This window comes from Myotis daubentonii, chromosome X (genome assembly GCF_963259705.1).
Source record: "Myotis daubentonii chromosome X, mMyoDau2.1, whole genome shotgun sequence".
Classification (NCBI taxonomy): Eukaryota; Metazoa; Chordata; class Mammalia; order Chiroptera; family Vespertilionidae; genus Myotis; species Myotis daubentonii.
Genome location: NC_081861.1, coordinates 94,608,486 through 94,752,664, shown reverse-complemented (window position 1 = coordinate 94,752,664; position 144,179 = coordinate 94,608,486). Strand labels below are relative to the sequence as shown.

Below are 144,179 nucleotides of genomic sequence, written 5' to 3'. Positions count from 1 at the left end.
TTTCTGTATTGTTTTTTTGGTCTCTATGTGATTTATTTCTGCTCTAATCTTTATTATCTCCTTCCTTCTGCTCACTCTGGGGTTTTCTTGTTGCCCTCTTTCTAATTCTTTGAGTTGTAGAGTTAGATGATTTACTACCATTTTTTCTTGTTTTTTGAGATAGGCCTGTAGAGCTATAAACTTCCCTCTCAGGACTGCTTTCATTGTGTCCCATAGGTTTTGGATTGTTGTGCTTTCATTGTCATTACTTTCCAGGATGTTTTTAATTTCTTCTTTGATCTCATTGGTAACCCAATGTTTAATAGCATGCTATTCAGCTTCCAGGTGTTTGAGTATTTTGGGTTGTTTTTATTGTAGTTTATTTCTAATATTATGCCACCGTGGTCTGAGAGGATCCTTTTTATGATTTCAATCTTCTTGAATTTGGGGATACTTTGCTTGTGACCCAATATATGGTCTATTTTTGAATATGTCTTAGGAGCATTTGAGTAGAATGTATATTCCCTGGCTTTGGGGTGAAGTGTTCTGCAGATGTCTATTAAGTCCATTTGATCTAGTGAGTCATTTAGGATTGCTGTATCTTTGCTGATTGTTTGTTTAGAGGGCTTATCCAGTGCTGTCAGTGGTGTATTAAAGTCTCCTACTATGATTGTATTGTTGTCGATCTCTCCTTTGGTATCTTCCAGGAGTTTTTTTATGAATTTGGGTGCTCCTGCATTGGGTGCGTATATGTTTATCAGGGTTATATCTTCTTGTTGTATTGATCCCTTTAGTATTATGAAGTGGCCTTCCTTATCTCTTGTTATGACCTTCACTTTGAGGTCTATTTTGTCTGATATAAGTATTGCTACCCCAGCTTTCTTTTCCTTTCCATTTGCCTGAAAGATATTTTTCCATCCTTTCACTTTCAGTCCGTGTGAGTCCCTTCTAATGAGGTAGGTTTCTTGTAGACAGCAGATGTATGGGTCATGTTTTTTTATCCATTCAGCCACTCGATGTCTATTTTTTGGAGCATTTAGTCCGTTTACGTTTAAAGTTATTATTGAAAGGTACTTGTTTGTAGCCATTTCTTTTTTCTGTGTGGCTGTTTTCTTTCTGAGCTTTTTATTTCTTATTTTTATACCAGTCCCTTTAGCATTCCTTGTATTGCTGGCTTGGTGGTGACAAACTCCCTTAGCCTTTTTTTGTCTGTGAAGCTTCTTATTTCCCCTTCAATTTTGAATGATAGCCTTGCTGCATAGAGTATTCTTGGATTCAGTCCTTTGCTTTGCATCACTTTGTAAATTTCAGTCCATTCTTTTCTGGCCTGATGTGTTTCTGTTGAGAAATCATTTGACAATCTAATGGGAGATCCCTTGTATGTAACTTTCCGTCTCTCTCTTGCAGCCTGTAAGATTCTCTCTTTTTCCTGAGCATTTGTTGTGGTAATTATGATGTGTCTTGGTGTGGGTCTTTTCGGGTTCACCTTGTTTGGGACTCTCTGGGCTTGTGTGACTATTTTCTTCCCCACCTCAGGAAAGTTTTCTGATATTATTTCTTCGAGTAGGTTTTCTAATCCTTGTTCATCCTTCTGTTGTTCTGGTACTCCTATTATTCGTATGTTGTTTCGTTTCATGTTTTCCCAAAGCTCCCTTAGGCTCTCCTCCTGTCTTTTAATTTTTTTCTCCAATTGCAGTACATTTTGGGTGTGTTTTGCTTCCTTGTCTTCTAATTCACTAATTCGGTCTTCCGCTTCTCCTAGTCTACTGTTGATACTTTCAATGGAGTTTTTCATTGTAGCTATATCACTCTTCATTTCTTCTTGGGTGTTACTTAAGTTGTTGATTTTTTCATCTGTTTCTTCTAGCTTCTTCCATATGTTATCGATTTTTTCATCTGTTTCCTCTAGCTTCTTCCATATGTTATCGATTTTTTCATCTGTTTCTTCTTGCTTCTTGCAGAGGTTGTCGATTTTTTCCTCCATCCGGTGTATGCACTCTAGGACCCTTATTCTGAATTCTTTTTCTGTCATGTTGCATGCCTCTGTATTACTTAGCTGCTTTTCTGGAGAGTCCTCCTTCTCTTTCCTTTGGGGGTTTCTTTGTCTACCCATGTTTGATCTCAATGACATATCTAGACGTTGAGTCATTCAGTGGTTGCTCCCTTGGTGGCAGTGACTCCTTGGTCTGTGGTTGCTCTTCGGGCAGTTGCGGTAGCAGCTGCTCTTCAGTTGGCAGCAGCTCCTCTGGTGGGTGCTGTTCACAGCTGTGGTGGCTCTTCTGGCTGGTGGGCCGAGGTTTCACGTACAGCTGCTGTTCCTCAGCAGAGGATGTGGTACTCAGGAGGTTGCTGTTGCTTGGATTTGCTGCGTTGATTTAAAGGCACAAAATACAACACAACGAGGCACCACATACCAGGCACTATACACAAATATATTCACGATATTAATAACCCCAAATAAAGGTCACCACCTGAATTAAGAGAATTAGGGGATAAGGAAGAAGGAAGAGAAAAAGATTAAAGAGAAAAAAGAAAAGAAAAGTAGGGACCTAAAAACGGAGTGCAAAAATGAAATTGGGAAAAAGGAGGGGGGAAAATAAAAGCGAGAAAAGAAAAAAAAAAAAAGCGAAAAGAGAGAATGAAGTGGAAGAGGGGAAGAGGCTTTTTATATGAGGAGAATACTCCTATAGAACAGCCATTAATCCCAACAAATTCCAGCAACAGCTCCCTGGATATGAATGCAAACTAGAAACAACCAATAATATAACGATGAAAATAGAATGGAGAACACTAATCCCAAAATAAAATAAAGAGAAAATAAAATGGCACTTTAAAAAATGGTAAAATGGTAGCAGTAATAATACTGGTTAAAAATAAGAAGGTATTAATTAAAAGGGTAAAATCACGTGATGGAAAAAGAAGAAAAGAAAAGAAAAAAAAAGAATAGGAATAAAAAGAGAAAAAATTGGTTTCTTAGTGAAAAAGTGAAAAAAGAAAAAAAAAATTGCAGTAGTGAAGGTCCTTCGTTTCTTCTATTCTTCAGTGTGGTTCGCCTTAGACCTTCCAGGTATTCAGGAGAGTGTTGAGTTTCCCTGCGATATACTGTTCCTCTGTGTTGTAAACCACAGTCCTTATTTTAAAGCATGCCACATTTATTTCCCAGACTGCCTTATTTTGTGTTTAGCAAAGAGTCAGTTTGTGGGTCAGCCTCTGGGTGGCAGTGTTCTGGGGTTGGTCTCTGAGGCTATAGGGCCTCTCTGTCCAGTGGAAGTTCACTGCCCAGAGCTGACTGCGTAATAGTTAGTTACCGGCGCTATGTTGTTGCTGGGATTGAAAATCCCTCTATAGGCCAGACCCTGTTAACTCCCAGGGACTTGTCATGTTATCTTAATCCTTGATCTCGTATAGGGTGGAATCTGGGTGTGGCTGTGCTCCTTGTCTGGGGGCTGGGGGGAGGAGTCTCACTCTCGGGAGAGGATGGCTGCCCCAGTCCTGGGCTCAGGGGTGTCTTGGCACTCAATTCACTGCCACCTCTCCGGGCTCCCCCTCTCTCCCCAGTCTCTCCCCAGGTTCCACTCCTCCGCACACTCTCCCTCTCTTCAGCACAGGTGAGTGTCTGTATCCGAAATGTCCCATGAACAGGATTCAGTGAAAACAAACAAACAATCGCCGGCCGCGGAAACGGGGAAGGCTTGGTTTCTATAAGCTTCTTCTCTTACCGGGACTGCATGGTCAGGTCAGCTCTTTAGGCTGCCCCCTTTAGGCTCAGTCCTCCGTGATCACAGAACCCAGCTCTCAATTTCCCTGGCGGCGCCAGGAATCCCGCGGTTCTCCTTTCCCCCGTCAGGGGCTGTGCCTGTCCCTTGGGACGAGGCTGTCTGCCAGGCGGTCTCCCTCCGACTCTCTGGGCTCAGAGGTCTGGCAAACTTTCCTGCCCAAATCCCTGTTTTTTTTTACCTTTCCAGGGGAGTTCTGCTCTTCCCGGCTGCAAACCCTCTCACCAGCTGAGCAATTTCGCCAATTCGGTGTGGGTGTTACTAGTTTCAGCTGCTCATTCCATTTGCTCCCCGACACGACCTGGGACTCGTCTGCCTATATCGCCGCCATCTTCCGTCCGCTCTCGGTAGAGCTAAGATTTAAAATCAACAATACCTAGTTTTTAAAGGTCTGAGCTGCCTTAGCTGGTTTGGCTCAGTGGATAGAGCATTGGCCTATGGACCAAAGAGTCCTGGGTTTGATTCTGGTCAAGGGTACATACCTTGGTTGTAGGATCCTCCCCAGTCTGGGCCCTGGTCAGGGCTTGTGCAGGAGACAACCAATCCATGTGTTTCTATCACATTTATGTTTCCCTCTGTCTTTCCCTCTCTCTTCTATTCTCCCTGAAAACTCAATGGAAAAATATCCTCAGATGAAGATTAGTCAAAAATAAATAATGTCATGAGCAATACCAGACCCAGATAAAGTGGGAAATAAGTCAAGGATTTACCCATATTATATCTGAGCAAATATAAGATTTTGATTAGACCACCCACTTTGAATATGTGAATAATTCAAAGAAATACTTTGGCAGATGTATAAAAAAAATACTCCAGACTTACAAGGAAAGAAAAGAAAGAGGAAAGAAAAAATTCTACAAAGAGATATGAAAAATCCATTTTTGGTGAAAACATTGTGCAAAAACTGGAAAAAAAATTCTCAGTGTTTCAAACTCTAGAGGTAATTACATCAATGTCATTTCATTGAAACAAGACAACAGATTAGGTGATAGAAAACTGAATGAAATGAAAATGGAGATTGCAGAACTAGTTAAGCAAACGAAGGACCAAAGCAAAAACATACAGAAAAGGAAAAAGAAGACACACTCAATAACAAAATCAGAGAAAGTTAGTAATATAAGAGAAACAATGATGAGCCACCATAAAGAAAACTGTTGTCCTGAGATATATTGCCAAGCAAAAAGCATACTATATTTCATGGGGAAAAGACATAGACACCAATTCACATTCTGATAAAATTATAGAATTTTGGAATATTCTTCAGACCTTTATATAGTAAAAACAAGTCACAAAGTTCACACAATTAAATCTGTAAACTCTTCTTAAAGGTAATCATCACAATAAATAAGAAAAAATAAAATACTCTCATTTGCAACAACATGGATAGATCTTGAGAATAACATGCTAAGTGAAATAAGTCAGTTGGAAAAAGTAAAAAAAAAAATATTATTTTATTCATATGTGGGATGTAAAAGTGAAAGCAACAAGTGGTAAAACAAATGAAAGGTCCTGGGTACAGATAAATGCATGCTGGTTACCAGAGGGAAATAGGAATGGGGAAGGTAATAAAGGCTAAAGGGAATCAATTACATGGTGATGGAAGGAGATTTGACTTTGGGAAGGCAACACACAATGCAATATACAGATGATGTATTATATAATTATACACTTGAAATCTATATAATTTTATTAACCAATCTATCATGCCATTTGGGCTCATTTCCTTTTTTAAACACCAATAATGAACTATCAGCAAGGGAAACTATTAAAAGACTCTCATTTACAATTGCATGGAAAAATACGGAGGAATAAATTTAACCAAGGATTTAAAAGATATGTACTAACAAAATTACAAGATACTGAAGAAATAAATTGAAGCATATACAAATAAATGGAAGCATATACTGTGCTCATGGATAGGAAGTATTACATTTATTAACATGCCCATGCTATCCAAAGCAATTTGTATATTCAATGCAATTACTATCAAGACACCAAAAGCATATTTCATAGAACTAAAACAAATAATCCAGAAATTTATATGGAACTGCAAAAGACCCTGAATAGCCAGAGTAATCTTGAGAAAGAAAAACAGCCTGGCCAATGTGGCTCAGTAGTTGAGTGTCAACCTATGAACCAGGAGGTCAGGGCACATGTCTAGGTTATGGGCTTGAACTCCAGTGGGGGGCATGCAGGAGGCATCCAATCAAAGATTTGCTTCCATCATAGATGTTTCTTTCTTTTTAATTGTATTTTATTTATCCTTCATTCTCTCTCTCTCCCTCTCCTTTCCTCTCTGAAATAAATTATATATAGAGAGAAAACTGGATGAATTACTGAGAAAACTGGGTGAATACATGCCAAAAAATTGAAACTAGACCACCTTCTTACACTATATACAAGAATATACCTAAAATGGAGTAAGGACTTCAATTCAACATAAAAGAAAATATAGGCAGTAAAATTTAGACATTTCTCAAAGTAATATATTTCCTGATATATCTCCACAGGCAGGGAAAACAAAGGAAAAAATTAAACAAATTGGACTAAATCAAACAAAATTTTTTGCCCATCAAATGAAACCATTAACAAAATGAAAAAAAAAGCCTACTGAATGGAAGAACACATTTGCCAATGATATATCTGATAAAAGGTTAATGTCTGAAATATATAAAAAACGTATACAACTCGACACACACAAAAAATACCCAAGCAATTTAACTAAGAAATGGACTAAAGAACCTGAATAAACAGTTTTCCAAAGAAGACATAAGGATGGCCAATAAACATATGAAAAGTTTTTTGACATTACTAATCACCAGAGAAATACAAATCATAATCACAATGAGATACCACCTCATACCTGTCACAATGGCAATCATCAAAAAATCAACAAACAAGTCTTGGTGAAGATGTGAAGAAAAGGGAACACTCATGCACTGTTGGTGGGAATACACATTGTTTCAGCCACTATAGAAAACATGAAGTTTTCTGAAAAAATTAAATATGAACGACCTTATGGCCCAATATTTCAATTTTGGGGTATATATAAGAAGAAACCCAAAACGCTAATTTGAAAGAATATATGCACAACTATGTTCATTGCAGCATTATTTATAATAGCCAATATTTGGAAGCAGCCCAAATGCCGATCAGTAGATGAGTGGATAAAAATGCTGTGGTACTACAGAGTAAGGATAATCAAAACAGCATGGTATGGGCAGAAAAACAGACATACAGACCAATGGGATAGAATTAAGGACCCAGAAATAAAACCCCACATATATGAGTAAATAATTTTTGACAAAGTAGCCAAAAACGAGCAATAGAAAAAGCCTCTTCTATAAATGGTGCTGGGAAAGTTAGAAAGCCATATGAAAAAGAATAAAACTGGATTACAGTTTGTCTGCATTTACAAAAATTAATTCAAAATGGATCAATGACCTAAATATAATATCTGAAACAATAAATTACATAGAAGAAAACATAGGTACTAAAATAATGGATCTAGACCTTAGAAAAGATTTTATACATTTGATTCCAAAAGTAAAGGCAAAAGTAAATGACTGACACTATGTAAAACTAAAAAGCTTCTGCACAGCAGAAGAAACTGCCAAGAAAACAAAAAGGCAACCACCAAAATGACAGGTGATATTTGTAAACAACAGCTTCAACGAAGGGTTAATATTCAAAATATATAAAGAACTCATACAATTCAACAACAAACAATCAATCCAATTAAAAAATGGGCTAAGATCGGGAAATAGCCCATGTGCTCATTAAATCAAAACCACAATGAGATACCACCTCTGTAGGTAAAAATGTTATGGTACATTGACACAATGGAATACTATGCAGCTGTAAAAAAAGAAGGATCTCTTATCCTTTGTGATAGTGTGGATGATGTGGAGATTATTATGCTAAGTGAAATAAGCCAGTCAGAAAAAGATAATTATCATATGATCTCACTTATATGTGGAATCTAAGGAACAAAATAAGCTGATGAACAGAATAGGACCAGAAGCATGGATGCATGGAACAGACGGACAGATCTCAGATGGAGAGGGATGGAGGGATGGGAAAAGATTATCCAAAGAACTTATATACACATATGCATAGCCCATGGACACAGACAATATTGTGGTGAAGGCCTGGGGTGTGGCAGTGGCTGGGTGGAGAGGGTCCAAGGGAGATGGGGGACACCTGTAATACTGCCAACAATAAAAAATAAATTATAAAAGAAAGAAAAAATGGGCAGAAGACCTGAACAGACACTTTCCCAAAAAGACATACAAATGACCAACAGGTATTTGGAAGGAGATTTGACTTTGGGTGGTGGGCACACAATGCAATATACAGATTATATATCACAGAAGTCTACACTTGAAACCTATGTAATTTTATTAACCAATATCACACCAACAAATTTAATATAAAAATAAAGGAGGCGACCTAAAACAAATATTGAATTTTAATGATATGCAAACTAAAGTCTTTAGGTGTGAGGTGGAGCAATGTCTGCAACTGACTCTGAAATGCATGAAAAAAATCAGATGAATTGGTGGATAGATAAAAGAATACAGTAAAGTAATAAAGTGATAAAGTAAATGTAGCACAATGTGAACTCTTGCAGAACCTATACAATGGGTTTATGGGCATTCACTGTGCAATTATTTAAACTTTTCTGTATTTTGGAAAATTTTTATATTAGAATACAGAAAGAAATAAGCTATGGTATACATAATGGAATGCTACCCTGCCATAACAAAGAAGAGACTCTCACGAAAAACATAAACCGATGAACAAAAATAGATCCAGAGACATAGAAGCATTGATCAGACTGTTGAATCTCAGAGGGAAGACAGGAGAGGGTGGGGGTTGGGTAAGAGAGCAACCAAATGACTTCTATGCATGCATATAAGCATAACCCATGGATACAGACAGTAGGGGGTGAGGGCATGTACTGGGGGGTGGGAACAGCTGGGAAGAGGTCAATGGGGGTAAAAGGAGACATATTTAATACTTTAAACAATAAATAATTTTTAAAAAAGAAAAGAGTGTTGTGTTGGATTGTGTGGCAATGGTGGGGGGAAGGTAAGCCAAGGAGGGGGCACAGATGGGGACTTCTATAATAGTGTAAGCAATATAAACAAAGTAAAAAAAATTAAACATAGACACTGTAGTTGCACTGCTCCAGCATGCAGGTCCCTTGAGCCCACTGCCCCAGCAGATGGTTCCTGGGCCCCTCTGTGAGCCACCCCAGGGCAAGCTCCTCTCTAACCAAAAGCCCATGACTCACTCAGCAGAAACTGAGACTTTTCCCTCCTGGGCTGCCTGCTTCTGGACACCTCAGTGAGCTACTGAGGGGTCACCTCCCTGGACAAGGTCGTGCTGTTTCAGCCACAGATTCCAAGATTCCTGCATCCCCAGCCACTGGCTCCAGTACCCCCTTGTGATTTGCAGAGTGAAATCACCCTGGCAAGAGTCCCAGTGCCTCATCCGCAGACTATGGGACAGTTGCTTCTCACCATCATGGGCTCCGGGAACCTCGCAGTGATTTGCAGAGTGATGCTACCCCAACAAGAGTCACACAACACTGGCCAGAGTCACATGACCTGAGCCTAAAGGCCTGCAACCCCTTTCTCACAGGCCATGGATTCCAGGATCCCACAGTGAGCATATGCCAGTGAGACTTCAGGCAACTCTTTTCACAAGAGCTGTGAGCCCCCACTGAGTGCAACCTTGAACAAACAAGGATGCACTCCCCCAGCAGTAAAAAATCTGAATTCACTCATCCTGCATACCTGCCCTTAGACACCTGCGCACAGACACCTCTATTGTGCAGCTTCAGGGCTTCAAGGCTTCAGTGCCAGGGCCCTTCGGAGTGCTTCAGTGTGCCTTGCTGGCAAACATACAGCAGGTGCCCCTGTGAGCCACCACCACAGGTGCAGCAGCAAAACCTGAGTCTTCCCACCCCACAGCTGCAGAACTCTGGACACTAAAGTTGCATGCTTTTCCAGAGTACAGGCCTGCCAAACCCTCAGCTCCACAGGCAGCCCTTGGGCGCCACTATGAGCCCTCGCTGGGCGTGCACTTATACAAATGGGGAAACACTGCTGGGGTCTAGGAACTCTGAATCGCCTCTTCTAGGATACCTGCCCACAGACACCATAATCACATGGCTTCAGCGCCAAGGCCCTTCAGAATGTGTCAGTACACCCTGCTAGCAAACACATCATGGAGGCCCCTGTAAGCCACCACTGGGGGTGCATGTATATATCCATGGAGCAGCAGCAAAAGCTGAGTCTGTCCACCCCATAACTACAGAACTCTGGACACCACAGTCACGCCTTTCCAGAGCGCAGGCTTCCTGAGCACAACCACTCCAACAGATGGCTCCTGGGTGCCACGGTGAGTCCCCAATGGACACGCAAAATTTCAACCAAGGGCGCAAGACAGCAAAAATTGGGACACCCCCTTCCACAGCTGTAGACTTCTAGACACCGCAGTTGTACCTTTCCAGCTCGCAGGCCTACATCAGGAGAAGCCAAATAGCTTACATAGGGAGATACACTAGATTACAAAGCCCAGGAGACCTGAGAGATCACACCAGTAGCATCACCCCCAAAAGAACCTGGGTAGTAAAGCAATCAGATCTACAATTAAAATGTTACAGCAAAACATGGGAAGAGAAAAAAGCAATCCTAAAAGGAAAGAAAAAGAGAAATCACCAGAAAGGGACTTATATCAAATTGAGGCTAGTAACATTTCAAAGAAAGAATTCAGAGTAATGGTTATAAGGATGCCTAAATGGCTGGACAACAAATACACACAATTCAATGACAAATACACACAACTCAACAAGAATTATAAGGAGCTGAATAAGAATGTCACCAACATGAAAAGGAACCAAGAGGAAATGAAGAACGACATAGTTGCAATAAAGAACACAATGGAAGGCTTAAACAGTAGACTAGAAGAGGCTGAGGACCGCATCAGTGAATTAGAAGACAAGGTAGGAAAAAACACAAAAACACAGCAGCAACAGGAAAGAAGATTTAAAAAGCAATAGGAGAGCATATGGGAGTTTTGGCACAACACAAACTGAAACAACATTTGCATAATAGGTGTATTTAGAAGGAGAGGAAGAGAACCAAGGTATAGAAAACCCATTTGAAGAAATAACGACAGCAAACTTCCCTGATATTAGGAAGAAAAAAACTATGTAAGTCCAAGAAGCACATAGAGTTCCAAACAAGATGAACCCAAAAAGACCTACACCAAGACACATCATAATTAAATTGGCAAACACCAATGAAAAAGTAAGAATCTTAAAGGCTGCCAGAGAGAGACAGAAAGTTACTTACAAGGGATCTCTTATTAGACTATCAACTGATTTCTCAACACATGAGGCCAGAATGGAATGGAATGAAATATATAAAGTTGCTGGGGTCCAACCCCAGCGGGTCCAGGGGTCCCCAAAGGTGTGGACGGATTCGGCAAAGAAGGAATGACACGGAGACAGTGTTCAGTTGATCAGCAGCCTATCCAGGATCTCTAGCCAGGATCTCCAGCCAAGTTCTGGTCTGGATCTCCAGTCAGGTTCTGTGTCCATGTTCTCTTGCTAGGTTCTCCAGGTTCTCCAGCCAGGTTCTGTAGCCATGTTCCCTCGCTAGGTTCTCCAGTCAGGTTCTGTCCAGGTTCCCCAGCCAGGTTCAGTCACCAGGTTCTAGTCAGGTTCTCTTGCCTATTTCTGTAGTCAGGTTTAGTCCAGGATCTTTTGCCATGTTCTCTCCAGCAAAGTTCTTCTGTCTTCTAAGTTCTGTGTAGGTTCTGTCTTCTGAATTCTGTCTGTTGTTGTCTTGTTGCATCTGTATTTAAACCAGTTGATTCCAATCCTATCAATCTCAATTACAAAGGTTAGGGCGTTTCTTATCTCCATTCCAGGGAGTAAAGATTATGTAGCTTAAGCATGATTGTTCATAGTTAAAGTGATTAATTAACCGCCTGGCATTTAGTTGAAGAGTTTTATTCCCTCCCTAACTTCAGGGGAAAATCCCTACCTGGGGATTCAACCTTTCTTGGAGAGGTGACCTTGGTTAAAACACAGCACCAAGAAGGTGAGCAAACATATTAAGAACCGTATGCCATATATGCCAGGTCCCTTGAAACAGGAAGAATGGACCGGCTCCCGGCATAAAGTGATGCAAAACAAGGGACTGAACCCAAGAATACTATACCTAGCAAGGCTATCATTCAAAATTGAAGGTGGAATCAGGAGCTTCACAGACAAAAAAGGGCTAAGAGAGTTTATTACCACCAAGCCAGCAATGCAAGAAATGCTAAAGGGGCTGCTGTAAAAAAAAAAAAAAAAAAAGAAGAAGAAGAAACAGAAAGGCAAGAAGAAATACAAACATTAAGAATAAAAATGGCAAGAAACAAGTACTTATCGATAACGAAATTAAACATAACTGAATTAGGTGCCTTGTTGTGTTGTATTATGTGCCCTTAAATCAACAAAGCAGATCCAAGCAACAGCAGCCTCCTGATCACCACACCCGCTGAGGAACAGCAGCTGTACGTGAAGCCTCACCCCACCAGCCAGAAGAGCCACCAAAGCTGTGAACAGTACCCACCAGAGAAGCTGCTGCCAACTGAGGAGCAGCTGCTACTGCAACCGCCCGAGGAGCAACCACAGCCCAAGGAGCCACTGCCACCGAGGGAGCAGCCACTGAACGACTCAACATCTAGATATGTCAGTGAACTCAAACGTGGGTAGACAAAGAAACCCCCAAAAGAAAGAAAAGGAGGACTCTCCAGAAAAGCAGCTAAGTGATACAGAGGCATGCAACATGACAGAAAAAGAAATCAGAATAAGTTCCTTGAGTGCATAAACCGGATGGAGGAAAAAATCAACAACATATACAAGAAGCAAGAAGAAACAGATGAAAATATCAACTACTTATGCAAGAAGCAAGAAGAAACAGATGAAAAAATCAACAACTTAAGTAAGACCCAAGAAGAAATGAAGAGCAATATAGCTGCAATAAAAACCATCATTGAAAGTATCAACAGTAGACTAGGAGAAGTGTAGGACCGAATTAGCGAATTAGAAGACAAGGAAGCAAAACACACCCAAACTTTACTGCAATAGGAAAAAAAATTAAAAGACAGGAGGAGAGCCTAAGGGAGCTTTGGGACAACATGAAATGAAACAAGATAGGAATAATAGGGGTGCCAGAACAACAGAAAGAGGAACAAGGGTTAGAAAATCTATTCCAAGAAATAATATCAGAAAACTTCCCTGAAGTGGGGAAGAAAAAAGTCACACAAGCACAGAGAGTTCCAAGCAAGGTGATCCCGAAAAGACCCACACCACGACACATCATAATTACCATGGCAAATGTTCAGGACAAAGAGAGAATCTTAAAGGCTGCAAGAAAGAAATGGAAAGTTACATACAAGGGATCTCCCATTAGATTATCAAATGATTTCTCACCAGAAACACATCAGGCCAGAAAAGAATGGACTGAAATTTACAAAGTGATGCAAAGCAAAGGACTGAATCCAAGAATACTCTATCCAGCAAGGTTATCATTCAAAATTTAAGGGGAAATAAGAAGCTTCACAGACAAAAAAAAGGCTAAGGGACTTTATCACCACAAAGCCAGCAATGCAAGAAATGCTAAAGGGACTGGTGTAAAAAGAAGAAATAAAAAGCTCAGAAAGAAAACAGCCACACACAAACACAAAAGAAATGGCTGCAAACAAGCACCTTGCAATAATAACTTTAAATGTAAATACACTAAATGCTCCAACCAAAAGACACTGAGTGGCTGAAAGGAAAAAAACATGACCCATGCATTTGCTGTCTACAAGAGACCCACCTCAGAAGAAGGGACTCACACAGACTGAAAGTGAAGGGATAGAAAAATATCTTTCAGGCAAATGGAAATGAAAAAAGAGCTGGGGTAGCAATACTTATATCTGACAAAATAGACATCAAAGTGAAGGCCATAACAAGAGATAAGGAAGGCCACTTCATAATACTAAAGGGATTAATACAACAAGAAGATATAACCCTTGTAAACATATATGCACCAATGCAGGAGCACCCAAATACATAAAAAAAACTCCTGGAAGATATCAAAGAAGAGATCGACAGCAATACAATCATAGTAGGGGACTGTAATACACCACGAACATCACTGGATAAATCCTCTAAACAAACACTCAGCAAAGAAACAGCAACTCTAAATGACTCACTAGACAGATGGACTTACTTGACATCTTCAGAATGCTTCACCGCAAAGCCACGGAATATACATTCTACTCAAGTGCTCATAAGACAAATTCAAAAATAGACCACATATTGGGTCACAAACAAAGTCTCCCCAAATTCAAGAATATTGAAATCATACCAAGCATCATCTCAGACCACTATGGCATAATATTAGATATAAACTACAATAAAAACAACCCAAAATACTCAAACACTTAGAAGCTGAATAGCATGTTATTAAATACTAGGGGCCCGGTGCACGAAATTCGTGAACTGTGTGTGTGTGTGGGGGGGGGGAGTGTTCCTCAGCCCAGCCTGCCCCCTCTCACATACTGGGAGCCCTCAGGCGTTGACCCCCATCACCCTCCAATTGCAGGATCGGCCCCTTGCCCAGGCCTGACGCCTTTGACAGAGGTGTCAGGCTTGTACAGGGGACCCCCATCTCCCCCTGATCACTGGCTCTGGCCCCCTCCAAGGCCAGAGGCCTCTGGCCCAGGAATCATGCCTGGGCAGGGGACCCACATCTCCACTGATCGCTTGCTCCACCCCCCGCCCAAGCCTGACGCCTCTGACCCAGGCTTCAGGCCTGGGCAAGGGGACCATCATATCCCTCCAATCCCCGGCTCCGCCTCCCACCCAGGTCTGATGCCTCCGCCAGAGGAGTTGACCCTCATCACCCTCCGATCACCAATCACCGGATCGGCCCCTTGACCAGGCCTGAGGCCTCGGCCACAGGAGTTGACCCTCATCACCCTCCGATCACCAATCACCGGATCGGCCCCTTGACCAGGCCTGAGGCCTCTGGCAGAGGTGTCAGGCCTGGGCAGGGGACCCCCAGCTCCCCGTGGTTGCAGGCTCCGCCCCTGCCCAGGCCTAATGCCTCTGGCTGAGGCGTCCGGCCCGGGCAGCGGGGACCCGCAGCTGCAGTGGCCCCGCGATCGTGGGCTCCTCTTTAGGCCCAGGCAAGGGAACCCTAGCTCCCGGGACTGCCAGCTTTGACCGTGTCCAGCTCCCATCGCTGGCTCCACCCCTACTTCCTACTATCACTGGCCAGGGTGGAAAAGGCACCTGATTCTCCGATCATGGCTGAGGGGTAGGGCAAAGGCGGCCCCAGGGCCGCCTTTGCCCTGGCCCCCAGCTCTTAGCTCCCTCCTGGGTTTCCGATCATTGTCAGTGGCAGGGGGCTTCTTCCTGCTTTCCCTTTCGCCTCCCTGCATTGTGCTTACATATGCAAATTAACCGCCATCTTGTTGGCAGTTAACTGCCAATCTTAGTTGGCAGTTAATTTGCATATAGCCCTGATTAGCCAAGGAAAAGTGTATCATCGTACGCCAATTACCATTTTTCTCTTTTATTAGATAGGATGGATTGGGTTACCAATGAGATCAAAGAAGATATTAAAAACATCCTGGAAACTAATGACAATGAAAACACAACAATCCAAAACCTATGGGACACAATGAAAGCAGTCCTGAGAGGGAAGTTTATAGCTCTACAGGCCTATCTCAAAAAAACAAGAAAAAATGGCAGTAAATCATCTAACTCTACAACTCAAAGAATTAGAAAGAGAGCAACAAGAAAACCCCAGAGTGAGCAGAAGGAAGGAGATAATAAAGATTAGAGCAGAAATAAATGACATAGAGACCAAAAAGCAATACAGAAAATCAATGAAACCAAGAGCTGGTTCTTTGAAAGGATAAACAAGATTGACAAACCTCTGGCCAGGCTCACCAAGAAACAAAGAGAAAGGACCCAAATAAACAAAATCAGAAATGATAGAGGTGAAATAACAACAGACCACACAGAAATACCAATGATTGTTAAAAAAAACTACGGACAGCTCTACTCCAACAAACTAGACAACCTGGAGGAAATGGACAGATTCCTAGAAAATTACAACATTCCAACACTCAATCAGGAAGAATCTAAAAATCTCCATAGGCCAATAACTATAGAAGAAATTGAAGCAGTCACCAAAAAGCTTCCAACAAAAAAAAGCCCAGGATCAGACAGTTTCACAGGGGAGTTTTACCAAACATTCAAGGAAGAACTAAAACCTATCCTCCTCAGACTACTACAAAAAATTTAAGAGGAAGGAACACTTCCAAGATCATTCTATGAATCCAGCATCACTGTAATACCAAAACCAGGTAAAGACAACACAATGAAATAGAATTACAGGCCAATATCCCTCATGAACATAGATGCCCGAATACTCAAAAAAATCTTAGCAAATCGGATCCAGCAGTACATCAGAAAAATCATACACCATGATCAAGTAGGATTTATCCCAGGGATGCAAGGATGGTACAATATCCGCCAATCAATAAACGTGATACCTCACATAAACAAATTGAAATAAAAAAACCACATGGTCATATCAATTTTTGCAGAAAAAGCATTTGACAAAATCCAACACTCATTTCTGATAAAAACTCTCAGCAAGGTGGGAGTAGAAGGATCATACCTCAACATAATAAAATCCATATATGAAGGGCCACAGCCAACAACATACTCAATGGACAAAAACTAACACCATTTCCCCTAAGGACAGGAAGAAGACAGGGATGCCCACTCTCACTACTCCTGTTCAACATAGTACTGGAAGTGTTAGCCATTGCAATTAGACAAGAAGAAGAAATAAAAAGCATACAAATTGGAAAAGAGGAAGTAAAACTGTCCTTATTTGCAGATCACATGATATTATACATACAAAACCCTAGAGACTCAATCAAAAAACTACTAGACTTAATACACGAATTTGGCAATGTAGCAGGATACAAAATTAACCCCAAAAATCTGAGGCATTTCTATACACCAATAGTGAACTTTCAGAAAGAGAGACTAAAAAAACAATCCCATTTACCATCGCACCAAAAAAATTAGGCTACCTAGGAATAAACTTAACTAAAGAGGTAAAAGACCTCTACTCAGAAAACTACAGGACGTTTAAAAAACATATATAGAGGAAGACATAAACAGGTGGAAGAACATACCCTGTTTATAGATTGGTAGAATCAACATCATTAAAATGTCCAAACTCCCTAAACAATCTATAAATTCAACGCACTTCCCATTAAAATACCAGTGGTATATTTCACAGATATAGAACAAACTCTCCAAAAATTCATCTAGAATAAAAAAAGACCCCGAATAGCTGTAGCAATCCTGAGAAAGAACAAAGTAGGTGGGATCTCAATACCAGATATCAAGTTGTATTACAAAGCCACTGTTCTCAAAACTGCCTGGTACTGACACAAGAACAGACGTATAGATCAATGGAATAGAATAGAGAGCCCAGGAATCGACCCGAAACAATATGCTCAATTAATATTTGACAAAGGAGGCAAGAACATACAATGGAGCCAAGATAGTATCTTCAATAAAGGGTGTTGGGAAAATTGGACAGATATATGCATGAAAGTGAAACTAGACCACCAACTTACATCATACACAAAAATAAACACAAAATGGATAAAGGACTTAAATGTACAACGGGAAACCATAAAAATTCTAGAAGAATCCAAAGGCAATAAAATCTCAGACATATCCCGAAGCAATTTCTTCACTGATACAGCTCCTAGGGCACTTGAAACTAAAGAGAAAATGAACAAATGGGACTACATCAAAATAAAAAGCTTCTGGACAACCAAAGAAACCATCAGCAAAACAATGAGAAAACCCACTGCGTGGGAAAACGTATTTGCCAATGTCATATCTGATAAGGGCCTAATCTCCAAAATTTATAGGGAACTCATACAACTTAACAAAAGGAAGATGAACAGTCCAATCAAAAAATGGGCAAAGGATCTAAATAGACACCTTTCAAAAGAGGACATTCAGAAAGCCGAGACATATGAAAACATGCTGAAAGTCACTAATCATCTATGAGATGCAAATCAAAACAACAATGAGTTACCATCTTATACCTGTCAGACTGGCTACCATCAACAAATCAACAAATGACAAGTTCTGGAGAGGATGTGGAAGAAAAGGAACACTCGTGCACTGCTGGTGGTAATGCAGACTGGTGCAGCCACTATGGAAGACAGTATGGAGTTTCCTCTAAAAACTAAAAATGAAACTTTCATTTGACCCTGTGATACCTCTTCTAGGAATATATCCCAAGAAACCAGAAGCACCAATCATAAAGGATATATGCACCCCTATGTTCATAGCAGCACAATTCACGATAGCTAAAATCTGGAAACAGCCTAAGTGCCCATCAGTAGATGAATGGATTACAAAGCCGTGATACATCTACACGATGGAATACTATGGTGCTGTAAAAACGAAGGAACTCTTACCATTTGCAAAGGCATGGATGGAACTGGAGAACATTATGCTAAGTGAAATAAGCCATTCAATGAAGGAAAAATACCACATGATCTCACTCATTCATGGAGAATAGAGACCATTATAAACTTATGAACAATAATAGATACAGAGGCAGAGCTTCCTCAAACTGGTTGTCAAACTGCAGTGGGAAGGCCGGGGAGGGTTGTGGTCAGGAGGCAAGGGGGTAAGAGATCAACCGAAGGACTTGTATGCATGCATATAAGCATAACCAATGGACATAAGACACTGTGGGTAGGGGAGGCCAGGGGATTTTCAAGGGCGGGGGAAAAAAAGGACACATATGTAATACCCTTTGGAATACTTTAAGCAATAAAAAAAAAACTTAAATGGATTAAATGCTCCAATCAGAAGACATTGGGTAGCTGAATGGATAAGAAAATATGAACCACATATTTGCTGTCTGCAGGAGACCTACCTCAGAACAAAGGATTCACACAGACTGAGAGTGAAGTGATGGGAAAAAATTTTCAGGCAAATGGAAATGAGAAAAAAGCTCGGTTTTTGATACTTATATTTGAAAAAAAATGGACCTCAAAGGCCATAACAAGAGATAAGGAAGGCCACTGCATAATACTAAAGGGAACAATTCAACAAGAAGATATAAGTGTGGTAAACAATATGCACCCCACCCAATACAGGGGCACCCAAATCATAAAAAAACTTCTTGAAGATATCAATGGTGAGATAAATAGAAATACAGTCATAGTATGGGACTTTAATACTGCACTGACACCACTGGATAAATCCTCCAAACAAAAAATCAACAAAGAAACAGCAATCTTAAATGACTCACTAGATCAGATGGACTTAAATGACATCTTCAGAATATTTCACCCCAAACCTATAGAATATAAATTCTTCTCCAGTGCATGTGGGACATTTTCAAAGATAGACTACATATTAGGACATAGGCAAAGTCTCTTCTCAAATTCAAGAGAATAGAAATCATATTAAGCATTTTCTCAGATCACAATGGCATAAAACTAGAAATCAACTACAATAAAAACAATTAAAAAAATCAAACACTTGGAGGCTAAATAGCATGCTAATAAACAATGACTGGGTTACCAAAGAGATCAAAGAAGAAATAAAAAGCATCCTGGAAAAAAATGACAATGAAAACACAACAATCCAAAATCTATAGGACACAATGAAAGCAGTCCTGTGAGGTAAGTTCATAGCTGCACAGTCCTACCTCAAAAACAAGAAAAACTGGTAATAAATTTCTAACATTGAAACTTAAAGAAGTAGAAAGAGAGAATCAAGAAAAGCCCAGAGTGAGCAGAAGAATGGAGCTAATAAAGATCAGAGCAGAATTAAATGAGATAGAGACCAAAAAAACCCCCCAAAACACAAAAAACAAAAACAACCCCAAAAAACAATACAAAAGATAAATGAAACCAAGAGCTGACTCTTTTAAAGGATAAATCATATTGATGAACCTCTAGCCAGGCTCACCAAAAAACAAAGAAAAAGGACCAAATAAACAAAATCAGAAATGAAAGAGGTGAAGTAACAATTGACCCCACTGATATGCAAATGATTGTAAACAAAATACTACAAAACACTCTACTCCAACAAACTGGAAAACCTCAATGAAATGGACACATTCCTAGAAAAAATAGAAGCTTCCAAACCTCAATCATGAAGAATCAAAAAACCTGAATAAGCCAATAACTACTGATGAAATTGAAACAGTAATCAAAAAGCTTCCAGCAAACAAAAGCCCAGGACCAGATGGCTTCACAGGGGAGTTTTACCGAACCTTCAGACAAGAACGGAAACCAATCCTGCTCAGACTATGACAAAAAAAATTCAAGAGGAAGGCACACTTTCAAGCTCTTTCAATGAAGCCAGCATTACCCTAATCCCAAAACCAGACAAAGAAACCACAAAGAAAGAGAATTACAGGCCAATATCTCTGATGAACATAGATGATAAAATCCTCAACAAAATTCTAGCAAACCGGATCCAGCACTACATTAGAAAGATCATACACCATGACCAAATGGGATTTATTCCAGGGATGCAAGGCTGGTACAATATCTGCAAATCAATAAACGTGATATATCACATAAACAAACTGAGAGACAAAAATCACAGAATCATATCAATTGATGCAGAAAAGGCATTTGACAAAGTCCAGTACCCTTTTCTAATAAAAACACTCAGCAAAGTGGGAACAGAAGGATCATTCGTTGACATAATCAAAGCCTTATATGACAAACCTACAGACAACATCATACTCAATGGGCAAAAACTAAAACCATTTGCCTGAAGAACAGGAACAAGACAGGGATGCTTGCTTTCACCTCTCCTGTTCAACATAGTACTAGAAGTGCTACCCAAAGCGATCAGACAAGGAAAAGAAATAAAAGGCATCCAAATTGAAAAAGAAGAAGAAAAATTGTCATTATTCGCAGATGACATGCTACTGTACGTAGAAAACCCTAAAGACTCCACCAAAAAATTATTAGACTTAATAAATGAATTTGGCAATGTAGTAGGATACAAAATTAATGCCAAGAAATCTATGGCATTTTTATACACCAATAGTGAACTTATAGAAAGACAGATTAAAAAAAATACCATTTACCATTGCACATACAAAAAAATTAAGATACCTAGGAATAAACTTAACTAAGGACGTAAAAGACCTAAGAAAACTTCAGGAGATTGAAAAAAGAAATAGAGGAAGACATGAACAAATGGAAGAATATACCATGTTCATGGATTGGTAGAATAAACATCATTAAAGTGCCATACCACCCAAAGGAATCTATCAATGCAACCCAATCCCCATTAAAATACCAATGGCATATTTCAAAGACCTAGAACAAACTCTCCAAAAATTCATCTGAAATATGAATGACCCCAAATAGCTGCAGCAATCTTGAGAAAGAAGAACAATGTAGGAGGGATCACAATACCAGATATCAAGCCACTGTTATCAAAACTGCCTGGTACTGACACCAGAACAGACGTATAGATCAGTGAAACAGAACAGAGAAACCAGAAATCAACACAAGCCAGTATGCTCAATTAATATTTGACAAAGGAGGCAAGCACATACAGTGGAGTCAAGACAGTCTCTTTAATAAATGGTGCTTGGAAATTTGGTCAGACACATGCAAAAAAAAAAAAATGAAATTAGACCACCAACTTACAATACACAAAAATAAACTCAGAATGGATAAAAGGGCTTAAATGTAAGATGGGAAACCATAAAAATATTAGAGGAATCCAAAGGAAGCAAAATCTCAGATATATGCCAAAGGAATTTCTTCACTGACAAAGCTCCTAAGGCATTGGAAACTAAAGGGAAAATAAACAAATGGGACTATATCAAAATAAAAAGCTTCTGCCCAGCAAAATAAACAAACAAACAAACAAAAAACAAAACAAAACAACAAGAAAACCCACTGCATGGGAAAACATATTTGCCAATGACATCTCTGATAAAGGTTTAATCTCCAACATTTACAGGGAACTCATACAACTTAACAAAAGGAAGATAAACAACCAAATCAAAAAATGGGCAACGGACCTAAATAGACACTTTTTGAAAGAGGACATACATAAGGCTGAGAGACATATGAAAACATGCTCAAACTTACTAATCATCCGAGAAATGCAAATCAAAACGACAATGAGGTACTACCTCACACCTGTCAGAATGGCTATCATCAACAAATCAACAATTGACAATGCTGGTGAGGATTCGGAGAAAAAGGAACCCTCATTCACTGCTGGTGGTAATGCAAACTGGTGTAGCCACTATGGAGAATAGTATGGAGTTTCCTCAAAAAACTAAAAATGGAATTTCCATTTGACCCAGTGATCCCACTTCTATGAATATATCCCCAGAAACCAGAAACACCAATCAGAAAGAATATATGCATCCCTATGTTCATAGCAGCACAATTTACAATAGCTAAGATTTGGAATCAGCCTAAGTGCCTATCAGAAGATGAATGGATTAAAAATCTTTGGCACATCTACACAATGGAATACTATGCTGCTGTAAAAAGGAAGGAATTCCTACCATTTGCAACAGCATGGATGGAGCTGGAGAGCATTATGCTAAGTGAAATAAGTCAGTCAGAGAAAGGTAAATATCACATGCTCTCACTCATTTGTGGATTATAATGAACAACATAAACCAATGAACAAAAACAGATGTAGAGACAGAGAAGCATTGATCAGATGCTCAAAACTCAGAGGAAAGGTAGGGGAGGGTCGGGGTGAGGGGGAGAGATCAACCAAAGGACTTGTATGCATGCATATAAGCATAAACGATGGATTTGGACAACAGGGGGTGAGGGAAGGATTGGGGGGATGAGGGGACATTGGGGGGATAAGGACACATTTTTAATATCTTAATCAATAAATGGAAAAATGGGAAAAATATAACAGCTCTTTGAATAAATATTTGTTGAATGAATAGTAAAAAATAAAATAATAAAATAATAAATGGTGTTGGGAAAACTGGAAAGATACTTGAAAAAAAGTGAAACTAGACCACCAACTTACACCATACACAAAAATAAACACAAAATGGATAAAGGACTTAAACATAAGATGGGAAATCATAAGAATTTTAAAAGAAGGCAAAGGCATCAAAATAGCAGACATTTGTCGTAGCAATATCTTTACCGATACAGCTCCTAGGGCACTTGAAACTAAAGAGAATATAAACAAATGGGACGACATAAAAATAAAAAGCTTCTGCACAGCAAAAGAAACCATCAACAAAACAACAAGAAAGCCGACTGCTTGGGAGAACATATTTGCCAATGTTATCTCCCATAAGAGTTTAATCTCCAACATCTACAGGGAACTCATACAACTTAACAAAAGGAAGCTAAACAATGCAATAAAAAAATGGGCAAAGTACATAAATAGACGCTTTTTGAAAGAGGATATTCAGAAAGCCAAGAGACATATGCAAACATGCTCAAAGTCACTAATCATCCATGAGATGCAAATCAAAACAACAATGAGGTACTATCTCACACCTGTCAGAGTGGCTATCATCAACAAAACAACAAATGACAAGTGCTGGAGAGGATGCGGAGAAAAAGGAACCCTCGTGCACTGCTGGTGAGAATGCAGACTGGTGCAGCCACTGTGGAAGACAGTATGGAGTTTCCTCAAAAAGTTAAAAATAGAACTCCCATTTGACCCAGTAATCACACTTTCAGGACTATATCCCAAGAAACCAGAAACACCACTCAAAAAGGATATATGTTCCCCTATGTTCATAGCAGCACAATTTACCAAAGCTAATAATTAGAAACAGTCTAAGTGCCCATTAGCAGATGAATGGATTAGAAAAATGAGGTACATCTACACGATGGAATACTATGCTGCTGTAAAAAAGGAACTCTTACCATTTGCAACAGCATGGATGGAACTGTAGAGCATTATGCTAAGTTAAATAAGTCAGTCAATGAAAGAAAAATACCACATGATCTCACTCATTTATGGGTAATAAAGAACATTATAAACTGATGAACAAAAAATAGATTTAGAGGCAGGGCAGTATTGAACAGACTGTCAAACTACAGCGGGAAGGCTGGGGAGGATGAGGGGGGGAGTAAGAGATCAACTGAAGGACTTGTATGCATGCATATAATCATAACCAATGGACGCAATCTACTGGGGGGTAGGGGAGGCCTGGGGAAGTTCAATGTGGAAAAAAAGGAGACATATTTTTTACTCTTTGTAATACTTTAAGCAATAAAACAGAATTTAAAAGAAGAAGCTAGTTAGGCAATATGATTTGGTGCAAACGGTAGTGGACTGCATATTTCTGAGTTGTAGACCTAAGTTTTGGCCCTTTCATTGAGCTCTCTTGGGGCTTGAGGTGCAGCATTCTCTTTTCTGCACCCCAATTTTCTATCTATCAAGTGGAGTGGTTAGACTAGAGTAGAAAGTGTTTTTTTTCCAGCACATTAGTTACAGGAAATATTCTGCTAAAGGAGCTTTCATAGCCAAATTATTTGAACTAATGTTAATTATTATAATTTCTATTAGAGGTTTATGATACATAATAGAGTATTAAGGGTCCTTGGAAAACTTAAAATATAAAACACTGTTAAACTTTGCTTTACCCAGTATTTTTCAAACTTATCTAAACATATAATTTATTTTTATTATAGTAACTATTAGCATCCTATGGGGATACTATTTCATGGAACTCCCTCTTGGAGAATTGCATTCGTCCTTTGAGCATCCTGAAGTTGGTTAATCCACGCCTGAAATGAATTCCACAGTATGGTGCTTTTTCTATTGGATGGGTAGCAAGAATATGTATTGGGGAGATTGAATGTATACTCACACAGAGAGACATATACATAGGCATACACACATTATGTGTACATGTTCATACACAGAAGGACATACATGCCAGGTATCTTCGATTTGCCCCTCAAAAATCCATTCTCAGAGATGCTGAACTGAATAAACGTCATTTCTGGGTTGTAGGGCCTTCTGCCTTTAGCCAAGAGGAGGAACCATTAAAAAAAACAAAACTAAAAAAACAGGGAGGTCAGGATTATTATTCCCTTAGTTTCCTCTCTGAGAACCTGCCTTGGGTTGCTTGAATCTCTTAACTGAAAAATACTTCTCCTTTGAAGGTGGCCAACTCTACAGAACTTTCTCTTCTAGCAGCTGCTCCCTCCCTTAGTCCTCCCCTCAGGTGATAACAACTTAAAGGCTACTTATCTTGGTTTACTGCCTTAATCTCTTATTCTCAAACATCAACCCCTTTGTAAATAGCCTCTTTGTAAAGACATCTGGTTCAAATTATCCTATATTAAGTGTGTTTTCTGCTTCTGGTTGGGACCTTAACTAATCCACTGCTTTAAAAAAATATCTTTATTGTTGAAAGTATTACAGATGTCCTCCCCTCCCATTGACCCCCCCACCCTCCCCCCTTATAACCTCCTCAGGCCTTCCCTGCATTGTTGTTTGCCCATGGGCTCTGCGTACATGCATATAAATTCATTGGTTAATTTCTTTCTGCACTCTGTTCCCTTACCTCTGAAATATGTCAGTCTGTTGCATGCTTCAACATCTTTAGATCTTTTGTGCTTATCAGTTTATTTTGTTCATTAGATTCACCATATGAGTGAGATCATGTAATACTTGTCTTTCTCTGACTAGCTTATTTTTCTTACCATAATACTCTGCAGTTCCCTCCATGATGTCTCAAAGAAGAGATCTTTTTTTTACAGCTGCATTGTGTAAAGGTACCACAGGTGTTTAATCTATTTATCCACTGATGGGCACTTGGGCAGATTCCATATCTTAGCTATTGTAAATAATGCTGCTATGAACATAGGGGTGCATATATTCTTTCTGATTGGTGTTTCAGATTTATTAGGTTATATTCCTAGCAGTGAGACCACTGGGTCAAATGGCAGTTCCATTTTTTTTTTATTTTTTTGAGGAAACTCCACACTGTGTCCACAGTGGTTGAACCAGTCTGCATTCCCACTAACAATGCTCGAAGGTTCCTTTTTCTCCACATCCTCGCCTGCACTCATTATTTGTTGGCAGCCATTCTGGCAGGTGTGAGGTGGTACCTCATTGTCCCTTTAATTTGCATCTATCTGGTGATTAGTATGCTCAATTAATTTTTGACAAAGGAGGCGAGAACATAAAATATAGTCTCTTCAATAAATGGTGTTGGGATAATTGGACAAGTACATGCAAAAAAAAAAAATGAAACTAGACCACCAGCTTACACCATACACAAAAGTAAACTCAAGCCCAGCGGGCGTGGCTCAGTGGTTGAGCATAAATCTATGAACCAGGAGGTCAAGATTTATTCCTAATTAGGGCACATACCCAGGTTGTGGCCTGGATCTCCAGTAGGGGACATGCAGAAAGCAGCCAATCATTGATTCTCTTTCATTAATGATGTTTTTATCTTTCCCTTTCCCTTTCTCTCTGAAATAATCCTATCTAATTAAAGACAAAAAGGGTAAGTAACCGTACCTCTGCTACACTTCCCATTGGCTAATCAGGGAGATATGCAAATTAACCGCCAACAAAGATGGCGGCTGGCAGCCATGCAGCTGAAGCGAACATGAGGCTTTCTTGCTCTAGTGATGGAGGAAGCCAAGGTTCCCTGCCTGCTGCAGCCAGGCTCTGAGCTCTGGAAGCAACAATATTTCAATTATAGAAGCTAAACAAACCCTAGATACCTGCTTTCAGCCGGCCGCAGCCTCAGAGCTGGGAGCGCCACTGACGGCAACAATGTTTCAATTATAGAAGGTAAATAAATCCCAAAATTAAAAAAAAAAAAGGAGAGACTGGGAGCTTCAGTTGCCCGCCTGCCTGAAAATGGCCCTCAGCCCCTCACCCAGACTGGCCAGGCACCCCAGTGGGGACCCCCACCCTGAAGGGGGTGTGGCCATCCTGAAAACAGCCATCAGCCCCTCATCCAGGCTGGCCAGGCACCCCAGCGGGACCCCCACCCTGATCTGGGACACCCTTCAGGGCAAACCAGCCGGCCCCCACCCGTGCACCAGGCCTCTATCCTATATAGTAAAAGGGTAATATGCAAACTGACCCTAACAGCAGAAAGACTGGGAATTACTGGTCACTATGACACACACTGACCACCAGGGGGCAGTCGCTCAATGCAGGAGCTGCCCTCTGGTGGTCAGGGCACTCTCACATGGGGGAGCTCTGCTCAGCCACAAGCCAGGCTGATGGCTGCCAGTACAGCAGTGGTGGTGGCAGCCTTTCCTGCCTCCTCAGCAGCACTAAGGATGTCTGACTGCAGCTTAGGTCTGCTCCCTGCTGGCAAGTGGACATCCCCTAAGGGCTGCCGGGCTGCCAGAGGGATGTCTGATTGCCATCTTAGGCCCAATCCTCCGGGAAGCAGGCCTAAGCCAGGAGGTGGTCATCCCCCGAGGGGTCCCAGACTGTGAAAGGGCACAGGTTGGGCTGAGGGCCCCCCCCACCCCGAGTGCACAAATTTTTGTTTACCGGGCCTCTAATATATATATATATATATATATATATATATATATATATATATATATATATATATATATACTCTAAATGGATAAAAGACTTAAATGTAAGTTGTAAAACCATAATTATCCTAGGACAAAATGTAGACAGCAAATATCAGACATCTCACTGAGCAGAAATTTCACTGATACATCTCCTAGTGCAAGAGAAATCAAGGAAAAGTAAACAAATGGAATTGCATCATTTTATTAAACAAAAAGCTTCTGCACAGCAAGAGAAACTAGCATCAAAATGAAAGGGGAACCTACTGTATAGGAGAATATGTTTGCTGCTAATCTACTGCTTTTGAGTTTGAGGGTCATGTGGGCCTAGAGGCATACAGTAGTAGAGAATTTGATTAATGGTTTTAAAACTCAGTAGAGGAACCTAAACTAGAGTTAGAGATTTGGGATTCATTGGTTATACCGTAGAAGGAAGTGGAAGCTGTGACAGTGGAGATAATTGCCCAGTAACAGTATAGAGTAAAAAGAGGACTTAAAAGGGCAGGAAGGAGCCTGCAAGGAAGGAACACTCTCACCTCTTAGAAATCCCAATTTTTAAGCAGATAAATACAAAAGGTTGTTTAATAAGCAAGAAGTCCTACAAAAAGGAGGTGGATAAATTTAAGGGATATTTAATCCAGACCGTCTCTACCTATTACAAACACTTTCTTAGTGATTTAATTTGGAGGTCTTTTAGGTTCTGGTGGTGCTTAGATTTTCTAAGATATATACTGCTAATTAAGAGCCTTCTCTTTTTTAAAATTAAAGTTATTGGGGTGACATTGATTAATATGATCATAGAGGTTTCAGGTGTGGGTTTCTATGTTACAAGATCTGTATATTGCACTGTGTGCCCACCACTCAGTCAAATAATCTTCGATCACTATATATTAGATTCCCTTCTCCCTCCACATCCCACCTCCTTCCCTCTGGCAACCACCACACGGCTGTTTGTGTCCAAGGGTTTCAACTTTATAGCTCACATATAAGTGAAATCACATGATTCTTAGCTTTTTATGTCTTACTTATTTCTCTTAGCATGATATTCTCAAGGTCCATCTATGTTGTCGCAAATGGCAGTATTTCATCCTTTCCTATGGCTAGGTAGTATTCCATGTGTATATGTACCACATCTTCTTTATCCAGTCCTCTATCGCAGGACACTTTGGTTGTCTCCATGTCTTGGACACCATGAGTAATGCTACAATGAACATAGGTGTGCATATATCTTTGGGAATACATGTTTTCAAGTTTCTCAGCTATATACCCAGGAGAAGGATTTCTGGGTCATATGGTAACTCTATTCTTAATTTTTTGAGGAATCACCAGACTATTTTCCATAGTGACTGTACCAGTCTAAATTCTCACCAGCAGTGAATGAGGGTTCCCTTTTCTCTGCAACCTCTCGAACACTTGATATTACTTATCTTGTTGTGGGATCCTTCTAATAAATTTTTTTTCTGTGTCCATAATCATCTATGCTTTTATTGATTCACATATTGTCCCTTTAGATATTGACATGACTGACTGAATTATAATTAAGTTATCCTTTTTGCTTCAGGCAGAGAAATATGTTTTCTTTTGACATTATGTGTTAATTTTATTGACAAACTTGAGATCTATAATTGTCTCATTAGACCACAAAAGTGTAGTTCTCCCAGCAAAAAACAATTAATAGTGAAGATTTAAGTTTTTATTCTTGCTTTTATGGGGAAAGTATTCTAGCCCACAGGAATTTAGGGATAAGTTTATAAAAAGCAGCAGCATGGAGTCATGATAGTTCCTTAGATTAGCAATCAGAAAATCTGGGTTCTAGATCTGGAAATAAAGTAAATTTCAGTGTGACTTTTTGGCCTTAGTTTTCTCACCCGTAACATGAGAGAATTAGATAAAATTAATATTTTTAGAAATGGGTTCCATTGAGCCCTGGGAAAATCCTTCAGAAGGCACCTCAGGAAGCAAAGGGAGACTGAAAAAGTGGATTATGTTCCATATCCCTGCTCTTCTAAAGAAGTTCTGCTTTTTCTTTTATAGATATTTAACTCTACGTAATATTTCATTTTAAATAAAAACTTCATTGCAAAACCAACCAAATGAGCAACACCACCATCATCACTACCACCACCAACAAACACCCAAAATGCCTAAATTATCTTTGAGGTTCTTTCCAATGCTGAAAGGCTAAAAGTCTACAGATTAGGGCATGTATAGGACTAGTCTACCTAAAGAGGACTGCTTTGAGAGATCTTTCTTCTTGCTCCAGGCATGCTCATTATGTTGGCAGAGAAAAGCTGTAGCAAACTGATCTTAGCCTCCTGGTTTTATTGCTGTCTGAGTCTGTTTTAACTCCTGATCTCTAGATTTCTGGTGGCAGAAAGAGAATGGCTATACATTATCATGATATGCTTTTGTCCACCTCCCACTGAACATTATTCAGGGCTATGTGGGAGAGAGTTACTATTTAGGTAAGATGGGCCATGGGCCAAAACTGGAAAGCAAACAAACTTGAAATGTTTCTCTCACCAAATCGTGCTCTCTAATCTCTCTCTTTCCATCTTTATTTATACTTCTGTTAATTTTGTGGTTGGAACAAGTCTAAATATAAATGAAATCTTCCCCAGATGGTCATGATCTCCAGCCAGGTCTCAAAAGAACAGGGAATTGTGTTGCTGTCACCATTTGCTTTACATCTGGAATCTCAAAAGAGGATACAACCAGGGAAAGCCTTGGCCTTTGCTTCCTAACAAGAATACTGATGTTGGGTTGTGTGGAAACTAAGCCAGAAAAGACAATGGAGAAAGAATCCTCTCTTGATTTCAGCAATGAAGGGGGTGCAGTTAACATGCACCTCCGCAGGAGGCATGAATTGGTTGGCAGGAATGCCTTTTGCAGACAGGCCAGAGAGAGAGACACTGAATGGGGCACCCTCATGAATAGATTTCAGCTGACTTCACAGGAACTTTAGAAAGACCAAAAAAATAAAAAATAAAAAAAAATTAAAAAAAAGAGCTCAAACTGCTGAGAGTTAGCTAGAAAAAGAGGCAGCAAACATGATATCAGAAGATCAAGGAGTCATTCTCTCAAGGCTGCTGCCTCTTCTCACTACTTCTCTCTGCCTCCAATTATTAATTTCCAAGGGGTTCAGGAAGAAAGGAGTAGGGCTCAAGAGTGGAATCCCATTGGCTTATATAATATTACTTTTTACATTTTTCCATAGACCAAGACTTATAAACATAATGTCATAAAAATTATATTTATTTCAATAAACATTAAATTGAGTGCCTATTAAGTACCAGACCATGTGTTAAGCCAATAAGTTCATGGTCCAATGGAAGAAAGAGTAAACACAATTTTAACACAAAACATTGACTGAAATGATAGAGGTCAGAACAGCATGTTACAGAAGCATAGAGGAGAGCCACTTGACTTAAAAGCACGTAGTTTCATAGAACATCAGAGCTGGAAAGAAACAGAGAACATACAGTCCAATCCTTCTCTGTACAGATGGAAAATGTGAGGCCTGGAATAATGAAAGGACTTGCTCAAGGACATATAGCCAGGCAATGGCAGAGCTGAAATTCTAGTTTAGAGAATCAGATTCAGTCAGCCTTCTGCCATTCTGCACAATTAATATTTGGCTTCCTTCAAGATGGGTCCTTTGGCCTATAAATTATTTCATAATGCTGGCTTGGGAAAATATCTCTGAGAAGTTAGTAATTTTTTTCTGCAGTCAGTAGATATGGCTATTTGGCCTCCTGGAAAAGCACAGTAGATCTGTCTCTGTGTGTTCTTTCTCTTCTTATGATAGCCTCTACATGAACAAGCCTCACACAAAATTCTGCCATCACCTAGCAGAGCAGCAATACTAGGGTCCCTGGGTTTATCACCTCAGAAGCAGTGAAATTCTGGGTGGGAACAGGACCACTTGGGTCCCCTCTTTCCTCCCTACTTCAAATGTAGTTTCAAATATAATCTCAGGGAAGAACAGGATAGGCAATGTTCTATAATCTAATGTAAGTTTTGGTATACCTGTCAGGTATTTTAACTCCTGCTTGTATGGCTCCAGTAACAGGGAGGCCACTCTCCTAAAAAATAGCCTGTTCCATCTCAGGGAAAATTTGTTAGAAAGCACTATCTTATGATTAATAGAAAATTTATGTTTTCTTACAGTTTCTTCCCATTGGGATATTTTTATTAGGTTGATCTCTTCTGTCTTTCACACTTTTAAAGACCACAATTATGTCACTTCAGTTTTCTCTTTCCAGATTCAATAATCCAATGTTCTTTAATTTTTTCCTCATGGGTCTTGGATTCTAACCCTCTCTCTTATTGTGATTATCTGGATCCATTCTTGCTTGGGGTTAAGAAGAGAATGGGGTGACATACTCTTTATTGTACTGCTAGTGTGAGTGTTAACTGGCAGAGATTTGAAATATTTATTTGGCAACACCTATAAATATTTAAAGTATACTTATAATAGGAAAAACATAAGTACTCATTAAAGAACATTGATTTTTAAAGTTTGATATAACCATACTATGAAATAAAATGCTAGCACTGATATGATTAAAGTAGATATATATAATAATATGCATTTTAATGAGCATGGATTACTTTTACAAATTGAAATAAATTAAGGTTATATAAAGGAAAGATGGCCGAAACCGGTTTGGCTCAGTGGATAGAGCGTCGGCCTGCGGACTGAAAGGTCCCAGGTTCGATTCCGGTCAAGGGCATGTATCTGGGTTGCGGGCACATCTCCAGTGGGGGGTGTGCAGGAGGCAGTTGATTGATGTTTCTCTCTCATCAATGTTTCTAACTCTCTATCTCTCTCCCTTTCTCTCTGTAAAAAATCAATAAAATATATTTAAAGAAAACAAAAAGGAAAGATGGATAAAGAAATGAAGTTGATCTGTCCTCTCTTCTTCCTCATTTACAATAGCCACCCCAAAGTTTTTTATATAGAGGCAGCTGTAGCACAGAGTTGACTTCAGGCCATAGGGCCAGACTGCCTAGGTTTGAATCCAACCTCTTCAACTTAGAGCATATAACCTTGGTCAAGCTAACTACTGTGTCTATACCTCTGTTTGTTTGTTTTTTTCTTTTGTGAAATGGGGATAGACATAGTACTTACTTCATGGAGTTGTTCTGAGGATTAAGTTATTTAATACATATAAAACACTTAAGCGATGATTGGCACATAACAGTTTACTAAATATAAGTAACAATTATATCCATTATTGTATTATTGTCAATTATACTCTACTAGGGGCCCGGTGCATGAAATTCGTGCACTGGGTGGGGGGGGGGAGTGTCCCTCAGCCCAGCCTGCCCCCTCTCACATACTGGGAGCCCTCAGGCGTTGACCCCCATCACCCTCCAATCGCAGGATCAGCCCCCAGCCCAGGCCTGATGCCTCTGGCCCAGGCCTGATGCCTCGGCCAGAGGAGTTGACCCTCATCACCCTCCGATCACCAATCACCGGATCGGCCCCTTGACCAGGCCTGAGGCCTCCGGCAGAGGTGTCAGGCCTGGGCAGGGGACCCCCAGCTCCCCGCGGTTGCAGGCTCCGCCCCTGCCCAGGCCTAACGCCTCTGGCCTAGGCGTCCGGCCCGGGCAGCGGGGACCCGCAGCTGCAGCGGCCCCGCGATCGTGGGCTCCGCTTTAGGCCCAGGCAAGGGACCCCTAGCTCCCGGGACTGCCAGCTTCGACCGTGCCCAGCTCCCATCGCTGGCTCCACCCCTGCTTCCTGCTATCACTGGCCAGGGCGGAAAAGGCGCCTGATTCTCCGATCATGGCTGGGGGGCAGGGCAAAGGCGGCCCCAGGGCCGCCTTTGCCCTGCCCCCCAGCTCTTAGCTCCCCCCTGGGTTTCTGATCACTGTCAGTGGCAGGGGGCTTCTTCCTGCTTTCCCTTTTGCCTCCCTGCATTGTGCCTACATATGCAAATTAACCGCCATCTTGTTGGCAGTTAACTGCCAATCTTAGTTGGCAGTTAACTGCCAATCTTAGTTGGCAGTTAATTTGCATATAGCCCTGATTAGCCAATGAAAAGGGTATCGTCGTACGCCAATTACCATTTTTCTCTTTTATTAGTGTTGATCCTCTCAATCATGAAGACTTTAAATATTCATTACCCTGACTCCTTTGTTTACTTAATCCCTCACAAAAGATAAATTACTAAGCCTTAACTTCTGTTAGGTAAAGACATACGGTATAATTCCTATTGCTATAGAACAGAAAGGTTTTGATAACAGCAATTTCATATAGTTCAACCTAATACCTCTCCAAGTTTTCACCAATCATTTCACTCATTTCCTATATTAGGCTTTTAAATTTGGACTGTTACAGCAGTTATTCTTTTAATCAGTCTATGAAACCCTTGGTTTTCTTCCTATACTAATTTGCCTTAAATATATACCCCTAGTGGTGTCTGTACCCTAAACCTACTGATCATGTTTCATCCCTGATCATAGCCTACCAATGGACTATTAATGATCAGAGCAGCAGTCCTTATCACCTCCTTTTTGTTTTAACATAAAATAATATTCACATGTATAATAACTAGTCATGAACATTCTCAGAATTTGGCAAAGCCCCAAAACAAATTCTGCAGGGTAGTGAAGGACATTCACTGCAGACTGTTTTGGTGTGTAATTCATAGAAGCATATTACAAGATTATGAGTAACAAAATCAGCCATTTAAATTAAGTTGGCTATTTTGAAGGATGTCAGAAAAATTTACCTGATAATATTTAGTGCTTTTAAATAATTTCTAGTGAATTTTTAATGATAAACAAAGTTAATAGAAGTAACCTATCAAGTTCTGGAAAACTTCCTTGGAATTTGATTTGAAATGTCACATTAACTTCCTTGAAACCACTGATCAAGTCAACCATGACTGAACACTCCCCCCAACAAAGTATTGTGGTTTGCGATTGCTTTTCTCACCATTCCAACTGAGCCTAAAATTTGTGAAATCACCTTCGTATTTATAATAATGTGTACAGCGTATATTTATTGAGCATTTATTATGTATTTTACCAGGCACTTCATCTATTGTGCTTTTATTAACAGAGGCATTCATAGTTTCATTCTCACTCATGAGCAAAGTAAATGTAGAGGTGCTACTCACCCTTTGTTTGTCTATCATTATTTTCTTCTTAATAAGGCATGTACCTGAGTATAAGATGAAATAAGACTGGGAAAAGGTCATGTGTAATTCTTAGTAAACTAGCTTATAACTCCACCCTACCTTCTCTCCTGCTCAAACAAAGTGCATAACAAAGCAAATTAGTGAATGGTCTTATTATAGGATGACCATGCGTCTACTTTATTTTTTAAATTATTTTATTTTTTCCCTTTTTAAAATTACATTTATTGGGGTAGTACTGGGCCAGAGGTGCAATAGATAACATGTCTGACTACGGATCAGAAGACCAATCTTCTTTTTAGGTAAATCATTTGCAAACTTTGATACTTTAACTCTTATAGGTAACACATTAATTTAAACACAGCAGTCGGTTGCAGCACTGGGTTTGGTCTTCCCCCCAAAAAGTTCAAGGCCTTTTGGCTGGCTTTCAAGAGTGTCTGTGCTCTGATTCTCTTTTGTGAGTACCCTTCCCATATTCTTTGCTCTAATCAAATGAAACTCCTCCCTGTTCCTTATTTACACTAACACACCGTGTTTTCTCTTCACATCAAGAACTAGTGCTGGAGGCAGAATTCAGTCTCAGGCAAGTAGTCTGGCTCCAGATTCCAGATGCTTATTCACTATGTTCTACTGCCTCTCATGCAGTTCTTGCATTATTCTCTGGGCAGGGATGTCTCCTTCCTGTGTATTTTTTGTCATCTATGAAAATTTTCATATAGTACATCCCTTCATTTAATGTATGTTGAAGTAATACCCTATCTTGCTTGTATGGTAAAATGTAAAAAGAATTAAAAAATAAATTTATCAAAGTTTAGGGAAGCTAAATTAAAAATTGTACACAGTGTATTTTTATATCAGGCCCTATCCCTGTGGCAAACCAAAAATGAAAAAAAAATACTGGAGATAAGAAAGCAAACTATGTCCTGTGATTCGCACAATCTAAGTCTCTATCAGCCGTGAGAATACAGTTCACTTTTTATTGCTTCACAAAGATTACAGATGGCTTCTAGCATAGCTACTCCTTCAGATTAAAAGTTAAAAGCTCTAAAACTACAAGGCAACTTACACAGCCACTGCATTAGAATTTTACTGCTTCATGTATAGCATGTCTCACCTCTTCTGTTTATTACTCCAGAGTAGTTATTTGACATTGAGTGAATTGAATATCTGAACTTTGCTTTCCCCATCTGTAATATGGGAATAAGTTCCCCATTAGCTGGTTATTATCATTAATGTTCATAATGTATATAATGGGGGTAATTACAGCGGTGGATCATAATACATACTGGGGTGCATAGGTTCTGACCAGTGGCTTTAAAAAGACAATATTGACACTTATAGAATATTAAGCAGCAACATTTTTTCTTTCTTGAAATCTAGAATCACCACTATTTCCTGCTACTAATTTCTCATGCTCAATTGAGCACCAAGTCTTAACTATTCTGCTTCCTAAATATCTCAAATATGTCCCCTCATTTGTAAACCTTCATTACTTCTCACCCAGATGGCTGCAACAGCCTCCAATTGGTCTTCCTTTGGTCTTGCCCCAGTTCAATCCACTTACCACACTGTTGCCAGGGTAATCTTTCTGAAGTGTAAATCTAATCATGTAATTCTTTAACTGAAAACCCTTCAATGGTTCCTTATAATTCTTGTGCCATGATAAAGAGAAAATTCCTTAATGTGCTTACTCACCAGTTATGTCTGATCTCTGCTTCCCTTTAAAGTCTTATCTTTGATAATTTCCTACACATGCACTATACTGTAAAAATGAATTCATTGGCGTTCTACTTCTCTCTCTCTCTCTCTCTCTCTCTCTTTCGTTCCAATGTTTCAAAGTCCTTATTGTGGCCTACAGGTATTATATCTTTTTGTTTCAACCACTTGCTTTCTTACTGTTTTTGAATGCACAAAGCACACTCTCACTTTAGGGTTTTATCACATATAGTTCACTCTGCCTGAACTGCTCTTTCCCCACATTTACACATAGCTCTTTTCATTTTCATTACACCTCTGGCAAAACATCACCATGATAGCACCCCACCCTATTCCTTTTTTATCTTCTTGGCTTGCTTACTTTTCATATGACTACCTGAATATATATAGAAAGTGGGGGAAATATATATATATTTGCCCTCCCAGAATATTTGCTCCATGAGAATGGAGACTTCATTTCAACTATCTTACTTCTGTAGCATTTCTAGTGCCTAACACAGTGCCTGTCATAATATAGGCACTCAATAAATATGGGTTAAATGAATGCATTAATATTCTTCCTTCTATTTCATTTTTTCTTACATTTCCCCCCTTTTCCTTGCTAATGTCTATGCCATTTTTAGATTGTACTTTATTTCCAGCAAAGAGCTGGGTTAAGTAATGTTCTTCTGGTTTTCCCCCACTTTCTATATTTTCTCTTATGCTAACACTTATCAGATTATTTCTCTGTGGAAAGGTTGAATGGACCCAGATCATGGCAGTCATAATTAAGGCTATTTAGGCTTCATCCTATTATTTATGAAGTATTTTTTAAAAGTATGCAGGGGAATATTGTGCTTTTAAATTGATATTTATTAAAATGATTCTGACTATAGTATGGAGGATATACACTGAGTGGCCAGATTATCATGACCACCTGACGTTTGTAAGCAAATTAGCCAAAGGCCTGTTCGATCACCTTTGCTGTCTGCAGTTACCAACATAAAATGTCTTCAATTCGCACAGGAACACAAGGATTGGACAGTTGAGCATTCGAAAAAAGTCATGTGATTGGATGAATTACTTTTCCAGTTGCATTATGCAGATAGCAGAGTGAGAATTTGGCGGAAACAGCATGAAAGCAGGCACCCCCACATGCATGAATACAACCTTTCAAGCTGGTGGGGGCAGTGTTATGGTTTGGGGCATGTTTTCCTGGCATGATTTGGGCCCTTTAATTCCTGTGGAACAACGTCTAAATAGCACAACATACCTAATTATCATTGCTGATCAAGTTCATCCTATGATGTTGATGGCGTATCCCAATGGAGATGGCTTCTTCCAGCAAGACAATGCACCACGCCACAGTGCTCATACTGTGCAGGAGTGGTTTCAAGAACATGAGGGAGACTTTACCTTGCTTAGGTGGCCCACACAATCATCAGATCTCAGTCCAATTGAGCATTTGTGGGATGAAGTGAAAAGAGCCATCAGGCAGCTGGTTCCACAACCATCAAATCTCACAGAACTTGACAGTGCTATTCATCAGGCATGGTGTCAAATTCCTCGCATCACCTTTCAACATTTCGTGGAGTCAATGCCAAGAAGAATCGCAGCAGTATTGAAGGCAAAAGGTGGCCCAACGAAGTACTGATGGAGTGGTCATAATAATCTGGCCACACGGTGTAATAAATCAATACAGGGAGAGCAGAGAGATATGAGAATATGAAGATAAAGACCAAGACAAGGAAAAAGACTAGATACAGCCGTGGGCAAACTACAGCCTGCAGGCTGGATACGGCCCATTTGAAATGAATAAAACTAAAAAAAAAAAAAGATCGTACCCTTTTATGTAATGATGTTTACTTTGAATTTATATTAGTTCACACAAACACTCCATCCATGCTTTTGTTCCGGCCCTCCAGTCCAGTTTAAGAACCCATTGTGGCCCTTGAGTCAAAAAGTTTGCCCACCCCTGGTAGAAGCATGCAGAATTGAGAACAGGTCTTGAGCTGTCACAAAGGAAGAATTAACAGAGTTCTGTGATAATTGTATATGATAATAGACAATGCAAACCATGTCAATTACAATGCTAAGATACTGAGCCTGGATAGATATAGAGTTGAGCCAGAGTGGTTCAACGGGAAATCTATTTGGAAATGATCAGCAAACGGTTGGAAATTTGAAGTCAGCACAAAGTTAAAGGTATCCTGATAGGTTAAGGAGTCACTGTTTTTAGAAGGATCTTGCTTCTGAGGAAGACAATGGAGAAGGAAGAGACACTCGAGTGTGGTATTAATTATATGGTGGTATCTAAGGCTCTCAGTGCATTTCTCTTTTCCAAGTTCAGAGGAAAATTTTTCTCTAAAAAGGAAATATAGCTAAAGTAGATCAAGTTCTGCCTAGTTCTTTTCTAGTTCTTGTGCTAGGCCTATAGTAGACATTTGATATTCACAACAAATCTGTGAAACAGCTTATGTTATCCCCTTTACACAGATGAAGAAATAAAAGCTCAGAAAACTTTAATGCAGCGAGCAAATGGCACAGCTGATATCACAACTAGACCTTTATGACTTCTTTCTATTGCACCAAATCTCAGTGAGCAATTTTGATCAATAGACCTTTTATAAATTTTAAGGGTTTGGGGATGACATAAGTGATGGGAAATATTTGCATGTAATGGATGTATAGAAGAAAGATGCCTCTGTGGTTAGTTCTAACATGGTTAGGTTTGACAAGATCTACTCACCTCTGTGGCAGGTTGCCCACTTCTTAAGTATATTCTGACCTTGGTCTAGAAATGAACCTAGGTTTATGGAAGACTTTCGGGAAAAATACTAACTTCAAGTCTTTTTTGATTCATTGTACTACTGGTAATTGAAGCCTAAAGTCATATCTGAGGGTATGGCCTCTGTTTTGAAAGAAAATATATTTACCAGTACATGCATTTCCAAGTTATGAGAAATTAAAACTATATTAATCTTGAATGAACAATGAAGAACTACACTTGAGTCCTTTTCCATTTGTTTGTTGGGTTTGGGGAGCTGGCTTCCTCAATCTGATTTTTAGGGGATGGATTTGATGTGCTAGGTTTGATGAAGGACTGTCAGGGTCAGAGAAAAACATCATCTGGAAGCATAAAGATGGGCTGAGGAAATGGAACATGGTAGATGGACTCTGGGAACAGTTGTCGAGTTTAGTTTAAATATTTTCTTTTCCTACATTATAATATCTTTTAAGAAAGCTTGTAAGACACCAGAGTCTGGTGTTGCCTGTGTCTTGGGGAATGAAGACAGAAACGTGCATTTTTCTAGGGCCAAGTGATTTAGGGACTATAATAGCCCCTGATAAAGCGGTGGTTAAGACATGGCTTAAGAAAAGAGGCAGAGAAGTCTGAGGTTATAGGTGACAAGAGACCAGGAGGAAAGATCTGTGGTAAATGTGCACACTTATTAGGAAGTCGAAAAAAAGAAATAAGGAGAAGATTCTGTAAACATGGGTTTTCTTTCTCTATCAACCTAAGGTCCCCTACCATTTTGGCAACCTGGGACATTTTGTGAGTTGCCACCATAGCAGTGTTTTACTATAGCCTGGAGTCTACTTACTTTTCCTGAGGCCATCTCCTCACCAGGCTTGCCAGTTTCTTTTTTTTCTGTTTCATTGAGCTTTGCTGGTGGCAGGGAGGAGGGAAGTTTCTGAAGTTATCAGCTGGCATCATCATTTCTGCCCCCCTTCACCCTCGGCAGCTGGGGCGGAGAAGGGGGAGCTGCAGGTTGGAACAACAAGCTACCTTAAGGCCATAATGAGGGACAGGAGGCCTTTGATCAGCTCCCCGTTGATGGGCTGTTTTTCCTCATATCTTTTTTTTCCTTTCTTTTAAAATGTATTTATTTATTTACCATTTGGTCTGTGGTGAGCAGACCCAGTTAGCTATCTAAAGGTCACTAGGATGGAACCATTTGACCAGAGCGCAATTTTTCACCTTGCCAAGGACACTCTGTTCTACTGTATCTCAGCACTGTCAAACATAATTCAAAACCATTTTTTTTCTTCTTCTCTTTCCTTCATTCTTTTACCCTTTCTCCTTTTATTATACCCACTTTTATTGGTTCAGGTACTCTAATTGTATCTCTTTGTCTTCTCTCTTTCCCCCCTCCCACACTTTGCAGTCTCTATGACCTTTCCCCCTTGTTTCTTTTTCCCAGGTTTGACCCCTTCTGCCTGAGTGAACTTGAAGCAACATCCCCTGGCCAGTGGAACATCTCTGGGCCTGGTGATCTGGGAAGGCAGAAGATAGGGGAGAGTAAAGAGTATGGTTTTCATCTCTAAACTGATACTAAATTTAAGCTATTGTTGAGGTAATGGTGGAATGCTAAATTGAGCCAGGCACTGGTAAGATGAGGATAAGAAGCTACATTGCAGAAGGTGTTTGATTTGGGAAAGGACTGAGGACATATGAAAACTGTAAAACAGGGAAACTAGACATTATATTTCTTGAAGGCCAATGGGATTACGATCAGAAGTCTGAGACACTTTGGCACAGCCTATTTAACATGATTTCTGGGATGACTCAATCCTCCTACATTTCATTTCTTTCCCCACTTTGGTCTGATATATCTGTAAGAGGCCTGAAAGAAGAACAATGTTTTAGACAATAGAAGAGTCAAGTAAGCCATGGGCTGGTTGGAAGTAGTGAATTGAGATTTGGTCATGGTGATCATTGAACCTGTTTTAGCTCCTCTGAGGTTACCTCTGAATCACTATTTTTTAAAAAAATTAAATCTTATCGTTCAGATTATTACAGTTGTTCCTCTTCCCCCCCCAATAGCTCCCCTCCACCCAGTTCCCATCCCAACCTCTGCCCTTACCCACCCCCCCCACTGTCCTCATCCATAGGTGTATGATTTTTGTCCAGTCTCTTCCCGCACCCACCACACCCCTTCCCCACCCCCCGAGAATAGTCAGTCCATTCCCTTTCTATGCTCCTGATTCTATAATATTCACCAGTTTATTCTGTGCATCAGATTTTTTATTCACTTGATTTTTAGATTCACTTGTTGATAGATGTGTATTTGTTGTTCATAATTTGTATCTTTACCTTTTTCTTCTTCTTCCTCTTCTTAAAGGATACCTTTCAGCATTTCATATAATGCTGGTTTGTTGGTGATGAACTCCTTTAGCTTTTTCTTATCTGTGAAGCTCTTTACCTGACCTTCAATTCTGAATGATAGCTTTGCTGGGTAAGTAATCTTGGTTGTAGGTTCTTGCCATTCATCACTTTGAATATTTCTTGCAACTTCCTTCTGGCTTGCATAGTTTCTGTTGAGAAATCAGCTGACAGTCGTATGGGTACTCCCTTATATGTAACTGACTTTTTTTCTCTTGCTGCTTTTAAGATTCTCTCTTTGTCTTTTGCTCTTGGCATTTTAATTATGATGTGTCTTGGTGTGGTCCTCTTTGGATTCCTTTTTTGGGGGGTTCTCTGCGTTTCCTGGACTTGTAAGTCTATTTCTTTCACCAGGTAGGGAAGTTTTCTGTCATTATTTCTTCAAATAGGTTTTCAATATCTTGCTCTCTCTCTTCTTCTGGCACCACCATAATTCAGATTTTGGTATGCTTGAAGTTGTCCCAGAGGCTCCTTACACTATCTTCATATTTTTGGATTCTTTTTTTTTTTCCTTATCCGGATGGGTGTTTTTTGCTTCTTCGTATTTCAAATCTTTGACTTGATTCTTGCGATCCTCTATTCTGTTGTTGGAACTCTGTATAATATTCTTTATTTCAGTCAGTGTATGCTTAATTTCTAGTTGGTCCTTTTTCATATCCTCAAGGGTCTCACTAGATTTCTTGAGTGTCTCACTAAATTTATTGGCAGTTTCTAGAAAATTCTTGAAAAACCTTATAAGTGTGATTTTGAACTCTATATCCTGTAGTTTGCTTTCCTCCATTTCTGGCATTTGTGACCTGTTTCTTTGTCTCCACATTTTTATGCTTCCCTGTGTTGATAGAGTGGCTTTCGGAGCTAGGTGTCCTATAGGGCCCAGTGGCTCAGCCTCCCCACTTACTTGAGGTGGACACTCTTGGTGCACCCCTTTGTGGGCTTTGTGCACAGTCTTATTGTAATTAAGCCTTGATGGTTGTATGTATCACTGGGAGGAATTGACCTCCAGGCCAATTGGCTGTGAGAATTAGCTGTGTCTGCAGTGGGAGAACTTCTGTGCTGGAGACACCCTTCTGGGATAAGACTTGCTTCAGTGGGGCTTTGGTGCTCACTGAGTCTGCCCACTGAGTGTGTCCCTTATGGATCTGAGGAGTTGTAATCTGGATGGTCCCACTCTGACCACTGGGTACACTGGCTCTTGGATCTCTAAGGAGGTGCTAATTTTGCCTCTGCCTGAGGCTACCCAGCAGGAGCTATGGAGGGATCTGCAGATTCCTCTTCTTTGTTTGGGATTTGGAGATGCCCAGATGAGGCCCAGCTGTGAAGCAATGCAAGCTGCTATGGGGCCATGGGCCTTCTTTTGGATGTTCTTGGTCTCTCTGACCCAGCTGCAGTTTGTTAGTTAATTTTCAGATTGCAAAGGGCCAGGCCTTTCATATGCAAAAGCCTCTGTGCACAGCTTGGGTGGGGCGGGGTCTCAGGGGATCAACAGGGTGGAGCAAGCAGCTATGGATGCTCCTCAGTCCTACCCTAGGAGACCCCGGTCTCAGTGTCCCGGTAATCGCTGCAAGCACCTCTGAGAGAAAACTGCCCTTGAGTTCTGACCGATGCCAGACAGTCCAGTTTCTCCCCATGTGAGTCTGGGCCCCCAGAGACTCACCCGGAACTGGAGTTCAGAGCACTCAGGAGCTTGAGACTCCCTTCCGATTGAAAAAGACAGCTGCCTCAGTTGCCAGCCCTTTCCACATGTACCTCTGTACCTCTGCACTTTACTTCCACACCTCCTTAGAGTCTCAGTGTGCTTTTTTCTTTCCTTCTAGTTGTAGAAATTCAACTCAGCCAGCCTTCCTGTGGTTCTGGATGATGTCTGTTTTGTCTTTTAGTTGTATTTTTGAAGTGGTTGTTTGAGGCAGCAATTTCTGGTGTTTACCTATGTCGCCATCTTGGTTTCTCCTGAATCACTCTTAGTGCCTGAGTTTATTGCCTTTCTTCTTTGGGAAATTTATGAGGTGGCAATAAAATGAAGGTAAAAAAGGCCTGAATTCACATGCATAGGCCCAATTCCCAACTCCCAGAACTAGGGAAATTTCTCCTGCCTAGCTCTTCCCATGATCATTAAAGCTCAGGCACAGGGACTTGCCTGTGTTTGTTGTTGCTGTCTATCTCCATGTAGGTGATTCTCACTATCCAGGACCAAGGCCTCAGTAGAAAAGGAGGAAGCCTAGTTTGAATGATTAAGGATTGTTATCTCCTGAACAAAACTAGACCACAGGTAAAGAAGGGAGAAGATCTCTAAAGAAAGGAGGTAAAATGTTCATATGAATCCATATGGAAATAATGAGAAGTTCAAAGGTAACATTACACAGGTAGGCCAGACAAAATAATAATAATAAATAATAATAATAATAATAATAATAATAAAACTTTTAAAAATGTAGGTTTTTAAGTATTAGCACAGGTTACTGTGAAACATTGTTGCATTTTTCTGAGGTATTAAAAAATGAGGTATAGTCTCTGCTTTGGATAAGTCAATGCTATACTCCCTAGAAGTCTTATAATTATTTTTTGGCTCTACCCTTGTAAAAGATATTGGCAAATTGGAGTTTGTCCAGAGAAAATTGAAGTACAACATAAGTTATGGCCTAGATTGAAGAGCTCAAGAAACAAAAATGACTTTGGGAAAGACAAAACCCATAGACAGTGTGATTAACATCTTCGAACACTGAAGCTTTAACGTGAAAAATGGACTAGATAGTCTTTGTGTCACCTAACTGCATAAATGGGGGAATGAGGAATACTATATGGGGTAAGAGGAGGGGATAATAAGTAAGAATTAGGTCAAGCAGAAGCCTTGAGTAACGTTTTCATGCTAAACCTTTTTGGAAGAAGGAAGATTATACTAGTATATAACAGAGTCTGAGAGCCTCTCTCTACTACTGTGTGCCCTGCAAAGGGTTTAAGGGCTACAGAAAGAACTTTCACAGTAAGTTAGAGTAGGTGTGAGAGTTAGGAGTAAATATGTCCAGCTCTTATTAGAGATATAACAACCTTTTAATGCATATCTATTATATAATACTCCCTCCAGACTGGAACTTTTAATCTACCTTGCATGCCATAACCCAGTTCCCTACTCATTTTTTTAAAAATTTCTTTATTGATTAAGGTATAACATATGTGTCCTTATCCCCCACAGCCCCCCACCACCCCCTCTGGCCCTCACCCACCTGTTGTCTGTGTCCATTGGTTAGGCTTATATGCATGCATACAAGTCCTTTGGTTGATATCTCCACCTTACCCCCATTCTCCCCTACCTTCCATCTGAGGTTTGATGGTGTGATCAATGCTTCTCTGACTCCGGATTTGTTCTTTTTCATCAGTTTATGTTGTTCATTATATTCCATAAATGAGTGAGATCACGTGGTATTTATCTTTCTCTGACTGGCTTATTTCACTTAGCATAATGCTCTCCAGTTCAATCCATGCTGTTGCAAATGGTAAGAGTTACTACTTTTTTTTTTTTTTTTTTTTTTTTTTTACCGCAGCGTAGTATTTGATTTTGTAGATGTAACTACAGTTTTTTAATCCACTCATCTGCTGATGGGCACTTAGGCTGTTTCCAAATCTTAGCTATGGTGAATTTTGCCGCTATGAACATAAGGGTGCACATATCCTTTCTGATTGGTGTTTCTGGTTTCTTGGGATATATTCCTAGAAGGGGGATCACTGGGTCAAATGAGAGTTCCATTTTTAATTTTTTAAGGAAATGCCATACCATTCTCCACAGTGGCTTCAGCAGTCTGCATTCCCACCAGCAGTGCAGAAGGGTTCCTTTTTCTCCATATCCACTCCAACACTTGTTGTTTGTTGATTTGTTGATGAGAGCCATTTTGACAGGTGTGAGATGATACCGCATTGTTGTTTTGATTTGCATCTCTTGAATAATTAGTGACTTTGAGTATGTTTTCATATCTCTCTTTGCCTTCCTTATGTCTTCTTTCAAAAAGTATCTAATTAGGTCTGTTGCCCATTTTTTGATTGGGTTGTTTATCTTCCTTTTGTTAAGTTGTATGAGTTCCCTGTAAATGTTGAAGATTAAACCCCTGTCAGTGATAACATTGGCAAATATGTTCTCCCATGCAGTGGGCTTTCTTATTTTGTTGATGGTTTCTTTTACCGTGAAAAAGGTTTTTATTTTGATGTAGTCCCATTTGTTTATTTTCTCTTTAGTTTCCATTCTTTTAGGAGCAGTATTGGTGAAGAAATTTCTTCAGGATATGTCTGAGGTTTTTCTGCCTGTGGATTCCTCTAGTATTTTTATCATTTCACATATTATTTTTAGTCCTTTATCCATTTTGAGCTTATTTTTATGTATGGTGTAAGTTGGTGGTCTAGTTTCATTGTTTTTTTGGCATTTATCTGCCCAATTTTCCCTACACTATTTACTGACGGGACTGTCTTGACTCCATTGTATGCTCATGCCTCCTTTGTCAAATATTAATTGAGCATAGTGGTTTGGGTCAATTTCTGGGTTTTGTATTCTATTCAGTTCATCTACATGTCTGATCTTGTGCAAGTACCAGGCAGTTTTGAGAATACTGGATTTGTAATACAGCTTGATATCTGGTACTGAGATCCCACCTACTTTGTTCTTCTTTCTCGAGATAGCTGCAGCTATTAGGGGTCTTTTTTATATTCCAGATGAAGTTTTGGAGAGCTCATTCTAGGTCTGTGAAATATGTTGTTGGTATTTTAATGGGGAGTGCATTGAATCTATAGATTGCATTGGGTAGTGTGGACATTTTCATGATGTTGATTCCACCAATCCGTGAACACAGTATGTTCTTCCCTCTGTTTATGTCTTACTCTATCTCCTTTTTCAGTGTCCTGTAGTTTTCTGCATATAGATCTTTTACCTCCTTAGTTAAGTTTATTCCTAGGTATCCTGGGTGCAATAGTAAATGGGATTTTCTTAGCCTTTCTTTCTGTAAGTTTACTATTGGTGTATAGAAATGCCATAGATTTCTTGGTGTTAATTTTCTATCTTGCTACATTGCCAAATTCATTTATTAAGTCTAATAATTTTTTGATGGAGTCTTTAGGGTTTTCTATGTACAGTATCATGTCATCTGCGAATAAGGACAGTTTTATTTCTTCTTTTCCAATTTGCATGCCTTTTATTTCTTCTTCTTTTCTAATTGCAATGCCTAGTACTTCCAGTACTATGTTGTACAGGAGTGGTGAGAGTGGGCATCCCTATCTTGTTCATGTACTTAGGGGATATGGTTTTAGCTTTTGCACATTGAGTATGAGGTTGGCTGTGGGTTTGTCATATATGGCTTTTGTTAGGTTGAGGTATGATTGTTCTATTCCCACCTTGCTGACAGTTTTTATCAAGAAAGGGTGCTGAATTCTCTCAAATGCTTTTTCTGCATCAATTGATATGACTATGTGGTTTTTATCTTTCAATTTTTTTATGTGATGTATCACATTTATTGATTTGCCGATATTGTACCATCCTTGCATCCCCGGGATAAATCCTACTTCATCATGGTGTATGATCTTTCTGATGTATTGCTGGATCTGATTTGCTAGGATTTTGTTGAGTATTTTGGCATCTATGTTCATGAGGGATATTGGCCTATAATTCTCTTTTATTGTGTTGTCTCTATCTGGTTTTAGTATTAGGGTGATGCTGGCTTTACAGAATGAGCTGGGAAGAGTTCCTTCCTTTTGAATTTTTTGGAATAGTCTGAGGAGGATTGGTTTTAGCTCTTCCTTGAATGTTTGGTAAAACTCCCCTGTGAAGCCATCTGGCCCCGGGCTTTTGTTTGCTGGGAGCTTTTAGATGACTGCTTCAATTTCTTCCATAGTTATTGGCCTATTGAGATTTTTAGAATCTTCTGGATTGAGTTTTGGAAGATTGTATTTTCCTAGGAATATGTCCATTTTCTCCAGGTTGTCTAGTTTGTTAGAGTTGTTCATAGTATTTTTTAACAATTCTTTGAATTTCTGTGGGGTCTCTTGTTACTTTGCCTGTTTCATTTCTAATTTTATTTATTTGAGTCCTCTCTCTTTGCTTCTTGGTGAGCCTGGCTAGAGGCTCATCAGTCTCGTTTATCCTTTCAAAGAACCAACTCTTGGTTTCATTGAACTTTTGCATTGTTTTTTTGGTCTCTAGGTCATTTATTTCTGCTCTGATCCTTATTATCTCCTTCCTTCTGCTCACTCTGGGCTTTTCTTGTTGCTCTCTTTCTAATTCTTTGAGTTTTAGAGTTAAATGATTTACTATCATTTTTTCTTGTTTTTTTTTGAGGTAGGCCTGTAATGCTATAAACTTCCCTCTCGGGACTGCTTTCATTGTGTCCCATAGATTTTGGATTGTTGTGCTTTTACTGTCATTAGTTTCCGGGGTGTTTTTAATTTCCTCTTTGATCTCATTGGTAACCCAATCATTATTTAGTAGCATGCTATTCAGCTTCCAAGTGTTTCATTTGTTTGGATTTTTTTTTTATTGTAGTTTATTTCTAACTAGAGGTCCAGTGCACAAAAATTTGTGCACTCGGTGGGGGTCCTTCATCCTTGCCTGTGCCCATTCACAGGCCGGGACCCCTTGGGGGATGTCCACCTGTCAACTTAGGCCCACTCCCCAGGGAATCAGGCTTAAGCTTGCCATCAGACATCCTTCTGGCAGCCAGGGAGCCCTCGGGGGATGTCTGACTAAAGCCTTAGGCCCCCAAGGGATCAGGTCTAAACCGTTAGTTGAACATTCTTAGTGCTGCCACGGAGGTGGGATAGGCTCCTGCCACCACCACTGCACTGGCCAGCCATGAGCCAGCTTCTGGCTGAGTGGCACTCCCCATATGGAAGTGCACAGACCCCCAGGGGGCAGCTCCTGCATTGACCATCTGCCCCCTGGTGGCCAGTGTGCCTCACAGCAACCGGTCATTCTGCTGTTCAGTCAATGTGCATATTAGCCTTTGATTATTATTATATACGATGTCTCTATTTCCTTCCTTTTGCCCCTCTACCCAGCTCTTGCTCCCCACTTCTATCTGGTCATCACCATAGTCTTGTCTGTATCCATGGATTGTGCATATATTTTCTTTGGCTAATCCCTTCTTTAAATTCACTCTTTAAAATTTTTATTTTCAGATAAGTGCTTATAACTGCACTATTATATATTTTCTATTATATTATTTAGAATTAAGATATTTATTAATTGAACCCTTGTAAATTTTAGCAAAATTTAATAAATTATGCTAGAAGCAATTAGGATATTTTTCATGTAATGCAGATACATTTCAATTAATTTTTTATTAATTTTTAATTTTTTAATATTTTAATTGAAACAATCTCATACATGTAAAAAAAGTATAAAATACTACAGCATATTATACGTACCCTTCACCCAATTTCTTAGGTGTTAATAATTTAAACATAACCATTATACAACTAACAAAATTTGGAATATATTTTTCTTATAATCTCTTTAATGTTACTTAATCCATTTACTTTGTTTTTCTTAATCTTCACCCAACGATATTTTTCCATTAAATTTTAGAGAGAGTGAAGGGAAAGGGAGAGACACATTGATTGATTACCTCATGCACATGCTTTGATAGGGACTGGGGATCAAGCCAGCAACTGAGGTACATGCCCTTGACTGGAATCGAACCTGGGACCCTTCAGTCCATGGGCTAATGCTCTATCCACTGAGCAAAACAGGCTGCAGCTTAATTCATTTACTTTTCATCTACATATGTCTTTTTATCTAAAGTAGGTTTTGTTTTTTATTCACCCTCAAAATCTGTCTTTTAATTGGTGCATTTATGCCACTGACTTTCAGAGTGCTTACTGATAGAGTTACTACCATATCAGGCGGCTTCTGGGGCTTCTGGGTCAGATTTGCCTTGCCGCGTGGTACTTGCTGATCAGGGTCCCAGGGCAGCAAGGCAGGGTTGGCTCCTGGGGCTTCTGGGGCAAGGTGGGGCAGGGCCTGCCCTGGATGGCAGCATGCTGGAGGCTCATGCTGTCCCGCCCTGCCTACAGTATGCAAATTAGCCACCATCTTTGTTGGCAGTTAATTTGCATTTCGTGCTGATTAGCCAATGGGAGGCATAGCAAAGGTTTGGTCAATTACCATGTTTGTCTATTATAGATAAGATATTATGCCATTGTGGTCTGAGAAGATGCTTGGTATGATTTCAGTCTTCTTGAATTTGGGGAGACTTTGTTTGTGACCCAGTATGTGGTCTATTTTTGAAAATGCCCCATGTGCACTTGAAAAGAACGTATATTCTGTGGCTTTGGGGTGAAGTGTTCTGAAGATGTCAATTAAGTCCATCTGATCTAGTGAGTCATTTAGGATTGCTGTTTCTTTGCTGAGTTTTTGTTTAGAGGATTTATCCAGTGATGTCAGTGGTGTGTTTAAGTCCCCTACTATGAATGTGTTGTTTTTGATCTCTCCCTTGTTATCTTCCAGGAGGTTTTTTATATATTTGGGTGCTCCTGTATTGGGTGGATATATGTTTATCAGGGTTATAGCCTCTTGTTGTATCGATCCCTTTAGTATTATGAACCTTCCTTACCTTTTGTTATGGCCTTCACTTGGAGGTCTATTTTGTCAGATATAAGTATTGCTACCTCAGCTTTATTTTCATTTCCATTTGCCTGAAAGATATTTTTCCATCCCTTCACTTTCAGTCAGTGTGAGTCCCTTGTTCTGAGGTGGGTCTCTTGTAGACAGCATATATATGGGTCATGTCTTTTTATCCATTCAGCCACTTGATGTCTTTTGATTGGAGCATTTAGTCCGTTTACATTTAAAGTTATTATTGAAAGGTACTTGCTTGTAGTGATTTCTATTTTTGTGCCTGTGTTCTTTCTTACCTTTTCGTTTCTTCTTTTTACAGCATTCCCTTTAGCATTTCTTGCATTGCTGGCTTGGTAGTGATAAACTCCCTAAGCCTTTTTTTTTGTCTGCAAAGCTCCTGATTTCCCCTTCAATTTTGATTGATAGTCTTTTTTTTTCACTTTATGTCTTCTTTTTATTATTATTTTTTTTATTGCTTAAAGTATTACAAAGGGTATTACATATGTATCGATTTTATCCCCCCGCCCTAGACAGTCCCCTAGCCTCCCATATCCCCCAGTGTCTTATGTCCATTGCTTATCCTTATATGCATGCATACAAGTCCTTTAGTTAATCTCTTAACCCCCTTCCACCTGACCCCCAACCCTCCCCGGCCTTCCCGCTGCAGTTTGACAATCTGTTTGAGGCAGCTCTGCCTCTGTATCTATTATTGTTCAAAAGTTTATAATGGTGTCTATTGTCCATGAATGAGTGAGATCATGTGGTATTTTTCCTGCATTGACTGGCTTATTTCACTTAGCATAATGCTCTCCAGTTCCATCCATGCCGTTGCAAATGGTAAGAGTTCCTTCCTTTTTAGAGCAGCATAGTATTCCATTGTGTAGATGTACCACAGTTTTCTAATCCATTCATCTACTGATGGGCACTTAGGCTGTTTCCAGATCTTAGCTATGGTGAATTGTGCTGCTATGAACATAGGGGTGCATATATCCTTTCTGATTGGTGTTTCTGGTTTCTTGGGATATATTCCTAGAAGTGGGATCACAGGGTCAAATGGGAGTTCCATTTTCAGTTTTTTAAGGAAACTCCATACTGTCTTCCATAGTGGCTGCACCAGTCTGCATTCCCACCAGCAGTGCACAAGTGTTACTTTTTCTCCACATCCTCTCCAGCACTTGTCGTTTGTTGATTTGTTGATGATAGCCAGTCTGACAGGTGTGAGATGGTACCTCATTGCTGTTTTGATTTGCATCTCTCGGATGATTAGTGACTTTGAGCATGTTTTCATATGTCTCTTGGCTTTCTGAATGTCCTCTTTTGAAAGGTGTCTATTTAGGTCCTTTGCCCATTTTTTGATTGGATTGTTTATCTTCCTTTTGTTAAGTTGTATGAGTTCCCTATAAATTTTGGAGATTAGGCCCTTATCAGATATGTCATTGGCAAATATGTTTTCCCACACAGTGGGTTTTCTCGTTGTTTTCTTGATGGTTTGTTGGCTGTGCAGAAGCTTTTTATTTTGATGTAGTCCCATTTGTTCATTTTTTCTTTAGTTTCAAGTGCCCTAGGAGCTGTATCAGTGAAGAAATTGCTTCGGCATATGTCTGAGATTTTGTTGCCTTTGGATTCTTCTAGAATTTTTATGGTTTCCTGTCGTACATTTAAGTCCTTTATCCATTTTGAGTTTATTTTTGTGTATGGTGTAAGTTGGTGGTCTAGTTTCATTTTCTTGCATATATCTGTCCAATTTTCACAACACCATTTATTGAAGAGACTATCTTGGCTCCGTTGTATGTTCTTGCCTCCTTTGTCAAATATTAATTGAGCATATTGGTTAGGGCTGATTTCTGGGCTCTCTATTGTATTCCATTGATCTATATGCCTATTCTTGTGCCAGTACCAGGCAGTTTTGAGAACAGTGGCTTTGTAATACAACTTGATATCTGGTATTGAGACCCCACCTACTTTGTTCTTTTTCAGGATTGCTGCAGCTATTCGGGGTCTTTTTTTATTCCAGATGAATTTTTGGAAAGTTCGTTCTAGATCTCTGAAGTATGCCGTTGGTATTTTAATGGGAAGTGCATTGAATTTATAGATTGCTTTGGGAAGTATGGACATTTTAATGATGTTGATTCTACCAATCCATGAACACGGTATGTTCTTCCATCTGTTTATGACTTCCTCTATGTCTTTTTTCAACGTCCTGTAGTTTTCTGAGTAGAGGTCTTTTACCTCTTTAGTTAAGTTTATTCCTAGGTAGCTTAATTTTTTTGGTGCAATGGTAAACGGGATTGTTTTTATAATCTCTCTTTCTGAAAGTTCACTATTGGTGTATAGAAATGCCTCAGATTTCTTGGGGTTAATTTTGTATCCTGCTACATTGCCAAATACATGTATTAAGTCTAGTAGCTTTTTGATGGAATCTCTAGGGTTTTGTATGTATAATATCATGTCGTCTGCAAATACGGACAGTTTTACTATCTCTTTTCCAATTTGGATTCCTTTTATTTCTTCTTCTTGCCGAATTGCAATGGCTAACACTTCCAGTACTATGTTGAACAGGAGTGGTGAGAGGGGGCATCCCTGTCTTGTTCCTGTTCTTAGGGGAAATGGTGTTAGTTTTTGTCCATTGAGTATGATGTTGGCTGTGGGCCTGTCATATATGGCTTTTATTATGTTGAGGTATGATCCTTCTACTCCCACCTTGCTGAGAATTTTTATCAAAAATGGGTGTTGAATTTTGTCAAATGCTTTTTCTGCATCAATTGATATGACCATGTGGTTTTTTTCTTTCAATTTGTTTATGTGGTGTATCACGTTTATTGATTTGCGGATATTGTACCATCCTTGCATCCCTGGGATAAATCCAACTTGGTCATGGTGTATGATCTTTCTGATGTACTGCTGGATCCGATTTGCTAAGATTTTGTTGAGGATTTTGGCATCTATGTTCATGAGGGATATTGGCCTGTAATTCTCTTTCATTGTGTTGTCTTTACCTGGTTTTGGTATTAGGGTGATGCTGGCTTCATAGAATGAGCTTGGAAGTGTTCCTTCCTCTTGAATTTTTTGTAGTAGTAGTCTGAGGAGGATAGGTTTTAGTTCTACCTTGACTGTTTGGTAAAACTCCCCTGTGAAGCCGTCTGGTCCTGGGCTTTTGTTTGACGGAAGCTTTTTGATGACTGCTTCAATTTCTTCCATAGTTATTGGCCTGTTGAGATTTTTAGATTCTTCCTGATTGAGTTTTGGAATGTTGTATTTTTCTAGGAATTTATCCATTTCCTCCAGGTTGTCTAGTTTGTTGGAGTAGAGCTGTCCATAGTATTTTTTAACAATCATTTGTATTTCTGTGGGCTCTGTTGTTATTTCGCCTCTATCGTTTCTGATTTTGTTTATTTGGGTCCTCTCTCTCTGCTTCTTGGTGAGCATGGCTAGAGGATTGTCAATCTTGTTTATCCTTTCAAAGAACCAGCTCTTGGTTTCCTTGATTTTCTGTATTGTTTTTTTTGGTCTCTATGTCATTTATTTCTGCTCTAATCTTTATTATCTCCTTCCTTCTGCTCACTCTGGGGTTTTCTTGTTGCTCTCTTTCTAATTCTTTGAGTTGTAGAGTTAGATGATTAACTACCATTTTTTCTTGTTTTTTGAGATAGGCCTGTAGAGCTATAAACTTCCCTCTCAGGACTGCTTTCATTGTGTCCCATAGGTTTTGGATTGTTGTGTTTTCATTGTCATTAGTTTCCAGGATGTTTTTAATTTCTTCTTTGATCTCATTGGTAACCCAATCAATATTTAATAGCATGCTATTCAGCTTCCAGGTGTTTGAGTATTTTGGGTTTTTTTTATTGTAGTTTTTTTCTAATATTATGCCATCGTGGTCTGCGAAGACGCTTTTTATGATTTCAATCTTCTTGAATTTGGGGATACTTTGCTTGTGACCCAATATATGGTCTATTTTTGAATATGTCTTAGGAGCATTTGAGTAGAATAAATATTCCCTGGCTTTGGGGTGAAGTGTTCTGAAGATGTCTATTAAGTCCATCTGATATAGTGAGTCATTTAGGATTGCTGTATCTTTGCTGATTGTTTGTTTAGAGGGCATATTCCAGTGCTGTCAGCGGTGTATTAAAGTCTCCTACTATGATTGTATTGTTGTCGATTTCTCCTTTGATATCTTCCAGGAGTTTTTTTTTTATGAATTTGGGTGTTCCTACATTGGGTGCATATATGTCTTTCAGGGTTATATCTTCTTGTTGTATTGATCCCTTTAGTATTATGAAGTGGCCTTCCTTATCTCTTGTTATGGCCTTCACTTTGAGGTCTATTTTGTCCGATATAAGTATTGCTACCCCAGCTTTCTTTTCCTTTCCATTTGCCTGAAAGATATTTTTCCATCCTTTCACTTTGAGTCTGTGTGAGTCCCTTCTAATGAGGTGAGTTTCTTGTAGACAGCAGATGTATGGGTCATGATTTTTTATCCATTCAGCCACTCGATGTCTTTTGTTTGGAGCATTTAGTCCGTTTACGTTTAAAGTTATTACTGAAAGGTACTTGTTTGTAGCCATTTCTTTTTGTGTGTGGCTGTTTTCTTTCTGAGCTTTTTATTTCTTATTTTTATACCAGTCCCTTTAGCATTCCTTGTATTGCTGGCTTGGTGGTGACAAACTCCCTTAGCCTTTTTTTGTCTGTGAAGCTTCTTATTTCCCCTTCAAGTTTGAATGATAGCCTTGCTGGATAGAGTATTCTTGGATTCAGTCCTTTGCTTTGTATCACTTTGTAAACTTCAGTCCATTCTTTTCTGGCCTGATGTGTTTCTGTTGAGAAATCATTTGACACTCTAATGGGAGATCCCTTGTATGTAACTTTCCATCTCTCTCTTGCAGCGTGTAAGATTTTCTCTTTGTCCTGAACATTTGCCATGGTGACTATGATGTGTCTTGGTGTGGGTCTTTTCGGGTTCACCTTGCTTGGGACTCTCTGGGCTTGTGTGACTTTTTTCTTCCCCACCTCAGGAAAGTTTTCTGATATTATTTCTTTGAGTAGGTTTTCTAATCCTTGTTCATCCTTCTGTTGTTCTGGTACTCCTATTATTCATATGTTGTTTCATTTCATGTTGTCCCAAAGCTCCCTTAGGCTCTCCTCCTGTCTTTTAATTTTTTTCTCCAATTGCAGTACATTTTGGGTGTGTTTTGCTTCCTTGTCTTCTAATTCACTAATTCGGTCCTCCGCTTCTCCTAGTCTACTGTTGATACTTTCAATGGAGTTTTTCATTGCAGCTATATCACTCTTCATTTCTTCTTGGGTGTTACATAAGTTGTTGATTTTTTCATCTGTTTCTTCTAGCTTCTTCCATATGTTATCGATTTTTTCATCTGTTTCCTCTAGCTTCTTCCATATGTTATCGATTTTTTCATCTGTTTCTTCTTGCTTCTTGCAGAGGTTGTCGATTTTTTCCTCCATCCGGTTTATGCACTCTAGGACCCTTATTCTGAATTCTTTTTCTGTCATGTTGCATGCCTCTGTATTACTTAGCTGCTTTTCTGGAGAGTCCTCCTTCTCTTTCCTTTGGGGGTTTCTTTGTCTACCCATGTTTGATCTCACTGACATATCTAGACGTTGAGTCGTTCAGTGGTTGCTCCCTTGGTGGCAGTGTCTCCTTGGTCTGTGGTTGCTCTTCGGGCGGTTGCAGTAGCAGCTGCTATTCAGTTGGCAGCAGCTCCTCTGGTGGGTGTTGTTCACAGCTGTGGTGGCTCTTCTGGCTGGTGGGGCAAGGTTTCACGTACAGCTGCTGTTCCTCAGCAGAGGGTATGGTGCTCAGGAGGATACTGTTGCTTGGATCTGCTGCGTTGATTTAAAGGCACAAAATACAACACAACAAGGCACCACGTACCAGGCACTATACACAAATATATTCACGATATTAATAACCCCAAATTAAGGTGACCACCTGAATTAAGAGAATTAGGGGTTAAGGAAGAAGGAAGAGAAAAAGATAAAAGAGAAAAAAGAAAAGAATAGTAGGGACCAAAAAAAGGAGTGCAAAAATGAAATTGGGACAAAGAAGGGGGAAAAATCAAAGCGAGGAAAGAAAAGGAAAAAAAAAAGAGCGAAAAGAGAGAATGAAGTGGAAGAGGGGAAGAGACTTTTTATATGAGGAGAATACTCCTATAGAACAGCCATTAATCCCAACAAATTCCAGCAACAGCTCCCTGTATATGAATGCAAAGTAGAAACAACCAATAATATAGCGATGAAAATAGAATGGAGAACACTAATCCCAAAATAAAATAAAGAGAAAATAAAATGGCACTTTAAAAAATGGTAAAATGGTAGCAGTAATAATACTGGTTAAAAATAAGAAGGTAGTAATTAAAAGGGTAAAATCAGGTGATGGAAAAAGAAGAAAAAAAAAAGAACAGAAAAAAAAAGAAAAAAAATTGGTTTCTTAGTTAAAAAATGAAAAAAGAAAAAAAAATTGCAGTAGTGAAGGTCCTTCGTTTCTTCTATTCTTCAGTGTGGCTCGCCTTAGACCTTCCAGGTATTCAGGAGAGTGTTGAGTTTCCCTGCGATATACTGTTCCTCTGTGTTGTAAACCACAGTCCTTATTTTAAAGCATGCCACATTTATTTCCCAGACTGCCTTATTTTGTGTTTGGCAAAGAGTCAGTTTATGGGTCAGCCTCTGGGTGGCAGTGTTCTGGGGTTGGTCTCTGAGGCTATAGGGCCTCTCTGTCCAGTGGAAGTTCACTGCCCAGAGCTGACTGCGTAATAGTTAGTTACCGGCGCTATGTTGTTGCTGGGATTGAAAATCCCTCTATAGGCCAGACCCTGTTAACTGCCAGGGACTGATCATGTTATCTTAATCCTTGATCTCGTACAGGGTGGAATTTGGGTGTGGCTGTGCTCCTTGCCTGGGGGCTGAGGGGAGGAGTCTCACTCTCCGGAGAGGATGGCTGCCCCAGTCCTGGGCTCAGGGGTGTCTCAGCACTCAATTCACTGCCACCTCTCCTGGCTTCCCCTCTTTCCCCAGTCTCTCCTCAGATTCCACTCCTCTGCACACTCTCCCTCTCTTCAGCACAGGTGAGTGTCTGTATTCGAAATGTCCCATGAACAGGATTTAGTGAAAACAAACAAACAATCGCCGGCCGCGGAAACGGGGAAGGCTTGGTTTCTGTAAGCTTCTTCTCTTACCGGTACTGCATGGTCAGGTCAGCTCTTCAGGCTGCCCCCTTTAGGCTCAGTCCTCCGTGATCACAGAACCCAGCTCTCAATTCCCCCGGCGGCGCCAGGAATCCCGCGGTTCTCCTTTCCCCTGTCAGGGGCTGTGCCTGTCCCAAGGGACTCGGCTGTCTGCTAAGCGGTCTCCCTCCGACTCTCTGGGCTCAGAGGTCTGGCAAACTTTCCTGCCCAAATCCCTGGGTTTTTTTTTACCTTTCCAGGGGAGTTCTGCTCTTCCCGGCTGCAAACCCTCTCACCAGCTGAGCAATTTCGCCAATTCGGTGTGAGTGTTACTAGTTTCAGCTGCTCACTCCATTTGTTCCGGGACATGACCTGGGACGCGTCTGCCTATATCGCCGCCATCTTCCGTCTCTGATAGTCTTAATGAATAGGGTATTCTTTGATTCAGTCCTTTGCTTTGCAACCCTTTGTATACTTCCTTCTATTCCCTGCTAGATTGATGTGTTTCTGTTGAGAAATCACTTGATAATCTGGTGGGGGATCCTTTGTAGTTAACTCCGTCTCTCTCTTGCAGACTTAAAATTTTCTCTTTGTTATGAAGATTTGCCATTTCTATTATGATGCTTCTTGGTGTGGGTCTTTTTGGGTTCATCTTGCTTAGGACTCTCTGTACTTGTGTAGCTTTTTTCTTCCCCATATCTGGAAAGTTTTCTGTCATTATTTCTTCAAATAGATTTTCTAATCCTTGCTGCTCTTCTTGTCCTTCTGGCAGCCCTATTATGCATATGTTACTTCGTTTCATGTTGTCCCAAAGCTCCCTTAGGCTCTCCTCCTGCTTTTTAATTTTTTTTTCTCCAGTTGCTGTTCAGATTCAGCTTGTTTCTCTACCTTATCTTCTAACTCATTAATTCCGTCCTCTGCTTCTTCTAGTCTACTGTTGAAACTGTCCATGGTGTTTTTGATTGTAGCTATATCACTTTTCATTTCTTCCTGATTCTTGCATAGGTTGTTGATTTTCTCATCCTTCTGGTGAATGAATTGTACAACCATTACTCTGAATTCTTTTTCTGTCATGTTGCATGTTTCAATTTCATTAATTTCCTTTCTTGGCAACTCTTCATTTTCTTTCCTCTGGGGGTTGTGTCATCTCCCCATTTGACTATCTCTAGTTGGTTCAAACGTCGAGTTGCGTGGGCCTGGGCTGTGTGCAATGGGAGTTTCACACCAGTCTAGTGTCACTGAAGATCTCTGACACTAAGATATGTGGTTGTGGTGGGTTGGTAAGAACCAGGCTCACTCAGAGTCAGTGTTACCAGTGCTCAAGGCACACTTAGAATCAGGGACCCCCTGAACCATGCTGAAACAGAGACCCCCCTGAAGTGTGTTGAAAATCAGAGCCCCCTAGCATGTGCCAGGAGTCAGAGTTCCCCAAGAATCTAGTATCAGATTCTCTGTTGCTTTGCGTGAACTCGCATTGAGAATCAGGGTCCCTGTGTGCACATGCATCAAGAATTGGAGTCACTGGCTCTTAGTGAGAATGCACAGGGAATCAGGGATCCCAGGCGTGGGTGATAAGAAATACAGTCAAGTCACTGGTGCTTGGTGCTGCTTCCTGCCCTTAGATTCAGGGTCCTGGGGCCCTTGCTGCGGGGAACAAGTTCCCAGTGTTTGCGTGTTAGCTCCCAAGCTAAGGTCCTGTAGCCCATGCTGCAGGAAACCAGTTCCCAGGGTTTGCACATTAGCTCCCAGGCTAAGGTTCCTTTAGCCCATGCTTCCCGGGACAAGTTCCCAGTGTTCGTGCGCTTCCAGGCTAAGGTTCCTGTAGCCTTGCTGTGCAGGACAAGTTCTGGTGTTCGTGCGCTTCCTGGATAAGTTTCCTGTAGCAGCACTGAGGCCCTGGCAAGGGGTGGGTCTATCAGTTACTATGGCACTGCCCAGGAGCCTGTGGGGAGGGGGATGGACTCTGTTATTCACAGAGATCTGCCACGGGGATATCTGGATTCTTGGTGTCTGTGGGTCTGTAGCTGTGGTCACAAGTCTCTGTCCCCAGTGGCTGCAGGGTCCTGGTTTGCATCTGAGACCAGACTGGGTGGTGCTGAGGCCAGGATCCTAGTCTCAAACAGCTGTTTCTGAAGATGGCATGGTCTTTGTGCCCACACTGGCCGCCCAGGAGTGTCCGCCTGGGAGCAGGGCGCCGCCATCTGAGACTGCCCAGTTTAGCAGACCCTTAGAAGACCTGCAGAATCTAACTGTCCCTAGCTCATACACACACAAACCACACACATCCACACACTCCTCTATCACTCCCTCGTGCGCTCACACTCTCTCTTTCCCTACCTTCCTGCCAGTTGCCATCTTCCTGCTGGAAGATTTTTGATGACTGTTTCTATGTCCTTCATAGTTATCGGCCTACTTTATTTTTGATTCTTCCTGATTGAGTTTTGGAAGGTTCTATTTTTCTAGGAATATGTCTATTTCCTCTACGTTGTCTAGTTTATTAAAATAGAGTTGTTCATACTATTTTTTTTTAACACTCCTTTGTATTTCTGTGGGGTCTGTTGTTATTTCATCTCTTTCATTTCTGATGTTGTTTATTAGGGACCTCTCTCTTCTTGTTGAGCCTGGCTAAGGGCTCATCAATCTTGTTTATCCTTTCAAAGAAACAGCTGGGTTTTTTATTGATCTTTTGTATTTTTTTTAATTCAATGTCATTTATTTTTGCTCTGATCTTTATTATCTCCTTCCTACTTATCAATCTGGCCTTTTCTTTTTGATCTTTTTCTAATTTTTTGAGTTGTAGTGTTAGATAATTTACTACCATTCCTCCTCCTCCTCCTCCTCCTCCTCCTCCTCCTCCTCCTCCTCCTCCTCCTCCTCCTCCTCTTCCACCTTCTTCTTCTTCTTCTTCTTCTTCTTCTTCTTCTTCTTCTTCTTCTTCTTCTTCTTCTTCTTCTTCTTCTTCTCCTTCATTTTATTTAGGTAGGCCTGTGAAGCTATAAACTTTCTTCTCAGGATTGCTTTCATTGTGTCCCATAGAATTTGGATTGTTTTGTTTTTATTGTCATTATTTTCCAGGATGTTTTATTTTTTTTATTTTTTTTATCTTTATTTCTTCATTGGTTAAGGTATTACAAATGTGTCTTCATCCCTCCATTAACCCCCAACTTCCCATCCCACTCATGCTCTGTTGTCCATGTCCATTGGTTTGGCTTATATGTATGCATACATGTCCTTTGGTTGATCTCCTCCCCTTACCCCCACCCTCCCCGACTTTCCTTCCTGGGATTGACAGTCTGATCGCTGTTTCTCTGTCTCTGGATCTGTCCCTGTTCATCAGTCTATGTTGTTCTCTATATTCCACAGATGAGTGAGATTATGTGGTATTTATCTTTCCCTGACTGGCTTATTTTGCTTAGCATAGTGCTCTCCATTTCCATCCATGCTGTTGCAAATGGCAAGAATTCCTTCGTTTTTACTGCAGTGTAGTATTCCATTGTGTAGATGAACCACAGTTTTTTGAGCCACTCATCTGCTGATGGGCACTCAGGCTGTTTCCAAATCTTAGCTATCGTGAGTTGTGGTGCTATGAACATAGGGGTGCATATATCCTTTCTGATTGGTGTTTCTGGATTCTTGGGATATATTCCTAGAAGTGGAATCACTGGGTCAAATGGGAGTTCCATTTTAAACTTTTTGAGGAAACTCCATACTGTTCTCCACAGTGGCTGCAGCAGTCTGCATTCCCACTGGCAGTGCAGAAGGGTTCCTTTTTCTCCACATCCTCGCCAACACTTGTCGTTTGTTGATTTATTGATAATAGCCATTCTGACAGGTATGAGATGGTATCGCATTGTCATTTTGATTTGAATCTCTCAGATGATTAGTGACTTTGAGCATGTTTTCATATATCTCTTGGCCTTTCTTCTGTCTTCTTTCATAAAATATCTATTTAGGTCCCTTGCCCATTTTTTGATTGGGTTGTATATCTTCCTCTTGTTAAGTTGTATGAGTTCCCTGTAAATGTTGGAAATTAAACCCTTATCGGTGATAACATTGGCAAATATGTTCTCCCATGCAGTAGGCTTTCTTGTTGTTTTGTTGATGGTTCCCTTTGCTGTGCAAAAGGTTTTTATTTTAATGTTGTCCCATTTGTTATTTTCTCTTTAGTTTCCATTCTGTTAGGAGCAGTATAGGTGGAAGAGGGGGTCCCCTGGGGGTGAGGACGACAGAGCCCAACACGCTGGGGCGTCTGCATGCACGACTCTGGAGACCAGGTTCAGAGACACAGATCTAAGTTTATTGGGGAAGTACAGCCATATATAAAGGGGTAAGCAGCCAATGCAATAGGGACACGCTTGCTATGTTATCCAATGGGCGTGAGGGTCAGGGCTAAGAGTATGTGGCTTTTGGAGATTTGTCAGGCAGGTGTTGCCACTTCCTGGTGTGTCAAGGAAGCCTGTTTGCTGGAGTGTGCTCACAGCATTGCTTTGGCCGCAGCACTGAGATAAATCTCTTGAGCTCTCCCCAATCTCCCCCTTCCCTTTTTATAAGCTCCTGCTGGTTGTGGATAATCATAGCTTGCTGTGCATCTATTCTTTGGATCATGGAGTAAAAGAAGCGAAACAAGCAGCATGCAAGGAGGCTTCCTGCTGCTAGGACGGCCCATATGAATATGTTAGCAGGATTTAACCAGGGGGTTAGACGGCTGAGGGCATCACTTAAGAAACTAAACTTAATGGGTTTTACTTGGGTATTGTTGATTCTTAGGATTTCTCGCTGGAGCTGATAGGTGCTGTTTAGCAATGCCTGGCTGAATGGACCTTTAAGGGGACTTGCTAATTTTTTGTGCTCCCAGGAGGCACTTCTCACTGGAATGGGCATTACACAGATGGCACACATTAATAGGAATAATGTTCCTGCCAAAGGATTGGCTTCTGGTGCCAGGCTTGTGGCTTGATCCTGTAGATTCTTGATGTCTTCCCAGGTAATGTTGTGGGCCCGCTGGTGTCTTGGTCATCTCTGCTGCCGGGGCTGGTTGTCCTCGATGGTCAGGTCCTCCATTTCCTCTACCCGGGGTGATGGTGATGGTGGTCTACAGCTCATCGCTGGTGGTGCAGGGTTTGATGTCACGGGCAGGAATCCACGCGGGATTTTTCTCACCTTCTGGAAAAATACAAGCAAACCCTCTCCCTTGGGTTCAGAGTGGGTCGGGTCCCTTCCAAGCCCCAGTTAGTGGACCTCTCTACCAGACCAGAGGGAGAGGTGTTGGTATGTCTCTGAGACCTCCCCAATGTTTGAAAATGGGAGGAAGACCGTCAGGGGCAAAATGAAAATAATTGAGGGTTATGAGAGCCTGTAATAGTTGCTGTTGATGCATTAATCTTTGGTCTATCTTCCCCCCCCCCCACCTTTTTTCTTTAGTAAGCTGGATTTTTAACTCTTTATTTTATCTTTCTATTATGGCTTGCTCTTGTGGGTTGTATGGTATGCCAGTAACGTGCTTGATGTTATGTTTCGTGAGGAATTGCTGAAAAGCCTCGCTAGTGTAGCAGGGGCTGTTTTCTGTTTTAATTTCCCAGGGGAAGCCTAATGTTAAAAATGCCCCCTTGAGGGTTGCTACTGCATGGCGAGTCTTTTCACCTGTGTGAGCCTGAGCATACGTGGCCCCAGAGAAAGTGTCCATGATTACATGTACATACTTGAGCCTACTGAAGCTGGGAATATGGGTCACATCTGCTTGCCATAAGGCATTGGGTTGGAGCCCCCAGGGGTTGGCCCCTTGTGGCTGGAGGGGGCCTAAAGGCAATAGGGGGCTGCAGGTTTTGCATGCCCGTATGAGATGCTTGTAGCTAGAGAGGGTTAAATGAGAAGATAGCTTGTGCAAGCTAGCTGCCTCTATCTCTGGATTGTTTTGCTCTTGTCTTCATGGCTGGGGCATTCCTGATAATTCCTCTCTGTTGCAGGAATCCACATGGTCTTGGAATTGTTTTCTGAAAATATACAAATGTATTCTCAACCAAAGGTTAATAAAGGAAACTTTATTTGGGGTTCTATTTATTTTTGCTTAAATGAATTTCCTTTGGCTTATTTTGACACCACGTATGTTTTTCATAGGTGACTTGCTGTTAGAATTACAAATGAAAAAAAATTTTTCTAGATGTAAATTAGTTACAGGATATTTTTCCTTACATGGTATTTTTCCACTTATCCCCCCTTTTTTGATTTAATTATTAGGGAGATTTTTGGAAAATTTATAATGCAGTCTAGATAACTTTAAATTTTAATTTTTTGCACAAAAATATGACTGTTTTAGGTTCATTGCATGTTAAGCAATTTTTCCATGAAATGAAAATTTTTGTTAATACTTCTTGAGCCAATTTAAATTAATCTGAAAACTTGACTACTATTTTACTGTCAAATTTAATACTCTAATAACAATCTTATTTTATACTGTAAATATTAATGGAAAGGATTATTTTGCATCCTTGAGAAGGCCCTGAGAATTCCTGGTGTTAGGCTGGATTTAGATATAGGGTAGGCGCTGTTAGCCAAGTTTCTGTTTTTTGGGTATCTATCTCGGCTGGGCCAAGTCTCATTCTGTTATCTGGGTCCCAATCTGAGGTGGGCTTGGGAAGCGGGAAGCAGCCATGGGGGCAGGAGACCTCCCTCAGAAGGGGCGAGTGTTTAAGCTCCTGTATAATTGGGGGGGGGTGAGGATCTATGCTCCACCTCTGTTGGCCCCCAAATTCTCTCCTGAGGCCCCTCTGCAACTGTGCCTGTCTTAGGTCTGGCTAACCATCCATCCTCCGGGGCCAAGCAGGGTGATGTGAGGTTTAGTTCTGTATCCTTGGTAGCCTATGTCCCTATGACCTCCACGCCTAGTAACTGTGCCTTGGCATCCCCTTGGCAAAAAGGGCAAGAGAGGTCAATATAGAATGCTTAAGTGCCTTCCCAGGGGGCCTTCCACACAGTGGAAGGGATTAAATCCTTTCATGTCCTTAAATTATATTGCTGCCAAACGTTTAAAGAATTAGTTTGTAAGCTTGTTTGGAATAAATGCTGTTGTAAAATATTAAAAATTATTAATGAGCTTTTGTTATTTTAAATTATATCTTAAAATTCTACTGCTGTATTTTAAGAAATATTAAACAAAATAACTTGTTTTGCCCTTTCTTAGAGGCAAAAACCTAAAATATATATTTATTAACTTTTATTTGATAAAGCTTTCTATGTGATTTTAAGTATATTAAATTGGCTTTATTAAAAGATTCTTTAATAAGAGAGAATAAACTTTTGAAAACATTTCAGGGCTCATGAAATGTCTCAAAGTCATTCCTTGGTTATAGTTTTGAAATCTAACTTGAAGGACCACCAAATACATATGTGTATATATGATCCAAAGACCACACACTTTCCGTAATTATTAAGGGACACTAATCAAACCAAAACTGATCCCTGTATACAAAAATTTCGGTTGTGATTATAGAATTTATTCTCTTTTCTAATAAGACCAATGAGTAATATATTTTGAATTCAGAATTTTTCAGAGAAAGCACAAGATTTTCTTAAAAATGAATTTCTATATTTTAGGCATTTAGTTACCACAATTATAATTTTTTTCCAATTTATTTATTTATTTATTTTTTTAAAATATATTTTATTGATTTTTTACAGAGAGGAAGGGAGAGAGATAGAGAGTTAGAAACATCGATGAGAGAGAAACACTGATCAGCTGCCTCCTGCACATCTCCTACTGGGGATGTGCCCGCAACCCAGGTACATGCCCTTGACCGGAATCGAACCTGGGACCTTTCAGTCCGCAAGCCGATGCTCTATCCACTGAGCCAAACCGGTTTCGGCCCAATTTAATTTAATTAGAACTTTAAACTCTTAGCTGGCAAGTTAAACATTCAGCATTTCTTTAGATTAATAAGAGCAGGTGCTTCCTTCCTTATGTAATTTTAAGTATATTGTATTAGTCTAATTTAGTATTGGAAGAGTTAAAGAGAAGAAAACTGGACAGAAAAATTGTTATGCTTACCAGTAGCTGGCATCTTTGAGTCCGGCATAGTTTAGATAAGTAAATATTAACAAAGAACTCTCTCTCCCTGCTCTCACTGCCAATGGCCTTTTTTTTTTTTTCCTGCATTAACCATTTGGATATTGGGGATATTGTTGCAGATCCGGTGGCATTTGCTGCAGCTGTGGGGTTAACATTCACAGGAAAGAGTCCAGGGGTCTCCAGCCCTAAGGACTTCTTTGCTCTATCCTTCTGGCTACACAAGAATTGATATATCCCCGTCCATGGATTATCATCTGTGTCCCCCAGAAAAGGAGTACTTGGGGGCTGCTGGGCAGTTAAACTTTTTGTTCGCTCTGCAAGGGGAGTGGGGGAGTGACTCCAACAGGAAACCTTCTGGTGAGACTCCCCTGCTTTCGCCTCCCTAGAAGTCCCTTCAGGAGGTTTTTCTGTCTCCGTTTCAGCCTTCCTTGAGCTTTGAGAAACTACTTTTGGCTTGTCGAAAACAACCCAGGGATCTGCGGGGGCAGAGGGCTCTGGAGGGGGATAGGGAGGCAGAGGGTCTTCTGTTCCCCCGCCCGCACCAACAGTGGTGGAGAGAGCCTCCGGTATGGGAAGTGCAGGCTCAGGTGGGGCCCCACTTAGGCAGGCTAAAATTGCTAAAATAGCAGGTGTGAGAGAAAGTGGAAAAGTCTTTCCCTCATGGACATCTGCTGATCTTATCCTCTGTAATGCTTTCTCCCATGTACTGGGGTCCCAAATGGGGGCTTCTATTAACCAAGGGTTAAATGCTATTAGGACATCCCAGAGCTTTTGTAGCTCCTTTTCTGTTACATTTACTCGCCTACTCTGTAACAACACATGAAGCACGCGAGCCTGATGGGCTCAGGCGGAGGGGGGAAGGTTTCCCATAGTTACAGAAGGTCACTCACCCGTCCTGGTGCATGCCATGACAGGGTCCCTGTTTGAGGCGCCAGATGGAACAGGGGGTCCCCCGGGGGTGAGGGCGATGGAGCCAAATGCGCTGGGGCGTCTGCATGCACGACTCCGGAGACCAGGTTCAGAGACACAGATCCAAGTTTATTGGGGAAGTACAGCCATATAAAAAGGGGTAAGCAGCCAATGCAATAGGGACACGCTTGCTATGTTATCCAATGGGCGTGATGGTCGGGGCTAAGAGTAGGTGGCTCTTGGAGATTTTTCAGGCAGGCGTTGCCACTTCCTGGTGTGCCAAAGAAGCCTGTTTTCTGGAGTGTGCTCACAGTGTTGCTTCGGCCACAGCACTGAGATAAATCTCTTGAGCTCTGCCCACATATAGGTGAATGTATTTCTTCAGTATATGTCTGAAATTTTGCTGCCTGTTGATTCCTCTAGTATTTTTATGGTCTCCCGTATTATGTTTAAGTCCAATATCAATTTTGAGTTTATTTTTGTGTAAGGTGTAAGTTGGTGGTCTAGTTTCATTTTTTTTTTTTGCCAGTATCTGTCCAATTTTCCCAACACCATTTATTGAAGAGGCAGTCTTGTCTCCATTGTATGTTCATGCCTCCTTTGTCAAATATTAATTTAGGATAGTGGTTTGGGTCAATTTTTGGGTTTTGTATTCTATTCAGTTGATCTACAAGTCTCTTCTTGTGCCAGTACCAAGCTGTTTTCAGAATGGTTATTTGTAATACAGACTGATATCTGGTATTGAGATCCCACCTACTTTGTTCTTTCTAAGGATTGCTACAGGTATTTGGGGTCATTTTATCCTCCAGATGATTTTTAGCGAGGTCTGTGAAATATGCCGTTGGTATTTTAATAGAGAGTGTATTGAATCTATAGATTGCTTTGGGTAGTGTGGACATTTTCATGATGTTGATCCTACCAATCCATGAACAAGGTATGTTCTTCTATCTGTTTATGTCTTCCTCTATATACTTTTTCAGTGTCTTGTAGTTTTCCACATACATATCTTTTACTTTCTTAGTCACGTTTATTCCTAGATATCTTAATTTTTCTGGTGCAATGGTAAATGGGATTGCTTTTTTAGGCTCGCTCTCTGTTAGTTCATTATTGGTGTATAAAAAAGCCATAGATTTCTAGGTGTTAATTTTGTATCCTGTTACATTGCCTAATTCATTTATTATGTCTAGTACTTTTTGATGGAGTCTTTAGGTATTCTATGTACAATATCATGTCATCTTCAAATAATGACAGTATTACTTCTTCTTTTCCAATTTGGATGCGTTTATTTCTTCTTCTTGTCTAATCATTGTGGCTAGCACCTCCAGTAATATGTTGAACAGAAGTGGTGAAAGTGGGCATCCCTGTCTTGTTCCTGTTCTTACGGGAAATGGTTTGTTTTTGCCCATTGAGTATGATGTTGGTTGCAGGTTTGTCATATAAGGCTTTTATTACGTTGAGGTATGCTCCTTCTATTCCCACCTTGGTGAGAGTTTTTATCAAGAAAGGGTGTTGGATTTTGTCAAATGCTTTTTCTGAATCAATTGATATGACTATGTGATTTTTATCTCTCAGTTTGTTTATGTGATGTATCACCTTCATTGATTTGCAGATATTGTACCATCCTTTGCATTCACAGGATAAATCCTATTTGGTCAAGGTGTATGATCTTTCTGATGTACTGCTGGATCTGATTTGCTAAGATTTTGTTGAGGATTTTGGCATCTATGAGGGATATTGGCATGTAATTCTCTTTCATTGTGTTGTCTTTACCTGGTTTTGGTACTTGGGTGATGCTGGCTTCATAGAATGTGCTTGGAAGTGTTCCTTCCTCTTTTCTTTTCTGGAATAGTCTGAGGAGGATAGGTTTTATTACTTCCTTGAATGTTTGGTAACACTCCCCTTTGAAGCCATCTGGCCCTGGGATTTTGTTTACTGTAAGCTTTTTGATGACTGCTTCAATTTCTTCCATTGTTATTGGCCTATTGAGATTTTTAGAACCTTCCTGGTTTAGTTTTGGAAGGTTTTATTTTTCTAGGAATATGTCCATTTCCTCCAGGTTGTCTAGTTTGTTAGAATAGAGTTGTCCATAGTATTTTTTAACAATCCTTTGTATTTTGGTGGGGTTTATTGTTATTTTGCCTCTTTCATTTCTGATTTTGTTTATTTGGTTCCTCTCTCTTTGCTTCTTGGTGAGCCTGGATAGAGGCTCGTCAATCTTGTTTATCCTTTCAAAGAACCAGCTCTTGGTTTCATTGATCTTCTGTATTTTTTTTTTTTTTGGTCTCTATGTCATTCATTTCTTCTCTGATCTTTATTATCTCCGTCCTTCCGCTCACTCTGGGCTTTTCTTGTTGCTCTCTTTCTAATTGTTTGAGTTGCAGAGTGGGATGATTTATTACCATTTTTTTTTTAGGTAGGCCTCTAGAGCTATAAACTTCCCTCTCAGGACTGCTTTCATTTTGTCCCATAGATTTTGGATTGTTGTGTTTTTATTGTCATTAGTTTCCAGGGTGTTTTTAATATCTTCTTTGATCTCTTTGATAACCCAACCATTGTTTAATAGCAAGCTTTTAAGCTTCCAAGTGATTGAATTTTTTGGATGGTTTTATTGTAGTTTATTTCTAATATTTTGCCATTGTGGTCTTAGAAAATGCTTAATATTTCAATCTTCTAGAATTTGGGGAGACTTTGCTTGTGACCCAATATGTGGTCTATTTTTGAAAATGTCCCATGTGCACTTCAGAAGAACCTATATTCCGTGGCTTTGGGGTGAAATATTCTGAAGATATCAATTAAGTCCATTTGATCTAGTGAGCCATTTTGGATTGCTGCTTCTTTGCTGATTTTTTGTCTATAGGATTTATCCAGTGATGTCAGTGGTGTAGTAAAGTCTCCTACTATGATTGTATTGTTGTTGATCTCTCCCTTGATTTCTTCCAGGAGATTTTTTATTTATTTATTTATATGCTCCTATGTTGGGTGCATATATGTTTATCAGGGTTATATCCTCTTGTATCAACCCCTTTAGTATTATGAAGTAGCCTCCCTTATCTTTTGTTATGGTTTTCATTTTGAGGTATATTTTGTCCAATATAAGTATTGCTACCCTAGCTTTGTTTTCATTTCCATTGGCCTTAAAGATATTTTTCCATCCCTTCAATTTCAGTCTGTGTGAGTCCCTTATTCTGAGATGGGTCTCTTGTAGACAGCATATATAGGGTCATGTTTTTTTTATCCATTCAACCACTTGATGACTTTTGATTGGAGTATTTAGTTCATTTACGTTTAAATTTATTATTGAAAGGTACTTTTTTCGTAGCCATTTCTATTTTTTTGTGCCTGTTTTCTTTCTTAATTTTTTATTTATTTAATTTTTATTTTATTTATTTTTATTTATTTATTTATTTTTTACATCAGTCCCTTTAGCATTTTTTACATTGTTAGCTTGGTGGTGATAAACTCCCTTAATCTTTTTTTGTCTGTGAAACTTCTTATTTACCCTTCAATTTTGAATGATATCCCTGCTGGATAGAGTATTCTTGAATTAAGTCCCTTGTTTTATATCACTTTGTAAATTTCCTTTCATTCTTTTCTGGCCTAATGTTTTCTGTTGAGAAATCATTTGATAATCTAATGGGAGATACCTTATATTTAACTTTCTCTCTCTTGAAGCCTTTAGGATTCTCTCTTTGTCCTGAACATTTGCCATCATAATTATGATGTGTCTCTGTGTGGGTCTTTTCTGGTTCATCTTATTTGGGACTCTCTCTGCTTGTGTGACTTTTTTCTTCCCCACCTTAGGGAAATGTTTTTTTGTTTTGTTTTGTTTTTGTTTGTTTTATATACCCAAAGGGAGATATAAGCAGACACCAAACTCTGTTCAGGCAAATTATGCTTCATATAGTCAATGCCTTCACAGCACCTCACACACTGTGGTCACTGATGAGCTTCACAGTCAACCAGCCTGAGGGTAGATCCCATGCATGAAAATGTAAAAGACAATCAAGACTCAATATAACTTTCAGAAGGGATGTTTTTGGAGCACCCAGAACTGGAGATCAAGGATACTGCACCACTGGACCACACAGGACACTTACTATATAAGTTCACCCCACAAATACTGGGAATCATAGCACGTCTATCTCTAATACATAAAGACATACAAAGATGCATCCAAAATGGAAAGACAAAGAAACAGGATCCAAATGTAAGAACTGGAAAAAACTCCAGAAAAAGACCCAAGTAAAATGGAGGCAAATGATATTTCAGATACAGATTTCAAAGTAATGATTATTAGGATGCTCAACAGTATGAAATGGGTCATATAAACCATAAACAAAAACCAGTCAGAAAGGATGAATGCACTGGAATGACTAAACATCAGGTTGTATTAAACAGAGGACTGAACCAATTATTTGGAGGACAAGTTAGAGAAAACACTCAATCAGGGCAGCATTTTTTTTTTTTAATGAGGATAGTCATCTTTGGGATAACATACAGTGTAATAACATCCACATCATAGGAGTACCAGAAGGAGAAGAGAGTGCAATGGATTGAGAATTTATTTGAAGAAATAATGACTGGAAAGAAAAGAAAAGAAAAAAAGAAAAGAAAAGGAAAGATAAAGATATATAAGTCCAATAATTGCAGAATCTCAAGACATATCACATTTGAAATGGCCAAAGTTAAAGAAGAAGAATCTTAAAAGCCACAAGAGAGAGAGATGTTAGTCATGTATATGGAAGCTTCCATGTGACTGACAGCTGATTTCTCATAAATAACCTATCAGGCCAGAGGGATTGGCATTAAATATTCAAAGTGATGAAAAGCAAGGACCTACAAACAAGATGACCTTACACAGCAGGGCTATTTTTGGAAAATGAAGCAGAAATAAAAAGTTTCCCAGACAGGCCAGTGTGGTTCAGTGGTTGAGTGTTGGCAATAAACCAGGAGATCACATTTTGATTCTTGGTCAGCGCGCATGCCCGGGTTATGGACTTAGTCCCCAGTAGGGGGCATGCAGGAAGCAGCCTATCAAGAAGTATCTCTTATCATTGATGTTTCTATCTCTTTCAGTCTCTCCCTTTCTCTCCCAGCAATCATTTTTTAAAAAATTTTAAAGAAGAAAGCAAAAACTTAAATAGAAAAGGGCTTCCCAGATGAAGAAAGAAAGAAAGAAAGAAAGAAAGAAAGAAAGAAAGAAAGAAAGGCACTTGTTTCCACCAAAGCAGTGTCACAAAATAATGTTAAAGTGAAAGAAGAAGAAGAAGAAGAAGAAGAAGAAGAAGAAGAAGAAGAAGAAGAAGAAGAAAAAGAAGAAAAGGAGAAGGAGGAGAAAAAAAAAAAAAACAGGAACAGATCCCTAACCAGTTTGGCTCAGTGGATAGAGTGTTGGCCTGTGGACTCAAGGGTCCCAGGTTCGATTCTTGTCAAGGGCATGTATCTTGGTTATGGGCATATCCCTAGTAGGGAGTGTGCAGGAGGCAGCTGATCGATGTTTCTCTCTTATCAATGTTTCTAACTCTCTATCCTTCTCCCTTCCTCTCTGTAAAAAATCAATAAAATATATTAAAAACAACAACAACAACAAAACAGGAACATAGTTAAAAGAATAAATGACTACAAGCCTATAAAAAAGAAACATCTTAAGTAAAGAGTATAATTTTACATTTAAATGAACTTTTAAAAGAACGAAAAAACAAAGCTTTAAATGAGTAGAAGTAAAGAAATAATAAAGATCAAAGCAGAAATGAACAAAATAGAGTCTAAAAATAAATACAATAGATCAATAAAACCAAGGACTGGTTCTTTATAAAGGTAAACACGATTGACAATCTATTAACTGCACTCATCAAGAAAAAAAGGAAGAGGGAATAATAAACCCAGAAATAAAAGAGAAGTGACAACTAACACCAAAGAAATATAAATTACTATAAAAATATTATGAACAATTATATGCCAACAAATAACATTCTGGAAAAAATGAATAAGTTCCTAGAAACGTACACTCTTCCCAAACTGAATTAAGAAGAATCAGAGAATCTGAGTAGATAGATTACAATTAGTGAAAAACAAGCAGTAAACAAAAACATTTCCAACAAAACAAAATACTGGATGGATTCACAGGTAAATTTTACCAAGCATTCCAAAGGTTACTAACACCTATCCTTCTCAAACTATTCCAAAAAGTTCAAGAAGAAAGACTCCCAAGCTCACTTTATGAGACTATCATTATCCTAATTCCAAAACCAGGTAAAGACAACATACAAAAAAGAAAATTATAGACCAATATCCCTTATGAACATAGATGCTAAAATCGTCAAAAAACTATTAGCAAATTTGATCCAGCAATATATTAAAAAGATCATACAGCATGTCAAGTGGAATTTATTTTGTGGATTCAATGCTGATACAATATTCACAAATCAACAACTGTGATATACAACACAAACAAAAAGATAAAAATCACACGATCATATCAATAGATGCAGAAAAAGCATTTGCCAAAATCCAGAAACCATTTTTGATAAAAATTCTCAAAAAAGTGAGAATAGCAAGACCATGCCTCAACATAATGAAGGCCATGTATGACAAACATGCAGCTGACATCATACTTAATGAGCAAAAACTAAAAACATTTCCCTTAAGAACAGGAGCAAGATAGGTACGTTCACTTTCACCAATCTTATTCAACATAATAGTGGAAGTCCTAACCACAGAAATCAGACAAGAAGAAAAATAAACACATCTTGAGCGGCTGACATCAGAAGCATATACATCCAGAAACTCTGCAACCACGACCCCCAGGGACCAGCTACGAACCTAGGAACATGGATCTCAAGCAGCGCGAATAGTTAGACTCAGACGAGCCCTGCTCCTCCTCACGGAAAGGTCAGATTTCGCATAAATAAAGAGAAAGAACTATATAACCAAACACCTGGAGAAGAGAGATCATGGGGAGACAAAGAAACAGCCCGCATATGAAAGAAAAACAGGCATCACCAGAAAAGGAAGTAAATGAAATGGAGGCAATGGAGGCAAGCAACCTGTCAGAGAAAGAAGGCAGAGAAATGGTCATAAGGTGGATGAAAAGAATGGGAGAAAAATTTAACAATATGTGTAAGAACCAAGAAGAAAAAAGAAGAACCAAGAAGAAATGAAAAATGACATCACTGCTATAAAGAACTCAATAGAAAGCAACAACAATAGACTAGAAGGAGCAGGTGACCTCATCAGTGAGCTAGAAGACAAGCTAGGAAAAAATACCCAAGCAGAGCAGCTTCTAGAAAAAAATAATTAAAAAGCAGGAGGAGAGCATAAGAGATCTTTGGGACAACACGAAACGAAACAACATCTGCATAATAGGGATGCCAGAAGGAGAGGAAACTGAGCAAAAAATAGAAAACCTGCTTGAAGAAACAATAACAGAAAAGTTCCCTGATATAGGGAAGAAAAAACTCGCACAAATCCAAGAAACTCCCAGAGTCCCAAACAAAATGAACCCCAAAAGACTGACGCCAAGGCACATTATAATTAAATTTGCAAACACCAAGGACAAAGCAAGAATCTTAAAAGCGGTCAGAGAGAGACAGAAAGTTACCTACAAAAGATCCCCCATCAGATTAGCAACTGATTTTTCAACAGAAACACATCAGGCAAGAAGGGAATGGAATGAAATATACAAAGTCCTGCAAAGGAAGGGACTGAATCCAAGAACACTGTACCCAGCAAGGCTATCAATCAAAATTGAGGGTGAAATCAGGAGCTTCACATACAAAAAAGGAGTATGGGAGTTTATTACCTCCAAACCAGCAATGCAAAAAATGCTAAAGGGTCTGCTGTAAAAAGAAAAAATAGAAAACAAAGAAGGAACACGGGGTAAAGAATAAAAATGGCGACAAACAAGTATCTATCAATAATAACTGTAAATGTAAATGGATTAAATGCCCCAATCAAAAGACATAGGGTAACTGAGTGGATAAGAAAACATGACCCATATATTGGCTGCCTACAGGAAACCCACCTCAGAATAAAAGACGCACACAGACTGATGGTGAAGGGATGGAAAAAGGTTTTTCAAGGGAATGGAAATGAAAAAAAAGCTGGGGTAGCAATACTTATATTTGACAAATTAGATCTCAAAGTGAAGGACATAAAAAGAGATAAGGAAGGCCACTTCATAATACTAAAAGGAGTAATCCAACAAGAAGAAATAACTCTGATAAACGTATACCCACCCAATATAGGAGCACCCAAATACATTAAAAAAAAAAAAACTTCTGGAGGAAATCAAGGGAGAGATTGACAGCAATACAATCATAGTAGGGGACTATAATACCCCACTATCACCATTGGACAAACCCTCTAAATGAAAAATCAGCAAAGAAACATTAATCCTAAATAACTCATTATTTCAGATGGAATTAATTGACACCTTCAGAACATTTCATACTGAAGCCACAGAATATAGATTCTTCTCAAGTGCACATGGGCCATTTTCAAAGATAGACCATATATTGGGTCACACGCAAAGTCTCTTCAAATTCAAGAAGACCGCAATCATATCAAGCATCTTCTCAGACCACAGTGGCATAAAACTGTAAATCAACTACAATAAAAACAATCCAAAGAAATCAAACACATGGACACTAAATAGCTTGCTATTAAACAATAACTGTGTCACCAGAGAGATCAAAGAGGAAATAAAAAACATCATGGCAACAAACGACAATGAGAACATGACAATCCAAAACCTATGGGACACAGCAAACGAGGTCTTGAGAGGGAAGTTCATAGCTATACAAACCTACTTCAAAAAACAAGAAACAATAATAATAAATTACATAACCCTACAAATCAAAGAATTAGAAAGAGAGCAACAAGAAAAGCCCAGTGTAAGCAGAAGGAAGGAAATAATAAAGATCAGAGCAGAGATAAACGACATAGAGACAAAAAAAAATACAAAGGATCAACAAAACCAAGAGGTGGTTCTTTGAAAGGATAAACCAAGATTGATGAGCCTCTATCCAGGCTCACCAAGAAGCAAAGAGAGAGGACTCAAATAAACAAAATCAGAAATGAAAGAAGAGAAATAACAACAGACCACACAGAAATACAAAGGATTGTTAAAAAATACTATGAACAACTCTAATCCAACAAACTAGACAACCTGGAGGAAATGGACATATTTCTAGAAAAATACAACCTTCCAAAACTCAATCAGGAAGAATCTACAAATCTCAATAGGCCAATAACAATGGAAGAAATTGAAGCAGTAATCAAAAAGCTTCCAGCAAACAAAAGCCCGGGGCCAGATGGCTTTACAGGGGAGTTTTACCAAACATTCAAGGAAGAACTACAACCTATACTCCTCAGACTATTCCAAATAATACAAGAGGAAGGAACACTTCCAAGCTCATTCTTTGAGGCCAGCATCACCCTAATACCAAAACCAGGTAAAGACAACACAATGAAAGAGAATTACAGGCCAATATCCCTCATGAACATAGGTGCCAAAATCCTCAACAAAATCTTAGCAAATCGGATCCAGCAGTACATCAGAAAGATCATACACCATGACCAAGTAGGATGTATTCTGGGGATGCAAGGATGGTACAATATCTGCAAATCAGTAAACGTAATATATCACATAAACAAATTGAGAGATAAAAACCACATAGTCATATCAATTGATTCAGAAAAAGCATTTGACAAAATCCAACACCCATTTTTGATAAGAACTCTCAGCAAGGTGGGAATAAAAGGATCATACCTCAACATAATAAAAGCCATATATGAAAAACCCACAGCCAACATCATACTCAATGGGCAAAAACTGAAACCATTTCTCATAAGAACAGGAACAAGACAGAGATGCCCACTCCCACCACTCCTGTTCCACATAGTACTGGAAGTATTAACCATTGTGATTAGACAAGAAGAAATAAAGGCATCAAAATTGGAAATGAAGAAGTTAAACTGTCCTTATTCACGGATGACATGATATTGTACATAAAAAACCCTAAAGACTCCATCAAAAAACTATTAGACTTAATAAATGAAATCAGCAATGTAGCAGGATACAAAATTAACACCAAGAAATCTATGGCATTTCTATACACCAATAATGAACTTACAGAAAGAGACTAAAAAAGTAGTCCCATTTACCATCACAACAAAAAAATTAAGATACCTAGGAATAAACTTAAAAAGGTAAAAGATCTCTACTCAGAAAACTATGAAACATTGAAAAAAAGAGATAGAGGAAGATATAAACAGATGGAAGAACATACCATTTTCAGAAAACCAAGAGACATATGAAAACATGCTCAAAGTCACTAATCATCTGAAAGATGCAAATCAAAACAACAATGAGGTATCATCTCACACCTGTCAGAATGGCTATCATCAACAAATCCACAAATGACAAGTGCTGGACAGGATGCGGAGAAAAGGGAACACTCATGCACTGCTGGTGGGAATGCAGACTGGTGCAGCCCCTATGGAAGACAGTATGGAGTTTCCTCAAAAAGTTAAAAATGGAACTTCATTTTACCCAGTGATCCCACTTCTAGGAATATAACCCAAGAAACCAGAAACACCAATCAGAAAGGATGTATGCATCCCTATGTTCATAGCAGCACAATTTACCATTGCGAAGATCTGGAAACAGCCTAAGTGCCCATCAGCAGATGAATGGATTAGAAAACTGTGGTACATCTACATAATGGAATACTATGCTGCTGTAAGAAAGAAGGAATTCTTTCCATTTGCAACAGCATGGATGGAAACTGGAGAGCATTATGCTAAGTGAAATAAGCCAGTCAATGAAAGGAAAATAACACATGACCTCACTCATTTATGGATAATAAAGACCATTATAAACTGATGAACAAAAATAGATACAGGGGCAAAGTAGCATTGAACAGACTGTCAAACTACAGTGGGAAGGCTGGGGAGGGGGAGGGGGTTGGAGGTGGGGTAAGAGATCAACCGAAGGACTTGTATACATGCATATAAGCATAACCAAAGGACAGAAGACACTGGTGGGTAGGGGAGGCTGGCGGAATGTCAAGGGGGAAAAAAGGAGACATATGTAATACTCTTTGTAATACTTTAAGCAATAAAACAAAATTAATGAAAAATAAAATAAATAAATAATGGGAAGTAAAAATGTCATTACTTGCCGTTTTCATGATGTCATACATAGAAAACCCTAAGCACACCACCAAAAAATTACTGGATTTAGTAAATGAATTCAGAAATGTAGAAAAATAAAAAAATAACACCCAGAAATTGATGGGATTTTATACACCAATAATGAATTCTCAAAAAGAGAAACTAAAGAGAATACCAATTCCACTTACCATTGCAACAAAAAAATTAAGATATTTAGGAATAAACTTAACTAATTAGGTAAAAGATTTGTAGGTACTGGGAAAACTACAGGACATTGAAAAAATAGATACAGGAAGATATAAACAAGTGGGAGAATATACCATATTCATGGATTGGTATAATTAATATCATTAAAAACCACACTACCCAAAGCAATCTATAGATTTAATGCAATCCCTATTCAAATATTCTAAGTGAAATAAGCCAGTTAGGGAAAGACAAATGTCACTTGAGCTCACTTATATGTGGAATCTGATGAACAAATAGGTCCAGAGGCATGGATACATGGAACAGACTGACAGATCTCAGATGGGAGAGGAAGTGAAGAGATTCACCAAAGAACATATATGCATATATCCATAACCCATGGTCACAGACAATAATGTGAGGAAGGCCTGTGGTGGGGCATGGACAGGGTGGAAGGGGGCTGAAAGGGGGAAATGCAGGACATTTGTAATACTGTCAACAATTAAAAAGTAAACTGTGGTACATTTACACTGCTAGGATACTGCTAGGCCATAAAAAAATGGATATCTTATCTTTTATGATAGCGTAAATGGAGATTATTATGTTAAATGAATTAAGCCAGTTATAGAAAGGCAAATAATATATTACCTCACTTGTATGTAGAACCTAATAAACAAAAAAAATTGATGCACAGATAGAAACAGAGGCATGGATACATGGAACAGACTGACAGCTGTTGGAGGGGAGGGGAGTTGGGGGACTGGATGAAATTCTTTAAGAAAAAACACGTATGTATAGGCTGTCCCAAAATATGTATACACACTGTAACAGCTGATAGCTCAATTTTGAAACTAAATGTATTTTTATAAACACTGCCTTTATAATTATTCAAAGTGTGTGTGTACAATGTTTGGGACACCCTACATATAACACATAGCCACAGACAAGCGTGTGGTGATAGCCAGAGAGATAGAAAGAGGGGGATAGGTAGATGCATGATGTAGTGTGTAGATTATGTTTTATTGTTGTTGTTTTTTAAACCAATGTCAACTCAATAAATTCAATTAAAATTAAAAAAGACACAAGCCGAAACCGGTTTGGCTTAGTGGATGGAGCGTCAGCCTGCGGACTGAAGGGTCCCAGGTTCGATTCCGGTTGGGGGCATGTACCTGGGTTGCGGGCACATTCCCAGTAGGGGGTGTGCAGGAGGCAGCTGATCGATGTTTCTCTCTCATTGATGTTTCTAACTCTCTATCTCTCTCCCTTCCTCTCTGTAAAAAATCAATAAAATATATATTTTTTAAAAAGACACAAATCAGATATCTCTTTTCCATTTAAAAGCAATGATGTCACTATACTTAAAATCTCAACTATTTACCATAGCTGGCAAGGCCCTACAACATGTGCTCAATGTTTACTCATTGTATTCTGTCTACTATGATACATTTTCTGTTTATCACATCTCAGGCCGACAGGCCTTCCTAATAATCCTGGAATCATTTCTGCTCATTTCTGTCTTAGGTCCTTAATGCTTTGTGTTCACTCTACCTGGAATACCTAACATGCTCCCCCACTTCCTTCAGGCCTTCCCCTATCATCCAATTAGAAATAACACACACTTTTTGTCACTCTTTTCCACCTTTATTATGTACAGACCCTAAACCAGCGGTTCTCAACCTGTGGGTTGCGACCCCTTGGCGGTCGAATGACCCTTTCACAGGGGTCGCCTAAGACCATCCTGCATATCAGATATTGACATTACGATTCATAACAGTAGCAACATTACAGTTATGAAGTAGCAACGAAAATAATTTTATGGTTGGGTCACATCACGAGGAACTGTATTTAAAGGGCCAGAAGGTTGAGAACACTGCCCTAAACAGTATAATAAAATTTGTATTTTGATTTATTTAAATTTTTACTGTGGCTCTATAAATAAGATATAAACTTCATAGGGGCATGATATAACAGTGGTAAGGGTGTCTATTCTGTTACTAGACATTTAAAATTTGAAACCTGACTTCATGGCTCCATTAATAAGAAAGTTACTTAGCCATTGTGTTTTGTTTTTTTTCAGATTACTCATCTGAAAAAATGGGATAAGGATGATAATTATCTTATAATGTTGTGAAAACAAAATAAATGAGATAATTCCTTGAAAAATAGCCAAAAGAGTGTCTGAAACATAGTAAGTTCTGTATAAGTGTTAGTTATTACTATTCTCTTCTCTATCTCAGCACTTGGATTATCTCTTGGAACGTAGCAGGTATTTAATAAGTATTTGTAGAATGATGATGTATCTACATTGTGTACTTGATTTTCAGAGCATCTATTAGACAGAGTTAAGCGTTTGAAGAACATAGAAAATTTTATGATACTGACTCTAATCTCCTAGAATGACAGAACAATGGGAAATTATAGAGATGATAAGGATCCACTCAGACAAGAAGAGAAACACAAATATAAATACAAAAAGAATGGGAGAGGAATAGAGAAAGAGTTTGTTAAGAAGTATTGATATACACATATAGTGGTGAAATAATTTCAGTTGAACCCACTCATCTGCTGAATATGCAACCCTGCTCCCATTATTCTCAGTAGACAGAATACCAAGGAAAATGAAGATTTGGCTAATTAGGAAACAGATTTAGAAGAGCCCTAATTCCTTTCTCCCTAAGAGTCTGAGATTCAGTGGATGCCAACCAATGAGACAGTTCGCCTAGTGAAAGTAAGTCTCTTGCCTGGATTGTGTTTATCACAATCCTATCTAATAAAGAGGGAATATGCAAATTGACTGTCACTCTGCCACAAAGATGGCAGCACCCATAGCCACAGGATGGCGGCGACCAGTCATCTCAGCCCAGCCTGAGTCCCCCAGTCCTGGAGGGGCAGCCGCTGAGAGTGGTCAGTGTAAGCGGCCTGGAGTAATGCTTGCTTTGTCACCGTAGTGAAGAGGCAAGTGTTCAGGCCCAGCCGCGGAGGGAGTTCTGGCCAAATACCAGAACATACTGGTACCGATTCAAAATGGCAACTGCTCCATTGGCCTTCACCTCAGTACTAAGTTTGGAGGACTGTCTTCTAAGTAAAGTAGATCCCCTACATGACCAATTACCACTGAAGGCTTCAGCAGACCAGAAGTCAGTGCTGGGTTGCCATGGTGACAAAGCACTGACTTGGGCCACTGCAGGCACCCTGCTCCAGCACTGACTGCCTAGGGGGCTGCGAATCAAGCCTGGAGAGAGGCTTGCAGAGAGAAAGGCAATGTCTAATCCATAGCCTCTGTGGCAGCCATTGATCAGAACTTGCCTCTCTTTCTCTCCTGGCCTGGCCAACAGCTGCCAGTTCTCCACAGGCCTCCACAGGGGCTGCTGATCAGCCCTGCCTTTCTGATCAGGCCCCATTGATAGGCCCAGAGATGCTGACTGGCATAGAAACTGACCAATAAGAACCAAATCTGGGTCAACTGTGAGGAGCCAATGGCTGCCTAGAGGTGGAGCTTTTGACACTAACTGGCATAGAAACTGACCAATCAGAACCAAATTGACTGGCAGAGGAGGGAAGTTAGGGGCAACATCAGGCCTGCAGGGAAGGGCAGTGGGAACGAGATCAGGCCAGCAGGGAAGGGCAGTTGCGGGTGAGATCAGACCAGCAGAGTAGGGCAGTTTGGGGCAATCAGGCAGGCAAAGGCAGTTAGGGGCTATCATACTGGCAGAGGAGAGCAGTTGGGGGAGAGATCATGATGGCAGGGGAAGACAGTTGGGGGCGAGATCAGGCCAGCAAGGGAGGGCAGTTAGGGGCAATCAGGCAGGCGGGCAGGTGAGTGGTTAGGAGCCAGCTGTCCAAGATGTGAGAGGGGTTCACAATTGGCGTGGGTGCAGGCTGGGCTGAGGGAACCCCCCTCTGTGCACGAATTTCTTGCACTGAGCCTCTAGTTGTATATATAAGAAATAGGTTAGATGGGATGAAGAATTTCTGAATCATGTATGAGAATATTGTATTCAGTCCTTTGGAAGCAGAGGGGTAGCTTCCATTTCCCCTCCTTCACTTTAGAATCTTAAATCAGAAGCTGGCTAGTGGCTATTACCATTTGGTAAGAAAGTAAGGAAAAATATAAGACATGTTTTAGAAAGGCCACTTTCTAGTTGAGATCTAAGAGGTATTCTTACCTGTCATCTCTGGAGCCTACTTTTTCTTCCTTCTTTTCTTGCAAGTATCTATGATGTTAGTCTTTTTCTCTGGACCTTTATTACCCCAAGACTGTTCTCAAGGCCTCACAATATTTTAATTATACATTCACAGTGCTGGCAACTTGGTAACTTTCTATAAATTAAGAATGAGCACCCCTTAAATTTAGGCCTGTCCAGGGCACATTGACTCACATCACCTTCTCAGCCAGACACCATTGTGTAGTGAACAATCTGTGCAATTGTATGAATTAGTCTGGTAGATTCAGTAATACTAATTGACATATTTGGATATGTACTTTGCTGGTGGGAACATTTGGAAGAGAACAATGTGGTTTTTCCATCTGGCAAAAGAGTTTAGGCATCCTTCCTGGAAGTCCTTGATGTTCCCTATAATCTGTATATATAAAAAGCCAGTGACCAGAACACCGTAACGACCAGAATGACCGGTCGCTATGACCCCTACTGTGGCCAGCAAACCAGCCTGATCAGGGGGTGAGTCTGGCTGGCCAAGCTCCAGTAGCTGCTCCCCCCAGCCGGCCCTGCCACCAATGGGCCCCCACCACCCAGATCGGCCTGCAGCCCCTCCCCCCAAACTGGCCCTGCTCCTGATCACCCCCCTACCCCAATAGGGGGCAAGGCTGCCAACCAAACTCTTGAAGCCCCTCCCATTCCCAGCCCCATCCCAGGTTGGCCCCCCCATCCCAATCAGGGTCAGGGACAGTGGCTCACTGCCCACAGTCCCTCCCCATGGTTGGCCCCACCCCTGATCAGCCCCCACCACCCTGAGCAGCCTGTGGCCCCTACCCTGGCCACTGACCCCCAATCAACCCCCCACCTAATTTGCCCCCTCCCATTCTATTCAGGTGTGGGACAAGCCAGCCCACAACCCACAGTCCCTCCCTATGGCCAGCCCCACCCACAATCAGTTCCCCACTCTAACTGGGGGAGGGGCCCACTGTCCAATTGCCTGTGGCCCCTCCACCCAGCTGGCTAGGCCTTAATCAGGCCCTGATTGGGTTGGGCCAGCTAGCCAACCTCCTGCTATCTCCTCCTCCCAACAGTCCTGGCCTTGATCCGCCAATTGGGGCGGGGCCAGTTGGACCCTACCCATGAATGAATTTGTGCACTGGGCCTCTAGTAACTAAATAAATGAGAGAAGTAATATAGGAAGGAGAGAAGCAAGAAAGGAGAAAGGAGTATGTTTGGAAGTGGGAGGTTTGACAGAACTTAATTCATGAACTAGAACATGTGGAGAAGATGGTGTGAGGGGAGATAGAGGAAAATATGGAAGAAACTAACAATGACTGAGTGCCTACTATGAGCCAAATATTCTGCTAGTTGTTTTACAAGTATCATATTAACAACACCTCACAGTCCTACAAGATAAGTTTTTAAACTCCCTTACATTTTTTTAATTTTTTAAATAATGATGAAATACACATAATATAAAATTGACCATTTTTCCATTTTATGGTAAAAACACAAGACATAAAATTTATCACCTTAACCCTTTTTAAATGTACACTGTAGTGAAATTAAGTATATTCATATTGCTGTACAAACATCACCACCATCTATTTCCAGAACTCTTTTCATCTTGCAAAAATGAAACTCTATACCCATTAAACAATAATTCCTCATTCCCCTCTCCATCCAGCCCCTGGCAACAACCATTTTGCTTTCTGTCTCTGTGAATTTTAATACTCTAGGTACCTCATATAAGTAAGTTAATACTGTACTTATACTTTTGTGACTAATTTAGCATAATGTCCTCAAGGTTTATTTATTTTGTAGGATATGCGAGAATTTCCTTTATTTGAAGGATAAAATATATACCGGTTTTGTTTATCCATTCATCCACAAATGGAAATTTAAGGGTCTTTTACTTTTGGATATTATGAATAATGCTGTTATAAACATGAGCATACCAATATATCTTTGAGACCCTGCTTTCAATTTTTGTTTTGTTTTACATCCATAAGTGGAATTACAAGATTTTATTGTAATACTATATTTTAATTTTTAGGGAACCATCAAAATGTTTTCCTTTACCATCTGCATTAGGATTCCAATTTCTATACAACCTCAGCAACACTTCTTATTTTATGTTTTATTTTTATTGTAGTCATCCTAATGGGTGTGAGGTGGTATCCTATATAATAAAAGAGAAACATGAAAATTAGCACCCCTCCATTATGCTCAAGCCACACCCACCAGCCAATCCAAGTGACTATGCAAGTTAACCCGACAGAGATGACAGTTAATTTGCACAGCAGGTGTCAGGTGCCCTAGGAGGTGACTGCAGCCGCAGGCTCCTGGAATTTCGCCAGCTTTGGGAGGCGAGGCCATAGCCACGCCTGTGGGCTCCCAGGACTTTAGCTGGTTGGGGAGGCATGGCCGCCTTTGCCTAGCCATGCCCGCGGACCCCTGGTACCTTGCCGGCAGAGAGCGGGAGGTTTGGAGGACTTGGCAGAACAGGAGACTGCTGGACATAGAGCAGAGCCAGAAAGAGGGCAGCTTGGAGGGCGCGGCTCCCTCTGTCACCCCAGTTTCCTCATCACAGCTATGGAAACTGACAGCAGGGAGGAGGAAGTCCCACCCCCACAGAATCAACCAGAATCAGCCATTAGTCAGACAGCTCTCAGTGGCCTGATAGCCAGGACTCTCATTCACCTGTATCTCAGACCGTGACAGTAGAAAGGTGGGACGATGTCTAAAGAAGAACTGTTGATACAATGTAGCTCAGCAGCCGAAAGATGCCCGCATTATTGACAGAAAGTGTCTGCAGAGCAGCATGTGTCTGATCTTGAAAGAAGGCGGTGCCTGCGACAGGATGTATCTGAACACCAGCTACTGGAAAAACGTCGCTCTGATGCCGAAAAACACTGGCGTTACTGACAGAAAATGTCTAAAGACCAATGTGCCTTTGAAGTTGAAAGAAGGCGGTGGTGATGACAGAATATGTCGAGAGAACAGTCATCAACAAGTACTACCAATACCAGTAGGAACTGCCTTCTCAGTGAAAATGGAGTACATGAGGATGTAATCCTCGAACATAGTTGTGGTAGAATGACAGTTTGATGTGAATTTTGCCTATCACTAAATTTCTTGGATGAAAAACCATCCGATGGGAAATTTACTTGATGTTGTAGCAAAGGGAAAGTCTGTCCAAATGATATACATTTTCCAGATTACCCAGCATATTTTAAAAGATTAATGACAAACTAAGATTCTGACAGTAAAAATTTCATGGAAAATATTCATTCCATAAATAGTTCTTTTGCTTTTCTTCCATGGGTGCAAATATTGCATCACCATCAGGATATGTGCCATACTATTTTAGAATACACGGACAAGTTTACCACCATACTGGAACTTTACATCCTTTGGATGGTGTTTCTAGGAAGTTACTCAACTCTATATTTTGGATACATCCAAAGCTACAAGTAAAAGATTAGCAATGCCAGAAAACCAGGGCTGCTCAGAAAGACTCATAATCAACATCCACAACCTCATGCATGAAATAAATGAATTAATAAAATCATAGAAGATGCTGCATGAGGTAGAAAAGGAAGCCCAATCTGAAGCAGCAGCAAAAGGTATTGCTCCCACAAAAGTAACAATGGCAATTAAATACTATTGTAACAGTGACCCAGGTAGATATAAATCTCATTGTGTAACCAAGGTTGCTGTCATATTCAGAAACGAAGATGGAGAACCTCCTTTTGAAAGGGACCTACTCATTCATTGTAAACCAGATCCCAATAATCTGAATGCCACTAAAATCAGTATCCTGTTTCCTATATTAGATGCAATGACATATCCTATTCTTTTTCTACATGGTGAAAAAGGCTGGAGAGCAGATACTGCATTAAGACTCAGAGACAACAGTGTAATCGACAATAATACTAGACAAAATGTAAGGACACGAGTCACACAAATGCAGTGGTATGGATTTTATCTCTCTGTGTGGGACACGTTCAAAACTATTTTAAATGCAGGAAAATTAACTCAACAGTTATCGTGGATTCATATTCAATAATGGAGGCCAATCGGATAAATTTCAACAAAGCAAGCCAATCTAAGTTGAGAGTTGAAAAATATAGTGGTTTGATGGATTATGTCAAATCTAGATCTGAAAAGGACAATGTGCCGATTGGTAAAATGATAATACTTCCATCATCTTCTGAGGGTAGTCCCAGAAATATGCAGCAGCGATATCAGGATGCTATGGCAATTGTAACGAGGAATGGAAAGCCTGATTTATTCATAACCATGACATGCAACCCCAAATGGGCAGATATTGCAAACAATGTACAATGCTGGCAAAAAGTTGAAAACAGATCTGACTTGGTAGCCAGAGTTTTTAATATGAAGCTGAATGCTCTTTTAAAAGATATCTATAAATTCCATTTATTTGGCTAAGTAATAGCTAAAATTCATGTCATTGAATTTCAGAAATGCACACTGCCTCACGCTCACATATTATTGATATTAGATAGTGAGTCCAAATTATATTCCTCTGATTAATTCCCTTTCAATGTGCATGAATTTTGTGCACTGGGCTACTAGTCTCATTATAATGTTCAACTATATTTCCCTAATGATTAGTTATATTGAGTGTGTTTTCATGTGATGTTTGGCCATTTGTGTATATACTTTAGAGAAATATCTATTCAAGTTTTGCTCATTTTTTAGTAAGATTGTTGTTTAATTGTTATTGAATTGTAGGAGTATTTAATATATTGTGAATATTAACTCTATATCAAATATATTATTTGCAAACATTTTCTCCTATCCCATGGGTTACCTTTTCCTTTTCTTTTTTTTTAATCCTCACCTGAGGATATTTTTTCCATTGAATTTTAGACAGAGTGGAAGTGGGGGGGAGAGACAGAGGAAGAGAAACATTGATGTGAGAAAGACACATCGATTGGTTGCCTCCCTCATGCTACCCAATTGTGGCTGGGGATCTAGCCTGCAACTGAAACACGTGCCCTTGACTGGAATTGAACCCAGGACCCTTCAGTCCATGGGCTGACAACTATCCACTGAGTCAAACTGGCTAGGACAGTGGTTGGCAAACTCATTAGTCAACAGAGCTAAATATCAACAGTACAATGATTGAAAATTCTTTTGAGAGCCAAATATTTTAAACTTAAATAATATAGGTAAGTACATTGTTATTAACTTAATTAGGGTACTCCTAAGGCTTAGGAAGAGTCACACTCAAGGGGCCAAAGAGCTACATGTGGCTAGCAAGCCGCAGTTTGCCGACCACTGGACTAGGACTTCTCTTAACTGATTGTGTAATTTGATGCCATTTATAAAACCACATCATTAAGGTATGACTGACATACAAAAAACTGTACATACTAGTATTTAATGTATACAATCTGGTGAGCATAATATGCCCTAAACATACACATCCCCTTCAAAAGTTTTCTCCTGCCATTATTATTATTAACTAGAGGCCCAGTGCACAAAAATTTGTGCACTCAGGGGTAGGGGGCCCCTCAGCCTGGCCTGTGCCCTCTCACAGTCTGGGACCCCTCAGGGGATGACCACCTCCTGGCTTAGGCCTGCTCCCTGGGGGATTGGGCCTAAGATGGCAATCAGACATCCCTCTGGCAGCCCGGCAGCCCTTGGGGGATGTCCACTTGCCAGCGGGGAGCAGGCCTAAGCTGCAGTAAGACATCCTTAGCGCTGCTGAGGAGGCAGGAGAGGCTCCCCCACCACCGCTGTACTGGCAGCCATCAGCCTGGCTTGTGGCTGAGCAGAGCTCCCCGATGTGAGAGTGCCCTGACCACCAGAGGGCAGCTCCTGCATTGAGCGACTGCCCCCTGGTGGTCAGTGTGTGTCATAGTGACCAGTCCTTCCCAGTCTTTCTGCTGTTAGGGTCAGTTTGCATATAACCCTTTTACTATATAGCATAGAGGCCTGGTGCATGGGTGGGGGCCAGCTGGTTTGCCCTGAAGGGTGTCCCGGATAAGGGTTGGGGTCCCGCTTGGGTGCCTGGCCAGCCTGGGTGAGGGACTGATGGCTGTTTTCAGGCTGGCCACACCCCCTCTATGGTGGGGGTCCCCACTGGGGTGCCCGGCCAGTCTGGGTGAGGGGCTCAGGGCTGTTTTCAGGCTGGCCAGTGACTGAAGCTCCCAGCCTCTCCTTTTTTTTCTTTTTTTTCCCCTGGGATTTATTTACCTTCTATAATTGAAACATTGTTGCTGTCATTGGCACTCCCAGCTCTGAGGCCGTGGCCAGCTGAAAGCAGGTATCTGGGTTTTTTTTTAGCTTCTATAATTGAAACATTGTTGCTTTCGGAGTTCTGGCTGGGGCAGGCGGGGAACCTTGGCTTCCTCCATCACTGGAGCAAGCAAGCCTCATGTTCGCTTCAGCTGCATGGCTGCCGGCCATCATCTTTGTTGGCAGTTAATTTGCATATCACCCTGATTAGCCAATGGGAAGTGTAGCGGAGGTATGGTTAATTACCCTTTTTGTCTTTTATTAGATAGGATTATTATTGTGTGATAAGAATACTTAACATAAAATCTACCTGTTAGCAAATAGCAAATTCTCAAGGGCAGAATACAGTATTGTTAACTATAAGCACTATACTGTACAGTAGATCTCTAGGACTTAGCTTGCAAACTGAAACTTTGTACCCTTTGACTAATACCTTCCCATTTCTCCCTTCCACCTTCTTCTGGTAAACCATCATTTTACCATCTGCTTCTATGTGTTTGAATATTTTAGTTTCTTTATATAAATATTAGCATGTAGTATTTGTCCTTCTGTGCCTGCTTTGTTTAATGTAGCATACTGGCCTCCAGTTTCATTGATGTTGTCACAAATGGGAGGATTTACATATTTCTTGAGGCTGAATAATACATATGTATATTCTAGAAGCCTAGTGCATGAAATTCATGCATGGGGGTTCCCCTCAGCCCAGCCTACACCCTCTCCAATCTGGGATCCCAGGGACCAGGCCTAAACTGGCAGCCAGACATACCTCTCACAATCCAGGACCACTGGATCCTAACTGCTCGCCTGCCTGCCTGCCTGATCGCCCCTAACTGCCACCCTGCCAGCCTGATCAACCCCAACTGCCTCTGCCTGCCAGCCTGATTACCACTAACTGCCCCCAACTGCTGGCCTGGTTGCCCTAAGCAGCCTGCTGTTAAGGCCTTTGGTCGTCCCTCACTAAGCCCCTGCCATCCTGATCGTCCCATGCAGCCTACTGTTCAGTCATTTGATCGTCCCTCACTAACCCCCTTGCTGGCCTTGTCGCCTCATGCAGCTGACTGTTCGGTTGTTACTGTGATGGAGTCCTGGACAAGTTGCACATTCCTCTACTATTAGTATAGATGTCACATTCTCTTTGTCTTTTGATGGATATTTAGTTGCTTACATGTCTTAGCTATTGTGAATAATACTACAATTAACTTGGAAATACAGATATCTCTTTGAGATTCTGATTTAAATTCCCTGGGATTGCTAAATCATATGCTAGTTTTATTTTTAAAATTCTGTCTTGATGAACAAGAATAGACCCAGAGACAAATGGTAGGGGAGGGGGATTAGAGAGCAACCAAAGTACTTGTATGCATGCATATTAGCATAACCAATAGACAGAGACACTGGGGCAGTGGGGACTTGCCTAGGGTGGGAATGGCTGGGGGTCGGTCAATTGGGGGAAAAGGGGACATATGTAAAACTTTCGACAATCCTATCTAATAAAAGAGAACCATGGTAATTGGCGTACGACTGCTACCCTTCCCATTGGCTAATCAGGGCAATATGCAAATTAACTGCCAGCCAAGATGGTGGCCGGCAGCCAGGCAGCTTGAAACTAACATGAGGCTTGCTTGCTTCAGTGACAGAGGACTCCAACATTCCCCGCCTGCCGCTGCAGGCCTCTGAGCTGCAACTCTAAGCAACTATGTAACAAATATAGAAGCTAAACAAAAACGGGCTTCAGCCAGCAGGATCACAACATTGTAAGCAAATGCCAGAAACCTACTTTCAGCAGCGGAGGCCTAAGAGCTGGAGCCAAGCCTCAAAGCTAAAGCTGGCCCAGAATAAAAAAAGAAAAAAAAAAAGAAAAAAAGGAGCGGTTGGGAGCTTCAGTCACCCCCAGTCTGAAAACAGCCCTCAGCCCCTCACCCAGACTGGCCAGGCACCCCAGTGGGGACCCCCACCCTGAAGGGCGTGTGACCAGCTGCAAACAGCCATCATCCCCTCACCCAGGCTGGCCAGGCACCCCAGTGGGGACGCCCCCCTGATCCAGGACACCCTTCAGGGCAAACCAGCCGGCACCCACCCGTGCACCAGGCCTCTACCCTATATAGTAAAAGGGTAATATGCCTCCCAGCACCAGGATCAGCAGAGCTGCGAGGCCTCCCAGCACCGGGATCAGCGTGACAGGGGGCAGTGCCCAAACCCCCTGATCAGCCCTGCGGCTCTGTGTGTGACAGGGGGCGGGGCCACAACCTCCCTATCCACCCTGCTCTGTTCGTGACAGGGGAAGGCACCCCAACCCCCTGATCAGCCCTGCTCTGTGCCTGATAGGGGGGAGCTCCCCAACCCCCTGATCGCCCTGCGGCTCTGTGTGTGACAGGGTGCAGCGCCCCAACCCCCTGATCGGCCCTGCTCTGTGAGTGACAGGGGGCAGTGCCCCAACCCCCTGATTGGCCCTGCTCTGTGAGTGACAGGGGGCAGTGCCCCAACCCCCTGATTGGCCCTGCTCTGTGCGTGACAGGGGGTGGCGCCACAACCTCCCCATCAACCCTGCCTTGAGTGTGACAGGGGACGGTGCCCCAACCCCCCAATCGGCCCTACCCTGAGCGTGACTGAGGGTGGCATCACAACCTCCAGATCACCCTAGTCTGTGCATGACAGTGGGCGGCGCCCCAATTCCTCAATCGGCCCTGCTCTGAGCCCGACCAGGGGCTGCACCTAGGGATTGGGCCTGCCCTCTGCCACCCGGGAGCAGGTCTAAGCTAGCAGGTCGTTATCTCCCGAGGGGTCCCAGACTGAGAGAGGGCACAGGCCGGGCTGAGGGACCCCCTCCCCCCCCCCCCCGAGTGCACAATTTTTTGTGCACCGGGCCTCTAGTATTAAATAAAATGCAAATAAAATAAATTAAAAAATTATCTTGGCTATTGTGAATAATACTACAATTTATTTGGGAATGCGGATTCCCTGGGATTGCTAAATAATATGCTAGATTTATTTTTAAATTTTTGAGTAACCTCTGCATTGTTTTCCATAGTGACTACACCAGTTTATATTTTTACTGATCCTACAAGGGTTTATTTTGCAATATCTTTGCCAATGCTTATCTTTTTTTTTTTTATCATAGCTATCTTAAGAAGAATGAAATGATTTCTCATTGTGGTTTTAATTTGTATTTTTTGATAGTCATATATTCTATATGTCTGTTTTGGATAAATATTTCTTTATGTCCTTAGCTCATTTTTTATTTAAATTATTTGATTTTTTTTTTCTTTTTTGCTATTGAGTTATAGGAGTTCCTTATATATTTTGGATATTAAGCCTTTATTGAATATACAGTTTACAAATATTTTACCTATTCTTTAGATTGCATTTTCATTTTGTTAATTGTTTCATTTGCTGTTAAGAAAGATTCCATCTGATATAATCTCATTTGTCTCTTTTTGCTTTTGTTGCCTATGTTTTTGGTGTCAAATGTAAGAAATAATTGTCAAGATCAATGTCAAAAAGCTTTTCCCCTAGGTTTTCTCCTAGGTGTTTTGTGGTTTTAGATGTTAAATTTAACTCTTTAATACATTTTGGTATAATTTTTGTATGGTGGATGATAAATGTCCAATTTCATTATTTGGGATATGGTTATCTAGTTTTTCCATAGCTTACATGTCCACTCTGGAGAACATTAGCTTTAAGAGGAAATGTCTGAGGAGATTCCCCAAAATGTAGGTTAGGAAGGAAAAGTTTTGCAAATGCAACTTTAGGTTTGTACTACTGAGAAAGGTATCCTGTAAGTGGAGGCATTTATTGCAGAGATTATATTTCCTGTATTATGTATTCTGGGATCTTGTGTTGATGATTAGATGACTGACTAGGTGTGCATAATTTTATTTCTGAGTTCTCTATTCAACTCCATTGATCTATGTGTCTGTTTTAATGCTAGTACCACATTGTTATAATACTGTTGCTTTGTAATATATTTTGAAATCAGGAAATGTAATACTCCAGCTTTATTTTTCTTTCTCAAGATCACTTTGGCTATTCTGGGTCTTTCATCATTTCATAAGACATTTAGATATTTTTCCCATTTTTGTAAAAAGAAAAACAAAGCCACTAGAATTTTGTTAGGAATTCCATTGAATCTATATATCACCTGGGATTATTAATATTTCAAAAATATTAATTATTCCAATCCATGAATGTGGGGTGTCTTTCCATTTATGGTGTCTGCTTTAATTTGATAACCATCTTACATTTTTCAGTGTACATGACTTTTAGCTGATTGATTAATTTTATTTCTAAGCATTTTTAGCTATTTATTACCAGTTTTCGGTTTAAAACCAAAATAACTGGACAGTACAAAGATTTTCATAAACCATGATTCCATATATGCATAATTTGATGTATTATCAACATATCACAAGAGAATGATACATTTGTAAAATTACTGAACCTTTCCTGGAGAAAATTTTGTGTACATTTGAAAGGAATGTATACTCTGTTACTGATAAATGAAATGTTCTATATATATCTGTTAGTTTAATTTGATGTATAGTATTGTTCAAATCTTCTGTTTACTTATTTATTTTCTGTCTTGGTGTCCTACACATTATGGAAAGTGGAGTATTGAGTATTTCTACTATATAGTACTGCTGTTTATTTCTCCCTTTAATTGTTAATATTTGCTTTATATATTTAGGTGCTAATATGTTGAGTACATGTATATATATATAATTGTTATATCTTTATCTTGAATTGACACTTTTATCATTATGCGTTGACCTGCTTTGTCTCATACGAAAAATTTTAACTTAAATCTATTTTGTTTTATATAAGTACTAGGGGCTCAGTGCACGAATTCATGAACCTTGAAAGGAACTCTGTGTCGCGAGGCGGCAGAGGGAAGAGGGGTGGGTCTCGGCCCATCCACAGTGCCCCATCCTAGTCCCTCCCACTGCAGTCCCTGATCCGCTCTCTGCTGGCAGCCCCACTCCCACCATCACCACTCGTACATGCTGACAGCACTGGCCCCACTTGCACCCGCTGACTGCATGGAGTGATTAGGGCCTGCACCCACAGTGGGTGCAAGCGGGGCCAGTGCTGTCAGCATGTGCGAGTGGCAGCTGCTGCCCTGGTCACCCCTCAGGAGCAGGGGGTGGTGGAGAAGCCCTCAGGGATGATCAGGGCCAATAGATGTGGCTTGCACAGCTGACAGCGCCAAGCAATCGAGACCAGTGCCAGGTGCCAGCAGCAGGTACAAGTGGGGCTGGTGCTGGCAGTGGGTGCAAGCAAAGCCAGTGCCAGCAGCAGGTGAGAGCGGTGGCTCTGGCACCAGCTGTGGGTACAAGCGGGGCCATCAGCAGCAAGGGGTGCTAGAGGTTGCTGCTAGCCCCGATTGCCCCTCAGGAGCAGGAGGAGGTGGAGAAGCCCTGAGGGGTGATTGGGGCCAGCAACTGCTGCTCACACTTGCTGATGGCACCGAGCTATTGGGGCCGGCACCAGGCACTGGCAGCAGGTGCAAGTAACAGCTTCAGTGCTGGCAGTGGGTCCATGCAGGGATGATGTTGGCAGCAGGTGCAAGTACCAGGCAGTACCACGGCATGCAGGAGCAAAGAAGTTTCAGTAACCACCAGAGGCCCACCCTGCTGACAGCAACCAGTGCTCCGCCTTGGTCTGGCACCCCCACTCACCTGCTCCACCATCCCGCCACAGGGCCAACACCTGCCATGTTATGCGCATGCCCCTTGTGGTCAGCACATATCATAGCAACTAGATTTTTCAGTTGTTTGGTTGTTCCACTGTTTGGTCTATTTGCATATTAGGGATATATATATATAATCACCTTGGCGATTTTCAAAAATGGGGTAATATTTCTGAAAAACCTGGTCTTGCTACAATGGGTTGTCTGAGAGAAACTGTAGATTTTTTCTTTTTTAGATATATTTTTATTTATTTCAAGGAGAAAGGGAGAGGGAGAGATAGAAACATCAATTATAAGAGAGAAACATCGATCAGCTGCCTCCTGCACGACCCCCCACTGGGGATCAAGCCCACAACCTGGGCACGTGTCCTGACCATAATTAAACTGTCATTTTAGTTCATAGGTGAACACTCAACCACTGAACCATGTTGGTTGGGCTTTAGATTATTTCAATTAACCTACGGCCTATTCCTATCTCTGCTATAAAAATGGTGGGAGTCAGATTAAATTTTTTCTGATCTCACCTCTTGCCCATAGGCAGAAAAATGTGTTTTAAACTCTTAATCACTATCATGTCCCTTGCTGGGAGCCCCAGGGAAATAGAGAAATTAACTGCAGGAGTATCCTATTTCTTGGAAAGTGATAGATCCACACAATGGAACGTTTAGGGTTGTATTGATGCCTTTTGTGCAATGCAAGTACCAGATCCAAGATATGGGCACTGAGCCCTGCTTGTAGCTTGTTCCTCAGGGAAGCCTGTTTTCCACCTGAGAAATTCTTTTTATCCTCCATGAATTTTACATTTTCTTTTGTCCCATCCATTGTGGAGGTCAGGCAGTAACATTGCATATGCTCTTACTGCCATATTTGGTTTCTAAGTGTGTTGTCATAGTAATTCTCCACCTTCTGCAGTGATCACCCATTGCCTTGTTGGGAAAACCTTCCCCCTTGATTTTTTTTCACTTAAGTTTGGCTTTATTTACATAAGCCCCTACTTTCTGCTTGTTTATTCATGGCCACGGTACATGGACTAAAAGGAGGGGAGAGTTGCAGAGAGGAATATTTAGCATTATACCTCCCACCCACTTCTAAGTCTCTTATTTTAAATAAATATTTATTTGTTGTGTTTTTTAAATCTTCATTGTTGAAAGCATTACATAGGGCCTCCTTTTCTCCCAATAAACCTCTTCCAGCCTGCCCCCATACTCCTCCGTCCAGGCCCTCTCCACCCCACAGTCTGTGTCCATGGGTTATGCATATATGCATACTAGTTAATTGGTTGATAATTTCCCACCCACCCTTGCTTTCCCTCTGAGGTTCAACAGTCTGTTCATGCTTCCATGACTTTGAGTCTACTTTTGATGATCAGTTTATTTGGTTCATTAAATTACACATATGAGTGAGATCATGTTATACTTATATTTCTCTGACTGGCTTATTTTGACCAGCATAATACTCTCCAGGTCCATCCATTCTAGTGCAAATAGTAAGAGTTATTTCTTTTTCATTGTCGCATAATATTCCATGGTGTAAATGTACCATATTTACCCACTAATTTGTCCACTAATATACTGATGAGTACTTAAAAAGATTCCAAGTATTAGCTATCATAAATTGTGCTGCTACGAACATAAGGATGCATATATTCTTTGTGATGAGTGTTTAAGGTTTTTTAGTATATTTTCCTAGAAGTGGGATGACTGGGTCAAATGGGAGTTCCATTTTTAATTTTTTGAAGAAACCCGATACTGTGTTCCACAGTGGGTGCACCAGTCTGCATGTGCACAGCAGTGTACTAGGATTCCCTTTTCTTCACAACCTTAAGCCCACTTGTCAGTGGTTGACTTGTTGATGATAGCCATTTTGACAGGTGTGAGGTGATATCTCATTGTCATTTTGATTTGCATCTCTCAGATGATTAGTGACTGAGCATTTTTTCATATGTCTCTTGGCTTTCTGTATGTCCACTTTGGAGAAGTGTTTATTTATGTCCTTTGCCGTTTTTTTAATATTTTATTGATTTTTTTACAGAGAGGAAGGGAGAGGGATAGAGAGTTAGAAACATTGATGAGAGAAACATCGATCAGCTGCCTCCTGCATACCTCCTACTGGAGATATGTCTGCAACCAAGGTACATACCCTTGACCGGAATCGAACCTGGGACCTTTCAGTCCAAAAGTCGATGCTCTATCCACTGAGCCAAACTGGTTAGGCCCTTTGCCAATATTTAATTGGAATTTTTGTCTTCGTTTTGTTAAGTTGTATGAGTTCCATAATTATTTTGGAGATTAACCCCTTATCAGATGTATGATTGGCAAATATATTCTACCATGTAGTGGGCTCTTTTGTTATTTTGATGATGGTTTATTTGGCAGTGCATAAACTTTTTATTTTCATGTAGTCCAATTTGTTTATTTTCTCCTTACTTTCCATTGTCCTGGGATATGTAACTAGTAAACATATTGCTATGAGAGATGTCAGATTTTAGCGTCTATGGTTTCTTTTCGGACTTTAATGGTATCATGTCTTACATTTAAGTCTTTATCCATGTTGAGTTTATTCTTGTGTATGGTGAAAGTTGGTGGTCTAGTTTCATTTTTTTTTTGCATGTACCTTTCTGATTTTCCCAACACCATTTATTGAAGAGACTGTCCCTGCTCCAATGTATGTTTTTGCTTCCTTTGTCAAATATTGAGTATACTGGCTTGGGTCGATTTCTGGGTTTTCTGTTCTGTTCCATTGTCCTACATGCCTGTTCTTCTGACAGTACCAGACTGGTTTGAGTACAGTGGTTTGTAGTTTAACTTGATATCTGGTATTGTGATTCCTCCAACTTTGTTCTTTGTCAAGATTGCTGCAGAACTGAGAGCCGCCATAACTGCTCTCTCCGGCCCACCCTGTTGATCCTGTGAGACCCGCCCTGCCCAAGCCCTGCACAGAGGCATTTGCCGGATAGCCTCAGGCAAAGGCTAGATTAGCACCTCCCTAGAGGACAGAAGTTCTCTCACCGCTGACACAGCTGATTCTCATAGCCACTTGGCCTGGAGGTCAAACCCTCCCTGGAATTAGCTACAACAATCAAGATTTATCTATAAGACTGCGAACAAAGACCACTAGGGGGTGCACCAAGGAAGCATAACAAAATGCGGAGACAAAGAAACAGGACAAAATTGTCAATGGAAGAAATAGAGTTCAGAACCACACTTTTAAGGTCTCTCAAGAACTGTTTAGAAGCTGCCGATAAACTTAATGAGATCTACACGAAAACTAATAAGACCCTCGATCTTATATTGGGGAACCAACTAGAAATTAAGCACACACGGACTGAAATAACGAATATTATACAGGCGCCCGACAGCAGACCAGAGGAGCGCAAGAATCAAGTCAATGATTTGAAATGCGAGGAAGCAAAAAACATCCAACCGGAAAAGCAAAATGAAAAAAGAATCCAAAAATGCGAGGATAGTGTAAGGAGCCTCTGGGACAGCTTCAAGCGTACCAACATCAGAATTATAGGGGTGCCAGAAGAAGAGAGAGAGCAAGATATTGAAAACCTATTTGAAGAAATAATGACAGAAAACTTCCCCCACCTGGTGAAAGAAATGGACTTACAGGTCCAAGAAGCGCGGAGAACCCCAAACAAAAGGAATCCAAAGAGGACCACACCAAGACACATCATAATTAAAATGCCAAGAGCAAAAGATAAAGAGAGAATCTTAAAAACAGCAAGAGAAAGAAACTCAGTTACCTACAAGGGAATACCCATACGACTGTCAGCTGATTTCTCAACAGAAACTTTGCAGGCCAGAAGGGAGTGGCAAGAAATATTCAAAGTGATGAATACCAAGAACCTACAACCAAGATTACTTTATCCAGCAAAGCTATCATTCAGAATTGAAGGTCAGATAAAGAGCTTCACAGATAAGGAAAAGCTAAAGGAGTTCATCACCACCAAACCAGGATTATATGAAATGCTGAAAGGTATCCTTTAAGAAGAGGAAGAGGAAGAAAAAGGTAAAGATACAAATTATGAACAACAAATATGCATCTATCAACAAGTGAATCTAAGAATCAAGTGAATAAATAATCTGATGAACAGAATGAACTGTTGATTATAATAGAATCAGGGACATAGAAAGGGAATGGACTGACTATTCTTGGGGGGGGAAAGGGGTGTGGGGGATGTGGGAAGAGACTGGACAAAAATCATGCACCTATGGATGAGGACAGTGGGTGGGGAGTGAGGGCGGAGGGTGGGGCGGGAACTGGGAGGAGGGGAGTTATGGGGGGGAAAAAAAGAGGAACAAATGTAATAATCTGAACAATAAAGATTTAATTAAAAATTAAAAAAAAAAAGATTGCTGCAGATATTCGGATCTTTTTTGTTTCCATATGAATTTTTGGAGTGTTTGTTCTAGGTCTGTGAAATATATCATTGGAATTTTAATAGAGGCTGCATTAAATCTATAGATTGTTTTGGGTAGTATGGTCATTTTAATGATGTTTATTCTACCAATCCACGAACATGGTATATTCTTCCACATTTTTATATCTTCCTCCATATCTTTTACACATCCTGTAGTTTTCAGAATACAGGACTCTTATCTCTTTGGTTAAGTTTATTCATAAGTGTCTTGATTTTTTTTGTTGCAATGGGAAGTGGGATTATTTTTTAGTTTTTCTTTTTGAGTATTCACTATTGGTATATAAAAATGCTATGGATTATGGGGTATTAATTTTGTATCCTGTTACATTTATGAATTCATTTATTAAATCTAGTAGTTTTCTGATGGAGTCTTTAGAGTTTTCTATGTACAGTATAATGTCATCTGCAAATAGTGAGAGTTTTACTAACTCTTTTCCAATTTCTATGCTTTTTATTTATTTTTCTTGTATGATCACTATGGCCAGGACATCCAGAACTAAGTTGAACAAAAGTGGTGAAAGAGGGCATTCCTGAGTTGTCCCTGTTTTTAGGGAAAATTGTTTTAGTTTTTACCCATTACGTATGATGTTAGCTGTAAGTTTGTATTATATGGCCTACTTTGCTGAGAGTTTTTACCAAAAAAGGGCGTTGGATTTTGTAAAATGCTTTTTCTGCATCAATTCATATGATCATGTGACTTTTGTCTTGCAATCTGTTTATGTGCTGTATCACATTTATTGATTTGAAATTACTGTGCCATCTCTGCATCCCTCAGAATAAATCTCACTTTGTTGTGATGTATGATCTTTCTAATGTGTTGCTAGATCCTGGGTTGCTAAAATTTTGTTAAGCATTTTAGAGTGTATGTTCATCAGGGTTATTGGCCTGCAGTTCTCTTTCTTTGTAGTGTCTTTACCTGATTTTGGAATTAGGATGATGCTGGCCTCATAGAAAGAGTTTGGAAGTGTTCATTTCTCTTGAATTTTTTGGAATAGTTTGCAGAATCGAGATGTTAGTTTTTCTTTGAATATTTGGTAAAACTCCCCTGTTAATCTGTATGGACCAGGGCTTTTGTTTTCTGGAAGTTTTTTATATTACTGCTTCAAGTTTACCAGTTTTTTTTTTTATCAGCCTCAGGTTTTCTGATTCTTCCTGATGGAGTTTTAGAAGGTTGTATTTTTCTTGGAATATGTCCATTTAGTACAGGTTGTTATGATTGTTGTAATAAAGTTTTTCATCGTATTTTATTACAACCCTTTGTATACTTGTGAGGTCAGTTGTTATTTTAACTCCTTTATTTCCAATTTATTTTGGTCCTCTCATTTTCTTTACTGGTGAGCCTGGTTAGAGATTCATTAATCTTGTTTGTCCTTTCAAAGAACTGGCTCTTGGATTTATTGATCTTTTGCAATTTTTTTGTCTCTATGTCATTTACTTCTGCTCTGATCTTTATTATTTTCTTCCTTCTACTTGTTCTGGACTTTTCTTCGTGTTCTTGTTATAATTCTTTGAGTTGTAGTGTTAGATAACTTATTACCAGTTTTTCTTGTATTTTGAGGTAGGCCTGCAGTGCTATGAGTTCTCTCTCAGAACTGCTTTCACTGTTTCCCATAGGTTTTGGATTATTGTGTATTTGTTTTCATTTGTTTCCAATATGTTTTGTATTTCTTATTTTATCTATCTTGTAAGCCATTCATTGTTCAAGACAATGCTATTTAGCCTCTATGTATTTGTATGTTTTTGAGCACTTTTATTGTAGTCTATTTCTAATTTCATATCATTGTGGTCTGAGAAGATGCTTGATAGAGTTTCAGTATTCTTGATTTTGTAGAGACTTATCTTGTGTCCTAACATGTGGTATATCTTTGAAAATGTCCCATGTGCACTTGAGAAGAATGTATAGTTCATAAATTTGGAGTGGAATGTTCTGAAGAAGTCAAATAGTTCCATCTGTTCTAGAGTGTCATTTAGGCTTGCTGTTTTCTTGTTGATTTTTTGTCTAGAATATTTATCCAGTAATGTCAATGGGGTATTAAAATTCCCTACTATAATTGTATTGCTGTCTATCTCTCCATAGATATCCTCCAGAACTTTTTTATATATTTAGATGCTCCTGTATTGGGTGCATATATGTTTGCTAGAGTTATAGCCTGTTGTTCGATGGATCCCTTTAGTGTTATGAGGTGGCCTTCCTTATCTCTTGTTATGGCCTTTACTTTGAGGTCTATTTTGTCAGATACAAGTATTGCTACCCCTGCTTTTTTTAATTTCCATTTGCCTGAAAAGTTTTTTCCATCCCTCCACATTCAGTCTGTGTCAGTCCTTTGTTCTAAGGGGGGGTCTCTTGTAGACAGCATATATATGGGTTATGTTTTCTCATCCATTCAGCTACCCTATGTCCTTTGATTGGAGCATTTAATCCATTTACGTTTACAGTTATTATTGATAGGTACTTGTTTGTTGCCATTTTTATTCTTTATCTTTGTGTTCCTTCTTCTCTTTCTACTTCTTCTTTTTACAACAGTCCCTTTATTATTTCTTACATTGCTGGATTGGTATTACTAAACTCCCTTAGCCTTTTTGTCTGCAAAGCTTCTGATTTCCCCTTTAATTTTGAATAATAGCCTTGCTGGATGGAGTATTCTTAAACTTGTTCCCTTACTTTGCATCACATTGTATACTTCATTTCATTCCTTTCTTGTTTGATGTGTTTCATTTGAAAAATCAGTTGATAGTCTAATGGGAGATCCCTTGTAGGTAATTTTCTGTCTCTCTCTGGAAGCCTTTATGGTTCTTACTTTATCACTGATGTTTGCTAATTTAATTATTATATATCTTGGTGTCAGTATTTTTGGGTTCATCTTGTTTTTGACTCTCTGTGCTCCTGGGCTTGTTTTACTTTTTTCTTCCCCAAGTCAGGGAAATTTTCTGTTATTGTATCTTATATTTTTTTAAAGACACATTTATTCAGCATCATGATCAGACTATTGCATTTAGCAATCAACAGAATGGGTGCAAAAAAAATCTACATTAAAACCCTTGGTTGGAATGCTTTACACTTTCCACAGAACAGAAACTAAAATACAGTCCTTGAGGATTTTTTCCCCCATTCACATGAGTATTGTTTAACACATGTCTTCTTTGTAGCAGTTATACCCTGCCACTACTGTGCTTGGCTGAGTTCACAAATCTGTTGTAACCTGTAGCTTCTCTGTCACTTCCCTGGCTCTCCTATTCTGCTAAACTTTGTTTCCTGGCAATAATTAAAACCTTCTGCCACTGCCATAGCTACTGCTTCTGTTAGAACCACCATAGCCAATTTGGTTTTGTGGTTTGGCAAAGTATTGACCTCCACCACCATAAGAGCCAGAGCTTCTGCCTCCAAATTTTCCTCCTTTCATAGGCCCAAAATTTGAATATTGATTTTTGTAATTTCCAAAATCATTGTAGCTTCCACCACCTCCAAAATTGCTTCCATCATTACCAAATCCCTTATAGCCATACCCAATGCCACCATATCCATCACCACCACAGCTGCCACTAAAGCTACCTCGACCACTGAAGTTTCCTCCATGACCAAAGTTGTCATTCCCACCAAAACCCCCTCCACGATCACCTCTGAAGTTTCCAGAACCACTTCAACCTCTTTGGCTGGATGAAGCACTAGCCATCTCTTGCTTATATAGGGCTTTCCTTACTTCACAGTTGTGGCCATTCACAGTATGGTATTTCTGAATGACAATCTTGTCTACAGAGTCATGGTCATCAAAGGTTACCAAAGCAAAACCTCTCTTTTTGTCACTGCCTCAGTCAGTCATGATTTCAATCACTTCTATTTTCCCATACTGTTCAAATAATCTCTTAGGTGATTTTCTTCAGTGTCTTCTTTAATACAACTGACAAAAATCTTTTTTGCAGCTAAGTGGCACCAGGTCTTTGAGAATCTTCTCTTGAGTCAGCCCTCTTTGGTTCTACTACTCTTCCGTCCACCTTGTGTAGCCTTACATTCATTCGTAGCTGCATCCACCTTCTTCACAGTGGCATAGGTGACAAACCCAAAGCCTCTGGAGCACTTTGTATTTCGATGTCTTATCACCACACAGTCTGCGATTGTTTCCCATTGCTCAAAATGGCTCTGCAGACTCTCATCAATTGTTTCAAAGTTCAAACCTCTGATAAAGAGCTTCCACATCTGCTCTGACTCTTTAGGAGACTCAGACTTGGACATGATGACAGTGGTAGGGGAAATTCCAATGGTACTTACTCTATGGCATTCACCAGCAGAAAGGAGTTATTTAAGGAAGCTATCTCTGTCACTATTTCTTGAAACAGGTTTTCTATACCCTCAGCTTTTTTTTTTTGCTTTTATCCATTTAGAGTTTATTCTTTTTTATTGTTTTATTGCTTAAAGTATTACAAAGAATATTACATATGTCACCTTTTTTTCCCCACACTTAACAATCCCCCGGCCTCTCCTATGCCCCAGTGTCTTATGTGCATTAGTTATGCTTATATGCATGCATACAAGTCCTGCAGTTGATCACTTACCCTGCCCCCCCCCCAAAAAAAAAAAACCCTCCCCGGCTTTCCTGCTGTAGTTTGACAGCCTGTTCGAGGCAGCTCTTCCTCTGTATCTATTTTTATTCATAAGTTTATAATAGTTCTTATTATCCATGAGTGAGTGAGATCATGTGGTGTTTTTCCTTCATTGACTGGCTTATTTCACTTAGCATAATGGTCTCCAGTTCAGTCCATGCCATTGCAAATGGCAAGAGTGCCTTCTTTTTTACAGCAGCATAGTATTCCATCGTGTAGATGTACCAAAGCTACCACGTTTTGTAATCCATTCATCTACTGATGGGCACTTAGGCTGTTTCCAGATCTTAGCTATGGTGAATTGTGCTGCTATGAACATAGGGGTGCATATATCCTTTCTGATTGGTGTTTCTGGTTTCTTGGGATATATTCCTAGAAGTGAGATCACAGGGTCAAATGGGAGTTCCATTTTTAGTTTTTAGAGGAAACTCCATACTGACTTCCATAGTGGCTGCACCAGTCTGCATTCCAACCAGAAGTGCACGAGTGTTCCTTTTTCTCCACATCCTCTCAAGCACTTGTCGTTTGTGGATTTGTTGACGATAGCGATTCTGACAGGCATGAGATGGTACCTCATTGTTGTTTTGATTTGCATGTCTCAGATGATTAGTGACTTTGAGAAAGTTTTCATATGTCTCTTGGCTTTCTGAGTGTCCTCTTTTGAACGGTATCTATTTAGGTCCTTTGCCCATTCTTTGATTGGATTATCTTACTTTTCTTAAATTGTATGAGTTCCCTCTAAATTTTGGAGATTAGGCCCTTATCAGATATAACATTGGCAAATACGTTTTCCCACACAGTGGGCTTTCTTGTTATTTTGTTGATGGTTTCTTTTGCTGTGCAGAAGCTTTTTATTTTGATGTAGTCCCATTTGTTCATTTTCTCTTTAGTTTCCAATGCCCTAGGAGCTGTATCGGTGAAGAAATTGCTTCGGTATATGTCTGAGATTTTGTTGCCTTTGGGTTCTTTTAGTAATTTTATGGTTTCCCATCATACATTTAAGTCCCTTATCCATTTTGAGTTTACTTTTTTGTATGGTGTAAGTCCTTTATCCATTTTGAGTTTATGGTTGTGTATGGTGTGAGTTGGTGGTCTAGTTTCATCTTTTTGCATGTATCTGTCCAATTTTCCCAAACCATTTATTGAAGAGACTGTCTTGACTCCATTGTATGTTCTTGCCTCCTTTGTCGAATATTAATTGAGCATATTGGTTCGGGCCGATTTCTGGGCTCTCTATTCTATTCCATTGATCTATATGTCTGTTCTTGTGCCAATACCAGGCAGTTTTGAGAACAGCGGCTTTGTAATACAGTTTGATATCTGGTATTGAGATCCCACCTACTTTGTTCTTTCTCAGGATCACTGCAGGTATTCGGGGTCTTTTTTTATTCCAGATGAATTTTTGGAGAGTTTGTTCTAGGCCTGTGAAATATGTTGTATTTTAATGGGAAGTGCGTTGAATTTATAGATTGCTTTGGGTAGTATGGGCATTTTAATGATGTTGATTCTACCAATCCAAGAACATGGTATGTTCTTCCATCTCTTTATGTCTTCCTCTACCTCTTTTTTCAACATCCTGTAGTTTTCTGAGTCTTTTACCTCTTTAGTTAAGTTTATTCCTAGGTAGCTTAATTTTTTTGGTGCGATGGTAAATGGGATTGTTTTTTTTAGTCTCTCTTTCTGTAAGTTCATTATTGGTGTATAGAAATGCCATAGATTTCTTGGCATTAATTTTGTATCTTGCTATGAATCTGTAGATTGCTTTGGGTAGTATGGACATTTTATTGATGTTGATTCTACCAATTCATGAACACGGTGTATTCTTCCATGTACTTATGTCTTCCCTCATCTCTTTCTTAAGTGTCCTGTAGTTTTCTGAGTACAGGTTTTTTACCTCATCAGTTAAGTTTATTCCTGGGTATGTTAATTTTTTTGTGGGGGGGCGGGGATGGTAAACAAGAATTTTTTTTGTATTTCTCTCTGTGAGTTCAATATTGGTGTATAAAAAAACGGTGTTAATTTTGTATCCTGCTACATTGTCTACTACATTTATTAAATCTAGTAGTGTTTGATGGAGTCTTTAGGGTTTTTGATGTACAATATCATGTCACCTGCAAATAAGGACAGTTTTACTTCTTCTTTTCCAATCTGGATGCTTTTTATTCTTCTTCTTGTCTAATTGCAATGGCTAATACTTCCAGTACTTTGTTGAACAGGAGTGGTGAGAGTGGGCATCCCTGTCTTGTTCCTGTTCTTAGGGGAAATGGTGTTAGTTTTTGTCCATTGAGTATGATGTTGGCTGTGGGTTTTTCATATATGGCTTTTATTATGTTGAGGTATGATCCTTTTATTCCCACCTTGCTGAGAGTTTTTATCAAAAATGGGTGTTGGATTTTGTCAAACACTTTTTCTGCATCAACTGATATGACTATGTGTTTTTTTTTCTTTAAATTTGTTTATGTGATGTATCACGTTTATTGATTTGCGGAATTATACGATCCTTGCATCTCTGGGATAAATCCTACTTGGTCATGGTGCATGATCTTTCTGATGTACTGCTGGATCCGATTTGCTAAGATTTTGTTGAGGATTTTGGCATTTATGTTCATGAGGGATATTGGCCTGTAATTCTCTTTCATTGTGTTGTCTTTACCTGGTTTTGGTATTACAGTGATGCTGGCTTCATAGAATGAGCTTGGAAGTGTTCCTTCCTCTAGAATTTTTTGTAGTAGTCTGAGGAGGATAGGTTTTAGTTCTTCCTTGAATGTTTGGTAAAACTCCCCTGTGAAGCCTACTGGTCCTGGGCATTTGTTTGATGGAAGCTTTTTGATGACTGCTTCAATTTCTTCCATAGTTATTGGCCTGTTGAGATTTTTAGATTCTTCCTGATTGAGTTTTGGAATGTTGTATGATTTCAATCTTCTTGAATTTGGGGAGACTTTGTTTTTGACCCAATATGTGGTCTATTGCTGAATATGTCCCATGAGCACTTGAGTAGAACCTATATTTTGTGGCTTTGGGGTGAAATGTTCTGAAGATGTCAATTAAGTCCTTCCAATCTAGTGAATCATTTAGGATTGCTGTTTCTTTGCTGATTGTTTGTCTAGAGGATTTATCCAGTGATGTCAGTGGTGTATTAAAGTCCCCTACTACGATTGTATTGTTGTCGATCTCTCCCTTGATATCTTCCAGGAGTTTTTTTTTATGTATTTGGGTGCTCCTGCATTGGTGCATATATATTTATCAGGGTTATATCCTCTTGTTGTATTGATCCCTTCAGTATTATGAAGTGGCCTCCCTTATCTCTTGTTATGGCCTTCACTTTGAGGTCTATTTTGTCTGATATAAGTATTACTACTCCAGGGAGGAAAGAAGATGGCTGCGATATAGACAGACGCATCCCAGGTCGTGTCCCGGAGCAAATGGAGTGAGCAGCTGAAACTAGTAACACCCACCCCGAATTGGCGAAATTGCTCAGCTGGTGAGACGGTTTGCAGCCGGGAAGGTCAGAACTCTCCTGGAAAGGTAAAAAAAAAAAAAAACACCCAGGGATTTGGGCAGGAAAGTTTGCCAGACCTCTGAGCCCAGAGGGTCGGAGGGAGACCGCATGGCAGACAGCCACGTCCCCTGGGACCGGCACAGCCCCTGACGGGGGAAAGGAGATCTGTGGGATTCCTGGCGCTGCCAGGGGATTTGAGAACTGGGTTCTGTGACCACGGAGGACTGAGCTTAAAGGGGGCAGCCTGAAGAGCTGACCTGACCATGCAGTGCCAGTAAGAGATGAGCTTACAGAACCTAAGCCTTCCCCGGTTGTTTGTTTGCTTGTTTGTTCTCACCGAATCCTGTTCATGGGACATTTCGGATACAGACACCTGTGCTGAAGAGAGGGAGAGGGTGCGGAGGAGTGGAATCTGGAGAGAGACTGAGGAGAGAAGGGGGGCCAGGAGAGGTGGCAGCGAATTGAGTGTTGAGTGCTGAGACACCCCTTAGCCCAGGACTGGGGCAGCCATTCTCTCCAGAGAGTGAGACTCCTCCCCCCAGCCCCCAGGCAAGGAGCACAGCCACACCCAGATTCCACCCTGAACAAGATCAAGGATTAAAATAATCTGATCAGTCCCTGGGAGTTAACAGGGTCTGGCCTATAGAAGGATTTTCAATGCCATATAGCCTCAGAGGCCAACCCCAGAACACTGGCACCCAGAGGCTGAGCCACAAACTGACTCTTTGCTAAACACAAAATAAGGCAGTCTGAGAAACAAAAAAGGCCTGCTTTGAAATAAGGACTGTGGTTTACAACACAGAGGAACAGTGTATCACAGGGAAACTCAACACTCTCCTGAATACCTGGCAGGACTAAAGGCGAGCCAGACTGAAGAATAGAAGAACCGAAGGACCTTCACTATTGCAATTTTTTTTTTCTTTTTTCACCTTTTAACTAAGAAACCAATTTTTTTTTCTTTTTTCTTTTTTTTTCTCGTTTTTTTTTCTTCTTTTTTTTTCTTCTTTTTCCATCTTCTTTTTCCTGATTTTACCCTTTCAATTACTACCTTCTTATTTTTAACCAGCATTATTACTGCTACCATTTTACCATCTTTTAAAGTGCCATTTTATTTTCTCTTTATTTTATTTTGGGATTAGTGTTCTCCATTCTATTTTCATCGTTATATTATTGGTTGTTTTTAGTTTGCATCCATCTACAGGGAGCTGTTGCTGGAATTTGCTGGGATTCGTGGCGGTTCTATAGGTGTATTATCCTCATATAAAAAATCTATTCCCCTCTTCCACTTCATTCTCATTTTTCTCTCTTTTTCTCTTTTCTTTTCTCGCTTTTATTTCCCCCCTTCTTTTTCAAATTTCATTTTTGCACTCCCTTTTTTGATCCCTAATTTTATTTTCTTTTTTCTCTTTCATCTTTATCTCTTCCTTATTCCTTATCCCCAAATTCTCTTAATTCGGGTGGTCACCTTTATTTGGGGTTATTAATATTGCGAATATATTTGTGTTTAGTGCCTGGTACGTAGTGCCTTGTTGTGTTGTATTTTGTGCCCTTAAATCAACACAGCAGATCCGAGCAATAGCAGCCTACTGAGCACCAAACCCTCTGCTAAGGAAAAGCAGCTGTACGTGAAACCGCCCCCCACCAGCCAGAAGAGCCACCACAGCTGTGAACAGCACCCACCAGAGGAGCTGCTGCCAACTGAAGAGCAGCTGGTACCGCAACAGCCCGAAGAGCAAACACAGACCAAGGAGTCACTGCCACCCAGGGAGCAGCCACTGAACGACTCAACGTCTAGCTATGTCAGTGAGATCAAACATGGGTAGACAAAGAAACTCCCAAAGGAAAGAGAAGGAGGACTCTCCAGAAAAGCAGCTAAGTAATACAGAGGCATGCAACATGACAGAAAAAGAATTCAGAATAAGGGTCCGAGAGTGCATAAACCAGATGGAGGGAAAAATCGACAACCTCTGCAAGAAGCAAGAAGAAACAGATGAAAAAAAATCAACAACTTAAGTAAGACCCAAGAAGAAATGAAGAGTGATATAGCTGCAATAAAGAACACCATTGAAAGTATCAACAGTAGGCTAGGAGAAGCGGAGGACGGAATTAGTGAATTAGAAGACAAGGAAGCAAAACAAACCCAAAATGTACTGCAATTGGAGAAAAAAATTAAAAGACAGGAGGAGAGCCTAAGGGGGCTTTGGTACAACATGAAACGAAACAACATACGAATAATAGGGGTACCAGAACAACAGAAAGATGAACAAGGATTAGAAAACCTATTCGAAGAAATAATATCAGAAAACTTCCCTGAGGTGGGGAAGAAAAAAGTAACACAAGCCCAGAGAGTCCCATAAAAGGTGAACCCAAAAAGACCCACACTAAAACACATCATAATTACCATGGCAAATGTTCAGGACAAAGAGAAAATCTTACAGGCCGCAAGAGAGAGACGGAAAGTCACATACAAGGGATCTCCCATTAGATTATCAAATGATTTCTCAACAGAAACACATCAGGCCAGAAAAGAATGGACGGAAATTTACAAAGTGATGCAAAGCAAAGGACTGAATCCAAGAATACTCTATCCAGCAAGGTTATCATTCAACCTTGAAGGGGAAATAAGAAGCTTCACAGACAAAAAAAGGCTAAGGGAGTTTATCACCACCAAGCCAGCAATGCAAGCAATGCTAAAGGGACTGGTATAAAAATAAGAAATAAAAAGCTCAGAAAGAAAACAGCCACACACACACAAAAAAGAAATGGCTACAAAAAAGTACCTTTCAATAATATCTTTAAACATAAATGGATTAAATGCTCCAACCAAAAGACATCGAGTGGCTGAATGGATAAAAAAACATGACCCATACATCTGCTGTCTACAAGAAACCCACCTCATTAGAAGGGACTCACACAGACTGAAAGTGAAAGGATTGAAAAATATCTTTCAGGCAAATGGACAGGAAAAGAAAGCTGGGGTAGCAATACTTATGTCGGACAAAATAGACCTCAAAGTGAAGGCCTTAACAAGAGATAAGGAAGGCCACTTCATAATACTAAAGGGATCAATACAACAAGAAGATATAACCCTGGTAAACATATATGCACCCAATGTAGAAGCACCCAAATTCATAAAAATACTCCTGGAAGATATCAAAGGAGAGATCAACATCAATACAATCATAGTAGGGGACTTTAATACACCATTGACAGCACTGGATAAGTCCTATAGACAAACAATCAGCAAAGATACAGCAATCCTAAATGACTCACTAGATCAGATGGACTTAATAGACATCTTCAGAACACTTCACCCCAAAGCCAGGGAATATACGTTCTTCTCAGGTGCTCATGGTACATCTTCAAAAATAGACCACATATTGGGTCACAAGCAAAGTATCCCCAAATTCAAGAAGATTGAATTCATAAAAAGCATCTTCGCAGACCATGAGGGCATAATACTAGAAATAAACTAAAATAAAAAAACCCAAAATACTCAAACACCTGGAAGCTGAATAGCATGCTATTAAATATTGACTGGGTTACCAATGAGATCAAAGAATAAATTAAAAACATCCTGGAAACTAATGACAATGAAAACACAACAATCCAAAACCTATGGGACACAATGAAAGCACTCCTGAGAGGGAAGTTTATAGCGCTACAGACCTATCTCAAAAAACAAGAAAAAATGGTAGTAAATCACCTTACCCTACAACTCAAAGATTTAGAAAGAGAGCAACAAGAAAACCCCAGAGTGAGCAGAAGAAAGGAGATAATAAAGATTAGAGCAGAAATAAATGACATAGAGACCAAAAAAACAATACAGAAAATCAATGAAACCAAGAGCTGGTTCTTTGAAAGGATAAACAAGATTGACAAACCTCTAGCCATGCTCACCAAGTAGCAAAGAGAGAGGACCCAAATAAACAAAATCAGAAATGATAGAGGCGAAAAAACAACAGACCCCACAGAAATACAAATGATTGTTAAAAAATACTATGGACAGCTCTACTCCAACAAACTACACAACCTGGAGGAAATGGACAAATTCCTAGAAAAATACAACATTCCAAAACTCAATCAGGAAGAATCTAAAAATCTTAACAGGCCAATAACTATGGAAGAAATTGAAGCAGTCATCAAAAAGCTTCCATCAAACAAATGCCCCGGACCAAACGACTTCACAGGGGAGTTTTACCAAACATTCAAGGAAGAAATAAAACCTATCCTCCTCAGACTACTATAAAAAATTTAAGAGGAAGGAACACTTCCAAGCTCATTCTATGAAGCCAGCATCACCCTAATACCAAAACCAGGTAAAGACAACACAATGAAAGAGAATTACAGGCCAATATCCCTCATGAACATAGATGCCAAAATCCTCAACAAAATCTTAGCAAATCGGATCCAGCAGTACATCAGAAAGATCATACACCATGACCAAGTTGGATTTATCCCAGGGATGCAAGGATGGTACAATATCCGCAAATCAATAAACGTGATACCTCACATAAACAAATTGAAAGAAAAAAACCACATGGTCATATCAATTGATGCAGAAAAAGCATTTGACAAAATTCAACACCCATTTTTGATAAAAACTCTCAGTAAGGTGGGAGTAGAAGGATCATACCTCAACATAATAAAAGCCATATATGATAGGCCCACAGCCAGCATCATACTCAACGGACAAAAACTAACACCATTTCCCCTAAGAACAGGAACAAGACAGGGATACCCCCTATCACCATTCCTGTTCAACATAGTACTGGAAGTGTTAGCCATTGCAATTCGGCAAGAAGAAGAAATAAAAGGCATCCAAATTGGAAAAGAGGAAGTAAAACTGCACTTATTTGCAGATGACATGATATTATACATATAAAACCCTAGAGATTCCATCAAAAAGCTACTAGACTTAATACATGAATTTGGCAATGTAGCAGGATACAAAATTAACCCCAAGAAATCTGAGGCATTTCTATAAACCAATAGTGAAGTTTCAGAAAGAGAGATTATAAAAACAATCCCTTTTATCATCGCACCAAAAAAATTAATCTACCTAGGAATAAACTTAACTAAAGAGGTAAAAGACCTCTACTCAGAAAACTACAGGACGTTGAAAAAAGACATAGAGGAAGACATAAACAGATGGAAGAATACACCGTGTTCATGGATTGGTAGAATCAACATCATTAAAATGTCCATACTACCCAAAGCAATCTATAAATTCAATGCACTTCCCATTAAAATACCAACAGCATACTTCAGAGATCTAGAACGAACTCTCCAAAAATTCATCTGGAATAAAAAAAAGACCCCAAATAGCTGCAGCAATCCTGAAAAAGAACAAAGTAGGTGGGGTCTCAATGCCAGATATCAAGATGTATTACAAAGCCACTGTTCTCAAAACTGCCTGGTACTGGCACAAGAATAGGCATACAGATCAATGGAATAGAATAGAGAGCCCAGAAATTGGCCCGAACCAATATGCTCAATTAATATTTGACAAAGGAGGCAAGAACATACAATGGAGCCAAGATAGTCTCTTCAATAAATGGTGTTGGGAAAATTGGACAGATATATGCAAGAAAATGAAACTAGACCACCAACTTACACCATACACAAAAATAAACTCAAAATGGATAAAGGACTTAAATGTACGACAGGAAACCATAAAAATTCTAGAAGAATCCAAAGGCCACAAAATCTCAGACATATGCCGAAGCAATTTCTTCACTGATACAGCTCCTAGGGCACTTGAAACGAAAGAGAAAATGAACAAATGGGACTACATCAAAATAAAAAGCTTCTGCACAGCAAAAGAAACCATCAAGAAAACAACGAGAAAACCCACTGTGTGGGAAAACATATTTGCCAATGACATATCTGATAAGGGCCTAATCTCCAAAATTTATATGAAACTCATACAACTTAACAAAAGGAAGATAAACACTCCAATCAAAAAATGTGCAAAGGACCTAAATAGACACCTTTCAAAAGAGGACATTCAGAAAGCCAAGAGACATATGAAAACATGCTCAAAGTCACTAATCATCCGAGAGATGCAAATCAAAACAACAATGAGGTACCATCTCACACCTGTCAGACTGGCTATCATCAACAAATCAACAAACGAGAAGTGCTGGAGAGGATGTGGAGAAAAAGGAACACTTGTGCACTGCTGGTGGGAATGCAGACTGGTTCAGCCACTATGGAAGACAGTATGGAGTTTCCTCAAAAAACTGAAAATGGAACTCCCATTTGACCCTGTGATCCCACTTCTAGGAATATATCCCAAGAAACAAGAACCACCAATCAGAAAGGATATATGCACCCCTATGTTCATAGCAGCACGATTCACCATAGCTAAGATCTGGAAACAGCCTAAGTGCCCATCAGTAGATGAATGGATTAGAAAACTGTGGTACATCTACACGATGGTATACTATGCTGCTCTAAAAAGGAAGGAACTCTTACCATTTGCAACGGCATGGATGGAACTGGAGAGCATTATGCTAAGTGAAATAAGCCAGTCAATGAAGGAAAAATACCACATGATCTCACTCATTCACGGATAATAGAGACCATTATAAACTTTTGAACAATAATAGATACAGAGGCAGAGCTGCCTCAAACAGATTGTCAAACTGCAGCGGGAAGTCCGGGGAGGGTGGCGGTGCAGGAGGTAGGGGGGTAAGAGATCAACCAAAGGACTTGTATGTATGCATATAAGCATAACCAATGGACATAAGACACCGGGGGATAGGGGTGGCTAGGGGACTGTCTAGGGCGGGGGGGAAAAATGGACACATATGTAATACCCTTTGTAATACTTTAAGCAATAAAAAATAAATAAATAAAAAAGTTTTACTACCCCAGCTTTTTTTTCTTTTCCATTTGCCTGAAAGATATTTTTCCATCCTTTCACTTTCAGTCTGTGTGAGTCCCTTCTAATGAGGTGGGTCTCTTGTAGACAGCAAATGTATGGGTCATGTTTTTTTTTTTTATCCATTCAGCCACTCGATGTCTTTTGATTGGAGCATTTAGTCCATTTACGTTTAAAGTTATTATTGAAAGGTACTTGTTTGTAGCCATTTCTATTTTTTGTGGCTGTTTTCTTTCTGAGATTTTTATTTCTTCTTTTTACACTAGTCCCTTTAGCATTTCTTGCATTGCTGGCTTGGTGGTGATAAACTCCCTTAGCCTTTTTTTGTCTGTGAAGCTTCTTATTTCCCCTTCAATTTTGAATGATAGCCTTGATGAATAGAATATTCCTGGGTTCTGTCCTTTGCTTTGCATCACTTTGTAAATTTCTGTCCATTCTTTTCTGGCCTGATGTGTTTCTGTTGAGAAGTCATTTGATAATCTAATGGGAGATCCCTTGTATGTAACTTTCCGTCTCTCTCTAGCAGCCTGTAAGATTCTATCTTTGTCCTGAGTATTTGCCATGGTAATTATGATGTGTCTTGGTGTGGGTCTTTTCGGGCTCACCTTGTTTGGGACTCTCTGTGTTTTTGTGACTTTTTTCTTTCCCACCTCGGGAAAGTTTTCTGATCTTATTTCTTCAAATAGGTTTTCTAATCCTTGTTCATCTTTCTGTTGTTCTGGCACCCCTATTATTCATATGTTGTTTCATTTCATGTTGTCCCATAGCTCTCTTAGGCTCTCCTCCTGTCTTTTAATTTTTTTCTCCAATAGCTTTTTAGTTTGGGTGTGTTTTGTTTCCCTGTCTTTTATTTCCCTAATCGGTCCTCTGCTTCTCCTAGTGTACTGTTGAAACTTTCAATGGTGTTTTTTATTGCAGCTATATCACTCTTTATTTCTTCTTTGTTCTTACATAATTTATTGATTTTTTCATCTGTTTCTTGTTGCTTCTTGCATAAGTTATTGATTTTTTCCTCCATCTGGTTTATGCACTCTAGGACCCTTAATCTGAATTATTATTCTGTCATGCTGCATGCCTCGGTTTCACTTAGCTGCTTTTCTGGTGAGTCCTCCTTTTCTTTCCTTTGGGGTTTTCTTTGTCTACCCATGTTTGATCTCACTGACATATCTAGATGTTGAGTCATTCAAGGGCTGCTCCTTGGGTGGCAGTGGCTCCTCTGGCTGCAGTTGCTCCTCTGGTGGTGGTTGTAGCAGCTGCTCCTCAGTTGGCAGGAGGTCTTGTGGTGGGTGCTGTTCACTGCTGTGGTGGCTCCTCTGGCTGGTGGGGGGAGACTTCACACACAGCTACTGTTCTTCAGACAGAGGATGTGCTGATCACGAGGCTGCTGTTCCTTGTATGGGGCAGGCTACACACACAGCTGCTACGCCTTGAACTGGGACGGACTGCTCACGTGGCTGCTGATCCTTGAATGGCGGCTGGCTGCACCCTGCTGTTGTTCCTCTGATGTGGTGGGGTGCTTGTGGGGCTACTGCTCCTAGGACTGGCTGCTGCTCATTGGATAGGTGCAGGCTGTTGTGGCTCTGCTCCTCAGACCGGTATGTGCTGCAAAGAGCTGCCACTCCTCGGATGTGGGCAGTCTGTTCGTGTGGTTGCTGATCCTCGGACCAGCGTGGGCTGCCGCTGCTCCTCGTATGGGGCTGGGCCACTCACAGAACTGTTGCTCCTCGGATGGTGGTGGGCTGCTCACACAGCTGCTGTTCCTTGGACTAGTTCAAGGTGCGGGCTGTGTGCAGCTGCTGCTCTTCATATGGGCGCAGGCTACACAGGGCTGCCTTTCCTCAGATGTAGGAAGACTGCTTGTGCGGCTGCTGCCCTTAGTCTTGGACAGGTCGGACTGCTGGCGTTGTTGCTGCTCTTCGGACGGGTAAGCGGGCTGCTCACACAGCTGCTGCTCCTTGGACAGGGGCAGGCCATATGAGGCTGCTGCCCTTAATCTCAAGGCAGGCTGCTCACAGGGCTGATGCTCCCTGGACAAGAGTGCACCACTCACGTGTCTGCTGCTCACGTGGTTGAAAAAATAATGTGAACAGAAGTAGGAAATAAAGGAACAAACAAACAAAAAAAAAGGAGAACAAAGAAAGAAGAAAAAAAATGTAACCAAAAAAGGGAAAACAAAGAAAAAAGCAAAAAAAATTAGCTAAAAAATAATAAAAAAATAAAGTTGAAAAATTGAAATGTCATTCCTTTGTCTGGCTTAAGATCCCAGTTTTCTGGAATGTCTGTGATTTCCTTGTTGGTTTTGTGTGTGAAAGATCTATTCCATTATGTCAGTTGGGTGTAAAAGACCCATACTATGACTGTATTTCTGTAAATCTCTTCCTTAGAGTTTTTTTTTTAAAGAATTTTTATATATATTTAGTTGCTCATATATTGGGAGCATATATGTTTACAAGGGTTATATCCTTTTGTTGGCTCAATCCCTTTAGTATTATGTAGTGCCCCTTTTCTCTTCCTGTTATGGCCTTTGTTTTGAAGTGTATTTATGCAGATATAAGTATTGCTACCCCAGTTTTTTTTTTCTTTTCCATTTGCATGGAAATATTTTTCCACCCATTCACTTTCACCCTATGTAAGTATATTGTTCTGAGTTGGGTCTCTTGTAGACAGCTTATAGTTGGGTCATATTTTCTTATCCATTCAGCTACCCTATGCATTTTGATTAGAGCATTTTATCCATTTACATTTAAGGTTATTATTGCTAGAGGCCCGGTGAATGAAATTCGTGCATGGGTGGTGTCCCTAAGCCTGGCCTCTGCCCTCTCGCAATCCGGGTCCCCTCAGGTAGGGTCCTTAGGCCTGGCCGGCAATCAGGGCCTATTGGGGCTATCCTTCCCCCTAGCTACCAGTAGCTGGCCCTGTCCCCCCCCCCACTGCCACTGCTTGCCATTTTGTGGCACTGCCTTCCCTCCCCTGTCACCAGCTGCCTCCCTCTGTGGGCAACAGGCATGAGGTGCAATCACTTGGCTGGCCTGGGCCGCCCTCTGTGGGGCGATAGTGGAGCTCTGTGATCTATTGACCAGCAGAGGGAGGCCCTGCCCACCTGGCCAAGGCTCATGATCGATCGTTGTGCAGAGGGTGGCCTGGGCCTCCCTGTTTGTGCAATTGTGGGGTGATGGCAGGGCCTCTGACCAATCGCATCGCACCCGCCTTTGCTGGCCTGGTGACAGCAAGTGTCGTAGTGTGGTCATCCAGAAGGTTGTCTGGATGGTCTTTCTGCTATTTGGTCATTTGGTCAATTTGATATTATGCTTTTATTATTATAGATAGGTACTTATTTATTGCCATTTTCATTCATTATGCTTATATTTCTCTCTCTTTCTTTCTATATTTATTCTTTTTACAGCAGTCCCTTTAACATTTCTTGCAATGCTCTTTTGGTCATAATAAACTCCTTAAGTCTTTTTATTTTTGTCTGTGAGGCTCTTTAATTCTCCTTCAATTTTGAATGTTAGCCTTGCTGGATAGAATCGTCTTGGGCATAGATCCTTACTTTTTATTACTTTGAATACTTCCTCTAGTCTTTATTTTTTCTGTTGATACATCACCTGACAGCCTATGGGAGCTCCCTTGTAGGTAACTGACTGTATCTCTCTTTCTGGCTTTAAGATTATCTCTTTGCCTTTAATGTTTCCCTTTTAATGATATGTCTTGGTATGGGTCTTTTGGATTTTGTTTTAATTGTGACTTTCTGTGTTTCCTGAACTTGTGTGACTTTTACCTTCACCAGATTAGGGAAGTTTTCTGTCATTTCTCCCAGCAAGTTCTCTGTCCCTTTTTCATTTTCTTCCCTCTCTGGTACCCCTATATGCAGATGTTACATTTCATGTTTTCCCAATGTTTCATTAAATTGTCCTCTTCCTTATTATGTTTTTCTTTTTGCTGCTATTATTGGGTGATTTTTTTCTACATCATCTTCTAATTTGCTCATTCCATCCTCTGCTTTCTCTAAACTGCTCTTTATTCCTTCCAGTGTATTCTTTATATCATCTATGTCAGTGGTTCTTAACCTTCTGGCCCTTTAAATATAGTTCCTCATGTTGTGACCCAACCATAAAATTATTTTAATTGCTACTTCATAACTGTAATGCTGCTATTCTCATGAATCATAATGTAAATATCTGATATGCAGGATGGTCTTAGGCGACCCCTGTGAAAGGGTCATTCTACCGCCAAAGGGGTCATGACCCACAGGTTGAAAACCGGTGATCTATGTCATTCTTCATTTCTGACTGATTGTTTTTCAGGTTTTCATGCCCTTTTTTATGCAGCTGAGCATTCTTAAAACCATTAATTCATACTCTGTTTCTGATGAATTGCTTGCCTACAATTCAGTTAGCTCTTTTTCTGAAGATTCCTCTTGTTCCTTTATTTGCATCACCATTTTTTTTGTTTCTTTGTATTTATTTCTGTGTATTAGATAGGACTGCTATGATTCCCAATATTGGTGGAGTTTCCTTCTGTAATAGTTGTCTTATAGGAACTAGTGGTGTAGGTTCCTTAATCAGATGAGCTTGGTGCTCAAGGAATGTTACTTCTGTGGGTTATATGATTCCTCCTGATGTGTTTGGGTCTTGATTGCTGCTGACCCCTTTGTGGGTGGGATCAGTTCTTGGGCTGGCTGACTCTGAGGCTCAACCCCAACAATGTCTTGACAATTGCTGACAGAACAAAACCAGGCTAATCCAAAAACAATACTAGAGGAAAACCAAAACAAACAACAACAAAGAATAAAAAGATATGTTTACTAAAGGACAACAGACCAAATAATTTTAGACCTAAAAAAGAAGCAAAAAGAGAGAATATAAAAGAAAAAAAGAAATACAGATGAAAAAAGAATAATAAACAGAAATAAAAATTATAAAATACATAATAATAATTTCAAAACAATAATGCTGAACCAAATAAAATATAGAATAGGGAATGAAAAATGAAAGAAAAAATAAAATTAAAATAAGAAATAGGGAAAATGTAATAAAAGGAGAGATATGAGATACATAAACTTAAAAATAAAATAAAATAAATTAAATACAAAAATAGACAAAAGATTAAAAAGATAAATTAATGTCAATAAGTCGACTTTACTTCCACAGATTTAGGTGCCTGCCGCAATTTCTCTTTGGATCTGCTATTTGTGGAGCTTGCTGGATTTTGCTCTGATATTGTCCAAATCTGGACTCTTGGTGTGCTAATCCTAGGCCTCCCTGGTGGTACTCTGTTGTAAGCCAATGTGAGTCACTGTTCCTGCCTGGCCATCAGCAACTTGACTGACTCACAGCTGGGTAGAGTCCTAAATAGTCCAGTGAGCAGGGCTTCTGGAGTCCAGAAACTGTGTCTGCCTTGGGTATCACAATTTGAATATCCTTGCTGGCAGCTGTTCTCCCTTTCCCCATGGAATTGGGCTCCACAGGGGTATCTGGGATCTTGTAGATGGCTTAAACAGACTCATATTAGAGGTCATGCCCATATATTGTAGGAGGGGAGGTAAACAATCCCTTCCCTTCCCAGGGTTATGCGGGCTGAACCCTGGGGACATCATCTCTGGTTCCCTGTAATGCAGTTAAAGGCCCAAGACACATTTGTCTGTCTCCTGGACCAATGCCTACCCAAAAGATATGGTTGCAAAGTCTCAGCTCTGCCTGGCTCTTTATCACCCCCTTTAAGCCACATCAAGTAGGAGGGGATAAAAATTAATCAGGCCAGCTTGTCACTCTTTCAGCACATCTGGCCTCCACTGGCTGAGGCCTCTGCCCTGGTTCCATCTGGGAAAAATGTCCAAACCATACATGCACAGATTTCTAGCTCAGAGCTATTCCCCTTTGCCTTGGGTTGCAGCAGGATGGGACAGACCCAGCCATTCTGCAGGTACGGGAAATGGTCACCATGATGTGCTCAAGTTGGGCAAGACTAATCCTCTTTCCCAAGCCACACTGTTCAGCCCCTTTCTGGTTCTATGCTGGAACTTTTCCCAGTGAATATAGGGCTCCTCAGATTCCCTGTTGGGTGTATCGATCAGATCCCTTTCCTGGCCCAGGTTTTGCCCCATGGCCCCTCAAAGACATAGATCAGAGAGAACTTCCCAGTCTGGTGTTATAACAAAGAAATCACTCTTTGTCTGGGATGATGCAGTCTGAGAGTCCTAGTTCGACCAAATCCCCAGTGATTCTCACTGCCTGATGCTACATGGGCTCACTTTCCCTTCTCTGTCTCCCTAGATTGGGGATTCCTGCATGGTCTGAGACCCCACACTATCAATGGATGGGGCTTCCGCTATCACGCTTTCCCTCCAGCTTTGCAGGTTCAAAGGTGCACCAGTTGTCTCACCCTCTCCGTGTTTCCTCCTATTATTTCTCCATATTCCCTGAATACAATACTCCATATCAGCCACACTTCAGCTGTTTTTGTTAAGCAAAATGCTCTACAGTTTAGCACAAGTCCAACCCAGAGTCTGGAGCAAGCTGATGGAGCCTCCACCTACTCTGCAGCCATCTGTAAATTATGTTGATTCTTTCAATCCATGAAAATGAAATAGCTTTTCTTTTCTTTGTGTCTTTTTCAATCTCTTAATAATTATTTGTAGTTTTCAGTGTGTAGTTCCTTCACATCCTTTGTATTCCTAGGTATTTTATTCTTTTTATTGCAATTGCAAAAACATTATTTTTTCCCATTTCATTTTCTGATATTTCATTGTTATTATATAGAAATGCAAAGGGTTTTTGTACATTGGTTTTACAGTTGCATTGGTATTATAGTTGTATTCTGCAACTATACTGTATTTGTTTACTGTTTTTATTGTTATTTGATTTTATTGTTATTTAAGTGGCTTTAAATAGATGATTGGATAAAGAAGATGTGGCACATATATACAATGGAATACTACTCAACCATAAGAAAAGATGAAATACTACCACTTTTGACAACATGGTGGACCTTGAGAATATTATGCTAAACAAAATAAGTCAGGTAGAAAAAGTCAAAAACCATATGATTTCACTCATATGTGAGATATAAAACTGAAAGCAACAAATGAACGAACCAACAAACAAAAGCTCACAGACACAGATAAAAGCATTGTAGCTACCAGAGGGAAGGTGTATGGGGAGTAGTAAATGGTTAACTGGGTTAAAAATACAGTGACAGAGACTGAGTTGACTTTGGGTGGTGAACACACAATGCTCAATACAGATGATGTACCATAAAATTGTACACTTAAAACCTATATCATTATATTAAACAATGTCACTGCAATACATTTAATGGGAAAATATGTGGTCAAGACTGCAGAATAGGTAAAGCCTATTCATGTCTCTTCCCAAGACCACATCAAAATTATAACTGTATTGCCCTTGCCAGTTTGGGACAGTGGTTAGGGTCCGGGGTTCAATTCCTGGTTAAGGGCATGTACCTCAGTTGCATGTTCAATCCCCAGCCCTGGTCAGGGTGCATGCAGGAGGCAATAGGAGATGTATCTCTCTCACATTGATGCTTCTCTCTCTCTCTCTCCTCCCTCCCTTCCATTCTCTCTCTCTGAAGATCAATGGAGAAAATATACTTGGGGGAGAATTTTTTAAAAAAATTACAACTGTATTATAGAACAATCATCACTGAGAACTACCTGGGGACTCCTGAGCCAAATCCCTATAACTAAGGTTAAAAATAAGAAGCCATGTCAAGACTGATAAGAGGCTTATATATGTGGAACTAGCAGGTCCTTCACCTGTTGTGTGGCACTTAAATTTCATAAGGGATATATTGTCTGCAGAGGTCTCCCTAAGGAGCAATGGGTCACAGCTCCACACAGGGCCCCTAGTCCAGAAAATAAGTATCAGGAAGAGGAGTTCCCATGACATTTGACTGTGAAAACAAGTGGCAATTATGTCTCAGACAGACGGGGGCTATCGGAAACCTAGTTACTACAGATCTTATAGCACCTAGTTACTACAGATCTTATAGCACTTTGTGAAGATTCACTCTTTCACAAAGTAACTCAATCGAATTTCCAGTCAGAGGCACCAGCTCAAAAAGCCCAGGGACATATAAGAAGAAATTAAATAGACTAACATCAAGGTGAGAGCTGGAGGGACAGGGGTCAGAGCAACTCCTTCTAAGGACAAAAGTGCTGATAAGACCATTTCCCTTTGTTGAACTCTTCTCCCACACAGCCAACACAGCACAGGAGAACAACAAATCGGTGCTCTGAATTAAGCTAACACTGTTTACTCCACCCTGATGATTCCCTGATACCCTTACCCCACCTAATTCTTCCACCCAGCTTGAGCCTCTTCACACAATGGCTGGCCTTGTCTCATGCTGCAGTTGTTTCCAAAATCACTCAAAGATCCACAAATCACAATCAAGCCTTGACAGCCTTGGCATGCCTTTTGCTAAGTAACCCAAAACCCAGCAAAACTAGTGACAGATCGCAACTTACATTGTAACTCCCAACAGTTGGCTCCAAGCCTGGTATAAGTGGCAGCCAGTTCTGTCCTGGAACATAGCTTTCAACTAAGAGTCACAAGCACAGCCAGGTGCTATATATGGTGTCAGATGAAGACTACACTTATCAGGGTGATTACCTCAAAAATTATATAAATGTCTATTAATTATGTTGTACATCTGAAACTAGTATAATATTGGAAGTCAACCGTAATTTGAAAAAAAAAATTGTATACATTCAGCCAAAATGAGGAGACAAAGAAACATGTCCCAAATGAAAAAAATTGGACATAATTCCATAAAAAGAACTAAGTGAAATAAAGATAAGCAATGTACCAGATGTAGACTTCAAAAACTGGTTATAAGAAGGCTCAATGAACTTAAGGGATGAATAGATAAACTTAGCTAGAACTTCAACAAAGAGATAGTAAACATAAGAAGAGAACCAGTCAGAAATTTTGAATGCAATAACTGAAATGAAGAATTTACTAGAAGGTAATAACAGCATATTAGGTGAACCAGAGGACTGAATCAGCAAATTGGATGGCAAGGTAGTGAAAAATACCCAAAGAAACTAAAAAAAGAAAATAAAATATTTGAAAACAGAATATAGTTTAAGGGAACTCTGAGACCATATTAAGCGTACTGACATTTACATCATAGGGGTGTTAGAAGAAGAGAGAGAACAAGGGATTGAAAATATATTTGAAGAAATAAAGATTAAAACATACTTAGCATGGCAAAGGAAATAGACATACAATTCAGGAAGTATGGAGAGTCCCAAACAAGGTGAACCAGATGCCCAAACAAGATACATTATAGTGAAAATGCCAAAGGTTTAAAACCAAGAATCTTGAAAGCAACAGGAGAAAAGCAGCTAGTACATGGAAACTCTCATAAGAGTTTCAGCTCATTTATCAACAAAAACTTTACAAGCCAGAAGGAATTGGCAAGAAATGCTCAAAAAGATAAAAGGAAAACACTGACAGCCAAGACTAGTCTACCCAGGAAGGCTACCTTTTCTTTCTTTTATTTTTCTTTATTGATTAAGGTATTACATATGTGTCATTATCGCCCCATTGCCCCCCTCCCATCCCCGCGATCATGCCCTTGCCACCCCTGTTGTCTGTATACATTGGTTAGGCTTATATGCATGCATACAAGTCCTTTGGTCATCTCTCCCCCTTACCCATTCTTTCCCTCTGAGGTTTGAAGGTCCGATCGATGCTTCTGTCTCTGGACCTGTTTTTGTTCATCAGTTTATGTTGTTCATTATAATCCATAAATGAGTGAGGTCATGTAATATTTATCTTACTCTGACTGAATTATGTCGCTTAGCATAATTCTCTCCAGTTCCATCCAGCTGTTGCAAAAGGTAAGAATGCCTTGTGTTTTTTTTTTTTTTTTTACTGCAGTGTAGCATTCCATTCTGTAGATGTACCACAGTTCACTAATCCACTCATCTGCCAATGAGCACTTAGACTGTTTCCAAATTTTAGCTATGGTAAATTGTGCTACATAGGGGTGCATATACCCTTTCTGATTGGTGTTTCTAATCTATTGGGATATATTCCTAGAAGTGGGATTACTGGGTCAAATGGGAGTTCCATTTTTAACTTTTGGAGGAAACTCCATGCTGTCTGCACCAGTCTGCATTCCCACCAGTAGTGCAGGAGGGTTCCCTTTTCTCCCCATTCTCTATAGCACTTGTCATTTGTTGATTTTTTGATGATAGCCATTCTGACAGGTATGAGATGGTACCTCATTGTTGTTTTGATTTGCATCTCTCAGATGATGTCTGGAATAAAAATGACCCCAAATAGCCACAGCGATCCTCAGAAAGAAGAACAAATTAGGTGGGATCTCAATACCAGATATCAAGCTGTATTACAAAGCCACTGTTCTCAAAACTGCCTGGTACTAGCACAAGAACAGACATATAGATCAATGGAATAGAATAGAGTACCCAGAAATCAACCCAAACCACTATGCTAAATTTATATTTGACAAAGGAGGCATGACCATACAATGGAGTCAAGACAGTCTCTTCAATAAATGGTGTTGGGAAAATTGGACAGATACATGCAAAAAGATGAAACTAGACCACCAACTTACACCATACACAAAAATAAACTCAAAATGAATAAAGGACTTAAATGTAAGATGGGAAAACATAAAAATACTAGAGTAATTCAAAGGCAACAAAATGTCAAACATATGCCGAAGAAGTTTCTTCACTGATACAGCTCCTAGGGCATTGGAAACTAAAGAGAAAATAAACAAATAGGACTACATCAAAATGAAAAGCTTCTACACAGCAAAAGAAACCATCAACAAAACAACAAGAAAGCCCCCTGCATGGGAGAACATATTTTCCAATATTATCACCAATAAGGGTTTAATCTCCAACATTTATAGGAAACTCATACAACTTAAGAAAAGGAAGATAAACAATCCAATCAAAAACTGGGCAAAGGACCTATGTAGACACTTTTCAAAAGAGGACATTAAAAAAGCCAAAAGACATATGAAAACCTTCTCAAAGCCATTGGTATTTTAATGGGGGAATGTATTGAGTCTATAGATTGCCTTGGGCAGTATGGACATTTAATGATGTTGAGTCTACCAATCCATGAACAAGGTATGTTCTTCCATCTGTTTATGTTTTCCTCTATCCCTTTATTCAGTTTCCTGAAGTTTTTCAAGTGCAGGTCTTTTACCTCCTTAGTTAAGTTTATTCCCAGGTATCTTAATTTTTGTGGTGCAATGGTAAATGGGATTGCTTTTTTAGTCTCTCTTTCTGTAAGTTCAGTGTTGGTGTATAGAAATTCCATAGATTTCTTGGCATTAATTTTGTATCTTGCTACATTGCCGAATTCATTTATTAAGTCTAATAATTTTTGTAGTCTTTAGGGTTTTCTATGTACAGTATCATGTCATTTGCAAATAAGGATAGTTTTACTTTTTCTTTTCCAATTTCTATGCCTTTTATTTCTTCTGCTCGTCTGATCGCAATGACTAATACTTCCAGTACTATTTCGAACATGAGTGGTGAGAGTGAGAAACTCTGTCTTGTTCCTGTTCTTAAGGGAAATGGTTTTATTTTTTGCCTATTGAGTTGGATGTTTGCTGTGGGTCTGTCATATATGGCTTTTATTATGTTGAGGTATGATCCTTCTATTCCCACCTTGCTGAGAGTTTTTATCAAGAAAGGGTGTTGGATTTTGTCAAATGCTTTTTTTGCATCAATTGACATGACCATGTTATTTTTATCTCTTAATTTTTGATGTGATTTATCATGTTTATTGATTTGTGGATATTGTACCATCCTTGCATTCCCACGATAAATCCTACTTGGTCATGGTGTATGATCTTTCTGATGTAATGCTGGATCTTATTTGCTAGAATTTTGTTGAGAAAGGTTATCTTTTCAATCAATAGAGAAATAAAAAGTTTCTCAGACCAGAAAAAGCTGAAGAAGTTCATTGCGACTAATCCAGTATTACAAGAAATATGAAAGGGATATATATATATATATATATATATATATATATATATATATATATATATATATATATAATTTTTATTTATTTCAGAGAGGACGGGAGAGAAGAGAGAGATAGAAAAAACAATCCGGAGAAAGAATAATTGATCAGCTGTCTCCTGCATGCCCCACACTGGGGATTGAGCCTGCAACCTGGACATGTGCTCTGACCAGGAATCCAGCTGTGACCCTCTTGGTTCATAGGTTGACACTCAAACATTAAGCTATGCCAGACAGGCAAAAATACTTCTTTAAGAAGAAAATAAAAGATTAAAAATATGAATATGACAATATAGAAACAAAAATTTCCTATTGACCAAGACAAACACAATTCAAGCAATGGATCAACTAACTATAAAGCTACTACAAATAGGAGTATCATGTGTAATTACAACAATAAATTAAGGAATATAAGCAAGCACACATAAAAAAGTAAATAATAACAATGACAAATAAATGTTTAGGAGATAAATAAAAATTGTAGTGATTTTAGAATGTGTTCAAACTTGAGAGACATCAACTTCAAAAAGACTTCTATAAACATGGCGTGGTTTATCTGAAGGACATGGTAAACACAAAATAAAATCTACAAGAGATATACAATAAATAACAAGAGAGTCTGATGTGTAGTCAGCTATACCTTAGAAGATGAAAGCTTTCCCTCATTTCCAATTAAATAACTGGAGAAAGGAAGCATTAGTGAATATAGATCATTCATTCAACTAATTGCCTTTTGTGAGAACCAGATATACCAGGACCAAGAAATGAATTTCATAGGAGAAAATGGCGGAGGTATAAACGGACGTGTCCTGTGCCTTGTCCTGCAGCAGATAAGGGTGAGCAGCTGAAACGGGTAACATACAGCCCGAATAGGCAGAGGATTTTCAGCTGAGAGACTGCCTGCAGCTGGGAAAGACCGAGAGCCCCCAGAAAAAAAAGGACGGTTGGAGACTGTGGCTGAAACCTCTCTCGTGCGCCAGCTAAGCAGTGGAGACTGCGCCATCTTGAGTGGCTGTTGCCGACATCCAGAGATCAGCTACTAACCTGGAAACAAGGGATCTCAAGCAGCGTGACTGCGTGAACTCAGACGAGCACTGCTTCTTCTCACGGAAAGGTTAGACTTCCCCTAAAGGTGCAGTTTGCAATTCGGGTTGGAGAGAGGACCAAGCTCGCGCGCGGGGCAAAATCTGCGCCCCACAGAGTCCGTGGCCGTTGGGACCAGCGTGACCCATGAGTGGGGAAGGGGCCCCACAGGGCTGCTGGCAGAGAGAGGTTTGCTAGCTTTTGCTAATTTGAATGATAGCATAAAACTTGCTTTGGTAGTTGTCTCTTGAATTGTAGTTTGTCTGTGAAAGACATTTTGCTGAGCCTGTAATTTAGCCATCAACCTCTGTGCAGTAGCCTCCCGTTCTTGAGGTGACTGCTTGCTAGCATAGTTACCATGCTTTGTGGCAAAGTGACGGCTGAGATTGTACTCTTTGAAGACTGTAAGTGTTTCCTGGCATATCAGACATACCGGCATTGATCGGACTTTGGTGAAAAAATATTTTGTTGTCCACTCCCTCTTAAACACGTGGCTTTCACTGTCCACTTTCCTTTTCTTTGGTCCACTCATGTTTAATATTGGGCTAAAACCAGCAGTACCATTCTCTTATAAAATTCTTTACTAAAATAAGACAGTAAAGTATAAAAACAAGTGATTAAATTTGCTCTACTATAACATTTTTGGTCTTCTAAAAATATATATATATAACAAAATCATCTGAAAAAGTTCAGACATGGGACAGAGGCACACCCTGACCATAGAGAACAACCCCTTTCCTCCATAGGAAACCTGTGTATCTTTCACACAGGCCCTTTGTTTATGGTAACACACATAGCTGCACATTGCTGTGTCTTCCAGACACACTTGTATGGGAGGTGCTAGGGCAGTGCAAAACATGGGTAACCAGTAGTTACCACTAGCACTTCTGTTACTGGCAAAAAACAGCCGCAGTGCACATACTGTGAAAGAGCCCATTATCAATGTCAGATTGCATCCACTGGACTCTATAAAAACAACCAAGTGCCACTTTTAAATGCCCATTGAAACAGTTTTTCTTATTAAAAGCTGGAAATGGTAGGATATTTTTATATATACCCCTACTGTGACAGCCTGGCAGAGCATTACAAAGGAGAAAACCCAGCATCTGGTGATGTCCATATGTACAAGACTTCAGGCTGTCATTACCAGGAAAGGGTTTCATCCAAGTATTAGATATGAACATTTGATTTTCAGTTTTTCATTTGTCCAATTACTTCTGAAACCCTGAAATTAAGCGATTTTGTAATAAAATCTTTAGTTCATCACATTTCTATACAATCTTTTTGTTCAACCCACTGAATTAGGGTTTGTTCACACTAGCCATGCTGCCATTGCAGTGTGGTGCAGTACTGCAATGCAACGCAGCTAGGGTTAATGCAGGGTACACAGGTTTCCATTATGTTTGCGTTGATGCTAATGTGCAGTGGCGCATGTTAACACAAATGCCCTGTAGCACGCATTTTTACAGCTGAAAGTCTTTGTTGTGTTATTAACAAGTCATTGTGATGTACAGAATGTGGGAACAGGAAAAAATTGTGTTTGAGTAGAGCTCTTAATCTTACCTCAGAAAGGCTCTGATACTGTGCTCTCCAGGGGCGTGTCTCCCTACATCACCACGATAATGTGTCTACGCATTCCCAGGGTGATGTGGGGAGACGCGTCCACGGACATTACAAGGAGCCTCTGGAAGATTGAGAGGTTGTTTCTTCTACTGAATGGGCGGATATAAATCTGCCCACTCAGAAGAAGGAGCTGCGGCCATGTTTCCCAATGTTGCCATGTTAACACTGCTGCTGGTGAAGGAGCGGAGGGGAGAGCCAGAGAACCCTCCGCTCTTTTGGCTCCACGGGCCAGATAGAACAGCCGAACGGGCCAGATCCGGCCCACGGGCCGTAGTTTGCCCACAGCTGATCTACACAGACTTAAAATATGCCTTTGGCATAGTGAATGCTTTTGGAAAAATCTGGACTAAGAGGGGCTTTATCAATAGAAAGGGATGAGATCTAGTACACAAGGAATTAATCTCCCAGGTATTAGAGAGCCTAATGTTACCTGAAGAAATAGCAGTAGTACATGTGCCTTGGCATCAACGAGGCTATTCCATTGAAGCCCAAAGAACAGATTAGCAGATGAGGCTGCTAAGAAAGAAGCCCTCCAGCCTGTAGCTCCGATTTTTCATCTCACTCCTGTCCTTTCCCCACTTACTACCCTGGTTTTCACTCCACAGGAGGAAGAGCAGCAAGCCAAGATAGGAGCCTCCAAAACTCCTGAAGGAAAGTGGCTCTTACCAATGGGAGGGAAATGCTTTCTAAGACCATTATGAGGGAACTAGAAGCCCATTGCACGAATTCGTGCAAGAGTAGGCCTTCTTTCCCCTAGCTGCTGGCACCAGCTTCCCTCTGGCACCCGGGATCTGGGCTTCCCTTGTAGCCCCAGCTTCGTCCAGAAGGACGTCCGAAATAATTAGCATATTACACTTTTATTATTATATATTACTAATCCAATTGCATAAAGATAGTTATTGGGGCCACAGGCCATGTGTGATGCTGTTCTTAAGAACCTATGGGTGTGTAGTAGGTATATATACTGTCACAAAGCAAGTTAATGAGAGCTGTATTACCTGTAGAAAAGTGAACAAGCAGGAACTGAGGAAACAACTATCAGGAGGGAGGAACCCAGGCTTAAGACCATTTCAGAGCATCCAGGTGGATTATACTGAGCTGCGTAAAATAGGTAGCCTCAAATACCTCCTAGTGATAGTAGATCAGTGGACTGATTGGGTTGAAGCCATTCCACTACCGAGTGCTACAACCAGTAACATAACTAAGGCACTCATAGGAAATATAATTCCTTGCTTTGGATTGGTTGAGAACATAGATTCAGATAATGGAAGCCATTTTACAGCCACCATTATTAAGGAACTAATGAAAATCTTGGGAATAAAATGGGAATATCACACACCCTAGCACCCACCCTCCTCAGGCAAAGTAGAAAGAATTAACCAAACTCTGAAAAGACACATCACCAAATTAATCCTAGAAACTAAGCTTCCCTGGACAAAATGTCTCCTGATTGCTCTTCTCAGATTAGAACAGCCCCCCATAAAGACATTGGGATAGCCCCTTATGAGATGCTTTATAGATTACTTTATTTAGGTTGAAATTCTGACGTGCCAACCATGGAAACCAAGGATCAATTTCTTAAAAACTATATATTGGACCTCTCCTCTACTCTCTCTCAGGTTACAAGGACTACTTGCCCATACCCCACCTCTTGAATTCCCGGTACATCCTTACCTACCTGATGATCATGTCCTGATCAAGACCTGGAAGGAAGACAAACTTGAGCCAGCCTGGGAAGGACCTTATCAGGTGCTCTTCACAACTGAGAATGCTGTTTGCACTGCAGACAAAGGTTGGACCCACTACACTCGGATTAAGGGAACTCCGTCCTCGAGTTCCAACTGATTCCAGACAGTCCAGTTTTTCCCCGTATGAGTCTGGGTCCCCAGAGACTTGCCCAGAACTGGAGTTCATAGCCGTCGGGAGCTTGAGACTCGCTCCCGATTGAAAAAGATGACCGTGTCCTCAGTTGTCAGACCTTTCCATGTGCACCTCCGTACCTCTGCACTTTACTTCTGCACCTCCTCTGAGTCTCAGTGTGCTTTTCTCTTTCCTTCTAGTTGTAGAATTTCCACTCAGCCAGCCTTCCTGTGGTTCTGGATGATGTCCATTTTATCTTTTTGTTGTATTTTTGAAGTGGTTGTGCGAGGCAGCAATTTACGGTGTTTACCTATGCCACCATCTTGGTTTCTCCTTATCTATCTCTTTATTTATTTGTTATTATTCTATTCTCTGTTGTTTTGTTCATATATTTAATTTCCCTCTTCCTTTTTGCTACCCCAATTCCCTTTCTACATTTTTTTTAACTACTCAATTTTGAAAAAAAAAATATTTTTGTCTCTTTGCTCTTTCTTTTCTTATCCTAATTTCTTAACTTGTTTCACTTCCTAAATTTAAGCTTATCTGCCCTCTTCTCTATCCTCCTTTATGATTTTTTTCTTCCTTTCTCATTATTTTTCCCCCTCCTCTATTCTAAACCATAGTCCTTTCCCTAGTCCTCTAATTCTTTATTCTTATTTTCTTTATTGAAGCTCTACAACTATAGATTCTTCCTCCCACTTCTTGTTTTTTGTTTGTGCATTTTGGTTTCTTTGTTTGTTCTGTCGTGTTTTCTTCCCATAATTTTACATTTTTATTTTTTATCATCTTGCTCTCTTTTCTCTTTTCTAATTCTCTTAGATCTGGTGGTCACTTTTTGAGAGAGACGATAGGGGTCTTTTGTACATTCTTACTGTGTTCCTTCTGTGTTGTCTTATTGCATTTTGTGCTATTCAATCAGCACCACCACAATGACTGACACAACATGGTCAGGAGTGAGCCACATAATCAGACATATCTGAGAGCAGACTTCATTCACAAATGGGATAATAACATTCAAGACCCAACTACAACAGGGAACCCAAATATCACAAGTAAGGGGCCATCCTATAATACCTAGGCCAGGACCTGAGAGACTGTAATACTGGGTCCCACAAAACACCTACTTCATAATACCAGCCACAAAAATCTGGGTGGCATGGCAGTTTTATCTAATATATAGAAACAAATACAAAGGAACAGAAAAATGGGAACATAAAGAAACAACCCCCAAATAAAAGAAAAGGAGAAATCGCCAGAAAAGGAACAAAATGAAATGGATGCAAGTAAGTTTTCAGATAAATAATTCAAAGTAATGGTTTTAAGGATGCTAAAATATCTTAAAATGAATTACAAGCAACTCAATGAGAATTATAAGGAGCCGAATGAGAAATACACCAAAATGAATAAGAATCAAGAAGAAATGAAGAATGACATAACTGCAATAAAGAACACCCTGGAAGGTTGCAACAGTAGAGTAGAAAAAGCTGACAACCAATTCAGCAAGTTGGAAGACAAGGTAAAAAAACACAAGCAGAGCAGCAACTGGAAGAAATTAAAAAGCAGGAAGAGAGTCTAAGGGAGCTTTGGGAAAGCATGAAACAAAACAATATCTGCATAATAGGGGTGCCAGAAGGAGAAAAAGCAGAGCAAGGAATAGAAAACCTATTTAAAGAAATAATGACAGAAAACATCCTTGACTTTGGAAAGGAAAAAGTCACACAAGTCGCACAGAGTCCCAATTAAGATGAACCCAAAAGACATACACCAAGACACATCATAATTAAAAAGGCAAATGTAAAAGACAAAGAAAGAATCTTAAAGGCTGCAAGATAAAGACAGGAAGTTACATACAAGGGATCTCCCATTAGACTATCAACTGATTTCTCAATAGAAACATATAAGGATAGAAGGGAATGTCATGAAGTATACAAAGTGATGAAAAGCAAGGGACTGAATCCAAGAATACTTTATCCAGCAAACCTATCATTCAAAATTGAAGGTGAAATCAGGAGTTAGCAGCCAAAAAAGGTAAAGGAGTTTATTACCAACAAACCAGGGATGCAAGAAATGCTAAAGGGACTGTTGTAAAAAAATAAATAAATCAAAAGGGAAGAAGGAACACATGCATAAGGAATAAAATTGGCAATAAATAAGGACCTATTGATAATAACCTTAAGTGGAAATGGATTAAATGCTCCCATCAAAATACATAGGATAAGAAAACCACACACACACACACACACACACACACACACACACACACACACACACACATATGCAGTCTACAAGAGGCACATTTCAGAACAAAGGACTTACACAAACTAAAAGTGAAGGGATGGAAAAAAATTTTTCAGGCAAATGTAAATGAAAAAGTGCAGGGGTAGCAATACTTATATCTGACAAAATATACCTCAAAGTGATGGCCATAAGTATATAATGAAGACCACTTCATAATACTAAAGGGATCGGTACAACAAGAGGCTATAACTCTGGTAAACATATATGCAACCAATACAGAAGCACCCAAATACACAAAACAACAACAACAACAACAGCAACAAAACAAACAAACAAAAACTTGTGGATGAGAGCAAGTGAGATATCAATAGCAATACAATCATAGTAGGGGACTCAAGTACCACACTGACATCACTGGTAAAATACTTCTAGACAAAAAAAAAAATCAACAAGGAAACAGCAATCCTAAATGACTAACTGGAACAGATGTAACTACTAAACATCTTCATAACATTTCACCCCAAAGCTATAGAATATACATTCTTCTCAAGTGCACATAGGGCATACTTAAAGATATACCAAATGTTAGGACACAAGGTGAGTATCTGCAAACTCAAAAAGATTGAAATCATATCAAGCATCTTCTCAGACCACAATGGCATGAAATTAGAAATCAGCTATTATAAAAATACTCAAAAACAATCAAATACATGGAGGCTAAAATTGCATGCTATTAAACAATGAATGGGTTACTAAAGAGATCAAAGAAGAAAAAGAATCATCCTGGAAACAAATTAAAATGAGCACACAACAGTCCAAAATCTATAGGACACAGTGAAATCAATTCTGAGAAGGAAAGTAGGCACTATAGGCCCACCTCAAAACAAACAAACAAACAAACAAACAACAAAAAGAAAACCACAAGAAAAATTTGTAAGAGATATCTAACAGTATAACTTAAAGAATAAGAAACAGAACAATAAAAGATCAGAGTAAGTAGAAGGAAGGACATAATAAAGAGCAGAGTAGAAATAAATGACATAGGGACAAACAAACAAGCAAAAAATGCAATAAAACCAAGAGCTGGTTCTTTGAAAGGTTAAAGGAGATTGATGAACCTCTGCCCAGACTCACCAGGAAACATAGTGAGAAGAACCAAATAAACAAAATCAGAAACAAAATATGTGAAGTAACACCTGAGTTTAGAGAAATACGAAGGATTGTAAAAAAAAAAAAAATACTATGCATGACTATTTTCCAACAAACCGGACAACCCAGCAAAATGGACATATTCCTAGAAAAATGCAAATCTTCCTGCCCCAACCCGCGGGGCATGCAACGTGGGTGCCGTGAAGGTGCCTGTAAGGGAATGAGAGGATAGGAGACGCTAAGAAATGGAGGCAAGACAGGATTCTGATCAATCCTCAAATTTTATTTTTACAGCGGCAGAATATATTTGTTCCAGGGGCAGGGGTGGGTAGCAGGGGTGGGTAGCAAAGCTTATGGTAATAGCCTATCAGCAAGTGGAAGCTGTTTGCTTGTGGTGTGTGACAAGTGGTGTGTGATGGTTATTCTTTAACTGCTGGTAGTGCGTGACGAATATTCTTAATTGTTGGTGTTATGTGACGATTATTCTTAATTGTTGGCCAAACCGCAGGACACACGTGGTTTCCAGTAACTGGGAACTGGAAACTTTTACTTCTAAGATGGAATTGTTTATGCCATGGCTCCCACCATTTCCTCCCTTTTTCTTTAATTAGGGGCGGGCTTTAACCGACTGGGGGAGTAGGGACCTGGTTCCTCCCGTGGGATTGTGGGATCCCACCGCCAGTGGCTCTTGGTATCTTTTTGTGGACGAGAGGCAGAGCCAATAGTTATGTATGGATACCAAACTCTATGCAAACCAGGTGTGCTCACAGGGAAATCAAGAGGAGGTCGAAGAAATTTTTTGTGACCTTCCCTTGCAGTGCTTTGCTGTGCACCCAGGTCGGTGCCCATGCCTTTCTCCTTCTATGGGGAGTAGGCAAGCATCCCTCTGGCGTTATGCTGTCCCCGCAGGGAGGGAGTTTTGGCAGTCATTATAATCACGTTCACGGTCTAACATGGCTAGACGGTGGTAGTGTACCTGAATGGGTTTGGCCAGGATGCTATCAACCTGCTGTTTTACAAAGTCTGTTAATTTTCTAAAAGCCCAGGGGTCGAAAGCTAGGATTAGGAGAAGGCTTATAAGGGGGCCAAGAGAAGGAAGCAGGTAGGGCAGGAGTCCGTTCAGTCCACTCCAGAGGGGGTTCTCGAATAGTTCTTTTCGCCTTTTCACCAAATCTTCTTGTAGTTTCTTTATCTTGTCTCGGACGATCCCAGATTTGTTGGCATAGAAGCAGCAGCGTTCCTGTAGGGCTAAGCATATTCCTCCCTGCTCTGCTGTAAGTAGATCTAACCCTCTTCTGTTTTGTAAAACTACTTCAGCTAGTGAATCAATTTGGTCCTGGAGATCATTGATAGTACCCGAAAGAGCTTGGACATCGTCAATTAGCTGGTTAGATAATTTGTTATAGGTATGCAATGCTGTTCCTAGTCCAGCTGTACCAGTAGCTACAGCTCCAGAAATTCCTAGGCCAATAAGTAAAGGGATAAATTGAACAGCCCACTTACTGCGTCCAGCGATGTAATCAAGGCTGGGCAGGGGAACAGGTTCTCCCCCTGAGATGATGTCAATATCAGGGAGAATACTGGCTTGTATACATAATCCTGTCCAATTTATAGGTAGGGCCGTGTAGGCCATATTTCCCCCACATACAAATACTCGTCCTGGAGCGGGACAGAGGGGTGAACTATAATTACTAATAGAAGAACAGTTTGTGAAGCTGGTGAATCCTACATCTAAATCATAACTATTATTCTGGGGGATTTTTTGTAAGCATGAAGAGAAGTTGAATGCAATAGGCTGAGTTCTAAAGGGTAAGCTGAGGGTACAATTGCTGCTGGAGGTGACGTTGGTAGTATTATTGTCTGGGATAACAAGGGGCATAGGTGTGCCAAGGGTCATACATAACCAGCAGTCTTCTGCAAGGGAGGGATTGGTGGCATTTAAAGCTTTGAGTGTGGCTTCTAAGATATCAGTTAAAATTAAACTGGTTTTTGTATTAAAAATTTCAGTTGAGATCACAAAATTAATCCTCTTTTTATCAGATCAATAAGCAACATATTTTGAATTCTAGTTATTTCAGAGGAAACAAAAATTTTCTTAAAAATAAAATATTTTTAAGCATTTAGCTATTATAATTATACAATTTTTCCCAATTTAATCCGAATTTTAGACTTTTAGCTGGCAAATCAAATATTTTAGCATTTCTCCAATCAGTAACATTAAGACTAAACTTTAAAAATGCAAGATATAATCAACCAACAGATTTAATACTGTCCTCTAGATTTTGTATGAGGCATACTCAGATCTCATTTAATTCAGTATTATGTCATTTCAAGATATCTAGGTATAAACTCTGTTAGGTCGGAGAGAGCCCAGGTTCGGATACATGCAGACATGTGATGAGACAATGGACTTCCCCTGGAATTTCTCACAGATTAATGTGCCAGACACAGATACCAGCTTCTTCTCCCTGAATCCACATACCCCCACACAGATAAGAACGCAAATAAACTTCTCCTTTTTCTTTCTGATTCACTCGATTCTCTTCGCTGCTTCTCTGGGCCACCTCACATTTGGTGCCTTGAAACCCGGGTGGCGGGAGCACCTCATCCGGCAGTCCCTCCACGGCTCAGGGTGCCCGCCTCTCCCTCCTTGTGGCCCAGGACCCGTCAGGACCTCGATTCTTCCTCTTGGCAGCCTCTTCCCAGTGGCAACATCAGCGGTGAGTCTCGCCCCGCCCTCATGCCGGTCCCCGTGGCCTCACACCCGCTGGTGTCTCTGTCCAAAAAACGGGGCCGCGTCAGAGATCGCCTTTTCTGAACCCTTCCAGGAAGGCTCCTTTAGACCTCGGAGATAGTGGAGACGTCCCTAGCTCCTTCGGTCTAATCCGTCTGTCCGTGGCGTGGGTAAAATCGCTGGGATGCTAGCTTTTGGCCCCCGCTACAGGCCACGGGGAATCGATGATGGGCAATCCAAATTCCAAACCTGACCGGAGCACACCTCTAGGGTGTCTGCTCACCAAGCTGGCTGAACTGGGCCTGTCGCAGGACTTGCGTCCGAAGTGTCTCCTTCATTTCTTTAACGTGGCATGGCCTCAGTATGAATTGGATAACGGGTCCAGATGTCCTGAGAATGGGACATTTGATTTTTCCGTCCTCACCGCCCTCAGTAATTTATGCCAACGAACCGGGAAGTGGCTCGAGATTCCCTACGTTCACGCTTTCCTCTGTTTGCGTTCTCGTCCCTCCCTCTGTTCTTCCTGCTCCACTCTCCTGGCCCGTGAGAAACCTGCTCTGCTCACAGCGCCATCGCCCCAGCGCCCTCACTCTCCGCGCCCTCTGCTCCTCCCTCCCTGCCGGACCCTCCTCCAGCCATGCCTTCCTCCACTGACCTACTGACCTCCCACGGACCCTGTCTTTCCTCTTCCTCCCACTGCTGCTGCTCCTCCCCGACCCCCGCCTACTTCCCCGGTCAGTAAACACACGCATTCCCATGTTCCTCCTCTCCTCTGTCCTCTCTGGGAAGTTGCAGCCTCAGAGGGGGTGGTCAGGGTTCACGTTCCCTTCTCACTCTCTGATCTCTCCCAGATTGAGAAGCGGCTGGGGTCTTTCTCGGCCAACCCCACCGCGTTCATCAAGGAATTCCGATACCTCTTTCAGGCCTATGATCTCACCTGGCATGACATTCATGTTATTCTTTCTTCCACCCTGACCTCAGATGAGAGGGAGAGAGTCTTGGGGGCAGCGATGGATCACGCAGATCAGGTTCACAATATAGATGCCAGTATGCCTGTGGGGGCCCAGGCCGTTCCTCGCCAGGAGCCAGGCTGAGAGTATCAACTAGGTACCCCCCGACGGGCAGAACGGGCGCCGACGCTGAGACCAGATGCTCCAGTGCCTGATGGCTGGTCTAGAGGCCGTCTCCCACAAGGTAGTTAATTATGACAAATTAAGAGAGATCACCCAGGGCCCAGATGAGAACCCCGCAGTCTTCCTTAACAGGCTGACTGAGGCTCTGACCTTGTATACTCGTCTGGACCTTGGGTCTCTGGCTGGAGTAACAGTCTTGGCCACCCATTTCATTTCTCAGTCAGCACCAGATATTCGGAAAAAATTAAAAAAGGCAGAGGATGGTCCTCAAACTCCTGTCCGAGATTTAGTGAATATGGCATTTAAGGTATTTAATGCCCATGAGGAGAAGGCAGAATCAGAACGGGAGGCCCGCCTTAAACAGAAGGTAGACCTGCAAACGCAAGCCTTGGTTGCAGCCCTGAGGCCTGAGGCCGGCGGCCGCTGTGCATGGTCTCAAGGGGGCCGTGCGCAGCTGGGGTGCAACGAAAGGACGCACACCGCCTGGAGAATGCTTCAAATGCGGCAATGAAGGCCACTGGGCAAAGCAGTGCCCTCAGCCCCGGGCTCCGACCAAGCCCTGCCCGGCGTGCGGTCAAAATGGTCACTGGAAGAGTGACTGCCCCTGGAAAAGTGGCAGGCCCCCTACGCCTCAGCGTGGGGGGACCACCCTTCTGGGCCATGATGCACCGCCACTGGCCATGCTGGGACTGGCTGAAGACTGAAGATGCCCTGACTCGACTACTCCGATCACCCTAGCCAAGCCTCGGGTTGAAATGAAGGTAGCGGGTGCACGAGTCTCCTTCTTGATCGACACGGGGGCTACCTTCTCTGTCCTTCCCTCTTTTTCGGGGCCCCTTTATCCTTCCAAAATCTCGGTCATGGGTATTGATGGCAAATCCACCTGCCCGCTGGCCACCGGACCCCTTCCCTGCCTCCTTGATGATAGCATGCCCCATGCCCCTGTTAGGAGGAGACATCCTCACCTTCCTAGTGGCCACTCTGCAGCTCACTCTGAGCCCTTCAGCTTCCCTGCTCCTTCCACTCCTGGCCCCCTCCCTTTACAGGGACACCGATTCCCCACTGCCATGCGTCCCGTCATGGGGCCCTGTTGTCCCAGACCACAGTAGCCTAGCTCAGTCTTCACCTAGCTCAGTCTCGCCTAGCTCTGTCTTCGCTGTGAACGCCTTTTCTCCTTATCTCCGCCACAACTGTCCCCTCCTCTGAACTGAAAACTGCTCTGACCTTGCCCCATCCCCCTTCACACTTCCCAAAGGAAAAAATGCGGCAGTTTTAAAATCCAAGCCCCTAGAGGCCTGGGAACAGGCTGCGCGACCTGCTCCCTCCCTCTCTCCGCCTTTTCTCCAGCCTCCAGGTCCCTGGCTTCCACTGCTCCTTCCATTTTCCTTTGGATATCAGCGCATTCTAACGTTTTCTCCCACTTTCGCTGCAATACCTACCTCTCTCAGGCTCACCGAGTGCCCCCCACCATTCCCGAAGAAGATTCGGCAACACCATCCAAGACCGGATGACCCATCATTCCTCACAGGCTCTTACCTGGCAAGGGACCCTCCAATTTTGCTCAGGTTTTTCATATTTTCAGGTGAAACGGACATGGAATGATGAGGGAGTCATCAATTCTACTGTCTGGATGGGAAATCCTCTAGTGTCACTCTCTATTTACAAACCCTGGACCTACTCCTATGCCCACCCTCATCAACACAACTTTCCATCTACTCTCAAACATCAATCCCTCCTCCTCTACATCCTGCTGGATTTCTGTCACTGGCTCGAACCCTCATCATAGCCACTCAATTCCAACCTATTGAACCATCTAACTAAACTCTCTTTAGAAATTCGCAGCTCCTGGCCGGACCTCCTGCCCATGGCTCTGACAAGACTCCGGGCTACACCAAGGAGCCCCACCTTTTTAAGTCCTTTCGAACTCCTATATGGGCGACCTTTCTTGCTCAACCATCGCCTCCCTACCGATCCTCCTCCCCTGGGTACTTATCTTCCATATCTTTCCTTAATCAGGCAGCTGCTCCGAGAACACGCTGACAGGTTCCTGCCCAAGCCAGAACCAACTGATCAGGACTCCGGGGGACCAGCCCTTCATCCTGGTGACTCGGTCCTCCTTAAGAATCTACATCCAAAAGCCTTGGAGCCGAGGTGGACGGGACCTCACATCATGATCCTTACAACACCCACAGCGGCCAAGATGCTTGGCGACCCATTGTGGCACCACCTCTCCAGGCTCAAGAGGACCCCAGAGCAGCATGACTTCTATAAATGTGAGGTGTTGGGCCCCACTAAGGTCCGCCTTAGTCGCCCTCCCCCTCCTTCTTCTCCTCCCGGCCCTGAGCAACCTACACCAACCCCCACCCGCTCATGTGTGGAGGTTCAAGGTCCGTGAAACCTACTACCAGAACGGCAAACAAGTCACCCGGCAGGTAGGATCTCAGGACTGCCCTCTAGTGGGATGCCAGACAAGGATACGGATAACTGTTGACATCCGGTCAGTGTACCATGGTGTCCGGCCCTATGCCTGTTTTGCTTATGACCAAAAGGACCCAGACAGGTGTAATCAAGATGTCAACACCTATAGGGGTTGCCGCTGGAATAACTGTGTTGTCAATGATGCCTACAACGGTGGCTCCTTTATATGGGAGAATGGGGCCTTCCACATCATAATCCGGGATCCCTGGGACCAGCGATGGGTTACGGGGGTTGTGGGAAAGCTATATTTAAGTAGTTGGAACTCAACCCCTTCAGGGACCATTTACATCTCCCGGGAATATGTTCTGGCCCAAGAGGCCCAAGTCCAGGTCTCCAACAGCATCCTACAGGCCGAACAGTCCCTTAAAGGGAAGCTGCCTGACTCCCCCCGGGTAGAAGTCCTGTCTTCTTGGTTCCAACTTATTCAACACACCCTACTATTCCTCAATGAGACCCACACCCTGCCCAATGTCTCCCACTGCTTTCTATGTGCCTCTCTCCAAAGGTCTTTGCTGGCTGCCGTCCCACTCACGACTTCTTCAAGAACCCAAGGGAAAGGTGAATTTTAGCCTCCCGTGGCTGGCATTCCCCTTTGGGAACCTGAAACTCCAGAGCCTGCCCTGCCCCCAAGGATATGCTACCAGACCAGTAATCCGGTAACCGGAGGGCGAGTCACGTGGAACTGCACCCAGAACTACACTGCATCCAGCCTCACCAAGGCCAGTCTGGGTACCTTCTTTTGGTGCAATGGCACCTTAAGTAACTGCTTGAACTCCTCTGACCCTGGGCATTGCTTCGTGGTCATGGTAGTTCCCCAACTAACCTTGTATGGGGAGTCGGAGCTCGCCTGGCTCCTCCCTCCATTCCGCCGCTGGACTCGCCAGGCAGCCTTCCTCCCTGTCATGTTAGGGGTGAGCTATCTCGATAGGCCTCGCGGGGGGGGGGGGGGCTTGGGAACAGTCTGGTCACCGCTCAGGACTTTAATGACAAGCTCCAGTTAGCCCTGGAGTCCACTACTGCTTCTTTAGCTTCCCTACAGTGACAGATAACATCAATAGCCCAAGTAGCCCTGCAGAACCGGCGCGCCTTAGACCTTCTGACTGCAGAAAGAGGAGGAACCTGTATATTCCTTTGGGAAGAATGCTGTTATTACATCAATGAGTCCGGAGTAGTGGAACAAAACGTACAGACCCTGACTAAGCTGTGTGAAGAGCTACATGCAGGACACTTCCAGGACAACTCTCCTTTCAGCTGGTTCCAAAGCCCCTTAGCTACCTGGGTCCTACCCATGATAGGGCCCCTGATTCTCATCTGTGTCTTTTTTCTCCTAGCCCCCTGCCTCCTCAAGTTCATCCGCTCCCAGATCACAGAGATGTCACGAGTGACTGTGAATCAGCTCCTGCTCCATCCCTACACTCGGCTCCCCTCCGATCTGCCTCTGCCAAACCCTGGCCTTTAACCGCGCCCCCCTTCGTCGCCAGTGGTCAGCTGGAAGTAGCCAGAAAGAGTCGCCGTCCCCTATCACCAAAAGGCCGGGATGTTAGGTCGGAGAGAGCCCAGGTTCAGATACATGCAGACATGTGATGAGACAATGGACTTCCCCTGGAATTTCTCACAGATCAACGTGCCAGACACAGATACCAGCTTCTTCTCCCAGAATCCACATACCCCCACACAGATAAGGACTTCTTGAAGATCCCGCCTACCCCCTGCAGCTGAGACTTCCTCAGTTGAATGCCTTGATGATCCCTGTGGTGGAGACTTCCTCAGTTCAGGCCCCCACCCCCCACCCTCACCAAACACCTGAATAAAAAGATTCCCCTCCCTCCCTGGAGGCGCGAAATTCACTGGCCCCACCTTTTGGGTCAGTGGGTCTCTCCCGAGAACGCAAATAAACTTCTCCTTTTTCTTTCTGATTCACTGGGCTCTCTTTGTTCTCTTCGCCTCTTCTCTGGGCCACCTCACAAACTCCAAGTTCTTAAATTTCACAACAGCTTTGGAAAGTCACACTTGAGCCTGGCAAGGCAGGCCTGGCCTTTGATTTTAAAACGACCATAATTTTTCCCTCTGGAGAAGGTCCAGAAACAAGCTTGTAGCTATTGTTTTCTGCCCCTTGCTTGCCGGTGGGAAGTTTCAAAATTGGCCTGGGGGAGGAAGGGGGGGCTGTTTTCCCTGGAAGAACAGGTTTAGCCTACCCTGGACCAATCAGAAGTAAATTGACCACAATCTTTAAGAATTTGCTACAGGAGGGAAGCAGCCCCTTTCTCCAAAAGAAAGGCTTGGCTAGCCTTTTTAATTAACAAATTTAACAAAGGGCTGGTTTTTTAAAGGGCTACTTGATTTTTAAAATTAAGACATTTTTAATAATTCTTGGGATTCGAATCCAATTGTTTTTGGAGTAGGCTTCATTAACATTATTATGGAAAAACACCAATCTTGTTGCTAGAATTTCTACCCTGGGTCAAATTCGCCATTTTCCTTAGGAAATAAACAGTCTTGGGTTTTATTCTGCTCATTTGCAAAGAGACTTTAGCTTAAAACTTTATCTAAATGTCCAAAATCGGAACTTGCGTGCATCGGTTTCAGGCCAGATTTTCTCTTTACACGTGAACAGAAATCCCAGACGCATTTAAAATTTTGTAAAACTTTTCAATTACGAGAAGGAGACTTTAAATTAGAATACTGGGGAGGGGGTGTCCATATTAGATCGCCATGTGCTCTCTTTTTTTTTTCACCACATCCTGCTTTGGGGGAAGTTTCAGCAAATGACTCAGATGGCTTATTTTCCCCAAAGTCATGCTTAATAGAAAAACAGATTTTAAAATGTAATACTACTTCGCTTTCCAAAGTAATAGCTAGCACCCAAGGTGACCTTGGCTAGACTTTGCACTTCCCGACATGTTCTCAGGTAGTTTTTAAACAGAACATTAAGTAATCTCATTGCAAGAGAGCTTATAGCTCTGCGCTCTGCTGCCACCTTTGAATCTCTCCGAAAAAGAGAGAGATTCGGCCGCGGGGTTTCATTTCTTATTACAGATAGATTCCAAGTACAAATTAAGATAAGAAAACACATTAAGATGACCATGGTACTATTTTTTCTTCAGCCTGATCTAAAAGAGTACCTTTTTCAAGAAAAATAAAGGTTATATTCTATAATAACATGCAAAAACTGTTAAAGATTTCCTTCCAAGATTTTAACACTTTAAACATGCAAATCAAAAGTCTATAATAAACCATGAGCAAAGGTCAGTGACAAAAGTGAAAAAATTCCTTAAACCCTTTTTCTTAACCCGAAATCCTCGAGCCTTGAGGGACTCCCTGAGTCCCCTGAGAAATAACTCATGAGAGCTCAAAGCCTGACCCATATTTCCGCCTCTTCCATGTAAGCCTCCGGGACGTATAAACCCAGTACCAGGTCAGCCCAGGAGTCCACGAGGAGACGAACCACCAAGGAAGATCAACCAACCTCAACCTCACAAAGGAGGCCCCTGTTCACTTGTCATACATAGGTCGGGATGTATAAGCCCCATGCCAGGAGAACGACCACTAAGATGAAGTGAACTCAGGGTTTTCAGATGAAGATCAACCAAGGGGAACGAAACCAGGGAACAAGCCTGAGTAATTAGGAGTTCTCTCAGTCGAACTCGGGTACCCTTCACTCTTCCCCAAGACAACAAGAGAGTGCTCGAAGTGGACTAGAGGCAGGAGAATGAGGGAGGGCAATGATGAAGGATGATGCCTATCCACAATTCCAATGCATTCACTTACCTTAACACCAGGTCTGACTCGCAGGGTGGGTGGGCCGAGCGGGGACCAAGAAAACAGGCTGACTCACGGGGCAATCCCAGTGGCGCCAAGGAGGTCCGGCCGGACATGAAGTGAACGTTCCCGAAGAGCACCGGAGCACAGAGGCCACGTTGGGCGCCAATTATGCCCCGACCCGCGGGGCATGCAACGTGGGTGCCGTGAAGGTGCCTGGAAGGGAATGAGAGGATAGGAGATGCGAAGAAATGGAGGCAAGACAGGATTCTGATCAATCCTCAAATTTTATTTTTACAGCGGCAGAATATAATTGTTCCAGGGCAGGGGTGGGTAGCAGTGGTGGGTAGCAAAGCTTATGATAACAGCCTATCAGCAAGTGGAAGCTGTTTGCTTGTGGTGTGTGACAAGTGGTGTGTGATGGTTATTCTTTAACTGCTGGTAGTGCGTGACAATTATTCTTAATTGTTGGTAGTGTGTGACGATTATTCTTAATTGTTGGCCAAACCGCAGGACACACGTGGTTTCCAGTAACTGGGAACTGGAAACTTTTACTTCTAAGATGGAATTGTTTATGCCATGGCTCCCAACATCTTCCAAAACTAAATTAGGTAGAATCAGACAACCTAAATAGGCCAATAACAACTGATGAAATTAAAGCTGTCATAAAAAACAAAGCAAAAAAACGAAAGCCCTGGTCCATATCTGGTCACAGGATAGTTTAAACAAACATTCAAAGAATAACTAATGGAGAAACTAAGATGGCGGCACAGATAAACACCGGAAAATTGCTGCCTCCCACAACAATTGAAAAATACCACAAAAGGACAGAGCGGACATCATCCAGAACAACAGGAAGGCTGGCTGAGTGTAAATTCTACAACTAGAAGGAAAGAAAAGCACACTGAGAGCCAGAGGAGCTGCGGAGGTGAAGTGCAGAGGTACGGCGGCTCGCGCGTGCGGGAAGCGGGTGGCACCTGAGGATGCGGCTGTCTTTTTGAATCCGGAGGGAGTCACA

The 144,179-nt window shown here is 40.7% G+C and overlaps 1 pseudogene; it reads right to left on the bottom strand.

The window, feature by feature from the left end:
• Positions 1 to 101,194: 101,194 nt before the first annotated feature.
• LOC132224121 (heterogeneous nuclear ribonucleoprotein A1-like) lies at positions 101,195 to 102,311 on the bottom strand (annotated as a pseudogene).
• Between the last annotated feature and the right edge of the window lie 41,868 nt (positions 102,312 to 144,179).